This window comes from Bufo bufo, chromosome 6 (assembly GCF_905171765.1).
Source record: "Bufo bufo chromosome 6, aBufBuf1.1, whole genome shotgun sequence".
NCBI lineage: Eukaryota > Metazoa > Chordata > Amphibia > Anura > Bufonidae > Bufo > Bufo bufo.
The window spans coordinates 424325509-424469687 of NC_053394.1; the positions used below are offsets into that span (position 1 = coordinate 424325509).

General features: G+C 46.9%; 4 protein-coding genes across 5 annotated transcripts; 2 read left to right on the forward strand and 2 right to left on the reverse strand.

Moving 5' to 3' along the window:
- Nucleotides 1–28746: 28746 nt before the first annotated feature.
- Nucleotides 28747–30231, reverse strand: LOC121005809 (E3 ubiquitin-protein ligase TRIM39-like). Its single transcript, XM_040438570.1, has one exon. The coding sequence runs from the start codon at nucleotides 30229–30231 to the stop codon at nucleotides 28747–28749; it is 1485 nt and encodes a 494-aa protein (XP_040294504.1).
- Nucleotides 29965–76228, forward strand: LOC121005010 (nuclear factor 7, brain-like). Of its 2 annotated transcripts, none has more exons than XM_040437500.1 (2): nucleotides 29965–30082; nucleotides 74460–76228. In XM_040437500.1, exon 2 carries the CDS (start codon nucleotides 74529–74531, stop codon nucleotides 76080–76082), a length of 1554 nt encoding a protein of 517 aa, XP_040293434.1. In that variant the 5' UTR covers nucleotides 29965–30082; nucleotides 74460–74528; the 3' UTR covers nucleotides 76083–76228. The 2 variants fall into 2 exon arrangements, with proteins under 2 accessions (XP_040293434.1, XP_040293433.1); XM_040437499.1 differs by lacking the exon at nucleotides 29965–30082 and adding an exon at nucleotides 61981–62057.
- On the reverse strand, nucleotides 39633–41269 carry LOC121005012 (E3 ubiquitin/ISG15 ligase TRIM25-like). The gene has a single exon (XM_040437503.1). It carries the CDS (start codon nucleotides 41220–41222, stop codon nucleotides 39645–39647), a length of 1578 nt encoding a protein of 525 aa, XP_040293437.1. The 5' UTR covers nucleotides 41223–41269; the 3' UTR covers nucleotides 39633–39644.
- Nucleotides 76229–132935: 56707 nt separating the features above from the next.
- On the forward strand, nucleotides 132936–135399 carry LOC121005011 (nuclear factor 7, brain-like). Its single transcript, XM_040437501.1, has 2 exons — nucleotides 132936–134319; nucleotides 135090–135399. The coding sequence occupies exons 1-2, from the start codon at nucleotides 132944–132946 to the stop codon at nucleotides 135292–135294; spliced, it is 1581 nt and encodes a 526-aa protein (XP_040293435.1). The 5' UTR covers nucleotides 132936–132943; the 3' UTR covers nucleotides 135295–135399.
- The last annotated feature ends 8780 nt before the right edge of the window (nucleotides 135400–144179 follow it).

Consider the following 144179-nt stretch of genomic DNA (forward strand, 5'->3'; position numbering starts at 1 on the left):
ACACTACACCACCCCCAGTCACTTATTAACCCCTGATCAGCCCATATAGACTCCCTGATCACCCCCCTGTCATTGATCACCCCCCTGTAAGGCTCCATTCAGATGTCCGTATATGTTTTACGGATTCACGGATCCTTGGATCGGATCCGCAAAACACATACGGACGTCTGAATGGAGCCTTACAAGGGGGTGATTACCCCATATAGACTCCCTGATCACCCCCCTGTAAGGCTCCATTCAGACGTCCGTATGTGTTTTGCGGATCCGATCAGTGGATCCGCAAAACACATACGGACCTCTGAATGGAGCCTTACAGGGGGGTGATCAATGACAGGGGGGTGATCACCCCCCTGTAAGGCTCCATTCAGAGGTCCGTATGTGTTTTGCGGATCCACGGATCCATTGATCGGATCCGCAAAACACATACGGACGTCTGAATGGAGCCTTACAGGGGGGTGATCAGGGAGTCTATATGGGGTGATCACCCCCTTGTAAGGCAAAACATGGACACAGTGGATCCGCAAAACACATACGGACGTCTGAATGGAGCCTTACAGGGGGGTGATCAATGACGGGGTGGTGATCACCCCATATAGACTCCCTGATCACCCCCCTGTCATTGATCACCCCCCTGTAAGGCTCCATTCAGACATTTTTTTGGCACAAGTTAGTGGAAATAGATTTTTTTCATTTTTTTTTTTTCTTACAAAGTCTCATATTCCACTAACTTGTGACAAAAAATAAAATCTCACATGAACTCACCATACCCCTCACGGAATCCAAATGCGAAAAATTTTTTTTAGACATTTATATTCCAGACTTCTTCTCACGCTTTAGGGCCCCTAAAATGCCAGGGCAGTATAAATACCCCACATGTGACCCCATTTTGGAAAGAAGACACCCCAAGGTATTCGCTGAGGGGCATATTGAGTCCATGAAAGATTGAACTTTTTGTCCCAAGTTAGCGGAAAGGGAGACTTTGTGAGAAAAAAATTTATAAAATCAATTTCCGCTAACTTGTGACAAAAAATTAAAAATTCTAGGAACTCGCCATGCCCCTCACGGAATACCTTGGGGTGTCTTCTTTCCAAAATGGGGTCACTTGTGGGGTATTTATACTGTCCTGGCATTCTAGGGGCCCAAATGCGTGACAAGTAGTTTGAAATCAAAATGTGTAAAAAATGCCCTGTGAAATCCTAAAGGTGCTCTTTGGAATGTGGGCCCCTTTGCCCACCTAGGCTGCAAAAAAGTGTCACACATGTGGTATCGCCGTACTCAGGAGAAGTTGGGCAATGTGTTTTGGGGTGTCTTTTTACACATGCCCATGCTGGGTGAGATAAATATCTCTGTCAAATGACAACTTTGTATAAAAAAAATGGGAAAAGTTGTCTTTTAGAGAGATATTTCTCTCACCCAGCATGGGTATATGTAAAATGACACCCCAAAACACATAGGAGAAGTTGGGCAATGTGTTTTGGGGTGTCTTTTTACATATACCCATGCTGGGTGAGAGAAATATCTCTCTAAAAGACAACACTTCCCATTTTTTTATACAAAGTTGTCATTTGACAGAGATATTTATCTCACCCAGCATGGGCATGTGTAAAAAGACACCCCAAAACACATTGCCCTACTTCTTCTGAGTACGGCGATACCACATGTGTGACACTTTTTTGCAGCCTAGGTGGGCAAAGGGGCCCACATTCCAAAGAGCACCTTTCGGATTTCACCGGCCATTTTTTACAGATTTTGATTTCAAACTACTTTGCACGCATTTGGGCCCCTAAAATGCCAGGGCAGTATAACTAGCCCACAAGTGACCCCATTTTGGAAAGAAGACACCCCAAGGTATTTCGTGATGGGCATAGTGAGTTCATGGAAGTTTTTATTTTTTGTCACAAGTTAGTGGAATATGAGACTTTGTAAGAAAATAAATATAAAAATGCATCATTTTCCGCTAACTTGTGACAAAAAATAAAAAGTTCTATGAACTCACTATGCCCATCAGCGAATACCTTAGGGTGTCTCCTTTCCGAAATGGGGTCATTTGTGGGGTGTTTGTACTGTCTGGGCATTGTAGAACCTCAGGAAACATGACAGGTGCTCAGAAAGTCAGAGCTGCTTCAAAAAGCGGAAATTCACATTTTTGTACCATAGTTTGTAAACGCTATAACTTTTACCCAAACCATATTTTTTTTTGTCAAAGACATGTAGAACAATAAATTTAGAGAAAAATTTATATAGAAATGTAGTTTTTAAAAAAAAAAAATTTACAACTGACAGTGCAAAAATTTCGTTAAATTTCGATTAATAACAAAAAAAGTAAAAATGTCAGCAGCAATGAAATACCACCAAATGAAAGCTCTATTAGTGAGAAGAAAAGGAGGTAAAATTCATTTGGGTGGTAAGTTGCATGACCGAGCAATAAACGGTGAAAGTAGTGTAGGTCAGAAGTGTAAAAAGTGGCCTGGTCTTTCAGGGGGTTTAAGCACTGGGGGCTGAGGTGGTTAAGTAACCATGGCTCATGCTCATCAGACGGCAGCCCTTTCGATGTACTGAGCGCCCTATTGTCCAGGAAAGGTGCTATTCTCAATCTGCGTTTTCAGTCTTTTCCCGTTTTCAGGTCGGACCAACATCAAGAGGACATCACCTTGTCGAGTCACAGGGACTGTCAAAAGTAGTGAGTGCTAAGCGTCAAGATTTTCATAAAATCCCATTAATTAGAGTAGTGGCTAGGAAACTACAACTCCCAGTATGCCCTGATAGCCTGCAGCAGGAGATTGTAGAGTTGCACCATCTGGAGGGCGATGGAGATGACTGCCCTAGAGAATACCATTCTGGCGTACTGTATGTATAACAACTGCAAGACCCTGCACCCTAAGGTGCTGCTGAACCGACCTTCACTTCAAGGGGCAACAGAACTACAGAGTGTCTGGGTGTTACATAGCAATAAAGATTGACCAAAAGTACTGCTGGCAAAGTAGGGTAGTTGTCTATAGCGACCAATCACATTCCTGCTCTCATTTCTCTAGCTAGTGCTAAGGACATGGAAGCAGCAAGCTAATTGGTTGATGACTAATACACAAAACAGGAAAGCTTCAATGTGATAGGTTGCTGTGGCCTGTGCACAGAACATGAGTGGTGTGAGTTGATTGGTTGCTATGGTCTGTTCACAGAACATGAGAGGTATGAGGCGATTGGTTGTCATGGTCTGTGCACAGAACATGAGTGGTGTGAGGTGATTGGTTGACATGGCCTGTGCACAGTACATGAAAGGTGTGAGCTGACTGGTTGCTATGACCTGTGTCTAGAATAGATCATGAGAGGTGTGCACTGATTGGTTGTCATGGTCTGTGCACAGAACATGAGGGGTGTGAGCTGATTGGTTGCCATGGCCTGTGCAGGCGTGGTGTGAGGTGATTGAGTGTGATGGCTTCTACACAGAACATGAGGTGCGAGCTGATTGGTTGCTATGGTCAATGTGCATAGAAGCTGTGATCTGATTGGTTAATAGTGCCCCCAGCTGCTCTCTGCACTGGTTATGAGGCTCAGTTTGGCCAGGTGAGGCCTGGTGTCTGGTAGTGAGTCCCTGCAGCTGGTGTGGACACAGCCTGAGGAGAAGCAGGGTAAGCAGAGCTCCACCTTACACAGTCTAACCTCTTCTGGCTGAGGGCCCTCACTGCTGCCTGGGCCGCCATCTTGTTTTCTCTCCTGTGAGGCGGTAGCTGAGGGGATGAGTCTTCACGCCTGTTGTATTATGTTTTGCATTGTATTTTTTTCCTGAGGTTTAGTATTTTTACTGTATAGAGTGACATTCCTCTAATCCGCCATCTGGTAATCTGTAATCTCTGTGTGAGTGGCCGTAACTACCTAGGAGATTACTCTGGCATGTGTGGGGTCACTAAACCATCAGATTATTGGACGTATATGGCGGAGGCCTTCACTGCTGCGCTCCCCCCTGTGTGCCGGACTATTGGGTGACATGGAAACTGATGGACTGGGTTAGCAGGATGTCCTGTCGCTGTCTGATAATACAGGGCGTTTAATAATCCGCCATTTGTAATGCTCTATTAACTGCTTTATAGTATTCTTTGTGTTTCAAGATCTCTGCTTGCTGTTAGTGAATAATAGCACTATTGTGGGGGGAAAAGAAACAAACAAGTTCCTTTCACAGCTGAGGGTTTGTTTCAGTTGTAGTCAGTGTAGACGATCCTTGGTACTGATGATGCAGCTCACAAATCACTCATGCTGATTGTTTGTTACAATGTATCAGGCTGGCATGTAAATGTGCATAAAAATGGAAAGTGTCGTCTTTTATGTCTGAACTGCTAACCCCAACCTACCAAGGCAGCAACACAGCATGGAATAAGAAACGTGGCTCTGCTACATCTGTGTGTATAACGTGATGCTGTATTGTACGGATTCTCCATTCAGAGCCTTGTTGTGACAGGACAATGGTCCAGTGTGCAGGACGAGGCGCTCGGCTATTCATGTCTGGCAGATGCTGGTGATGTGAGAATCCCGTGTTCTCCACAGTCTCAAGATTCCTCATTAATGCCATAAGAGGCCTATTGTCTGTACGAAGACCCTGCATCATCTCCTGTAATCCATGTCCTGTAGTTGTGGATCTCCCAGTAGTATTATAGTAATTGTATTCTTGTACATTGGGGGCAGTATTTATAGTAATTGTATTCTTGTACATAGGAGCAGTATTATAATAGTTATATTCTTGTATATAGGAGGCAGTATTATAGTAGTTATATTCTTGTACATAGTAGGCAGTATTATAGTAGTTATATTCTTGTACATAGGAGCAGTATTATAGTAGTTATATTCTTGTACATAGGAGCAGTATTATAGTAGTTATATTCTTGTACATAGGAGCAGTATTATAGTAGATATATTCTTGTACATAGGAGCAGTATTATAGTAGTTATATTCTTATACATAGGAGGCAGTATTATAGTAGTTATATTCTTGTACATAGGAGGCAGTATTATAGTAGTTATATTCTTGTACATAGGAGGCAGTATTATAGTAGTTATATTCTTGTACATAGGAGGCAGTATTATAGTAGTTATATTCTTGTACATAGGAGGCAGTATTATAGTAGTTATATTCTTGTACATAGGAGGCAGTATTATAGTAGTTATATTCTTGTACATAGGAGGCAGTATTATAGTAGTTATATTCTTGTACATAGGAGGCAGTATTATAGCAGTTATATTCTTGTACATAGGAGCAGTATTATAGCAGTTATATTCTTGTACAGAGGAGGCAGTATTATAGTAGTTATATTCTTGTACATAGGAGGCAGTATTATAGTAGTTATATTCTTGTACATAGGAGCAGTATTATAGTAGTTATATTCTTGTACATAGGAGCAGTATTATAGTAGTTATATTCTTGTACATAGGAGGCAGTATTATAGTAGTTATATTCTTGTACATAGGAGGCAGTATTATAGTAGTTATATTCTTGTACATAGGAGCAGTATTATAGTAGTTATATTCTTGTACATAGGAGCAGTATTATAGTAGTTATATTCTTGTACATAGGAGCAGTATTATAGTAGTTATATTCTTGTACATAGGAGGCAGTATTATAGTAGTTATATTCTTGTACATAGGAGGCAGTATTATAGTAGTTATATTCTTGTACATAGGAGCAGTAATATAGTAGTTATATTCTTGTACATAGGAGCATTATTATAGTAGTTATATTCTTGTACATTGGAGCAGTATTATAGTAGTTATATTCTTGTACATAGGAGCATTATTATAGTAGTTATATTCTTGTACATAGGAGCAGTAATATAGTAGTTATATTCTTGTACATAGGAGCAGTAATATAGTAGTTATATTCCTGTACATAGTAGCAGTATTATAGTAGTTATATTCTTGTACATATGAGCAGTATTATAGTAGTTATATTCTTGTACATAGGAGGCAGTATTATAGTAGTTATATTCTTGTACATAGGAGCAGTATTATAGTAGTTATATTCTTGTACATAGGAGGCAGTATTATAGTAGTTATATTCTTGTATATAAGTATGTAGCAGTATAAGATGGCCAGGTTTGAAGAAATAGATATTAGAAGAGTTCTAATCTTGTCCATAAGGGGGCGATAGTATTACAGTAGTAAATATGCTTAGCTTGGTTCATTGGGCAATAACTACTTTCTTTTTTTATTTAGTAATGCATTTCCGGTGATTATCTTTATAAACCTGAATGCTTCTGAATTAATTATTGGTTTCCTAGTAGATCTGAAAGAACAAATGACAGGATCAGACATGACCATTTAGATTGTTTGCTCTGTGTGCCAAAGGAAGATGTTAACCACTGATGAATCGGGGTTTTGCAGGTGAAATACTGAGCAGTTGTGATGTCTGGATGTAGCTCGCCCTCTAATGTTCAGCTTCTGTACGACATCATCTGCTGTACAGGTCTTCGGGAATGTGCGATTTAGCAACCATTTTCAATGCATCTAATAAATCGGGTTCGGTTCCAAGTGGTACCTTGGAACCAAACCAGAGTTCGGGGAAATGTTGTTTTTTACAGTATAAATCCATTTCTGAAGTTATTACCCGAAGTCTCGTGAGACTTCATGAAGTAATAACTTCAGCTCATCGGAGCAAATCTATTCACTCATCCCTACTAGTGACTAAGATTGCTCAGGCATCTTCCTGGGGTAGGAAGCGCTTTTAAATCCTGCATACAGCCATAGGCTGGTGAGACCGAGGGGGTGTACGTGCTGCCTCACAAGGGAGGAGACACCCTAAGGCCCCTTTCACACGAGCGAGTTTTCCGCGCGGGTGCAATGCGTGACGTGAACACATAGCACCCACACTGAATCCTGACCCATTCATTTCAATGGGTCTGTGTACATGAGCGTTGTTTTTCACGCATCAGTTCTGCGTTGCGTGAAAAACGCATTGCATCCGCAAGCAAGTGTGGGTGTGATGCATTTTTCACTGATGGTTGCTTCAGTTTTCTATCACTCGCGTGAAAAACTCATCAAAACGCAATGCACCCGCGTGAAAAAAAACTGAACAACTAAACGCAATCGCAGACAAAACTGACTGAACTTGCTTGCAAAATAGTGCGAGTTTCCCTGAACGCATCTGGACCTAATCCGTCACGCTCGTGTGAAAGAGGCCTAAGGCCTCTTTCACACAGGAGTTGCGGGAAAATGTGTGGGTGCGTTGCGGGAACACCCGCGATTTTTCAGCGCGAGTGCAAAACATTGTAATGCGTTTTGCACTCGCGTGAGAAAAATCGTGCATGTTTGGTACCCAAACCCGAACTTCTTCACAGAAGTTCGGGCTTGGGATCGGTGTTCTGTAGATTGTATTATTTCCCCTTATAACATAGTAAAACAGCGCTGGAGGGGTTAAAAAACAAACAAAAATAAAAATAATTTAACTCCCCTTAGTCCACTTGATCGCGTAGCCGGCATCTCCTTCTGTCTCCTTTTACTGAACAGGACCTGTGGTGAGCATTCATTACAGGAACAGGACCTTTGATGACGTCACTCCGGTCATCACATGATCCATCACCATGGTAAAAGATCATGTGATGACCGGAGTGACGTCATCAAAGGTCCTGTTCCTGTAATTAATGCTCACCACTGGTCCTGTTCAGTAAAGGAGACAGAAGGAGATGCCGGGCCGCGATCAAGTGGACTAAGGTGAGTTAAATTATTATTTTTTTAACCCCTCCAGCGCTGTTTTACTATGCATTCTGTATTCAGAATGCTATTATTTTCCCTTTATAACCATGTTATAAGGGAAAATAATAAAGATCGGGTCTCCATCCCGATTGTCTCCTAGCAACCGTGCGTGAAAATCGCACCGCATCCGCACTTGCTTACGATTTTCACGCAAACCCATTCACTTCTATGGGGCCTGCGTTGCGTGAAAAACGCAGAATATAGAGCATGCTGCGATTTTCACGCAACGCACAAGTGATGCGTGAAAATCACCGCTCATGTGAACAGCCCCATAGAAATGAAGAATGGGTCGGTATTCAGTGCGGGTGCAATGCGTTCAACTCGCGCATCGCATCCGCATGAAATACTCGCCCGTGTGAAAGGGGCCTAACAGTAGCAGTGGCATGATTGAGGCAGGCAGCAACAGTAACAAGATCCATTGGCCTCAGCTGGAGGAGTGAGAAAATCCTCCCCAATCCAGGCTTGGTTCATTTCACCACCTTGCTGAAACCCCTCTCTGAGATTACACTGGAGCCTGGGAAGAAAGAGCGTTCTGGCCACTGTTTCTAGTCTGCCTGCCCAGAAATCCATGGGGTCAGGGAACTGGGTATGTGCCGGAGACTGGCCATAGTTTAGATAGGCCTGAACCTGGGCTTTAACCACCTCAGCCCCCAGTGCTTAACCCCTTAAGGACGCAGGGCGTACCGGTACGCCCTATTTCCCGAGTCCTTAAGGACCAAGGGCGTACAGGTACGTCCTGACTTAAATTCGGAATTCCGGCGCCGCAGGGGTTAATCGGGACGCCGGCTGAAATCATTCAGCCGGCATCCCGTAACAACGCAGGGGGGGGTCATTTGACCCCCCCGTATCGGCGATCGCAGCAAACCGCAGGTCAATTCAGACCTGCGGTTTGCTGCGCTTTGTGCAGTTTCTGATCGCCGCGGTCCCTGACCGCGGGGATCAGAAACTTTAGAGTGGCTAAAATCATTATTTTCCCCCCCCCCCTGCACCCCTGCACGATTTTATGCCGGAGGGTGGTGCGGGGGGGGTGTCGCAGGCGGTGGGGGCGTTGCGGGAGGCGGGCGGTGCGGCAGGCGGGATTGCGATCCCCCGCCCGCCTCCCCATGAACGATCGTTGGCTTCTAGTGGGTATACCAGGGTGCCAGCACATTGCTGGCACCCTGGTATAAACGGCTGACATCTGTGAAGATGTCAGCCGTTTAACCCTTTCCATACCGCGGTCCGTACGGACCGCTGTATGGAAAAAGTTAACTGTCATTGGTCAGGGAGCTCCCTCCCTCTCCATCGGGGGGCTGCTGTGGCTTTGCAGCCCCCCGATGGAGAGAGCCCCCAGAGAGCCCCCCTCAGCCCCGTGCTTACCCTTCCCCGTCTGCGAAGTTCTGAGCAGACGGGGAGGGTTCCCATGGCAACAGGACGCCTGCTCAGGCGTCCTGCTGTCCATGGTGCTGAACAGATCTGTGCTAAAAGCACAGATCTGTTCAGTGTAAGTAAAATACAGTACAGAACAATATATATTGTTCTGTACTGTATTATACAGACACCAGACCCACTGGATCTTCAAGAACCAAGTGGGTCTGGGTCACAAAAATGAAAAAAAAAGTGAAAAAAGTTAAGATAACAAAAAAAAACATTTATCACTGAATAAAAATTAAAAAAATAAAATAAACTACACATATTAGGTATCGCCGCGTCCGTAACGACCTGATCTATAAAATGGTCATGTTACTTTCCCCGCACGGTGAACGCCATAAAAATAAAAAAATAAAAACTATGAGAAAATTGAAATTTTGCCCACCTTACTTCCCAAAAAAGGTAATAAAAGTGATCAAAAAAGTCGCATGTACGCCAAAATAGTACCAATCAAACCGTCATCTCATCCCGCAAAAAATGAGACCCTACTCAAGATAATCGCCCAAAAGCTGAAAAAACTATGGCTCTTAGACTATGGAGACACTAAAACATGATTTTTTTTTTTTCAAAAATGAACTCATTCTGTAAAACTTACATAAATAAAAAAAAAGTATACATATTAGGTATCGCCGCGTCCGTATCGACCGACTCTATAAAAATATCACATGACCTAACCCCTCAGATGACCACCGTAAAAAAATAAAAATAAAAACAGTGTAAAAAAAGCCATTTTTTGCCATCTTACGTCACAAAAAGTGTAATAGCAAGCGATCAAAAAATCATATGCACCCCAAAATAGTGCCAATCAAACCGTCATCTCATCCCGCAAAAAATGAGACCCTACTCAAGATAATCGCCCAAAAACTGAAAAAACTATGGCTCTTAGAATATGGAGACACTAAAACATTTTTTTGGTTTTAAAAATGAAGTTATTGTATAAAACTTACATAAATAAAAAAAAATGTATACATATTAGGTATCGCCGCGTCCGCGACAACCTGCTCTATAAAATGACCACATGATCTAACCTGTCAGATGAATGTTGTAAATAACAAAAAAAAAAAACGTGCCAAAAAAGCTATTTCTTGTTACCTTGCTGCACAAAAAGTGTAATATAGAGCAACCAAAAATCATATGTACCCTAAACTAGTACCAACAAAACTGCCACCCTATCCCGTAGTTTCTAAAATGGGGTCACTTTTTTGGAGTTTCTACTCTAGGGGTGCATCAGGGGGGCTTCAAATGGGACATGGTGTCAAAAAAAACAGTCCAGCAAAATCTGCCTTCCAAAAACCGTATGGAATTCCTTTCCTTCTGCGCCCTGCCGTGTGCCCGTACAGCGGTTTACGACCACATATGGGGTGTTTCTGTAAACTACAGAATTAGGGCCATAAATAATGAGTTGTGTTTGGCTGTTAACCCTTGCTTTGTAACTGGAAAAAAAATATTAAAATGGAAAATCTGCCAAAAATGTGAAATTTTGAAATTGTGTCTCTATTTTCCATTAAATCTTGTGCAACACCTAAAGGGTTAACAAAGTTTGTAAAATCAGTTTTGAATAGCTTGAGGGGTGTAGTTTCTTAGATGGGGTCACTTTTATGGAGTTTCTACTCTAGGGGTGCATCAGGGGGGCTTCAAATGGGACATGGTGTCAAAAAACCAGTCCAGCAAAATCTGGCTTCCAAAAACCAAACCGCGCACCTTTCACTCTACGCCCTACTGTGTGCCCGTACAGTAGTTTACGGCCACATATGGGGTGTTTCTGTAAACGGCAGAGTCAGGGCAATAAAGATACAATCTTGTTTGGCTGTTAACCCTTGCTTTGTTAGTGGAAAAAATGGGTTAAAATTGAAAATTAGGCAAAAAAATGAAATTCTCAAATTTCATCCCCATTTGCCAATAACTCTTGTGCAACACCTAAAGGGTTAACGACGTATGTAAAATCAGTTTTGAATACCTTGAGGGGTGTAGTTTCTTAGATGGGGTCACTTTTAGGGAGTTTCTCCTCTTGGGGTGCATCAGGGGGCTTCAAATGGGACATGGTGTCAAAAAACCAGTCCATAAAAATCAGCCTTCCAAAAACCATATGGTGCACCTTTCACTCTACGCCCCGCTGTGTGGCCGTACAGTAGTTTACGGCCACATATTGGGTGTTTCTGTAAACGGCAGAGTCAGGGCAATAAAGATACAATCTTGTTTGGCTGTTAACCCTTGCTTTGTTAGTGGAAAAAATGGGTTAAAATGAAAAATTTGACAAAAATATGAAATTCTCAAATTTCCTCCCCATTTGCCAATAACTCTTGTGCAACACCTAAAGGGTTAACAATGTATGCAAAATCAGTTTTGAATACCTTGAGGGGTGTAGTTTCTTAGATGGGGTCATTTTTGGGTGGTTTCTATTATGTAAGCCTCGCAAAGTGACTTCAGACCTGAACTGGTCGCTAAAAATTGAGTTTTTGTAAATTTCTGAAAAATTTCAAGATTTGCTTCTAAACTTCTAAGCCTTATAACATCCCCAAAAAATAAAATATCATTCCCAAAACAATTCAAACATGAAGTAGACATATGGGGAATGTAAAGTCATCACAATTTTTTGGGGTATTACTATGTATTACAGAAGTAGAGAAACTGAAACTTTGAAATTTGCTAATTTTTTTCAAATTTTTGGTAAATTAGGTATTTTTTTGTGCAAAAAAAATAATTTTTTTGACTTCATTTTACCAGTGTCATGAAGTACAATATGTGACGAAAAAACAATCTCAGAATGGCCTGGATAAGTCAAAGCGTTTTAAAGTTATGAGCACTTAAAGTGACACTGGTCAGATTTGCAAAAAATGGCCTGGTCCTTAAGGTGAAAATGAGCCCGGTCCTTAAGGGGTTAAACACCCTGAAAGACCAGGCCACTTTTTACACTTCTGACCTACACTACTTTCACGGTTTATTGCTCAGTCATGCAACTTACCACCCAAATGAATTTTACCTCCTTTTCTTCTCACTAATAGAGCTTTCATTTGGTGGTATTTCATTGCTGCTGACATTTTTACTTTTTTTGTTATTAATCGAAATTTAACGATTTTTTTGCAAAAAAATGACATTTTTCACTTTCAATTGTAAAATTTTGCAAAAAAAACGAGATCCATATAGAAATTTTGCTCTAAATTTATAGTTCTACATGTCTTTGATAAAAAAAAAATGTTTGGGTAAAAAAAAATGGTTTGGGTAAAAGTTATAGCGTTTACAAACTATGGTACAAAAATGTGAATTTCCGCTTTTTGAAGCAGCTCTGACTTTCTGAGCACCTGTCATGTTTCCTGAGGTTCTACAATGCCCAGACAGTACAAACACCCCACAAATGACCCCATTTCGGAAAGTAGACACCCTAAGGTATTCGCTGATGGGCATAGTGAGTTCATAGAACTTTTTATTTTTTGTCACAAGTTAGCGGAAAATGATGATTTTTTTTTTTTTTTTTTTCTTACAAAGTCTCATATTCCACTAACTTGTGACAAAAAATAAAAAGTTCTATGAACTCACTATGCCCATCAGCGAATACCTTGGGGTCTCTTCTCTCCAAAATGGGGTCACTTGTGGGGTAGTTATGCTGCCCTGGCATTCTAGGGGCCCAAATGTGTGGTAAGGAGTTTGAAATCAAATTCTGTAAAAAATGACCAGTGAAATCCGAAAGGTGCTCTTTGGAATATGGGCCCCTTTGCCCACCTAGGCTGCAAAAAAGTGTCACACATCTGGTATCTCCGTACTCAGGAGAAGGTGGAGAATGTGTTTTGGGGTGTCTTTTTACATATACCCATGCTGGGTGAGAGAAATATCTTGGTCAAATGACAACTTTGTATAAAAAAATGGGAAAAGTTGTCTTTTGCCAAGATATTTCTCTCACCCAGCATGGGTATATATAAAATGACACCCCAAAACACATTCCCCACCTTCTCCTGAGTACGGAGATACCAGATGTGTGACACTTTTTTGCAGCCTAGGTGGGCAAAGGGGCCCATATTCCAAAGAGCACCTTTCGGATTTCACAGGTCATTTTTTACAGAATTTGATTTCAAACTCCTTACCACACATTTGGGCCCCTAGAATGCCAGGGCAGTATAACTACCCCACAAGTGACCCCATTTTGGAAAGAGACCCCAAGGTATTCGCTGATGGGCATAGTGAGTTCATGGAAGTTTTTATTTTTTGTCACAAGTTAGTGGAATAGGAGACTTTGTATAAAAAAATAAAATAAAAAAAAAATCATCATTTTCCACTAACTTGTGACAAAAAATAAAAAATTCTAGGAACTTGCCATGCCCCTCACGGAATACCTTGGGGTGTCTTCTTTCCAAAATGGGGTCACTTGTGGGGTAGTTATACTGCCCTGGCATTTTCCAGGGGCCCTAATGTGTGGTAAGTAGGTAAATGACCTGTGAAATCCGAAAGGTGCTCTTTGGAATGTGGGCCCCTTTGCCCACCTAGGCTGCAAAAAAGTGTCACACATCTGGTATCTCCGTACTCAGGAGAAGGTGGGGAATGTGTTTTGGGGTGTCTTTTTACATATACCCATGCTGGGTGAGAGAAATATCTTGGCAAAAGACAACTTTTCCCATTTTTTTTTTTTATACAAAGTTGGCATTTGACCAAGATATTTATCTCACCCAGCATGGGTATATGTAAAATGACACCCCAAAACATATTCCCCAACTTCTGCTGAATACGGAGATACCACATGTGTGACACTTTTTTGCAGCCTAGGTGGGCAAAGGTGCCCAAATTCCTTTTAGGAGGGCATTTTTAGACATTTGGATACCAGACTTCTTCTCACGCTTTGGGGCCCCTAAAATGCCAGGGCAGTATAAATACCCCACATGTGACCCCATTTTGGAAAGAAGACACCCCAAGGTATTCAATGAGGGGCATGGCGAGTTCATTGAAAAAAAAAAAAATTTTGGCACAAGTTAGCGGAAATTGATTTTTTGGATTTTGTTCTCACAAAGTCTCCCTTTCCGCTAACTTGGGACAAAAATTTCAATCTTTCATGGACTCAATATGCCCCTCAGCGAATACCTTGGGGTGTCTTCTTTCCAAAATGGTGTTATTTGTGGGGTGTTTGTACTGCCCTGGCATTTGAGGGTCTCCGCAATCATTACATGTATGCCCAGCATTAGGAGTTTCTGCTATTCTCCTTATATTGAGCATACGGGTAATGAGATTTTTTTTGTCCGTTCAGCCTCTGGGCTGAAAGAAAAAAATGAACGGCACAGATTTCTTCATTCGCATCGATCAATGTGGATGAAAAAATCTCTGCCAAAAAAAGAAAAAGGAGGGGAAAGGCGTCTGCCAGGACATAGGAGCTCCGCCCAACATCCATACCCACTTCAGCTCGTATGCCCTGGCAAACCAGATTTCTCCATTCACATCAATCGATGTGGATGAATAAATCATTGCCGGGATTTTTTTTTTTTATATATATACAAAGTGTTTGCCAAAGTATATGAACACCGCCACCTCCTCAGCTCATATGCCTCGGCAAACATATCTTTTACTGCAGAGGAGAAATCTCGTCTTGCAGCGCCGCATACACCGACTTGCGTGTAATCTGACAGCAGCGCAATGCTTCTGTCCGAATGCACATCAGTGCTGCAGCTAGTTGATCGGTTGGTCCACCTGGAAGGTAAAAAAAACAAAACAAAAAAGAAAAAACCAGGCCGCAAAGCAATAACTTTATTAACTTTAGAACAGAACATATTAACTTTTTTAACTTACCGGTAATTTTTTTTTTGTTTAGTTTTTTTTACCTTTTATAGAACAAACCTCTCCTTCCCCATGGGACAATGTGCAAAGCGCAAATCGCCCAAAGATGTGGCGAAGTACGTTATGCACTTTATCCCAGGTGAAAGGAGAGGTTTGCAGCAGCTGTGAGAGAAAGGGCCCTAATAGCCCTGTGTGCCTGTCCTGGTGAGATGTGATCCCTATGCTAGGTGTACCTGTGTGTGGTACTTCCGGAAACACTCTCCATAGCATAGGGCAGGGTGGTCCGGACAGTCAGGACAGAAATAGCGGGTGTCACGCCTTATTCCACTCCTGCTACAGACACGACATCTTTTTCGGGGTGACGGTTGGGTTGAGGTACCAGGAACGACACTGGGGAAATGTCGCTCGTGTAGACGGCTAACTACACTGGGGGATGGGGCCACGGAACCTCCTGGGTAAAGGAGGTTCTCGATGATCTCTTCCTGGAATTTGAGGAAAGATCGTGTTCTCCCAGCCTTACTGTAGAGAACAAAACTATTGTAGAGCGCCAATTGAATTAAATATACAGACACCTTCTTATACCAGCGTCTGGTTCTGCGGGAAACTAAATACGGAGACAACATCTGGTCATTGAAGTCCACCCCTCCCATGAGCGCATTATAGTCGTGGACACAGAGGGGCTTTTCAATGACACGGGTTGCTCGCTCAATTTGGATTGTCGTGTCTGCGTGAATGGAGGAGAGCATGTAAACGTCACGCTTGTCTCTCCATTTCACCGCGAGCAGTTCTTCGTTACACAAGGCAGCCCTCTCCCCCCTTGCAAGACGGGTGGTTACAAGCCGTTGGGGGAAGCCCACGCAACTAGTTCGCGCGGTGCCACAGGCGCAAATCTGTTCTAGAAACAAATGCCTGAAGAGGGCCACACTTGTGTAAAAATTGTCCACATAAAGATGGTACCCCTTGCCGAATAAGGGTGACACCAAGTCCCAGACTGTCTTCCCACTGCTCCCCAGGTAGTCAGGGCAACCGACCGGCTCCAGGGTCTGATCTTTTCCCTCATAGATCCGAAATTTGTGGGTATAGCCTGTGGCCCTTTCACAGAGCTTATACAATTTGACCCCATACCGGGCACGCTTGCTTGGGATGTATTGTTTGAAGCCAAGGCGCCCGGTAAAATGTATTAGGGACTCGTCTATGCAGATGTTTTGCTCAGGGGTATACAAATCTGCAAATTTCTGGTTGAAATGGTCTATGAGGGGCCGAATTTTGTGGAGCCGGTCAAAAGCTGGGTGGCCTCTGGGACGGGAGGTGGTGTTGTCGCTAAAATGCAGGAAACGGAGGATGGCCTCAAATCGTGCCCTGGACATAGCAGCAGAGAACATGGGCATGTGATGAATCGGGTGCGTTGACCAATATGACCGCAATTCATGCTTTTTTGTCAGGCCCATGTTGAGGAGAAGGCCCAAAAAAATTTTAATTTCGGAAACTTGGACTGGTTTCCACCGGAAAGGCTGGGCATAAAAGCTTCCCGGGTTGGCGGATATAAATTGTGTGGCATACTGGTTGGTCTCTGCCACGACTAAGTCCAAGAGCTCCGCAGTCAAGAACAGCTCAAAAAATCCCAGGGCCGAACCGATTTGAGCCGTCTCAACCCGAACTCCAGACTGGGCGGTGAAAGGGGGAACTACAGGTGCGGCTGAAATTGGTGACTGCCAATCAGGGTTTGCCAGCACCTCAGGGATTCTAGGGGCTCTACGGGCCTGTCTGTGCGGTGGCTGCGACGGGGTAACTACTGCACGTGCCACCGTACCAGCTTCAACTGCACTTCTGGTGCTCGCCACGTCACTATGTTGTACGGCAGTGCTGGTACTAGGTCCAGGAAGGGCTGCGCTGCTGGTGTATGCCTCACCACGTGATCCGGCAGCGACAGCCCCACTCTCCTGCTCTTGAAGCGGATCCTGCATAACCTGTGGTCTAGCGACATGGGGCCGGGTACGCCTGGTGCTGCCAGGGACCTCCACCTCCTCGTCCGAACTTTGGGTCAGAGAGCCACTGCTTTCCACAGGTTCATATTCTGACCCGCTAGATTCGTCAGATGAGGGTTCCCACTCCTCATCCGACTGGGTCAGAATCCTGTAGGCCTCTTCAGAAGAATACCCCCTGTTTGACATTTTGGACTACTAAATTTAGGGGTATTCCCTGAGACTACCCAAGAAAAAAAGCAAACCTGTCTTACAAAGGGGAGGCTAGCGAAGTACCGGAGGCCGCTGCGGTTGATAAAAAATATCAAAACTGATTTTTTTATCGCCGCAGTGCGTGTAAAATGAATGTGCAGTGATCAAAAAATATATATTTTTTGTCACTGCGGTGGGGCGGGCGTGGGTGAACGCACGTGTGGGCGACCGATCAGGCCTGCGTTTTGGGTGGAGGGCGAACTAAAGTGACACTAATACAATTATAGATCTGACCGTGATCAGTTTTGATCACTTACAGATACTATAAAAGTACAAATGCTGATTAGCGATACGCTATTCAGCGAATAAAAGTGACTGCGGTGCGGTGGGGTGGGCGCTAACTGACGCTAACTACCTAACCAAGGGGCCTAAACTATCCCTAAAACCTAACAGTCAATACCAGTGAAAAAAAAAAGTGACAGTTTACACTGATCACTTTTTTTCCTTTCACTGGTGATTGACAGGGGCGATCAAAGGGTTAATTGGGGTGCAGGGGGTGATCTGGGGCTACAGTGAAGTGTTTGGTGTACTCACTGTGAAGCCTGCTCCTGTGCTGGATCCAACCGACGAAAAGGACCAGCAGAGGAGCAGACAAGCCATATAACAGATCATATTTACTAATATGATCTGTTATATGGCTTGTGATTGGTTTTTTTAAAAATCGCCAGCCTGCCAGCCAATGATCGTTGCTGGCAGGCTGGTGACGAACTTGTTCTTTAACTTTTGCCGGCCCGCGATGCGCATGCGCGGGCCGGCTTGGAGCGAAATCTCGCGAGATGACTCGTATATCCGTGACTGTGCGCAGCGCTGCCACCTCCGGAACGCGAATCTGCGTACAGCGGTCCGGAGGTGGTTAAGGTGGGAGCTTTCGGCTTGCTTACTGACCTCAGCCTGGCATGTGGAAGAACTGCTCGATCTTATTGAGGAGACTGAAATGGCTGCTACAAGACTGCTGGGACCTGGCCTCGTGCTGTCTTGCCACTGCTGCAAGAAACACTGACCCAGTGCACCGGTGTGTGTGGGCTAAGCGGGGCGCAGCCTACCCCATACTGCCGCGCTGCTGCTGCCTCCTCCTATTTCCGACCAGAAGAGGTGGACTGAGCAGAGCACGCAGCAGCAGCGCGAGGTAATGTGCAAGAGGCGGCGCAAACACCATCTTAGAGGCTAGAGTGAGTCTCCAATGACTTGTGGTGGTTTTCTTCTCCTTTCAGCTCAGGGTAAATGTATGAGGAGATGAAGTGTCAGCTCAGCATCAGCAATAAGAGTTGGAATACACTCAGCAGCACTACACCGGCCGCGTTGTTCCTCCCTGCTAGCACTAGAATGATGGCCCCCTCATTGTATATCGTGATATGGGCTATGATGGTATAACCTGGGCATCTCCTCTCCTGTACATAATTCTATATGTATAGCTGGTACAAGTTGTACATCTTGTAGTTATATGGACCATGCTGGTATAACCTAGGTATCGCCTGAATTATAAAGGAGATGCCCACTTGCCCAGGTTATACCAGCATGGTCCATATCCCTATATACAATAAGATATATATCTTATACCAGCTGTACATATATGATTATATACAGTACACTAGATTCAATGTTTGGCCAATGTGTTGACTATTATCTCTTGTTTGATTGCCCATCTCTAAGCTGCCCCCGCTCAGCAGCTGCCAAGGCTTAGAGGAGACACTGCCCGTAAGAGCTGCTCCAGGTGTCCACCATGGTGTGAACCTTGCCGCACAGCGAGAATCGCAGGGAGTTGCCCACATAGTCTGCCATGCTGGCTAGCTATCTTCCAGCGAGGCTGAGCACACGCCATCAGCTCCCTAAAAGCCGCAGACTTGGCCAGGTGGTAAGTTTGAGCACCATCAGATTGCTGGGCGTGTAGTGGTGTTTCCTGGCCGCGCATTCCATTATCGATGGTTGACGATGGAGCGGAGTTTGAGTGGGAGAAGTGGAAAGGGATGATGACTGTGAAAGACACCGCACCGATCGTGGATGTGGCCTGGCTGCTGCAAGGGGGAACGGGAGAAAAAGGGAGCTCCTGTTGCAGTAGCTGGCTGCCACCTTTGCTTGCCCACGGGATTAGGTGATGCTGCTCCATGTGGTTCAGTAGAGCTGTGGTGCCTACGTTTGTGTTTGCTTGCCCAGGTCAATGCTTCTGTGCCTAACCCACCCACAGCGTCGGTAGCATCACTAGATCCCTAAGTAGACATGGCCTCTGCTCTTTATTGCTGCCGCTGTCATCACCCTCCCCCTCAGCACCCCGATCCAGATCCGGTCCAACACACAATTGTCATAGGAGTACTTGCCCTCCCTGCCACTTCTATCAGTCTGTGAGATATCATGGTGGGTTCTTTGGTCCTCTTCCACCTGCTCTGTATTTACCCTGACTGTTACTGCCCCCAACGCCAATACTGCAGCTACTGGTGCCACTACTACCACCATCATGGCTATACTTGGGGTCTGCAGGCTCCTCCTCAGGACAGTACAAATGCTGACTGCTTTCACACAAATCGTCAACAGGGAGTCTCTCTTAACAATCTGCCATAGGGCGTGGTGGAGTTTTCTTGCCACTTAGGAAAAAGGGAGGCACCTGACTTGGAAGGAGCAGTGAAGACTTGGAGGTCTCCACTGAAAGCCTTCTATGGGGCTGCAAGAAGGAGCAGCAGGAGGAATGCTGTGACCCCTGGCTCCACGGCACAGTGTTAGACTCGGTCGCCTCCACATCATCCTGATGTGACCTGAAGAGGACTGAGACATCCAATCCACAATCTCATCCTCTTTCTCCTCAGGGAGAACTGCGGCCTACTACTTCTGACTGGATAGCTGATGCTGCTACTATCCACATTCTAGCTGTGGGTCTTTCATTTGGAACTCTTCCATAGCCCTGACATTTTTGGCCCTCTTGGATAATGTTGTGAGCTACCCTGTGCATTTGTGTAGTAATCACATATGTTGGTTTTAATAACTCAGGGCTCCAGGTGGGGACCAAAATGGTCGCCAATGCGGCTTAGAATTGCAAAATGGCGACAAGACTTTGTAGTCTTGTCGCCGTTTGCGCCTAGACCCGCCGCTGCTCTTTCACACACGAGTTGAACTGACATGGAACGCGCTGCCATGTTCTCAACAGCACAGGGGATAAGGAGGCAGTCCCCCACCCCCGTGCCGCCACTGCCACCAATGGACTGATAGCAGGGAGGAGGGGAGGGGCTGTGGCCACTGAGCCACCAATGAATATAGTTATATAGTATATACAAACGCAGGCTGCGGCTGCCGGCCATATCCTATACCCGGCACCCAGCCTCTATGATTGCGCGCTGCGATCTGCCGCTATCAACCCCTCAGGTGCGGCACCTGAGGGATTAATTGCGGCGGATCGCAGCGCGCAGTCATAAAAGCCTGGTATGGGGTATGGCCGGCACCAGCAGCCTGGATTTGTATTCAAGCATAAACTATATTCATTAGTGGCGCAGTGCGCCCCCCCCCCTTCCCCAAACCCCAGTATTATAACTATTATAATCATTGGTGGCAGTGGCCACAGGGTCCCCTCCCCATTTCCTCATTGGTGGCAGTGGCCACAGGGTCCCCTCCCCATTTCCTCATTGGTGGCAGAGGCCACAGGGTCCCCTCCCCATTTCCTCATTGGTGGCAGTGGCCACAGGGTCCCCTCCCCATTTCCTCATTGGTGGTAGTGGCAGCTTCTGATCGGAGCCCCAGCAGTGTAATCCTGGGGCTCCGATCGGTTACCATGGCAGCCAGGACGCTACTAAAGCCCTGGCTGTTAGTCAGCTCCCTGCTGCTGTGTGTACTATGCATAGGGCAGCAGGGAGAGTGTGAGATCCTATTCACCCTAACAGAGCTCTATCCGGGTGAATAGGACAAGGGATGAAAAGATCCCAGGATCTAGCCCCCAAGGGGGAAATAGTTATTAAATAAAAAGTAAAAAAAACACCAAAATACTAAGTTTAGATCTCCCCCTTTCCCAATTTTACACTGATCAAAAAAATACAGGGAACACTTAAACAACACAATGTAACTCCAAGTCTATCACACTTCTGTGAAATCAAACTGTCCACTGTCCAGGAAGCAACACTGAGTGACAATCAATTTCACATGTTGTTGTGCAAATGGGATAGACAACAGGTGGAAATTATAGGCAATTAGCAAGACACCCCCAATAAAGGAGTGGTTCTGCAGGTGGTGACCACAGACCACTTTTCAGTTCCTATGCTTCCTGGCTGATGTTTTGGTCACTTTTGAATGCTGGCGGTGCTTTCACTCTAGTGGTAGCATGAGACGGAGTCTACAACCCACACAAGTGGCTCAGGTACAGAACTATATAGAAAATGCCTTTTCTTGTCCGCAATTGCGGACAAGAATAGGACATGTTCTATATTTTTGCGGAACAGAAGTGCGGACCCAGAAGTGCAGATCCGCAATTCCAGATCCGAGCAGGACAAAGTCTGTCCCCATAGAAATGAATGGGTACACAATTCCGTTCCGCAAAATGCGGAACAGAATTGCGGACGTGTGAATGGGGCCTAAGGGTCCCTTATCACCGCCAGTTAGTTAGCTACTTGTTAGGTAGTTAGCGCCCAGCCCACCACACCGCAGTCACTGATTAGCGACAGCGATGACGCTAATCAGCACTAGTACTATATAGTATCTGTAAGTGATCAAGACTGTTCGCAATCAGATCTATATCAGTACATTAGGGTCACCTTAGGCTCTACAAAAAACGCAGTGTTCGCCCGATCAGGCCTGATCTTGTGCGCACACTTGCGTTCAGTCCGCCCCACCGCAGTGACAGAATTTATTTTTTTCTGATCACTGCAAAAACACGGTAAAATCACTGCGGCGCTATAAAGATCACTTTTGAGTTTTTTGGATTTTTATTAGCGATCGCAGCTTTACTTCGCAAGCACTCCTATGTCCTTTCCCTTTTTTTTTTTTTGCACATTTTTTGGCAGAGATTTTTTCATCCACATTGATCGATGCGAATGAAGAAATCTGTGCCCAGAGGCTGAATGAAAAAATAAAATAAAATCTCATTACCCGTATGCTCAATATAATCAGGGCTCGACAAATCCCAGGCGCCAGGAATTTGGTCCTGGCGCTTAGGTATTTGTCAGCCCGTTTTCAAAGATGCGCTCTCGGCGCGCACCATGGTTTCCTGAGGCGGCACAGTGGAGAAGGAGAGGCTACCGCTGACCACCAATGAGAACAGAGTAGAAGGAGGAGGAGGGGACGGACTGTGGCCACTGCGCCACCAATGAATGCCTGAATACCAATGTGCCGGCCATATCCCGGCCCCTATGACTGCACGCTGTGATCCGCGCGATTAATCCCTCAGTTGAGGGGTTAATCGCGCGGATCACAGCGTCCTGTCAGAGGTCGGGTGCCGGGAAGGTTTGTCTGCATTGGTGGCAGTGGGCAGTTCCGATCGGAGTCCCAGCAGTGTAATGCTAGGGCTCCGATCGGTTACCATGGCAGCCAGGAGTCACGCTACTGAAGTCCTGGCTGCGATGGTATGTTAGTGAGCAGCATTATACTCGCGTGCGCCGTGGCCGCTGGGCGCTCCTTCTTCTGTCTGTGCGGCTCATTGCTAATGCTTATAGCATTAGCAATGCGCCGCACAGACCTATGAGAAGAAGGAGCTCCCGGCGGCCACGAGGCACGTGAGTATAATGCTGCTCACTAACATACCATCGCAGCCAGGACTTCAGTAGCGTGACTCCTGGCTGCCATGGTAACCGATCGGAGCCCTAGCATTACACTGCTGGGACTCCGATCGGAACTGCCCACTTCCACCAATGATTAATACTGGGAAGGGAGGGGGGGTGGGTTTGTTACCAGAGGGGGCTGATAAGAGGGAGAGGCTGGAGGGGCTGATCAGAGGCTGGCTGCCAATAGAGCTCTATTACAGTGGCGTCGCCGGGGGGGGGGGGGGGCGGCCAAAGGGGGCCACGGCCCCCCTACATCATGCTGTGCCCCCCCAACTAAAATGACCCCCCCAAGTGAGCCGCCGCCGCCAGGCACAGGGAGATGAGCGCTTCCGTTGCGCTCATCTCCATTGTAAACTGCCTGTGCCAGCGGAGGTGCAGGGGAGGGAGCGGCGTGTCCCTTCCCCTTCCTCTGATAGGCTGCAGGCAGGCCACGAAGTGGAGGAGAGGCCCCGCCCCTAATTGCTCCTGTTTATCTTTCTAAAGCTAAAGGACCTTTGATGTCATCACAGGTCCTGTAAGGGAACTGCACAGTGTAAAGTGTAGTTCCCAGGTTAGAACAGTGCATCTGCCAGGACCTGTGATGACATCATCTTCAACATCACAGGTCCTGCAGAATCTAGCAAAGGAACTGCACCAAAAATGGTGTAGTTCCTAGGTTTCAAAGGTATATCTGCCAGGACCTGTGATGACATCATCACAGGTCCTTCAACCCCTAACAGCAAGTATTAGACATTCACAATCAGCTCTGCATTGATCCATACAGACTGGAATGGAGAGGTAAGAGGAGGTCCTTCACTTTTCATCATTTACCCCCCCCCCCCCCCTCCATGCCCTGTTTTTACTCATTGCTCACTCATGTATAATACTTCAGACAAGCGTCCTAACAGTAAATTCAATAGGTAATACAGCGATACAAGGATGAAACACCTAGGGTATGGTGTCAGGTGACGTGCTATCCTGCGATGCACCGTCACCAGGCATCTACGGGCAAAAAGGGGAGGGGACAGCGGCAGCCATCGCCCTCCCACCATTCTCGTCACAATTTAACCCCTTATCATTGTTTGGACTTGTGCGGCTCATCCCCTGATTACTGCGTATTATACTACACATTTATTACTGCTACAAGCGTATCTGTTACTGTGGAGGATTTTTTCACCTGATAAGGGGTTAAATTGTGACGAGCATGGTGGGAGGGCGATGGCTGCCGCTGTCCCCTCCCCCTTTTTGCCCGTAGATGCCTGGTGACGGTGCATCGCAGGATAGCACGTCACCTGACACCATACCCTAGGTGTTTCATCCTTGTATCGCTGTATTACCTATTGAATTTACTGTTAGGACGCTTGTTTCTATACTTCTTTGCATGACAGTGTTACGTTCTGCTGCTTGTCATGTGACGTTTCCCTGAGAGGTCACGTGAGACGTTTCAGTGACGTCACGGACATGCGCAGTTGCCGTTCCGGGACGCCGTTTCCATGTGGTGCAACTCGCTACATTGTATCCTCCCTCTATTGAGCACGCCTGATTCCACGCTCGGTCCTGCTATCCTCACACATGTACAGGTGATATTGATTCACCATTGATTGTCACTTATGTATTTCACTGTAATATTAATGTATACACGTACCTGGAAGCTTTGCATATACCGATCACGGCTTTGATTCTCGCTACCTTCCAGGTTGGCCACATCTGTATTTTTATGATATATATATCGATACTGTTTTTTGTAAAGTTTAGCTAATTGTCACTTATGAATGTGAATTGATCATGACTGCATAAATACCCAGAATTCTCACATTATTGTATTGCTTGAAAATGGTCCCAGCAAGCAGACCGAAACGTCGCATGGGTGAATAAAGGGTCCTACTTTTTTCACTAAACGGATGTGCCGCGGTGTCTTTCTTCATTCTACATTACACACCTTGGTAAGGTGTTTTCACTGCTGGCACTCTAACATCCATTACTGAGGAGTGCTGCCTTGAACTTCCATTTCTATATATATTACACATAACACACTTAAATTGTACTTTATATTTGTGCAGAGAGGGAGTGGCCCAATATTGAGTTTTGCTATGGGGCCCCATGATTTCTATGTACGCCCCTGGATCAGACCCTCAAAGTTTTTGTTTTTTTAAAAGGCAAAAAAATTGTTTTTATAAAAAAAATGGTTTCAAGTTAAAAAAAATAAAAAACGCCCCTTTCCCCTGATTTTATAATAGAAAAACAAAACAAAAAAAAACACATATTAGGAATCGCCACGTCTGTAATGACCGGCTCTATAAATATTTCACATGATGCAACACCAAGCAATCTAAAAGACGTATGCCCCCCAAAATAGTACCAATCAAACCGTCACCTTATCCCTCAAAAAAGGAGACTCTACCTAAGACAATCGGTCAAAAAATAAAAAAGCTATGACTCTCAGACTATGGAGATACTAAAACATAATTATTTTTTTGTTTTAAAAATGCTATTGTGTAAAACAGGGATGCTCAACCTGTGGCCTTCCATCTGTTGTAAAACTACAACTCCCACTATGCCCTTCTGTAGGAATAATGGGAGTTGTAGTTTTGCAACAGCTGGAGGGCCGTAGGTTGAGCATGCCTGGTGTAAAACATAAATAAGAAAAAGTATACATATTGGGTATTTCATCTTCCGTAATGATCTGTTCTATACAAATGTCACATGACCTAACCCCTCAGGTGACCGCTGTAAAAATAAATACATAAAAACTGTGCCAAAACAACCAATTTATTTATTTTTTGTCGCCTTGCCCCATAAAGTGTAATAATGAATGATCAAAAAATGGTACCAATAAAAACATCAATTCTTCCTGCAAAAAACGAGCCCCTGCACAAGACTATCGGCAGAAATTAAAAAAAGATGGCGTTTAGAAAATGGAGATATAAACGTTTTTTTTTTATGCTTTATTATGTAAAACTCAAAGAAAGTAGACATATTTATCATTGTGTTCGTAACAACCTGCTCTATAAAAATAGCGCATGATCTACCTTGTCAGATGAATGTTGTAAAAAATATTCTTTTTTTTTTTTTTTTTTTGTTACCTTGCCTTACAAAAAACGTAATAAAGAGCAATTAAAAATTATATGTACCCCAAAATAGTACCAATACAACTGTCACCTTTTATCCCCTAGTTTCCAAAATAGAGTCACTTTTTGGGAGTTTCGACTGTAAGGCTACTTTCACACTAGCGTTGTTTAAATCCGGCGTTCAATTCCGACACCGGAACTGCCCGCCGGATCCGGAAAAACGTGTGAAAACTGATTACATTTGAATCCTGATCAGGATTTTGATCACAATGAAAAAATGCATTGGAAAAAACGGATCTGCCATTTATGGACTTTAACTTTTTTTTCACATTTTTCGGGTTTAACATGCAAAAGCCGGATCCGGCGTTAATGCAAGTCAATGGGGAAAAAGACCGGATCCGGCTTTCAGTCAGTGTTCAGGATTTTTGGCCGGCGGTAAAAATACAACATGCTACGGTTTTCTGAAAAGCCTGATCAGTCAAAAAGACTGAACTGAAGACATCCTGATGCATCCTGAACAGATTGCTCTCCATTCAGAATGCATGGGGGAAAAACTGATCAGTTCTTTTCCGGATTTGAGCCCCTAAGGGCTCTTTCACACTTGCGTTCTTGTCTTCCGGCATAGAGTTCCGTCGTCGGGGCTCTATGCCCGAAGAATCCTGATCAGGATTATCCTAATGCATTCTGAATGGAGAGAAATCTGTTCAGGATGTCTTTAGTTCCAGAACGGAACGTTTTTTTTGGCCGGAGAAAATACCGCAGCATGCTGCGCTTTTTGCTCCGGCCAAAAATCCTGAAGACTTGCCGCAAGGCCGGATCCGGAATTAATGCCCATTGAAAGGCATTGATCCGGATCCGGCCTTAAGCTGAACGTCGTTTCGGCGCATTGCCGGAGCCGACATTTAGCTTTTTCTGAATGGTTACCATGGCTGTCGGGACGCTAAAGTCCTGGCAGCCATGGTAAAGGGGAGCGGGGGAGCAGCATACTTACCGTCCGTGCGGCTCCCGGGGCGCTCCAGAGTGACGTCAGGGCGCCCCAAGCGCATGGATCACGTGATCGCATGGATCACGTGATCGCATGGATCACGTCATCCATGCGCATGGGGCGCTCTGACGTCATTCTGGAGCGCCCCGGGAGCCGCACGGACGGTAAGTATACTGCTCCCACGCTCCCCGCTCCTACTATGGCAACCAGGACTTTAATAGCGTCCTGAGTGCCATAGTAACACTGAAAGCATTTTGAAGACGGTTCCGTCTTCAAATGCTTTCAGTTCACTTGCGTTTTTTCCGGATCCGGAGTGTAATTCCGGCAAGTGGAGTACACGCCGGATCCGGACAACGCGTGAAAGTGTGAAAGAGGCCTAAGACGGAACTCAGCGCCGGAAAAGAAAAACGCTAGTGTGAAAGTACCCTAAGGATGCATCTGAGGGGCTTCAAATGGGACATGGCATCTAAAAACCAGTCCAGCAAAATCTGCCTTCCAAAAACCATACGGCGCTCCTTTTCTTCTGCTAAAATCTGCCAAAAAAGTGAAATTTAAAAATATCATCTCCATTTTCCTTTTAATTCTTGTGGAACACCTAAAGGGTTAACAAAGTTTGTAAAATCAGTTTTGAGTAACTTAAGGGGTGTAGTTTCTACAATGGGGTCATTTATGGAGGTTTCCACTATGCAAGTTCCACAAAGTGACTTCAGACCTGAACTGGTCCTTTTTAAAGTCTGTTTTTTGGAAATTTTCTTTAAAATTTTAAGAATTGCTTCTAAAATTCTAAGGCTACTTTCACACTAGCGTTTTTCTTATCCAGCATTGAGTTCTGTCCTAGGGGCTCAATACCGGAAAAGAACTGATCAGTTTCATCCCCATGCATTAATTTACATTGAAATGTATTAGTGCAGGATCCGACATTAAAAATACTGCAATGCCAGATCCGTCCTTTAGGTCTGCGCATGCGCAGACCGGTAAAAATGTGAACAAAAAAATAGGAACGGATCCGTTTGTCTGTATGACAAACTTAGAGACGGATCTGTTCTTGCAATGCATTAGTGAGACCGGATCCGTCTACAAATGCTGTCCGGTTGCATGCAGATTGCCTGATCCGGCAGGGAGTTCTGGCGACTAAACTGCTTGCCGGATCACTCTGCCGCAAGTGTGAAAATAGCCTAAGCCTTCTAACGTCCTAAAAAATAAAATGACATTTACAAAATGATGCCAACATAAAGTAGACATAATAAATACATTATGAGGTATTGTATTAAAAGCTGAGAAATAGACATTTTGAAAATTGCAATTTTTTTTTTTAACATTTTTTGTAAACTTGGTATTTTTTCATAAAGGTGAAATATATTGACTCAAATTTATGAGCTATCATGAAGTACAATGTGTCACGAGAAAACAGTCTCAGAACGGATGGATAAATAAGTGTTCTAAAGTTATTACCACATAAAGTGACACGTCACATTTGCAAAAAATGGCCTGGGCAGAAGGGAGAAAACTGACCCGGGATAGAAGGGTTAATATATGCAAATGAGCTACTGGAGCGTTGCCGTTACACCTAGAGGCTCTTCTGTCTCTGGAACTACTACACCCTCTCCATTTTGACAGGGCCAGGCAGTGAAAACGTTGTCATCACTCATGGCCCTATCGCAGTGCAGAGGGCGCGGCAGTTGCAGTGATAGCAGAGCCTCTAGGTGTAATGGCAACGCCCCTGTTGCTCTTAGAGCCTCATTTGCGTATTTTAAAACATCACATTGCTGAGAACCTTGTACGCCAAACTTGAAAACCCTCTTTAAACATAAATCTCCACAATGGAACCAACCAGAATTGGTCCCCAGATTGTTACAACTAGTTCCTAATTCTTACCCATCCCGTGTACACACCAAGTATAAAATAAAGAGCTTCAATGAACTTGGCGCTGTAGGTATACAGGTGCCTTATGGGATCACACAACTCATAAAATCCCAAGTAGCCAGCCTCGTAATCCAGGAATATCCCCAACCTCTGAGAAGATGGCTTGTGGGGAACAGGAATGAACTTCCTGTCATGTATGACAAAATACTGGTTCAGATATCTGCACAGACCCCACGACTTGTTACTATGACCGATGAGCGAGTGGTAGCCTTTCCTGGCAATGCTGGGGTAGGACATTCCTAGCCTCCAATTCCCAGTGTGACAAGTCTCCACTTCTAAGAAATGTCTACCAGAAGGGAAACTCCTGGTGCTTAAAACTTGGTTATACTGAAATCTCTCTGGTAATTTTGGGCAATTCGGCTTAAACTGTGACCCAGATGCACTTTTAAGGTCAGTAGTAATAAGTATATCATTAGAAGCAGTGTTCAAGTTCAGCACAATATCCGGTGTCTGCTGGACATAGAAACCCCTTTTCGCCCTGGTCACAATATCTGAAAGGGCTGTGTGTAGAGTTGCTGAGATCAGGCCTACATCCACATCACTCCAAGCCTGATTGGGGGCATCCCCAATGTCATGCCCGAGAGACTCCCATCTTTGTAAGACCGGCAAAGGCTCTGTCATGGTGCATAGCGCCTCCATGTCCCTTATTTCTCTGGACAGTTCAGTTATCTGTATTTCCAGCTCGTGGAGTCGATCGCAGACTGAAGCTCTGGCCTCCTCCACCTGGTTGGAGATGTCATTGAGGATTTTATGTTCTAGGGCATCCAGCTCTCTTCTAGTGTCTCTAAACAATGCCACAACTTTCTCGGTCACTCCACTTGCATGTTCTTGGGCTCCTCTTAGATAGTTTTGTAGGTCTTCAACTTTTTCCTCTGCAGCCTTTTTGTTTTTGACCAGTGTCTCAAGAACATATAGTTTTTCTTTCTTCTCATCTGAGGTGTCAGTCAGTGGCTCCACCTGGTGTCCTTGATGTTCTTCAGAAAGCAAGCATGTGACGCAGATACAAGCTGCATCTTCAGAACAGTAATACGTGAAGGCTTTCTTGTGAGTGGAACACGTCAAGTTAAGTTTAGTGAGGACGTGCTCCTCTGACTTGCTGTGGACTCGCAAGTGATTATCACATAGAGAAGCTCCACAGTACAAACAAGATATCACAGCAGGTAGAGGAGAAAATGTGCATTCGGTACAGAAGATCCCATTATCTTCCATTAAAAGCTGTTTCCTTGGGAGAACAGGATGTTCTCGACACTCGGCTCTGCACTCCGGACAGGTACAATCTCCAGATCCCTCCAGGGTATCCAGCAGGTACTGAATACATTCCCTGCAGAAGTTGTGTCCACATCTCAGCTTTATAGGATCCTCACAGATATTCAGACAGATGGAGCAGATGAGACTTTCTGTCACATCAGCAGACGCCATTCTCAAAAAAATATAGACGAGTTGAAAATGTCTCAGAAATCTAGTGGAGCTTGTTTTACCTTATTCCAAATCAGGGCGAGTCTGCCTCGCCTTTTTATGAATTTATTAAGTTGTTCTGCCCCTGGCTAGACTTAAATTTCAATAACATGCTGACGTGTTAGGGAGTTCTACACGGGAACAGACATTTTTCCAATAATTTCTAATCTGTATTGACTCCTTTAATCTCTTCTGAGTGCAGCACAGTGGTGGACTGAGAAGGGGTATAGTCATGGGCCCCTTGCCACCTTCCATAGTCATGATGCACTTGAGCTGATCACGTAACTGACTTAGTTCATAGGAGCGGCCCATGATTGACCACCACTAGGGCTGACCAGACTACCCTATTTCTTAATTGGGTTATCCTGGAAAAGATAATCATAACCTGTCCTGAGGAGAAGTTATTACTAGATCGGCAGGGGTCCAAGTCCCGGCACCACAGCCGATCAGCTGTTACAGGGAGATGCTGCACTCGCCGGAGCTCTGGTGAGCGCAGCTGGCTCCTTGTTTGTCTCCAATCACAGCGCCATACGTAGTACAGTGGTAGTGCTTGGTATTGCAGCTCAGCCAGATTCACTTTAATGGGGCTGAGCTGCAACTAGGCCATGTGACAGATGTACAGTGATGTTGCATGGCCTAGGAAGAGGCCGCAGCGATCACAAAGCACCCGGCTTCTAACAGCTGATCTGCGGGGGTTCCAGGTGTTGGACCCTTGCTGATCTGATACTGATGACCTATGCAGAGAATAGGTCATCAATAGTAATTACCAGACAACCCATTTAAGGCCCATTTACATGGGCTGGATGAGCAGGCGATTATCTGGAACACTTTGTTCCAGGCCAAAACTGGGAGGGTCCAGTGTTTGGGACATTCTGGGGCTGTATACCAGCTACAACATTGGTAAGTGTACGGGCAGCTTTACCCGCTAGATACTGCAGTTAGACTGAGGGAGAGGTCTTCTTCTCACCATTGCACCACCCATGAATGTAAACTCAGGCTGCTGATGCGTTGCCACGGCTGAGGAGGCCTGCCATGACTGTATCATCCCTCACAACTATCCCGGATCCAGCAGGAGAGTGCTGGATTTCGGTGACTGTCCCACGATCCCAGGTTGGCTGCGGTATGTCATGCTTTCCACTGTATCTGCATCCTAAGGATTTACTATTACTGTAAAGGGGGCATAATTACTGTGTGGGACCTCTAACGGGACTGGATGGCATTGGGCATATATAGGTAGCCATTGGGTGGCGTTGGAGGCGTGGCTTCATGTAATATATAATATCACTGCACCCATATAAATAGAAAACACTTCCTAGGCTATCTGATGTCACAAGGCCTAGTCAATGGGGCTGAGCTGTAATACCAAGCACATCCGCTCTACAATGTATGGCGCTATGCTTGGTATGCGCTCAGGAGGCCGCTGTCCTCACCAGAGCTCCAGTGAGTGCCACAACCCCCCTTGAAACAGCCGATCAGCTGAGGTGCAGGGACTCAGGCCCAGAAGTCGCAACAACGCCTATACAAGTGGCATAGATGCTTGTTCAGGACATTTACTCCCTGGTAAAAGTCTAAGGTGTACCAATACGCCATAGACTTTTCCCTGAAATTCATCAGCGCTGTGTACAGCATGGGCAGCGCAGCGATGCTGCCTGTGCCTGCAGCAACCAATGACAAAGCTCCTTACAGGAAGGTGCTTTGTTATTGGTTAGTTTGGGCGGACTCCGGGTCGATACAGGCCCCTGCAGCAGGGGAGGCTGGCGGGAGCTGTAAGGAAGAGAGGCTAGCTCCTGGGGGTGACTGTAGAAAGGAGTGCTGGACATACTGCGCAAGACCCCCGCAAACATGGCACAGTTTGGTGCTCGGCAAAATTTGATGTGACCTAAAAAAGTAAGATAATGCCACCCCAGGCTGAGATAAGATCCTGGAAGCAAGTGGAGCAGCCGGTGACGCCCAAGTTACCAGATAACTGTCTCCTTAAACCACCCCCACCGCAGCCAAGGACAGAAGCATCCAAGTTTGCTCAAACAGTTTGTGCTAAACAAATTAGTTGGATCAGCCCCCATCTCAATAATGGAAAAGTTTGATTTAATCCTGGCTCCTTTCAAATTATAGTAATGGCCTTCTAATGGACCCAAGTAACACATTCCTTCTCCAACAACATTTTTGTGTTATGGCTTCATTAAATCTAACGGCATCCATAAACCTTACATTTCACTCATATCGCTCCATTCTCCACACCGATCATGACCTTTTACCACATACATCACACTGTGTATAGTGCAGCGTGTGATGTGTGTAGTGAATGCAGGCAGGATATTATAGCCAAGTGATAAAGTACAGGGAAGATCCGCCATATTGGACTGGACTTTATCACTTGGCTATAATTACCTGATGTTATTTGAACTAGTTACGGTTTCCTGCATAAATACCAACCTCTTGGGCCATGTTCACACCACCGCTATTTATTTCTGTTCTGCTTCATTAGATGACGATAACAATGAAAATAATGGAAATGCTGGATTGGGCATACTTCAACTTACACAAAAAGACATACACCTCAATGGACGCCTCAGACAGATGCCATGCTGTGGCATCAGTCACCATGGAGTTCTATTGTGTAAAATATATATATATATACAGGGAGTGCAGAATTATTAGGCAAGTTGTATTTTTGAGGATTAATTTTATTATTGAACAGCAACCATGTTCTCAATGAACCCAAAAAACTAATTAATATCAAAGCTGAATATTTTTGGAAGTAGTTTTTAGTTTGTTTTTAGTTTTAGCTATTTTAGGGGGATATCTGTGTGTGCAGGTGACTATTACTGTACATAATTATTAGGCAACTTAACAAAAAACAAATATATACCCATTTCAATTATTTATTTTTACCAGTGAAACCAATATAACATCTCAACATTCACAAATATACATTTCTGACATTCAAAAACAAAACAAAAACAAATCAGTGACCAATATAGCCACCTTTCTTTGCAAGGACACTCAAAAGCCTGCCATCCATGGATTCTGTCAGTGTTTTGATCTGTTCACCATCAACATTGCGTGCAGCAGCAACCACAGCCTCCCAGACACTGTTCAGAGAGGTGTACTGTTTTCCCTCCTTGTAAATCTCACATTTGATGATGGACCACAGGTTCTCAATGGGGTTCAGATCAGGTGAACAAGGAGGCCATGTCATTAGATTTTCTTCTTTTATACCCTTTCTTGCCAGCCACGCTGGGGAGTACTTGGACGCGTGTGATGGAGCATTGTCCTGCATGAAAATCATGTTTTTCTTGAAGGATGCAGACTTCTTCCTGTACCACTGCTTGAAGAAGGTGTCTTCCAGAAACTGGCAGTAGGACTGGGAGTTGAGCTTGACTCCATCCTCAACCCGAAAAGGCCCCACAAGCTCATCTTTGATGATACCAGCCCAAACCAGTACTCCACCTCCACCTTGCTGGCGGCTGAGTCGGACTGGAGCTCTCTGCCCTTTACCAATCCAGCCACGGGCCCATCCATCTGGCCCATCAAGACTCACTCTCATTTCATCAGTCCATAAAACCTTAGAAAAATCAGTCTTGAGATATTTCTTGGCCCAGTCTTGACGTTTTAGCTTGTGTGTCTTGTTCAGTGGTGGTCGTCTTTCAGCCTTTCTTACCTTGGCCATGTCTCTGAGTATTGCACACCTTGTGCTTTTGGGCACTCCAGTGATGTTGCAGCTCTGAAATATGGCCAAACTGGTGGCAAGTGGCATCTTGGCAGCTGCACGCTTGACTTTTCTTAGTTCATGGGCAGTTATTTTGCGCCTTGGTTTTTCCACACGCTTCTTGCGACCCTGTTGACTATTTTGAATGAAACGCTTGATTGTTCGATGATCACGCTTCAGAAGCTTTGCAATTTTAAGAGTGCTGCATCCCTCTGCAAGATATCTCACTATTTTTGACTTTTCTGAGCCTGTCAAGTCCTTCTTTTGACCCATTTTGCCAAAGGAAAGGAAGTTGCCTAATAATTATGCACACCTAATATAGGATGTTGATGTCATTAGACCACACCCCTTCTCATTACAGAGATGCACATCACCTAATATGCTTAATTGGTAGTAGGCTTTCGAGCCTATACAGCTTGGAGTAAGACAACATGCATAAAGAGGATGATGTGGTCAAAATACTCATTTGCCTAATAATTCTGCACGCAGTGTATATTATATTTTTACAATGGAATTGTACGGCACAATATGGCATCTGTATGTATGTGTTTTATGTGTGCGTGTATGTGATATATATGTATATAATATATATAATTTTTTTTTGTGTACACATTAAATGCATTCCAAAAATGTGATGTGAACCCAACCTAACTGAAAGGGAAGAAGCGGAACAGACCCCACTGACTATAATGGGATCTGTTCCATTTCCGTTCAGGATCCGGTCTTTCTTTTTGCCAGGCAAAAATGTGTTGCATATAGGGCTTTTTTCCGGTCTTTTTTGACAGAATCTGCAACAGACGGAGCCTTCAACGCAGATGTGCGCAAATATAAACCTATGTATTTGTATTACTGCAACTTTCGTACTCCTGCTCAGGTAAAAATACTCTTCAAAAATGCTAAGAGGAGTATTTTTACTCTTCTGGGAAAAAATGTAGTGTGACCTCTGCTTAAGCCGATGTGGTATTGCTGACATACACTCACCTAAAGAATTATTAGGAACACCTGTTCTATTTCTCATTAATGCAATTATCTAGTCAACCAATCACATGGCAGTTGCTTCAATGCATTTAGGGTTGTGATCCTGGTCAAGACAATCTCCTGAACTCCAAACTGAATGTCAGAATGGGAAAGAAAGGTGATTTAAGCAATTTTGAGCGTGGCATGGTTGTTGGTGCCAGACGGGCCGGTCTGAGTATTTCACAATCTGCTCAGTTACTGGGATTTTCACGCACAACCATTTCTAGGGTTTACAAAGAATGGTGTGAAAAGGGAAAAACATCCAGTATGCGGCAGTCCTGTGGGCAAAAATGCCTTGTGGATGCTAGAGGTCAGAGGAGAATGGGCCGACTGATTCAAGCTGATAGAAGAGCAACGTTGACTGAAATAACCACTCGTTACAACCGAGGTATGCAGCAAAGCATTTGTGAAGCCACAACACGCACAACCTTGAGGCGGATGGGCTACAACAGCAGAAGACCCCACCGGGTACCACTCATCTCCACTACAAATAGGAAAAAAAGGCTACAATTTGCACGAGCTCACCAAAATTGGACTGTTGAAGACTGGAAAAAGGTTGCCTGGTCTGATGAGTCTCGATTTCTGTTGAGACATTCAAATGGTAGAGTCCGAATTTGGCGTAAACAGAATGAGAACATGTATCCATCCTCTGATGGCTACTTCCAGCAGGATAATGCACCATGTCACAAAGCTCGAATCATTTCAAATTGGTTTCTTGAACACGACAATGAGTTCACTGTACTAAAATGGCCCCCACAGTCACCAGATCTCAACCCAATAGAGCATCTTTGGGATGTGGTGGAACGGGAGCTTCGTGCCCTGGATGTGCATCCCTCAAATCTCCATCAACTGCAAGATGCTATCCTATCAATATGGGCCAACATTTCTAAAGAATGCTATCAGCACCTTGTTGAATCAATGCCACGTAGAATTAAGGCAGTTCTGAAGGCAAAAGGGGGTCCAACACCGTATTAGTATGGTGTTCCTAATAATTCTTTAGGTGAGTGTATATTGGGGATAGGTCAATATTACTTCCCAGATAATCCTTTAAGTCCCATGTACTCTAAAATACCATCAATGACTACATCTTGCCCTGTAAAAAAAAAAGATATGTATGTCTACCTTAAATAGGCCTCTTAAAAATAAATAAAAATCTCCCAGCCTTACTTGACACTCCTTGTTCACAGCTGACGGACCAAAGGACACCTCCCACACTAGCCCATCATTGTTCTCCCTAACCCACATAAGACACACACCGAGTTGGATTCTATCGGCCACAACGGCTGTTTTATTACCATTTGAATAGCATAACATTTCGATAACCCATATGCAACGGCATATAAGCAACCCCTATTCTCCATACATATAACTAATTACAGGGGAGTTCTTTTAGCCCCAGATAGTCAGTTAAAGGGCTTCTGTCACCCCACAAAAGTCTTTTTTTTTTTTTTTTTGGGATAGTTACATTCCTTTATAGCGCGATATAGGAGAATATAATCTTGTCACTTACTTTCATGCGGCCGTTTCTTTAGAAAACGAAGTTTTATAATATGTAAATCCGGTCTCTACCAGCAAGTAGGGCGTCTACTTGCTGGTAGCCGCAGCAGAAAACCGCCCCCTCGCCGTGTTGATTGACAGGGCCAGCCGTGATCTCCTCCTCCGGCCGGCCCTGTCAGTATTTCAAAAATCGCGCGCCTCTGTTCATTCGGCGCAGGCGCTCTGAGATGAGGAGGCTCGTCTCCTCAGAACTCCCTCAGTGCGCCTGCGCCGATGACCTCACCGAAAGAGAAGACGTCATCGGCGCAGGCGCACTGAGGGAGTTCTGAGGAGACGAGCCTCCTCATCTCAGAGCGCCTGCGCCGAATGAACAGAGGCGCGCGATTTTTGAAATACTGACAGGGCCGGCCGGAGGAGGAGATCACGGCTGGCCCTGTCAATCAACACGGCGAGGGGGCGGTTTTCTGCTGCGGCTACCATCAAGTAGACGCCCTACTTGCTGGTAGAGACCGGATTTACATATTATAAAACTTCGTTTTCTAAAGAAACGGCCGCATGAAAGTAAGTGACAAGATTATATTCTCCTATATCGCGCTATAAGGAATGTAACTATCCCAAAAAAAAAAAAAGACTTTTTTTGGGGTGACAGAAGCCCTTTAACACCGCCCAGGGTGTCTCCAGCCGATAAGCGCTAGCTCAGAGGCACCACTGATGGACCCCTAACCAGGGCCGGCCTTAGGTGTTCAGGCGCCCTGTGCGAGCTAACCTTGTGGCGCCCCCCCCCCCCCCCCCCCCCCAAAAAAAAAAACACTGCTTGTTGCTGGCATCATGGCATAGGCTGGCTGACTATCCAACCAAGTAGTTACCAGCCCGCACACCCCAAAGGCCAGTGTAATGTTATACTTCCCTACTTCGTGAGATTTCCCTACCCTCGTCACTTCCGGTCGCACCGGACATGACGTGAGGAGGTGTGCAGCACCGCGCAGGCGCACAACGACAGGTTAGGGAAATTTCACAGCAGAGCGCGCATGCGCCGGGAGCCTCGCCAGCGGTTAGGGAAAAACTATGGGCCAGTGCGCAGGCGCAGTGATCGGATGGATGTTCTCAGCTGAACACCGGCCGACACTGCGCATGCACCGGGAGCCTCACCAGCGGTTAGGGAAGGGAAAAATTATGTACGGGCCAGTGCTTTTTCCCTACCCTAACCGCTGGTGAGGCTCCCAGCGCATGCGCAGTGTCGGCCGGTGTTCAGCTGAGAACATCCATCCGATCACCGCACCTGTGCACTGGCCCATAGTGCGCCTCCCCCAATACCCCAGTATAATAAACATTGGTGGCGCAGTGCGCCCCCCCCCAACACACCAGTATAATAAACATTGGTGGCGCAGTGCGCCTCCCCCCCCAACACCCCAGTATAATAAACATTGGTGGCGCAGTGCGTCCCCCTCAATATAATAAACATTGGTGGTGCAGTGGGCAGTGCCAATGAGGGTAAAAAAATAATTAACTCACCTCCTCCAATTGATCGTTTCCTGTTCTTTCTTCATGACCTGTCAAAGGACCTGTGGTGACATCACTGTTCTCATCACATGATACATTACATGATCCATCACCATGGTAATGGACCATGTGATAAGCTCAGTGACGTCACCACAGGTCCTGAAGAAAGAACAGGAGACCGGCAGCTACGCGATCAACTGGAGGAGGTGAGTTAATTTTTTTAATTATTTTTTAAACCTCATTGGCACTTCCCACTGCGCCACCAATGTTTCTTATACTGGGGTGTTGGGGGGGGGGGCGCACTGTGCCACCAACGTTTCTTATACTGGGGTGTTGCCGGGGGGGGGGGGGGGGGCGGCGCACTGTGCCACCAACGTTTCTTATAAAGTTATACAAATACAGGAGGCGGGTGCCGGAATCAAATAGCCGACACCCGACCTCTGTGACAGGGAGCTGCGATCAGCGGCAGTTAACCCCTCAGGTACCGTACCTGAAGGGTTAACTCAACTGCAGCTGATCGCAGCTCCCTGTCACAGAGGTCGGGTGTCGGCTATTTGATTCCGGCACCCGCCTCCTGTATTTGTATAACTTTATAAGAAACGTTGGTGGCGCAGTGGCCAAAGCCCCTCCTCCTCCCGTCTCTCTTCTTGGCAGCGGCGGGGGCAGCAGGCAGGTCAGACACAGGGGAGGAGGAATCAGGTCAGACAGGGGAGGGGGCGATGGAGGGGGCGCCCTGAGGGAGAACACAAGTGCAGCCTCGCCTGCCGCATATTGCATTGCGAGCTGTTGGCCGCCCGGCGCCCCTGTTGCTATGGCGCCCTGTGCGGCCGCACAGCCCGCACACCCCAAAGGCCGGCCCTGCCCCTAACCCTGCCACAACCAACCACCAACCATGGATGCCTCCCATCCTCCCCACCAGAGATGTAATCCAACTTCAAGGACCTCTCACCACCACAACTACCGTGACAAAAATGCCCCGCCCCCAGACAAGAACCCTCACTGCACCTAGCTGCCCCAGAAGAACAGGGAGGGTGGGTGGTAGCTGTTTGTTCTCCCTTCACAAAATGGCACCCATTCGTTGCTTCACCTCCCATTTTAACCCCCTCATAGTCCACCCCCATTTCAAATTGCCCAATCGCCCCTCCCCAGGTCTCACTAACCAAACCCCCGTCATGCCAGCCTCCCCTAATGCTCTGCCCCCGGTCCGGCCTTTTCTTTAGTTAAAATAATTCTCAGAAATGCTAAGAGGAGTATTTTTATTTTGTATTAAGGTAAGAAAAAACAACTTCACATGGGTGAAACCAATTTATTACCGTGTCAGGTAGCCGCAGTTGTAAAGACTTTTACACCATCTGATTGTTCAGAAGAAGCATAACCAAGGACATTCCATGGAAAATTATACAGTGTGAAATATCCTTCATTGTCGCTGTATTGCCCTACAATTTGGTGGGTGGGGTGGGGGGGGTTGTGGCTGAAATAAAGGGGAAGTTAATCAGATAACATAAGGATGTGTAGACAAATGAGGCGTATGCAGAAATTTAGGAGCCAAACTACTATGGATGAAAAATATTGCTTGTGTCAAAACAAATGTTGGCAAGTGGAGGTCCCTAATCAGACTGATCTATGATCTAGGACTAGACTGATTTGTCTACATCTAAGTAATAATTCTTATCCAGCAGTTATTGCATATGAAAAATGCAGGGTGAACTGGTTCTGTGAAGGTGGTTTTTACGGTGTAGAGGTGTCTAATGGGGTCACTCAGCTCATAAAAAGACAGCTGTCCTGCCTCATAATCCAGAAATATTGCTAGAGTCTGACTGGAGGGCTTGTGAGGTATCTTAACTTTTACTTGGTCATAACGAAATGAATACTTATTTTTACACCTACGCAAACCCCAAGACTTATCATTATTTCCAATGAACGATGGTCCTCCCTGTCTGTCTATGGTTGCATAAACCACCCCTAACCTAAAGGCTCCAGTTCTTGCTGTTTCTACTTCCCAATAATGTTGTCCTGTACAAAAGCTCCTGGTGCTTAAAACTTGATGAGATTGAAACCTCTGGGGTGTCTTTGTGTAATTGTTCCAGTTTACTGAACAAGATGAAAGTCTTAAGTCTGCGGAAATATCTAAAGAGTTGGCCGCTGTATTTACATCCAATAAAATGTCCAAGTCTGCTGCGACATAGGATTTCCTCTTTATCCCAGTCACAATATCTGCTAAACCTTTGTAGAAGGTAGCTGCAATCAGACCTTCATCCAAGCCATTTATAGAATGGAGGACATTTCTTTCCTCGTTTAGAATCTTTTTGTCCATTCCAGGGAAACTAGATTTTCCAGCTTGCAGTAGAGCTAACGGGTCTGTCATATTACACATCTCCTCAATTTGATTAATCTCCACAGACATTTTGTCCTTCTCAGTTTCCAGCTGCTTAATCAGGTCAGAGATTGAGAGCGACACTCGCTCCTCTTCACTGGACAGCTCACAAAATACTTTACTCTGTAATAAATCTAATTGTCTTCTGATATCGCTAAATAGGGTGGTGATCATATCCTTTATGCGAACTGCTTTTTCCATCATATCTGTCTTTACATTTTGCAACGTCTGGAGACCTCTTTTGGTCTCCTGTCTCTTTAAGGTTAGATTTCTCAGAAGATCCCTCAGACTTTCTTTAATCCTCTCGGAGGCTTCGTTCAATGATTCAATATGGTGACCCTTGTGTTCTCCAGCCAGGCTACAGGAGACGCAGACACACGAGGTGTCCTCTGTGCAGTAATACAAGAGGGCATTATCATGAATTGAACATTTTCTGTTTGCTGTTGAAGTCATGGGCTCTATGAGGATGTGCTCTTTAGACTTGCTGTGAACCTTCAGGTGGTCATTGCACAATGAAGCCTCACACAAGAGGCAGGATCTAATAGCTGGTACCTGTGAGTGAATACAGTAAGTGCATAAGGTCTCTACGACTGCCTTTTCCTGCTTGGCGGAGAGGACATGCTTTGCTATTTTGTGTAGACTTACATTCTTCTGTGGCATTGGTAACATCTCCAACTCTTCTCTGCATTCAGGACAAGTAAAGCCTTTAAAATTTGCAGATGCAGACTGTGTTTCTAACACGTACTCTAGACACTCCCGGCAGAAGCTGTGTCCACATTTCAGGTGTGTTAAATCATCTGTATACATGTTCGGACAGAGGAAGCAGGTCAGTTCTTCTTTCAGAGCAGCTAAAGCCATTGCTGAAGCCTAGAGAGGACAGTGAAGGCAATGCAGGGAGCAACGTATTTCTTTTGTAACTTGCTAGAACTCCACCTCTGAAGACCTAAGTTTCGATTTCCCAGAAAAGGGTGTGGGGATTTATTTTTCCTTTTTAACTCCTGATGAGCTTTATCTGTGGCATATTGGCTGAAGAATGAATTGCATGAACAGCTCCTTTTAACCTACAAAGGTTTACAGTCTGCAGTGAATTTTTGAGCGCCCATAGTTTGTGTGGGATGACATTACTGGAAATGGCCAATAGGGATGGCTTACTGTAGGCATTTGTACAATTTGACAAATTGACGTTTATATAATCTTGACGTTTGGCGGGGGTCAGCTATTTGAGAAGACCTGGGGTTCTGGTGGGCACCTGACAGGATGAGCAGGGACTGGTGGTTCCCCTTCCCCCATCCTTCTCTTTATTTTTTTATTTTTTAAGTGGTGCGTCCTGGCCCCGTTTGTGGCATGGATAGGGGTGGTCAGGGAGGTTAGGGGTTAATGGCCTGGATCCTCCTGTTGCTGTATAAGGGGGCGGGTAGCCAAGCAGGGCTTATATACTCCCCTGCCCTGCCTCTTCACTTCCTCTTTAGCGGAAGCGTGCTGGTGAGTTCTCACTGCGTTCTGTCCGCATGAGAGATGGCCGCAGGCGATGCTTCCCTTGGAAGGCTCTTCAGGCGAGAGTTATGGAGGAGGGCGAGGGCTGGCTGCGCTCTTTTTCTGAGCAGCCTCGGCTCTCCCCTGCACTTCTCCTCCCCTGTTTCTGATTGTCCTGCTGGAGAGCTGTCGCGATCGTAGGCTAGCTCTGGGGCTGCGGCGGGGGGCAGGCGGTCCGCCCGGCGTTTCCATCACCCGCCCCCCCCCCCCCCCACCAAATACCTTTCCTGCCGGCCAGCACGTCGCTGGCTCGAGCGGTAGCTCCACCCCCTCCTCCGTCCCCTCTTTCCCCAGCGCTTCCTGCCGCGATTGGTGTGGGTACCGTGTGGCGTGAGCGGTTGAGCTGCAGGATGGGCGCCAATTCCAGCAGCTCCGCATCACGGGCTTCCTCCTCCTCCCTCCCAGTCCTTAGTGCCCCCTGTCATGCATGGCCCGCAGGCTGGCGAGGCTACAGTGGCCCCTGCTCCTGCCATGAGTGGCGCTTCTGCCCCTGAATATATCAGTGGGGCGCCTGAGGAGCCCCCAATAACGACCCCCCACCCCCTATGCCTCCTTCTGCTCCCTAGAGGTCACGCAGGCACAGGAAGCTGTCTGGTTCTCCGTCTTTCTCACAGGAGAGCAGGAGGCATGGTCACCGCAGTTCCCGTAGGCGTCGGTCCCATCGCAGGTCCTGAGAGTCGGCAAGGAGTGGGCGCTCTAGATCCTCTAGGTGGTGCTCTCAGTCATCCTCGGATGGGTCGTCAAGTGCATCAGAGGAGTCTGGTCAGATGTCGCGATCCAAACGCAAGAGGCGGATGCTTAGCCAGTCCTCCAGGACCCGTAGCCTGGTTCCTGCTACGTCCCTTCAGCACAAGGTTCCTGTGCCTGGCCCTTCGGTGGCGCCAGCCCTAACTACGTCTGAGTACCAACTTACGGGGGTGTGGGGAACTGGCAGTGGTAGTGCAGACACCGCAGCAGTGGTGATGGCACTTTTAGAATGGTTAGGGGGGGCCACTGGTTCAGGGGTATCTTCCACCCAGGGGCTGTTTAATGAAGGGCACTGCAGGTTTGCCGGTTTGTGCAAATATAAGCATGAATGCTCAGACTGCGGTGGTTCTCACCCGGCTAATAGGTGCTCCTGCCCCCCCCGTTTAACTTCCCAAGCAGCCCAATCAATGTGGACACAAGGACTCCGGTGAGCGTAGCCGCGATGGGCCCCTGGCTAGACAGGAACCCCAATTAGCAGGCAGCAGCACAACTGCGTTTTGGTTTCTCCTTTTTGGGTTTTTTATTCCATTCGTTCTCAATCGGTTTCCAGTTTTTTTTTTTTTTTGGATAACCTTAAATCTGCGCGGGAGCTCCCGGAGGTACTTAGGGAGAAGATTGGTAAGGAGGTTGCTCTGGGTAGAATCAAGGGCCCGTTTGCCGGTATTCCATTCCCTAATCTCAGGGTTTCTCCGCTGGGTGTGGTCCCTAAGAAGGAGCCGGGGAAGTTTAGGTTGATACATCACCTTTCGCATCCGAAGGGCTCGTCCTTGAATGATGCCATCCGACCTGAGGATTCTTCGGTGTCGTATGTCTCTTTTGACTGTGCGGTTTCGCTGGTTAGGGAGGCAGGTAGGGGTGCCCTCCTAGCTAAGTCAGATATCGAATCTGCTTTTCGTCTGCTCCCTGTTCACCCTGATTGTTTTCACTTGTTAGGTTGCTGTTTTGATGGACAGTTTTACTAGGACACCTGTCTCCCTATGGGTTGTTCCATTTCATGTCATTATTTTGAGATGTTTGGTTCTTTCCTGGAGTGGGTCGTCCGGTATGACTCGGGCTCAATGTCAGTCATACATTATTTGGACGATTTCCTTTTTGTCTCCCCTGGTTCGGGGGACGGTTGCTTGACCCTATTGAACGTTTTCCTGGAGCGAATGGCCCAGTTCTGGGTCCCCATTTAAGCTGACAAAACTGAGGGCCCGGTCACGCGGCTGTCGTTTCTGGGTATTGAAATTGACATGGTGGATATGGTTTTTCGGTTGCTGCCTGAGAGTCTTCAGAAAGTTCTCGACTAGGGATGAGCGAACCCGAACTGTATAGTTCGGGTTCGTACCGAATTTTGGGGTGTCCGTGACACGGACCCGTACCCGAACATTTTCATAAAAGTTCGGTGTTCGGTGCTTTTTGAAAGGCTGCAAAGCAGCCAATCAACAAGCATCATACTACTTGCCCCAAGAGGCCATCACAGCCATGTCTACTATTGGCATGGCTGTGATTGGCCAGTGCAGCATGTGACCCCGCCTCTATATAAGCTTGGGTCACGTAGCGCTGCACGTCACTCTGCTGATACAAGTGTAGGGAGAGGTTGCAGCTGCGACGTTAGGGTGAGATTAGGCAGTGATTAACTCCTCCAAAAGACTTCATTCAGTGATCGATCTACAGCTCTGGATCATTGAACTGCTGCTATTCAATTGCTCACTGTTTTTAGGCTGCCCAGAGCGTTTTTCAGTCACTTTTTTTCTGGGGTGATCGGCGGCCATTTTGTGGCTTGTGGTGCGCCAGCACAAGCTGCCACCAAGTGCATTTAACCATCAATAGTGTGGTTATTTTTTGGCTATATCCTACATCAGGGTCAAGCTGAGCCTGTCACCAAGTTATTCTCAATAACTTCACACACACGCTACTGTGCAATTCCAAGTCTAATTCTGTCTGTAAACGTATACCTGTCACCCAGGGCCTAAATAATAGGCCTTAAATTTATATTCAGCTAAATCTGTCATTACTGGTGTGCCTGTATTAGTGTAATACGGTACCTAAATAGATAGCCAGATAGTGTTAGGTGTCTGTAAAAAAAGGCCTGAATTTGAATTCAATACATTGGCCTGAATAATATTTTTCTTATTGTGGTGAACGGTAACAATGAGGAAAACATCTAGTAAGGGACGCGGACATGGTCGTGGTGGTGTTAGTGGACCCTCTGGTGCTGGGAGAGGACGTGGCCGTTCTGCCACAGCCACACGTCCTAGTGTACCAGCTACCTCAGGTCCCAGAAGCCGCCAGAATTTACAGGGATATTTGGTGGGGCCCAATGCCGTTCTAAGGATGGTAAGGCCTGAGCAGGTACAGGCATTAGTCAATTGGGTGGCCGACAGTGGATCCAGCACGTTCACATTATCTCCCACCCAGTCTTCTGCAGAAAGCGCACAGATGGCGCATGAAAACCAAGCCCATCAGTCTGTCACATCACCCCCATGCATATCAGGGAAACTGTCTGAGCCTCAAGTTATGCAGCAGTCTCTTATGCTGTTTGAAGACTCTGCTGGCAGGGTTTCCCAAGGGCATCCACCTAGACCTTCCCCAGCGGTGGAAGACCTAGAATGCACTAACGCACAACCACTTATGTTTCCTTATGATGAGGACATGGGAATACCACCTCAGCACGTCTCTGATGACGAAACACAGGTGCCAACTGCTGCGTCTTTCTGCAGTGTGCACACTGAACAGGAGGTCAGGGATGAAGACGATGCAGGGGACGATGAGGTCCTAGACCCCACATGGAATGAAGGTCGTGCCACTGACTTTAACAGTTCGGAGGAAGAGGCAGTGGTGAGACCGAGCCAACAGCGTAGCAAAAGACAAAGAGGGAGCAGTGGGCAAAAGCAGAACACCCGCCACCAAGAGACTCTGCCTGCTACTGACCGCTGCCATCTGGGACCGAGCACCCCAAAGGCAGCTTCAAGGAGTTCCCTGGCATAGAGCTTCTTCAAACAATGTGCTGACGACAAGACCCGAGTGGTTTGCACGCTGTGCCATCAGAGCCTGAAGCGAGGCATTAACGTTCTGAACCTTAGCACAACCTGCATGACCAGGCACCTGCATGCAAAGCATGAACTGCAGTGGAGTAAACACCTTAAAAACAAGGAAGTCACTCAGGCTCCCCCTGCTACCTCTTCTGCTGCTGCCGCCTCGGCCTCTTCTGCTGCTGCCGCCGCCTCGGCCTCTTCCTCCGCCTCTGGAGGAACGTTGGCACCTGCCGCCCAGCAAACATGGGATGTACCACCAACACCACCACCTGCGTCACCAAGCATCTCAACCATGTCACATGGCAGCGTTTAGCTCTCCATCTCACAAACATTTGAGAGAAAGCGTAAATTCCCACCTAGCCACCCTCGATCCCTGGCCCTGAATGCCAGCATTTCTAAACTACTGGCCTATGAAATGCTGTCATTTAGGCTGGTGGACACAGACCGCTTCAAACAGCTCATGTCGCTTGCTGTCCCACAGTATGTTCCCAGCCGGCACTACTTCTCCAAGAGAGCCGTGCCTTCCCTGCACAACCAAGTATCCGATAAAATCAAGTGTGCACTGCGCAACGCCATCTGTGGCAAGGTCCACCTAACCACAGATACGTGGACCAGTAAGCACGGCCAGGGACGCTATATCTCCCTAACTGCACACTGGGTAAATGTAGTGGCGGCTGGGCCCCAGGCGGAGAGCTGTTTGGCGCACGTTCTTCCGCCGCCAAGGATCGCAGGGCAACATTCTTTGCCTCCTGTCTCCTCCTACTCAGCTTCCTCCTCCTCTTCTTCCACCTGCTCATCCAGTCAGCCACACACCTTCACCACCAACTTCAGCACAGCCCGGGGTAAACGTCAGCAGGCCGTTCTGAAACTCATATGTTTGGGGGACAGGCCCCACACCGCACAGGAGTTGCGGGGGGTATAGAACAACAGACCGACGAGTGGTTGCTGCCGGTGAGCCCGAAGCCCGGCCTGGTGGTGTGCGATAATGGGCGAAATCTCGTTGCAGCTCTGGGACTAGCCGGTTTGACGCACATCCCTTGCCTGGCGCATGTGCTGAATTTGGTGGTGCAGAAGTTCATTCACAACTACCCCGACATGTCAGAGCTGCTGCATAAAGTGCGGGCCGTCTGTTCGCGCTTCCGGCGTTCACATCCTGCCGCTGCTCGCCTGTCTGCGCTACAGCGTAACTTCGGCCTTCCCGCTCACCGCCTTATATGCGACGTGCCCACCAGGTGGAACTCCACCTTGCACATGCTGGACAGACTGTGCGAGCAGCAGCAGGCCAAAGTGGAGTTTCAGCTGCAGCACGCACGGGTCAGTCGCACTGCGGAACAGCACCACTTCACCACCAATGACTGGGCCTCCATGCGAGACCTGTGTGCCCTGTTGCGCTGTTTCGAGTACTCCACCAACATGGCCAGTGGCGATGACGCCGTTATCAGCGTTACAATACCACTTCTATGTCTCCTTGAGAAAACACTTAGGGCGATGATGAAAGAGGAGGTGGCCCAGGAGGAGGAGGAAGAGGGGTCATTTTTAGCACTTTCAGGCCAGTCTCTTTGAAGTGACTCAGAGGGAGGTTTTTTTGCAACAGCAGAGGCCAGGTACAAATGTGGCCAGACAGGGCCCACTACTGGAGGATGAGGATGAAGCATGTTCACAGCGGGGTGGCACCCAACGCAGCTCGGGCCCATCACTGGTGCGTGGCTGGGGGGAAACGCAGGACGATGACGATACGCCTCCCACAGAGGACAGCTTGTCCTTACCTCTGGGCAGCCTGGCACACGAGCGACTACATGCTGCAGTGCCTGCGCAACGACAGCAGAGTTGCCCACTGTGGCGAAACCAACCTCGCCACTGGGTTTTGGAGAGGACTGGCTGCTGGCCTCTTGCCCCTGGATTATGGGCCATATACTAACTTTTAAACCCCTGAACCTATTCAAGTGAATTTTGGATAGGTTTGTCCCCAAGTTATACTGTTTAAATTAGGGATCGACCGATATTTATTTTTTAGGGCCGATACCGATAATTTGTCAACTTTCAGGCCGATAGCCGATAATTTATACCGATATTCTGGGTATTTTTATTTTTGAGGGAAAAAAAATATTTCCTACACAAATCTGCTGAAAATTAATGTTTATTGTTAACGTGTATTATTATTTTATTTTTTTTGTAAATCTTTTTCATTTATACTTAATATTTTTGTGGTTTTTTTTTTTTATTTTTTATTTTTTACTAACTTTTAGCCCCCTTAGGGACTAGAACCCTCGTCCTATTCCCCCTGATAGATCTCTATCAGGGTGAATAGGAGCTCACACTGTCCCTGCTGCTCTGTGCATAGTTCACACAGCAGCATGGAGCTGACTATGGCAGCCAGGGCTTCAATAGCGTCCTGGCTGCCATGGTAACCGATCGGAGCCCCAGGCTTACACTGCTGGGGCTCCGATCGGAGGAGCAGGGGAGAGGGGATCCTGTGGCCACTGCCACCAACAATTAATACTGGGGGGGGCGCACCAATGTTTTTACTATTGGGATGGGGGTGGGGGGCGCACTGCGCCACCAATGATTAATACTAGGGGGCTTGGGGGGGGGGGGGGGCGCACTGCGCCACCAATGAAGATACCTCTCTTTCACATACAGGAGGCGGGAGCTGGCTGCAGAGTCACATAGCCGGCTCCCGACCTCTATGAGCGGTAGCTGCGATCCGTGGCACCTAAGGGGTTAACTACCGCGGACCGCAGCTGCCGTTCATAGAGGTCGGGAGGCGGCTATGTGATTCTGCAGCTCCCGCCTTCTGTATATGAATTAATGAAAGACTCCTCTTCATTGGTGGAGCGGTGGCCACAGCCCCTCCCCTCCTCTTGTCTCCTCTCCTGCCATTGGCGGAAGCGGCAGCAGCATCACAGGGGGAGGAGACACTGCTTCCTTCTCCCCTGTGCTGCGGAGGGAACACAGAACGCGCTGTCAGCAGCGCGTTCTGTGTTCCCAATACGTTATCGGAATATCGGCAAAATAGATGCCGATACCGATAACGTTCAAAATCCTCAATATCGGCCGATAATATCGGTAAAACCGATAATCGGTCGATCCCTAGTTTAAATTGATGTAAGTTATATGTATGGCCAATGTAAACTCACAAAGTTGTAACAATTTATAATAAGTGTAACTTGTCAGCTTGGGAGGAAAATGCTGGGTGTGTTTCTATTGTGCCATTGTCCCATTGTGTGTTTAAATGGTGATGTCTGTTCTGTTGTCCTCACATGTGTATTGGCGATCTCCCTTTGTCCTCAGAGATAATTGGATTGCTCCTCAGGTTGTCTCCGGGACAGAGGGGAGGAGACCATGATGCATTGTGGGGATATGTTGTCCTATGTCAGTCTTCATTCTGGTCCTCTGGGGGCGTGAACGATTGGTTGCTGTAGTTACATTGTATGTGTTGTAAATTACTGATTGGTTGTATTTCAAACCCCTGTGGGCAGTACTATGTTTGTGGTTTATGAATAAAAGAGGCTGTACGTGAAGTACAGTCAGACCACTGCTTGACCCTCAACACGGAGCCTTGTCTCGTTATTGGGGGGATTCACTGTATGCTGTTAGAAGACCGATTGCCAGAAGTGTAAGCTGATCCCTGTTCGTCTGCTAGCAGCTTTTCGTGAGGTTCCAGTTTGGAGTACTATTTTGTATCCAGTTTGGGAGTTGGTGTCCTGCAGTAGCTGTGCCTGTCTCTCAGAAAAGGGGCTTATCGCCTAAACGGATTTTAACCCCTTTGTCTGCTGAAACGGTCCGTTACACCCACATTTTAACGTGTGCGGACTACTGGGTTGCCACCCTGCTGGATCCACGGTACAAAGACAATGTGCCCACCTTACTTCATGCACTGGAGCGTGATAGTAAGATGCGCGAGTACAAGCGCACGTTGGTAGACGCGCTACTGAGAGCATTCCCAAATGTCACAGGGGAACAAGTGGAAGCCCAAGGCGAAGGCAGAGGAGGAGCAAGAGGTCGCCAACGCAGCTGTGTCATGGCCAGCTCCTCTGAGGGCAGGGTTAGCATGGCAGAGATGTGGAAAAGTTTTGTCACCACGCCACAGCTAACTGCACCACCACCTGATACAGAACGTGTTAGCAGGAGGCAACATTTCACTAACATGGTGGAACAGTACCTGTGCACACCCCTCCACGTACTGACTGATGGTTCGGCCCCATTCAACTTCTGGGTCTCCAAATTGTCCACGTGGCCAGAGCTAGCCTTTCATGCCTTGGAGGTGCTGGCCTGCCCGGCGGCCAGCGTTTTGTCTGAACGTGTATTAAGCACGGCAGGGGGCGTCATTACAGACAAACGCAGCCGCCTGTCTACAGCCAATGTGGACAAGCTGACGTTCATAAAAATGAACCAGGCATGGATCCCACAGGACCTGTCCATCCCTTGTGCAGATTAGACATTAACTACCTCCCCTTAACGCAGTGGTTCTCAACTCCAGTCCTCAGGACCCACCTACCGGTCATGATTTGAGAATATCCCAGAGAATGAATACCTGTGGTAAGTCCTGATGCATTGACACCAATTATATCACCTGCTCAATACTAAGGAAATCCTGAAAACATGACCGGCTGGTGGGTCCTGAGGACTGGATTTAAGAACCACTGCCTTAACCATATATTATTGTACTCCAGGGCACTTCCTCATTCAATCCTATTTTTATTTTCATTTTACCATTATATTGCGGGGCAACCCAAAGTTGAATGAACCTCTGTCTGGGTGCCGGGGCCTAAAAATATCTGACAGTGGCCTGTTCCAGTGGTGGGTGACATGAAGCCTGATTCTCTGCTATGACATGAAGACTGATTCTCTGCTGACATGAAGCCTGATTCTCTGCTATGGGACCTCTCTCCAATTGATATTGGTTAATTTTTATTTATTTTATTTTAATTCATTTCCCTATCCACATTTGTTTGCAGGGGATTTAACTACATGTTGCTGCCCTCTAGCCCTTTCCTGGGCTGTTTTACAGCCTTTTCAGTGCCGAAAAGTTCGGGTCCCCATTGACTTCAATGGGGTTCGGGACGAAGTTCGGGTCGGGTTCGGATCCCGAACCCGAACATTTCCGGCAAGTTCGGCCGAACTTCTCGAACCCGAACATCCAGGTGTTCGCTCAACTCTATTCTCGACTTAATTGAAGGTTTTTTGGCTATCAAGAAGGTTACCCTTCTCCAGCTTCAGTCTCTCTTGGGTCTGCTGTGTTTTGCGTGTATGGTAATGCCCATGGGCCAGGTATTTTTTCGGCCTCTGTCGCTGGCTACCCAGGGCGGTTAATCGCTAGCATCGCATCAGTCTTACTAAGTCTCTGAAGGAGGATTTGGCGGTTTGGAAAGCGTTCCTACACTCTTAGAATGGCCACACAAGCAAGATCTCTAATTTCGATTTGGACATGTTTTCAGATGCTTCGGGGTCCTGCGGTTTTGGGACTATATTCAGGGCCGGATTTGTGGAGGTCCTCCGGTTTATGCAAGAATCTCGCGTTAATGGAGCTGTTCCCGATTGTTGTGGCGGTTGAGTTATGGGGGGGGGGGGGGAAGCAGGCTGTCTGATATGCACGTTTGCTTTTGGACGGACAATTTGGGGGTGGTTTATTCCCCTGTTCCCTCCCGGTGCTGGCTTTACTGCGGCACTTGGTGTTGCGGTGCCTTGAGTGCAATATCTGTTTTAGGGCTCGTCATGTTCTGGGGGTGGATAACAAAGTTGCTGATGCACTTTCACGTTTTTCATTGGCAGGATTTTCGGGCCCTTCTTCCGGAGGTGGATCAGGATGGCAGGGAATGCCCACAGCACCTGTGGCAGCTGGTGGACAGCAGCTGATGTCGTTAATTAGCTCTTCGGTTTCCCCTGCTACCTGGAAGGCGCATGGTAAGGCCTGGGCCGAATGATGTGGGATGGTGGGTTATAGGGACGTCTGTTCGCGTGATAATCTGCACTTGGAGGTCACGATTGAGTGGTGGTTGCGGTCCATGCGCATTTCTGCGGCAGTTGCGTAGCGACGTCTGTCAGGGATTGCTGTTCATTTCCGGGGGCGTGGTTGGGTGGATGTCACTAAGCAATTTATTATTCAGCAGGCGTTTCGGGGTTGGAGGAAGGAGTACGTCTCCCGGGAAAGTCGGCGTCCCGTCTCTTTCAGCCTCCTAAATAGGATGATTAGCAGTTTGCCTGATTGTCCCTTTAAGGCCGCCTTGTTTTCTGCGAGCTTTAGTCTAGCCTTTTTTGCAGCCCTTCGAGTTGGTTGCTCCCCCATGTCGCAAGCCAGGGTGTCTGTCATGTCAGGATGTTGTCATGGGTAATAACTCGTTGAGGATTCGCATTCGTCGCTCCAAGATGGATCAGTTCGGCTTGGGGTCATGGATTCCCCTTCACCCGGTCCCGAGGGTAGCTTGCCCGGTGCAGTTGATATCCGCTTATAGTGCGCTACGCTCCACGCTAACCAAAATCCAGTTCATTGCGTTTTTTTGGTCCTGCTTAGCGCTGGCGGGGGTGGACCCCAAGGAATTTGGTACCCACTCATTCCGGATTGGGACCGCTACGGAGGCGGCTCGGGCTGGTTTGCCTAAGGCGGAAGTTATGAGAATTGGCAGGTGGAGATCTGCTTGTTTTGCAACATATATTATGTTTAATCAATTTTTATTAATGGTTTCATCAAATTAAAATATACAAGACAACAAAGGAACACCTTTGATTAGGCGCATCACATTAGATTATGACAATTCTGATTCATGACAGTCTAACATAAAATATACCGATAAAGTGCATGACAATGCTAATACTATTATATCCTGTCACAAACTAAAAATCTATTTGTCATCAGAACACTGGTATAGATCAAAAATAATAAATAAAGTATATAAAATGGAGATAAAGGAAAGGAAAAACTAAAAACAGAATAGAGAGAAAAAGAGGGAGGGGAGAACAGAAAAAGACATGAGGAAGGAGGTAAAGGGAGGGGCTGAGGGAACAATATACCTCCATCACCAAGGGAGATTCACAGTATGGTGTTTTCGACACAACTTGAAACAAAAGACTGCCTATCTCATATCGCTAGAAGAGATAGGAAGTCCGGAGATTCTACTGCGTTAACCCAACATGCCCAAATCTTGCTATATTTAGCAGACAAATCGGACGCCTCCGCCGAAATCTCCTCCACCCTAGCTATCTGTTTCTTGGAACCAATCCCTCATAGTGGGAACATGCGTCGAGCGCCAGTATCTAGGGATCACTGTTCTAGCGGCTGTAATAAAAAAATCTTAGCAGGGACCCTTTTTGGGACGATAAAGAGCCCGGGAGGACGGAAAGTCCCAAAAGGGTTTAATTAAGTCACATCCCCACCAAACATGAAGCATTGTGCCTCTTTCCCTACAACAACACCAGCACAACTCCGACACTGAAGGGAATAATATCTTGCAATTCTTCTCTTGAGCAGCACAAGCCATAGAAAGCTTATGAGAGTATAGGAATGCTTTTTGGTAATACCTAAATCTGATTCCCAGCCACTTATAAAATTAGGGCTGTCCTTGTGTAAGCCCGTTAGAAGAATCTGATACAGATGGAAGACAAGGTGAGTTGGAGAAGATACCATGAACAGTTTTTCAAACTCAAACTCAAACTCAAACTATGAGTGTGGCTCCAAAAGAACACTGTGCTCCCCTGGACAAGACAAAGGATTTAATTTGCTCATATGCTAACCAAGAGATCCGTGTATCTGGAAATTTAGTGGAGATGGATGCAAGGGATGGAAATGTACTCCCTAGCATCAAGTGGTGAAAGCGAGGGTCATCTGTGATCTTTAAACCCAAAAATGAATCCCTTCCCATTCCAGCAGGAAATGCTGGATTACGGAAAATAGGGGTAAGCGGGCTAAGTCTTCTGATACCTATCCCTTTAAGAGTTAAAGAATCCCATGTTCTGATTGTATGTTGCAATAAGGGAAGGTGGTTAGAGGACCATGGGTGGTCCACAGGTGCAAGCCATGGAATATGTTTAAGAGGGAGGGGGTGTAAAGGGGGCCTATTAATCACCAATATTTATGCAAATATCGATAATTAATATTCATAAATGGGAGGAGCCATCTAGTGATAACTCCGCCCATCTATGCCTTTATATAATAACAACAATACCTTCGCTATACTTTACACTGATCACTATGCTAGCTGCATGCGCCTTACTAAACTATCGCCAATAACCACACGCCACACAGATAGTTATAAACCAAACACAGTATTTATTACTAACAATACACTACGCACGCAATACTAACAATACAGCACTAAATATACAATCCTAAACTACACTACACGTTCCCAATTCCACCCATCAACTAACTAGACAATTCACACATACAAGTAATATTAACATTGCAATAATACATTCATACACACAAATATCAGTAACCCATCCGCCTGACTAATCACTGTCCCTACGGGGTACGACGAGGGTTACCGGTGGTCTTACAGGGGTGTAAACCGACCACAAACACAAAGGGTTAACAATGGGGATAATATCAGAACTGTACAGCAATGCAAGGGTGAATACCCTGCAAGTGTACAGTGGGGGGGGGGGGGGGTGTGGCAGGGTTAGAGCAGGGGTTACCACCAGGGGTTAATCAGGGTAGGGAAAGGGTTACACGGTGGAGCAAGGGTTTGGGGGATCAGGGTGTCCAGTAACATGGCAAGGGTAAGGGGTTACAGGACCAGGGGTGATATGTGAGGGGTAGGTAGGGGCTACACAGGTATACTTAGGCCTTATCCAGGTGGTCATCATGAAGCTGCTCTCTCCCCTGCATCTCTGAATCTAGTCTGGTTGCAAGAGAGGGCACCTCTGGCCGGTTCGGGGTTTTATAGCCCAAAAGCAACCCCCTCCTCCTTCCTCAGGCATGTGACATCATAGTGTGCCTTAGTCCCCCCTCCTAGTCCCAAAAATGCTGGGAGTAATGGGCATGGCCATGGGGCAGAGGTGTGGAAAAACAGGTCTTTGATGTCTCTGATTAGAAGGTCCCCTCACAACGGTGCCACAGAGTCTGATTGCTTTGGGCCTGAACAAAAGGGGACTAGATGCTAATCAGCTGTTATCCTACAGGCTATCAGCACAAGTTTTCCTCTAAACAACTCTGCTGATAACAGTTGGAATTGCATATATGCATATATATATCCACAGATGCTTGGGGGCTCATCTATAAACACATACAAAACCGGGGGTATGAATGGGCAGCAATAAGCCCACATACATACTGTCATGCTGACATAAGTGTATATACATAGACACGTGTGCAAATACATACACACATATCTATATATACACACACCCTCGCATATATCTGGGGCATCACATACAGGGGACATATATAAGGGGGCACATATATATACTAATATAAGGGGGATTATAAGGGGGCACAGCTTCCAGGGACCACATATTTCCCACAGGGGCCACCATGAGCCCCTGGGGATCACCATGGGCATCACCCCATGATGCGGTGGTTAATGTATGCATATATATACCATACATGCCCGCACGTGTTTGCAGGCATGCATGGATATATATGCACACGTCTCAACCGTTCCTCAACAGTTCCTCAACAGGGGGCACAAAGTTTGCTCTAAACCTACCTATTGTTTTGTGCCTATGTTGTGTTGCCAATCTAATACTCTAATGAGTATTGCCGCCGTATGGTATAACTTTAGATCTGGTAAACCTACGCCCCCATGAGATTTAGATCTAACCAAGGTGGAATGACCTATCCGCGGACTACCCTGTCCCCATATGAAACAGGAAAATGCTGTTCTTGCTTTCCGGAAAAAGGATGGTGGTGAAAGGGGAATTGCCTGAAATACTCACCTAAAGAATTATTAGGAACACCTGTTCTATTTCTCATTAATGCAATTATCTAGTCAACCAATCACATGGCAGTTGCTTCAATGCATTTAGGGGTGTAGTCCTGGTCAAGACAATCTCCTGAACTCCAAACTAAATGTCAGAATGGGAAAGAAAGGTGATTTAAGCAATTTTGAGCGTGGCATGGTTGTTGGTGCCAGACGGGCAGGTCTGAGTATTTCACAATCTGCTCAGTTACTGGGATGTTCACGTACAACCATTTCTAGGGTTTACAAAGAATGGTGTGAAAAGGGAAAAACATCCAGTATGCGGCAGTCCTGTGGGCAAAAATGCCTTGTGGATGCTAGAGGTCAGAGGAGAATGGGCCGACTGATTCAAGCTGATAGAAGAGCAACGTTGACTGAAATAACTACTCGTTACAAACGAGGTATGCAGTAAAGAATTTGTGAAGCCACAACACGCACAACCTAGAGGCGGATGGGCTTCAACAGCAGAAGACCCCACTGGGTACCACTCATCTCCACTACAAATAGGAAAAAGAGGCTACAATTTGCACGAGCTCACCAAAATTGGACTGTTGAAGACTGGAAAAATGTTGCCTGGTCTGATGAGTCTCGATTTCTGTTGAGCCACAATCACAGTGTGTCATATATTAAAGTGGAGAACTATCATCAATAATATCACAGAAAATAAAGCTATCCAGCTTAAAATTTTACTTTTACTAGGTAATATTTAAAAAGAGGATTATTCCAAGTATTTCATGATATTATATTTATAGGCCAGACTAAGGTAAAGCAAGACCCACCATTAGCATCAAGGTAACAAATCACTTTGTCGATGGGAGGTAGAAGGAAATATGGCACTTACGGTTTGAGGATTTTCTTGTAAGGTAGATACGTTTCGGGTGAGATCAGGAAAATTTGATATCCTTATAGATACCCGGTAGCTAAACCCTTTTCTTAACCCTACACGACCCTAAGATGCTTACTCACAGTGGACTGCTTGTGTTGAGGACAAGGTTGATTGTCCTGGATAGTATGTTAAGGATGGTAATTTGAAGAAGAACTGTCCCGACGCGTTTCCCCAAGTAAAAAATCCTTGGTTCATCAGGGGACTTTGTATTTTAGATTCCCAAAGCCGAAGGATGGTGGCTATATGCTGGCGATAATGGAGGCTGATGATATGTTGAGACATTCAAATGGTAGAGTCCGAATTTGGCGTAAACAGAATGAGAACATGTATCCATCCTCTGATGGCTACTTCCAGCAGGATAATGCACCGTGTCACAAAGCTCTAATAATTTCAAATTGGTTTCTTGAACATGACCATGAGTTCACTGTACTAAAATGGCCCCCACAGTCACCAGATCTCAACCCAATAGAGCATCTTTGGGATGTGGTGGAATGGGAGCTTCGTGCCCTGGATGTGCATCCCTCAAATCTCCATCAACTGCAAGATGCTATCCTATCAATATGGGCCAACATTTCTAAAGAATGCTATCAGCACCTTGTTGAATCAATGCCACGTAGAATTAAGGCAGTTCTGAAGGCAAAAGGGGGTCCAACACCGTATTAGTATGGTGTTCCTAATAATTCTTTAGGTGTGTATATATAAAAATTTGGGTAGAATGTCCATTTTCAAGGCATTGATTCGTCCAAACCACGATAACTCCTTTTTATTGAAAGTCTCAAGGTCTTTCAATATCCTATCTAAGAGGGGGAAATAGTTTAGTTTTAATAGGTGTTTACTATCAGCTGGTATGTGGACGCCCAAATATTTAATGGCAGAAGGTTGATGTCTGAATTTGAAAGATGACAGTAGACCCGCAAAATCATCATGAGGGACAGTTATGTTGAGGATTTCGGATTTTGTGTAGTTGACTTTAAAGTTACTCAAGTGACCGAACTGCTCGAATTCTTTTAAGATCGAAGGGATGGAAATACGAGGCTGAGTGATGGAGTAGAAGATCATCAGCATATAATGCCGTCTTGTACTGTTTGTTTTCAACCGTAAGACCATGAATGGAAGGGTTCTTACGAAGAGCTGTGGCCAGATGTTCCATCACTAACACATAAAAGTGGAGAAAGGGGATACCCCTGTCTAGTCCCGTTCTGAATCGGTATAGGTGGGGATAGAAGTCCATTAATCCTTACCTTTGCAGTGGGGTCTGAATATAGGGCACGTATACAGTTTAAAAATTTGGGGCCAATCCCAATTTGTTGTAAAGTCAAGGAAAGACCAATGGACCCTATCAAAGGCCTTCTCCGCGTCAATCAAGAGCAAACATAGAGTCGAGGCACTATTTCTAGCTATATCTGTAAGGAGTAAAGTTTTGATCGTGTTATCCCGCGCTTCTCTCCCGCGGACAAACCCAACTTGATCTGAATGAACAATGTTTGGGATTATAGGGGCTAGTCTATCTGCAAGTATTTTAGAGTACTTGCAATATATATTAGACTGGATCTTCTGATTTAAAAAAATAAATAATATATATTTTTTTAAATGGGGCTATATATAGTATTTCTTGTGGTTGATGTTGGTAACTACATTGCACCCCGTTAGTTTGGGTTCCTGTGTGTGTTTGGTCTAATGGTTTTTTTCTTGCAGGTCTGGGACGGCTGGCCATATGGATGGTCGGTCATTCATATATCTTCTGAGCTGCACAGAGATCGGAATGCAGGCCCAGTGGGCGGTCCCTCTGTTTCCGAGAAGTGGATGTCTTCTAGAGGGGGATTCGTGGCCTTAGGTGGTCCCAGCACCTACCGCAGGTGGTTGATTATTGGGTTGCAGGCAAGAGGTCCGGTAATTCTGGTCATTCATGTGGGGGGCAATGATATAGGTTCCCTGCGGTTGGCGGAACTTTTGACCCTCATTCGGTCTGACTTGGAGTGGTTTCTCTATTTTTTTTTTTCTTTAAAGAGGTGGTTTTGGTCTGGTCCAAGGTCATTCCCCGGGTAGTATGGCAAGGTGCCAGGGACGGGGAAGCTGTGGAAAAATGCAGGCGCACGGTGAATGCATGTATATCCCGCTTTGTTAGGTCCCGGGAGGGTGTAGCTGGAGGGTGATAACCGTTCGTTAATGAGGCCTGACGGCGTTCACCTTTCCGATTATCAGATTGGACATATTTCTTTCTGGCCTCCAGAATGGGGTGGAGCAGGCCCTGTTTTTGTTGGGTGGTGGTCTGAGCCCCGTTTGAGAGGACAGGTCTCCCTCATGGCGGCAGGTGAATACAGTGGAGAGGTGTTGGAGACAAATTGGCGTACTTGCGCGCTGGGAGTCCAGCGGCCGGCAGACCGCCCTGTCTTGGTTATGGTGTTTTTATGGTTTTGCCGCTTAATAAATGGCTGTTGCTAGAGTTAAAGAGGAATGGTTGTCGGTGTCCTTTGTATTCGACTGGTATGGGAGGAGTCAGGTGTAATAATAGAGGTACCCCCTTCTCCCCTTTTTCCCCTTGATTATTACAAACAGTCCTATGAGCACCACGTTCTTCTCGCTACTTTCCTTAGGCCAGTGAGGTCATGAACATCAGTCCAATAGCCTGGGCGCATCTGAGCCCTATTCAAGTGACACAAGCAACATGTGACCTGACATTTGAAAAACTGCTCCTGGGACACTTTAGGAAAAATAGCCGTACCACTGGTTCCATGACCAAATCGATGTAACGACAATTTGTTGGTGTACCTGAAATGAAGACCAGAGAAGTCCATCTACCGTATATTATGCTACCTCACACCATATTCTCGGGAGTAGGGCTGGTATGAAGTTCCCTTGTAAAGTTCTCTCCATGGTGTTGCCCGCATGGTATCCAGACCAATCTCTAGTTATCATTGCATCTGAGAGAAAAGGAGGACTCATGACTGAAGAGGATAGATCTCCAATCCAACATTCATTGCTGTTGTGCACCATGAAGGCCTTTGACCAGTGGCAAGAGGTCAATGGTACACCTGTAGCTGGATGTCTGGCTCTTAGCCCAATTATATGCAAATGCCACCTGGTAGTTTGTGTAGACATTGTTCGCTGCCCTAGGCTTGGTATGTGAAGTCCAATTTTACTTGCAGTACAGAATGGATCATTATGCGCCATTCTTGTGGTGGTCCGTCCATGCAGAGGTTTGCCTCTCTGATAAGCTAGAATTACAGCAAGAGGTGCATTCTCCCAACCACCAGGACACTCAACGTTGAACAGAGCTGACATCTTGGCCTAGGTGCGTAGCTTTCTGCCAGAGTGATAAACCAAGGTCTTTAAGTTCAAGGATTCTGTCCCTCTGTAACAAGTAACACTGACCAACAGGGCACATTGCAAAATTTTCCCACACAATTTGATCTGATTTTTGAGGTTTCATGTGTCCAAGAAACATTGCTTTCAATCTGGATTTTATGCCCCTCCCACATGGCACAGATTAGAGCTAGGTAATTGAAAATGTGATCATTTACAAATGTATTATTCTTATTCTTATTTCAGATTTTTTTAAAGTTTTTGAGCATATAGTTGTACAAACAGTACACAGTGATACTGACCATCTGAGTAACCGTATAATCTCAAAGTATGAAGTCATATGATGCAGGGTACATAGTAATCATCATAGTAACAACATAGTAATACAAATCTTGAAAAGTCCTGATACTTTCTCGCTTTGCATAACCTTACGACTTGTCCTCCTTAGTGTTGCCATTTTGATGTTGAGGAGTGTATATTAGATTGGTGGGGTGTCCCACGGCTAAGATCACACTGATCAGTGGTGCCTGGCAGTAAACTGTGTTCTGGCTCCACACAAAATGTTCTGGACGTTCTCAGTAATGCACTTGGCTACCGTTCACTTGAATAGGAACATCTGCTACAGTTCCGGAGTGTGCAATACACTGTTTACTCTAGGTAATAACTGACCTGTGTTGGGTGCCAAGTGTCGGACCTCCATCAGACCGATCATGTGCATACCACATGTGGATCCTAGGTACTTCTTCTTGATGCAGAGTTGGCACGTCAATGCATTTGAATCTGTCTCACTTGGGCTGTAATGGAGAGCGATGGTTCATGTACAACCACTTCCCCAATGGGACTAGGTATCCTCCTTATTGGGATCGGTGGAGATACCTGGGACACCTGGACTGGGCTCAAGATTTAGAAAATAATTCCTCACTAACTTGCTAATAGTGTCTGTATCCCTGCACAGGTTTGAAGGTAACTTGTCATAGGGATTTGCCACGCTTAACCCGCCAGAACATTATTTCAATGTTTTACGGTGTTGAAAATAACATGCAAATTAGCTCTACTCAGAAAGAAAGGAAAGCGGTGCCACCAGTTGGAAGGTAGGTATCCTATGGAAAAAAAAAAATACACCTTTTTAGACATGTCTTGAGACATAATTTAGGGTTATAGACAGGCCAGAACCTCACTTGCAGGCAACTGTTTTGGGGTGATTGCTTTTCACCCAGTTTGTTCTCTCTAATCAGGTCTCAAGGTAGAACATTTATGTATAGTATAGCAACCTTTATATCTGGTGGCACTGGATGCATGTTTCACCCCCCCAGAGGAGCATTGCCTTGAATAAAACTCCTTATGTGTCCACCAAAAGGAGAAATAGTTCCCTTTCCCTCCCCGGATTGCAGTGTAGAATCCATGCTTGTACAGTATATAAAGTTTCTGAAATGCTGGATGTGGTGAACTCTGGCAGGCTTATCTGGTGGAGAACCGGAGATGTGAACGTGACCTTAGAGATTGGTTGGTTGCCAGTGCAGGATGGGTCAAGGGGTAGGGAGGTGTGTGTGTGTGTGTGTGTGTGTGTGTGTGTTTGTTTTTAATTTTATTTATTTTATCCTTTTTTTATGTTAAAAAAAAAGTTAACAATTTAGTAAAATAAAATATATTCTAAAAGTACAATATAATACAACAGTCAAGACAACAAAAGGGGTCTTGGTTAGGAATGGAGTGAAAAGGAAAGAAGGAAAAAAAAAAAAAAAGGGTTGGTTTCAGTGTTATTTTTGTTTTCTTGTGGTGTGTGGTTATGACGTGTAAAAAAATAAATAAATAAAATCTCTTTACAGAGGTTTTGGGTAGTTTAATAAATTATGGCGGCAAATAAGGTGGTGTGGGGAAAACGGGGTCACTATTGTAGGTAGTAGTGGGGTGAGAAGAAGAGTCTGGAGACTTCAGTCATTGGATCAAAGGCTGAATGTAAACCAGAGGAAATATGGGAGAGACTAGGGTTGATGCTTCTGGGAGGCTGAGAGATGATAGAGGTTGTCAATAATACCTCTCAAATAAGTGGCAGCGCAATTTAGGACTAGGAGAAAGTAAAAAGTAAGAAGTAATTTTGGATTATTGGCTTTTGACAAAGGGCAGAGTTACAGTTTTTTTTTTTTTTCATAAATGGAGGAAATCTGCTGACAGTCTTGTTTTCTTCAGGTGTGCCAGTCATCTGTGAGGAAAATCATGAGGCATGCCAAGGTTTTCCGGTCTATGCCCGGAGGTTTGGTGCGTAGGGATTGCTGCTTCATCCAGAGAACACTTGTGTTTCACTGTAATGGTTGGTAGCCAGGTGGAAACAGAATAGGGAAAGATTGGGACACTGACTGTAGAACGTCGATTAGGTAGGAGTATGCTGAGAGATGAGAATATTTGAGGGAGAATTGAGTGTTATCAGGAACTGAGCAGACCTGGACGAAGACAGATCTTGTGTATTACCATTTTTGTGTGAGCGAATTAGTAAATTGTGTAAGGCCAAGTGAGAAGAGGCATCCAACAAAACTTTTTTTATTTTTCCGTTCACATAGCCATATGAGAGCTAATTTTTAATGGCACCGTTTAATTTACTATGTCTTATATTGGAAAACGGGGAAATTCTTTGTGGGGTAAAATTTGAAAAAACAAACAAACCACGATTTATGCCAATTTATTTATTTTTTGTGTGGTTCTGACATCATGGCGTTCACTGTGCGCTAAAAATGACATGTAGATAAGATGGCGTGGCACTCTCGTCCAGGTTATGTGGGTGCTTAGGTTGTGGGTCCTCAGCCCTCAACAGTAGAAAATTAGAAACTTCAGCACTCCGATGAATATGGCAACATCAGGTCTCTGCCTCTCCTTCCCCTTCCATCTCGAACGTTATAAATCCAGGGATCAGCAACCTTCGGCACTCCAGGTGTTGTGAAACTACATCTCCCATCATGCACATGATGCTTGGCTGTTCTCTGAACTCCCATAGAAGTGAAAGCAGCATGCTGGGAGTTGTAGTTTGACAACAGCTGGAGTGCCGAAGGTTGCTGATCCCTGCCCTAAGACATGGCATCATTGCTGACATCAGGTCTACAGGGCAGGGTCCAGGAGGATTAGCAGAACACCACGAGACGTAAGGTCACTGATGTTGTGTTGACAGGACAGAGACTTACAAGCCTTGCCACGCCTCAGACATACACGTGTAGGACAGGGAACCAACATAGCGGAATATGCCACGTGACCGCTATAAAGTGCGGGAAAACAGGGCATTATGTATAAATAGTCACTTAGTCATAATGTGGTTACTGTCAGTTGATGGTGAAAATGACAAAACTGAGATCTCTTTAATTTGCCATAGTTTATATTGGAGAATTCTTTGTGGGCGGAAATTGTGGTGAAAAAATGTCAACTCCGCCAAGGTTTTGTTTTTACAGCGTTCACTGTGGGCTTAAAATGTTCGCTTTTACTACTTTTAAAGTATAGTTAGACTTGCCATGTTTCTCCTCTGCTTCTGCTTCTTCCAGTGTTGCACTTCTGAGCAGTTTCTTGGCTGCAGCGGTGACTTCCCCTGCACACAGATCACTGCACAGCCAATCACTGACTTTAGTAATGTGCAGTATGTCCCTGATGAGGCCAGTGATTGGCTGTAGCAGTGATGGGGTGTGCACAGCATGTCACTGCTGCAGCCAGGAAAACTAACACAAGCAGGGAGGACTGTAGTGCTACACTGGAAGCGGCAGGGAAGAAAATGTACCTCGGACAACCCCTTTAAGCCAGTGGTGGGGAACTTGTGACCTGAGGAGGTGTATGTATATTTTTGGGTGCTAACCCTGGGTCCATTCATAACTTCCAACTATGTACAGATCTGAGCAGAGGAGTAGGAGCAGGATCTGTTGCAGACAAAACTCAGAGACAACCCAAGTGTAGAAGAATAAATGTCAACTTTACAGCTCATAGACACAACAGAGGTCGCACAATTTCCTTTTTCCAGAAGAGTAAAAATACTTCTTTTAACAAATTTGAGGAGTATTTTTGTCTGAGGAGGAGTAAAAATTATGCGGTAATTCATATATATAATACATAGCAGCCTCATAGATATGTAGGACTATTTCTGCAGGGAAACCATTACTAGTCTCCTCTATAATGTCTTCTGTGCAGAAATGGCAATAAGAAAAAACAAGACCACTGCCGCCATAACGGTGAGACACAGCGCCCGCCTGGCGCTGCCATATACAGATTACATACACATCTCTACTACATGATCATTAGTTAGCTCAACTATATACACAATCTATACACAGCTCTGCTACATGTCCATTACACAGATAGAACTAATGTGTGCACATTACACACAGAAAACTGTACAATAGACTGTTTACACTGACATAGCCCTGCTTTATACACACCTTCCATACATAAAGTACCTCTGCATTCTCCACCAGCACAGTCCTACACCTGTTCCCTTAACTCCACCCACACATATGGCTGATCACATGACTGTGACATCACCACAGGTCCTGTAACCACAATGTAGTATTTAGTCCGATCTCTGGAGCTGCTCCTGGTGAGGGAGATGTCCATGAGGGGTGGGGGCTTCCTGTGTGCCGGACCTGGCAGTTTCTGATGCAGCGCTCCTGACTGAAAAGAAGACCATGCGTAAAAATACGCATGAGCCTTTTTTTCAGGGAGTAAAATGGCCTGAACAGGCGTCTGACGCTTTGTACAGGCGTTATTGCGACCTCTGCACACAACCGTGGTTTGGATACACATGCTAATCAATTCACTTCAATGGGGCCACAAAATATGCGGACAGCACACTGTGTGCTATCCATATGTCCATTCTGTGGCCCTGCAAAAAAAATGTAATGTCTTATTCTTGTCCATTTTGGGGAAAAGGATAGGACATTTGTGAAGGAGTAAAAAAAAGAGGGGGGGCAGGCTCTCGGCCAGTATACGTGTTTTGTGGATCTGTGATTTGCAGACTGCAAAAACGTGTATGGCCTGTGCTTGAGCCCTAACTGAGAGAGAACAGGGCTGCACTAGCAAAGAGGTTAAGGTGTTGAACATTGCACAGAACTATGGTGCATGGTCTACAGTCATAACTTGCAGGTGGAAATGGTGGCTCTCCTTCCTGTTACATTGCTGGTGCAGCAGTGATTACCGTATATACTCGAGTATAAGACGAGTTTTTTGGCACATATTTTTGTGCTCAAAAAGCCTCCTCGTCTTATACTCGAGTCTAGGTCTTGGCTCCGGTAATAGCAGGCAGTGCGGGGGGCGGCGCTCACTCACTGACGTCACGCGCCTGCACCGCCCTAGTGGGAGCAGGCGCGTGACGTCAGTGAGTGAGCGCCGCTCCCCGCACTGCCTGTATTAACGAAGCAAAGACAAAGTAAGATACCGTATCCAAAGTTAAAGGTTACAGATCCCCCTCCCCGACGCTCACAGCAGTATATTTAAATACTGCTGTGAGCGTCGGGGAGGGGGATCTGTGGATGGCACTGTAGGGGGATCTGTGGATGGCACTGTAGGGGGATCTGTGGATGGCACTGTAGGGGGATCTGTGGATGGCACTGTAGGGGGATCTGTGGATGGCACTGCCATCCACAGATCCCCCTACAGTGCCATCCACAGATCCCCCCCTCCCCTAAACAGTGCCATCATGGCACTGTTTAGGGGAGGGGGGATCTGTGGATGGCACTGTTTAGGGGGGATCTGTGGATGGCACTGTTTAGGGGGGAGATCTGTGGATGGCTCCCTGTATTTAATGCAGAGTGTGTGTGTATATAATGTAGAGTGTGTGCATTATATACACATACACTCTGCATTATAGCTGCATTTCCCACCCTAGTCTTATACTCGAGTCAATAATTTTTCCCATTTTTTGGGGGTAAAATTAGGGGCTCGGCTTATACTCGGGTCGGCTTATACTCGAGTATATACGGTACTCCAAACCAGAATCCAGTTTACATAGGCTGAGTCAAGGCATAGAGTTTGACATTATGCGTTCTTCACCTTGGTCCCCTGCAAGGATGGATAGAATTTCCTGCAGTGAAACCCTAGGTTGCACTCACTTGATGTTGTAGCATAGTCTAAGGACGGACAGGGGTTGGTAACAAGTAGATGGCAGGATGACCAGCAGTATAGAGGGGCAAACTTAGAATCCTGGAACCCCCCCCTCCTTTCCCATTGCCATCTCAGACTGGGCACTGCGTGAACTACACCTGTTTTAACAGAGCGGAAAAGATGTAAAATTTATATTACTAATGGTCACTTGACTCCACCACAATTTCTGTAGTGAGCATGGGAATACATCTTAACTCCTTAAGGACCAGGCTCATTTTCACCTTAAGGACCAGACCATTTTTTGCAAATCTGACCAGTTTCACTTTAAGTGGTAACTTTAAAACGCTTTGACTTATCCAGACCATTCTGAGATTGTTTTTTCGTCACATATTGTACTTCACGACACTGGTAAAAATGAAGTAAAAAAATAAATAAAAAAATGTTATTTATAAAAAAAAATACCAAATTTACCCCAAAAAAGATTTAAATGCCAAATTTCAATTTCTCTACTTCTATAATACATAGTAATACCTACAAAAATAGTTATTACTTTTACATTCCCCATATGTCTACTTCATGTTTGGATCATTTTGGAAATTATATTTTATTTTTTGGGGATGTTAGAAGGCTTAGAAGTTTAGAAGCAAATCTTGAAATTTTTCAGAAATTTTCAAAAACCCAATTTTTAGGAACCAGTTTAGGTCTGAAGTCACTTTGTAAAGCTTATATAATAGAAACCACCCAAAAATTACCCCATTCTAGAAACTACACCTCTCAAGGTATTCAAAACAGATTTTTACAAACGTCGTTAACCCTTTAGGCAGGGCTCCAGATGGCGACCAAAACGGTCGCCAATGCGCCTTAAAATTTGCAGATGACGACAAGACTTTTTAGTCTTGTCGCCATTTGCGACTGTACCGCCGCGCTCCTGCGCAGCCTAAGTTCTCTTCAGTAGCACACTGCAGTGCACAGTGGAGAAGGAAGGAGTCCCTCCCTCTCCACTGTGACGCGGCCGCCACTGCCACCAATGGGGAGATAGCAGGGAGGAGGAGGGAAGGAGCTGTCGCCACTGCGCCACCAATGAATGTAAAACATAAGTGTCTGCAGCGGTATCACAGACCCGGCACTCGGCCTCTATAACAGGGCATGCGATCCGCGGCCATTAACCCCTCAGGTGCCCCAGATCGCATGCAGTTATTGAGGCCGGGTGCTGGGTCTGTGATACCGCTGCAGACAATTGTATAAAGGAGTTAATGGGTCCAAAGAATATGCACTTAGTAGCAGGCTGCATAGAGCGGCGCCCAGGGATCTAAGTGCACTTACTATTATTCCTGGGCGCCGCTCCGTTCACCCGCTGTGGCCCCCGATATTTTTAGCATTCAGAGCAAGGAGGAGGAGACGCCAGTGTCTCTCCTTCTCCCTGACAGCAGCGCTGTCCAATCACAGAGTTTTTTTTTTCTCCCTGGCTCTGAGCTCTGCGCTGTGATTGGACAGCGCCGCTGTTATGGAGACGGAGAGACACTGGCGCCTCCTCCTCCTTGCTCTGAATGCTGAAAATACTGGGGGCCACAGCGGGTGAATGGAGCGGCGCCCAGGAATAGTAGTAAGTGCACTTAGATCCCTGGGCGCCGCTCTATGCAGCCTGCTACTAAGTTCATATTCTTTGGACCCACGAAAGGTCCTCTTTAATTACATTCATTGGTGGTGCAGTGCGCCCCCCCAAAGCCTCTCCCCCCCCCTATTATCACTGGCCACAAGTCCCCCCCCCCCTATTATCACTGGCCACAAGTCCCCCCCCCTATTATCACTGGCCACAAGTCCCCCCCCCCCCTATTATCACTGGCCACAAGTCCCCCCCCCCCCTATTATCACTGGCCACAAGTCCCCCCCCCCCCTATTATCACTGGCCACAAGTCCCCCCCCCCCCTATTATCACTGGCCACAAGTCCCCCCCCCCCCTATTATCACTGGCCACAAGTCCCCCCCCCCCCTATTATCACTGGCCACAAGTCTCCCCCCCCCTATTATCACTGGCCACAAGTCTCCCCCCCCCCCCTCCCCTATTATCACTGGCCACAAGTCGTCGTCCCCCCTATTGTTATATGGTGGCCACAGGGTCCCATCCCCTTCATTGGTGGCAGAGTACACTGCTGGTGCTCAGATCGTTACCATGGCAGCCAGGACGCTACTGAAGTCCTGGCTGCCATGTTCAGCTCCCTGCTGCTGTGTGCACAGAGCCCAGGGCAGCAGGGAGATGTGTGACATCCTATTCACCCTGATAGAGATCTATCAGGGTGAATAGCACAAGGGATGAAAAGATCCAGGTTCTAGTCCCTAAGGGAAGAAATGGTTATTAAATGAAAAAAGTAAAAAAAAACACAAATACTAAAAGTTTAAATGGCCCCCTTCCCAGTTTTACATATAAAATTTACAAACAATAAAGAATAAACATATTACATATCGCCACGTCCAAAAAACTGAGCTATTAAAATATAAAAAAATATTTCTGCTAGGTGAAGGCCGTAACAGATAAAAAAAAAAAACCTCTAAACCACGCAATTCGCCATTTTTAGTCACCTTGTCCCCCAGAAGATGTCCCTGGATGTGAGAGGTATGTGGTGCTGTATTCTCCTATATGTAGTGCTGGCTCATTACTGTGACCTGCGTCTCATCCTCTCAAAGTTCTTTTTTTTTAAATGATATGCATTTTAAATTTGGCGACTAAAAAATGTAATTTGGCTCAAATTTTTTAGTTTAGGGCTCTTTCACACCTGCGTTATTGTCTTCCGGCATAGAGTTCCGTCGTCGGGGCTCTATGCCGGAAGAATCCTGATCAGGATTATCCTAATGCATTCTGAATGGAGAGAAATCCGTTCAGGATGCATCAGGATGTCTTCAGTTCCGGTACGGAACGTTTGTTGGCCGGAGAAAATACCGCAGCATGCTGCGCTTTTTGCTCCGGCCAAAAATCCGGAACACTTGCCGCAAGGCCGGATCCGGAATTAATGCCCATTGGAAGGCATTGATCTGGATCCGGCCTTAAGCTAAACGTCGTTTCGGCGCATTGCCAGAGCCGACATTTAGCTTTTTCAGAGTGGTTACCATGGCTGCCGGGACGCTAAAGTCCTGACAGCCATGGTAAGTGTAGTGGGGAGCGGGGGAGCAGTGTACTTACCGTCCGTGCGGCTCCCCGGGCGCTCCAGAGTGACGTCAGGGCGCCCCAAGCGCATGGATCATGTGATCGCATTGGACACGTCATCCATGCGCATGGGGCGCTCTGACGTCATTCTGGAGCGCCCGGACTGTAAGTATACCGCTCCCCCGCTCCCCGCTCCCCGCTCCTACTATGGCAACCAGGACATTAATAGCGTCCTGGGTGCCATAGTAACACTGAAAGCATTTGGAAGACGGTTCCGTCTTCAAATGCTTTCAGTACACTTGCGTTTTTCCGGATCCGGCAGGCACCTCCGGCAACGGAAGTGCATGCCGGATCCCAACAACGCAAGTGTGAAAGAGGCCTTAGGAGCCAATGGCTCCTGGTCATTTTTTTTTGTCTGGAGCACTGCCTTTAGGTGTTCCACAAGAGTTAATGGCAAATGGAGATAAAATTTCAGAATTTAGATATTTATTTATTTTTTTGGCAAATTTTCCATTTTTAATCCATTTTTTTCCAGTAACAAAGCAAGGGTTAACAGCCCAAAAAAATGCTATATTTATTGCCCCGATTCTGTAGTTTGCAGAAACACCCCATATGTGGCCGTAAACTACTGTACGGGCCCACAGTAGGGCGTAGAGGGAAAGGTGCGCCGTATGGTTTTTGGAAGGCAGATTTTGCTGGACTGGTTTATTTACACCATGTCCCATTTGAAGCCCCCCGATGCACCCCTAGAGTAGAAACTCCAAAAGTGACCTCATTTTGGAAACTACGGGATAAGGTGGCAGTTTTGTTGGGACTATTTTTAAGGTACATATGATTTTTGGTTTATCTAGATTACATTTTTCTGAGGCAAGGTTACCAGAAATAATAATGAAATTTCATCTCCATTTGCCAATAACTCTTGTGGAACACCTAAAGGGTTAACTACGTTTGTAAAATCAGTTTTGAATACCTTGAGGGGTGTAGTTTAAGTGGGGTCACTTTTATGGAGTTTTTATTCTAGGGGTGCATCGGGGGGGCTTCAAATGGGACATGGTGCCAAAAAAAAAGCCATCAAAATCTGCTTCCAGAAACCATACAGCGTTCCTTTCCTTCTGCGCCCTGCCGTTTGGTCATACAGCAGTTTACGACCACATATGGGGTATTTGGCTGTTAACCCTTACTTTATTGGAAAAAAACTAATTAAAATGGAAAATTTGCCAATTTTTTTTTACAGTGTTCATCTGAGGGGTTGGGGGTATTTTTATAGAGCAGATTCTTACAGACGTGCCGATACCTAATAATATTTCTACTTTTAAAAAAAATATATGTTTTACACTATATTATCTTTATATAAACAAAAAAAAATCATTTTAGTATCCCCATAGTCTAAGAGTCATTTATAAATTTATATTTTTTTTTTAGCCATTTATATTGGGTAGGGGCTCATTTTTTGCGGGATGAGAGGACCGTTTTATTGGCACTATTTTGGTGGGCATATGACTTTGATCGCTTGCTATTTCAATTTTTGTGATGTAAGGTGACAAAAAAAATCATTTTTTGCAGTTTTTATTTTATTTTTTTGACCGTGTTTATCTGAGGGGTTAGGGGGGATATTTTATAGAGCAGATTATTACGGACGCAGCGATACCTAATGTCTACTTTTTTTTTTTTTTTTTTTTTTTTTTTTTTTAGTTTTTCTAAATATTTTTGCAAAATTTGAAACTTTTTTTTTTTTAGTTTGTGTCTCAAGTCTAAGAACCAGTTTTTTTTTATCCAATTGTCAGTGGCTAAATTGGGATATAAATTTAGTACTCCATGGAAGTGTGGTACTCCCTGAAGCAACCAATAATGCAGAGGCCTGGATGATCGGGGTACGTGTCACATTGAGTAGTGGTGTCCTTCCGTATCCCCCTCCTGTGACGCACTCTGCACTTTTTTTTGGTCCGTCCCTTCTTTCCAGTATGGGGGACCACACCTGGAAAGTGTTGGCCAGGGACGACCTGGGCGCCTACAGTTCCCGAGGTACTCCGGCCTGCTCTTTCCCGGTCAGAAAAGATCAGGGCCTTGAGGACTGCCTCATAGAACTGAAGGAATGTACCTGTGGGGACAGCACAAAAGAGTTGTACCAAGTAGACCGCAACTTTTTTGTACCATGCCCGGGTTTTGCGCATGGCGTTATATGGCTTGAGGACTTGATCAGAGAGCAATTCCTCCCATATACCGATTGTAGTAGACGATACAATCGGGCTTGAGGACTGTTGCCGCGATACCTCGCACAGGGACAGGGGTGAAGCCGTTACCATGAATTGTGGACCGTACAAGGACACCCCTCTTGTCCTTATATCTGACCCCTCAACCGCAACCTCCCTTCCAGGTACATAGGCCTGTACAAATTTGGCCCCAAAGTGATCGATGACCGGCCTGATTTTGTACAGGCGGTCATAGGCAGGATCACCTTGGGGGGGACATGCTGCATTATCTGAATAATGCAGGCATTTCCGGATGGCTTCAAACCGGGAGCGTGTCATGGCCGTACTGTAAAGTCGGGCCTGGTAGAGGACGTCCCCACTCCAGTAATGCCTGACACTAGGTTTCTTGACTAGGCCCATATGCAGCACAAGGCCCCAAAATGTCCTCATCTCTGCTGCACTGACCGGAGTCCAGCCACCGGGGCTAGCCAAAAAGGAGCCCGGGTGTTGAGCAACAAACTGTTGGGCGTACAGGTTTGTTTGCTCCACCATTAGATTTACAAAGTGGTCACTGAAAAAAAGACTAAAAAAAGTCATATTTAATGAAGCCCACTGTGGAAATCTGGATTCCTGATATGGCCTACAAAATCAGGAATCACGGGCTCATAACAATCTGGGGTATACCAGACAAGTTCACCAGCAGGGATCTCCGGTGGATTTAACTGGTGGACCGGAAAACTAGTATGAGCCCCAGAACTGCTCGTACTAGGGTGGGCCACAGGGTCCCTAGCATGGCGGTCCCCTTGCTCCGCCTGGCGGCGTCTCTGCCGCCTTGGGCGCTCATCATCGCTAGATGATGAGGACGCGGAAGACAAAAGGAAAGTGGGGTCATCCGTGTCCTTACTGGGACTCTCGGACTCGGCAAGCTGGGCGTATGCCTCCTTGGCCGAGAACATCCGGCAGGCCATAGGGGAGTGTGTGTCTGCATGTGTGTAAATCTTTATTTGGTGTGTGTGGGCACGGGTGTTCGCGAACTCACCCTAAACCTAACAGACAAAAAAAAAAGACTAACTAACTGTCCGAAGTTGATCAGCGGTGGGGTGTGCGATGCGCTAACAGTGGCCGGACGCTAAGAGTGCCGGCCACTGTCAGCGTACGCACAAAAAAAAAAAAAAAACTGCCTACACCCCAAAAAAGGAGGAGGAGGGGGGGGGGGCGGGCAAGCTGCAGCACCCCTGGGGGGTCTAGGGCCACACAGCTGTGCTTTGGACCCCAGACACCCAATTTAGGGTGATGCAACCAAAACAGTTTTTTTTTTTTTCCTTCAACTAACTTTTCCTAAATATCCCTGCCTAATCTAACTTGTTCCTAGCCCTTCCCTAAATACCTGGGGGTGCTGGGGCACAGATGGGGTGCTGGATCCTGGGCTATGAACAGATGGGGGGTGCTGGCTCTGAGACACGATGCACCTCTCAGGATCACTCTCATTGGTCAGCTGGGTGGGCGGTTCATTCAAATTATCGCAGCGCTCCTCTCCTCGTTTTCAGTCTGGAGCCCGAGGAGAGAGGAGCGCTGCGATAATTTGAATGAACTGCCCGCCTAGCCGACCAATGAGGGCGATCCTGAGAGGTGATATGATGTCACCATCACCTCTCAGGATCTAAGGATGGTGATTGGTGGTCTATTATCACACTACCGATCACCATCCTGTTCCGGGTTATCTGGTCCCCAGAGACCCGAATGACCCGTAAATGCATCAAACCGCAGGTCTGAATTGACCTGCGGTTTGCAGCGATTGCCTACACGGGGGAGAGAGGGGGTCACAGGACCCCCCCTCCCTCGCATTTAGCCAAGGTGCCTGCTCAATGATTTGAGCAGGCATCTGGTTCCGATCAGCGCCCGCCGAGCGGCGGTGATCGGAAATATATAGGACGTACCGGTACGCCCTGTGTCCTTAATGATCGGGAAATCGGGGCGTACCAGTACGCCCTATGTCTGGAACAGGTTAAAGAGGACCTTTCATGTTGTTTTTTTTATTAATTGAGATAAATACCTTTTTACTTGCGGGGTACCCACCGCTGATGCTGCCTCCTTGCCTGTTTTTTTATTTTTTTTTATAGCTCTCCTATGCCCTGCTGTGCCCCCCTGTAGTTTTACCGTTCAGTATGTTAATACTGAGCATTGGTACAGGGAGGAGGAGGAGGAGACGCCAGGGTTTCTCAATGGGCGTCTCCTTCTCCATGGCTGTGCCGCAATGCAATCACACCGGAGAGAGCGTCACAGCCAGGGGGAAAAAACCCTCACCTTGGTTGTGACGCTCTCCGCTGTGATTGGATCGCGGCAAGTAAAGGTATTTATCTCAATTAATAAAAAAAAAAAAACATGAAAGGTCCTCTTTAAATACAGTTTGGCAGAAAATACATTAAAACAATTTAGTCTTTGCAGAAAAAGTCTTAAAAAAAAAAAGTCCAAAATGTCTTGCGTGGTTTGGTAGTATAAAACTCCCCCTGCAGGGGTGCACCTAGCCTTTCTGCTGCCTGAGACAAAAACTGAAACAACGCCCTCCCCTTCCCAATGCCAATTTCTTAACCTAACCCCTTCCCTTCAGCCCATGGCCCTTCAGCTGCCCCTCTTCTGACCCTACCTGGTGCTGCCTGAGGCGATCGCCTCACTTGGCCTCATTGGTGGTGCGCTCCCCTGAGAGTATGCATTCATGGTGACAGAGCTGTATACCGTCTGTTGTAAAATAGTTTGAGGCCCAAGAAAATAACAACATTTGCAGCCATTCCCTTGTCACAAGGTTCTGCTGATTCACGCATAACCTATTAGATGTTGTAGATTATGTTCTTTATGTACAGTGATGAGTTTGCGTACATTTTCTGTATGGATGAGGGTGGCCTTGGAATAGTCTCCTCAGACACTCTGCTATAAGAGTAAATGGCACTGCCCAATAATACAGAAGACAGCTAATTGCTGCAAAACTCACATGTACAAACGATGTAGCGGTGGTAAGCAAGAGATCCTCGCCAACGTCCTTTAGCCACATTCTGCAACCTGTGCCTCTTCAATTGTTGTGAGACGGCTTAGATACTAGGAGCAATGTTGCAGTCGCTAGGCCACAGGTTGGTGACCACAAATCGGTACCCTGGTATATGGTAAGAAGCTTGCCTGCGTTTTTTTTCTGTCTGATCTTGTATATTCCTCTTACTTAAAGTAATGCTTTATTTCTTCTTAAAATATAAAAATATGTTGGAGTAGACACAGGCTTACACATTTCAGTTAAAACAATTCACTTATGGCATGTTTGGTCTACTTCCAGAGTCGTGTACATGAAGATAGACTGAAGGCCTCGAGAGGGTATGATCTGACTTCCTCCTTTTGCCATACGATGTCTTCTGTTGACCTGAAAGATGAGCTGACCTGCCCTATCTGCCTTCAACTCTACACCGATCCCGTAACTCTGCAGTGCGGACACAACTTCTGCCAGAAGTGTATGGAGGCCACGCTAGATACACAGGAGCCATCTGTATCCAATAGCTGCCCTCAATGCAGAGCAAAGTTTCATATACGTCCTGTGCTGAAGAGGAACACCACGCTGTGTAACATAGCGGAGCATTTTCTTTCTCAGGAGGAACTGGAAGAGTGTAAGATATATTGTACATCCTGTGATACTCCTGTGGTTGCTTTGAAAACATGCCTGTTGTGCAAAGTTTCCCTATGTGAACTTCACCTGGAAGGACACAGCAAGTCCCCAGAACATGCCTTAATTAAACCAACAAATTCCCTCAAGATTGGTAGATGCTCTGTGCACAAGAAGGACATTGTGTATTACTGCGCTGAGGATGCTGAGTGTTTGTGTGTTTCTTGTTGCCTGGGCGAGAAGCACAGAGGACACAAAGTTGGATTATTGAATGAAGCCTTTAAACAGGAAAAAGAAAAACTAAGGATTATTCGAGAACATATCATCAAAGAAAGAGGAGAGCTTGAAACGAGAGTCCAATATCTCCAGGACCACGTAAATTGCCTCCCAAGAAAAGTAGCCGGTGTTACGGAGAGGGTCTCTACCCATTTTAGAAACCTCACCATGAAGCAAGATACATTAAAGAATCAGGTTATGAAAGAGATCACTAAGCAAAAAGGTCAGGTGTCAGTGTCTGTCTCTAAACTGATCCAGCAGCTGAAATCGAAGAAGGACTCTCTTTCCAGTAAAATATCTACTATAGATGAGCGATGTCAAATGATGGGTCCGTTACTCTTCTTACAGGCAGACAGAGAGGTCTTTGCTGAGGCGATGTCCGATAACAACAATAACCTAAAAATGACCGAACCTGATGATCTGGCTGAAGATGTGATCAGCCAGGCCCTGAGCTCTGGTATAGTAAAAATCATGTCAAGCCTACAGAAGGGCTACTATGTGCAGGAGGCTTCTGGCATATTGCTGGATGTCAACACCGCTTCTAATGATGTATTTATCTCGGATGACCTAAAAACTGCTTCCTGGTCGGAAGTCAATCTGGGTCGTCCCTTAACCCGAGAGAGATTTGTGATTCGTAGAGTTTTAAGCGTGAAGGGTTTTTCTGATGGAAGACTTTACTGGGATGTAGAAGTTAGTAAGGAGGGAGGATGGAGAGTGGGAATGACCTATGCAAGTATAGGAAGAAAAGGAAAATATTCCCTCATTGGAAATAATAAGTCGTCGTGGGGTCTGCGTGGAATTAATAAGCTATATTCAGTAAGGCATGACCGGAAAGAAATCCCATTAGTATACCGACCTACCTGCTATAAAGTGAGGATCTATCTGGATTATATGGCTGGACAGCTGTCTTTCTATGAGCTGGACGACTCGATGAGACACTTATATACTTACAATGCCACCTTCACCGAGGCTCTGTACCCAGTGATCGTTGTGTGGTCTAATGCTTGGGTGAGGGTCTTAAGTTAGGCTTGTTTCAATATACTATATATCAGGCTGCCTCAAATTACAGCCAGTGAGAAAGCAGGGAGGATGCTAATGCAGAGATACTGACGTTAAAGGCAATGAGATGTGGATGCTGCAGCCGACATCTGCTGAATAAATGTTAATTCATCTTAATCTGTTGACTTGAGATGCATAAAAAAAAAAAAAAAAAATTTTGACTTTGTAAATAAATTCTTTGTTTTGCACTGATCTCGAGTTGCAGCCTGTTTTATAGCCTAGACCTACATTCCCAACTCTGGTACTCCGTAATTCTAATCTTTCAAACCTTCCTCTGAAAGCAGAGTTCCTACATTAGCGGGACATTTTTTTTCTAGAGCAGATGCCTATTGCTGCTGTAAAATGATATTTGTCTGAATATGTAGAAAGAGATACTTTCTATATGTTCAGAAGAGGCAGAGAATGTTAGATTTCAGCTATGCAGCCTGAAGCACAATTAGGATATATAATGATACGATAGGAATTCTGAGTGCTTTATAGAGTTTAGGAAGTTTTCCCAGTTGGGCTCTAGTTATTCAGTATGAGATCATGTCTTAAAGGGACTATTTTTAGGATTGTAATAAGTTTTTAAAGGGTTTGTCCGGGTTCAGAGCTGAACCTGAACATATCCTCTTCACCCAGACAGCCCCTCTGAGATTTCATGCTCCGATGCTCTCCCTTGCCCTGCGCTGTATCGTGCAGGACAAGGGCCTTTTTTTGTTTTGTTTACAAACTTACACTGCTTGGAGGAGGCTCCCGCCTAGCAGTGATCCCAGTGACGTCACTAGCACTAATGTGCAGGCTTTAGCTCTGCCCTTGCCTGTTTAACAGCCTAGGACAGTGCTAAAGCCTGCCCATTAGTGTCGGTGACATCACGGGTAACACTGCTAGGCGGAAGCCTCCGCCTATCCGAGACCCAGTACGTTATAGACTCTGGTAAAAAAAAAAAATAATAATAATAAAAAAGCCCTTGCCCTGCTCGATTTAGGGCAAGGGAGAGCATCGGAGCTTGAAATGATCCAGGGACCCATACCTATCTCTAGAACGAAGCCACCAAAGTGAACTAGTGTGCATTGTACATCTGTGGCCACCCTCTGTTCATCTCTACTGGAGTTCCGAAAATAGCTGGCTATTTCCAGAACTCTTATAGAAGTGAACGGAGCATCGATGGTGCGCTCTCCATTAATTTCTATGAGACCACCAAAAAAAGCTGAGCGTGCTCACTTGGCTTTTTTTGGAACTCCCATCAAAGTGAATGGAGAGCACGCATCACATGTGCAGAGCGCGGTTTACTTTGGGGGCCACATTCTAGATATAGGTGTGAGTCCCACCTCTGGAGCCCGCACCTATCTGACATTGGTTGGCATATTCTGCGTTTACAAGTTGCAGTGGACACTTGATTGTATACAGCATGGGACCTCTGTCTTCCGCCGCCTTGTGCCATGTAGCACAACAGAAACTGCAACAGATCAGTATCTGATCTTTTTATTTTAAAAAAATGAGAAAAAATTTTTTAGGCTCTAGAGAGATTTCTAATATGTCAGACAACTTTTTAAAGATTAATTGTAAAATTGTCGGGTGGATGCACAGTGTAAAAATATACAATGCTTTACATTGGTATTGTTTGAAAGTTTGGAATGCCCTATCTCCAGTTTGAAACCAGAGATGAGCAACTAAAGTAGCACCGTCTCCCCCCCCCCCGCTTCAGTCCGGGTGGGGGGTCAGTTGCAGAGCTGACAGCTTCAGGACGAAAGGAAAAATAGTAAAAATATATAGAAATGTGGCATTATCATCATTGTACGGACCCACATAATAAAGTAATTTTTACCACACAGTGCACACTTAAATTCCACTAAATGTTAAAATAGTTTTTTTTTTTTTTTTTTTTCCCCTGAAAAATAAAATTTTATTTACTACTACTATCTATATATATATATCCTTAATCCACTTGATCGCGTAGCCCGGCATCTCTTCTGTCTTCTTTCTTTGCTGTGTGTAGGAAAAGGACCTGTGGTGACGTCACTCCGGTCATCACATGGTCCATTACATGATCTTTTACCATGGTGATGGATCATGTGATGACCGGAGTGACGTCACCACAGGTCCTTTTCCTACACACAGCAAAGAAAGAAGACAGAAGAGATGCCGGCTGCGCGATCAAGTGGATTAAGGTGCGTTAAATTATATATATTTTTTTTTTTAACCCCTCCAGCGCTATTTTACTATGCATTCTGTATTCAGACTATTATTTTCCCTTATAACCATGTTATAAGGGAAAATAATAAAGATCGGGTCTCCATCCCAATCGTCTCCTAGCAACCGTGCGTGAAAATCGCACCGCATCTGCACTTGCTTGCGATTTTCACGCAGCCCCATTCACTTCTATGGGGCCTGCGTTGTGTGAAAAACTCACAAAATAGAGCATGCTGCGATTTTCACGCAACACACAAGTGATGCGTGAAAATCACCACTCATGTGAACAGCCTCATAGAAATGAATGGGTCCTGATTCAGTGCGGGTGCAATGCATTCAACTCGCGCATTGCACCCGCGCGGAATACTCGCCCGTGTGAAAGGGGCCTAAGGGTTTAAAAATGCAATTGTGTCCCTTAAGTTGTGCGCCAACCAGATTCACTGCAGATGCGCATTAAAAATCTACAATTAAAAAAAGGTGACATTTTTGGGAGGGTTTTTCCAAGGTTAATGTGATGGTTAGGAGGTTAACATTCATTTTTTGCAGGCAGATTTTTCCTATCTGAGCACATGAGATACAGAACTGGGATATAAGTAAGGACAAAATCCATATAGATTGTGTTTAGTTTTCTGCCCACGCTTCCAAAATATACTGCAGACTGGTTGTAATGCGTGTGTATGCCAGCTTTCTGCAGCAGTATTTTTCTGGATACAGTAACTCTGGTAGTTGGCCCCTCTGCTGGAACAGTCTACAGGCTTGGCAATAGACCTTACAGAGAAATTTCCTGGTGGGCCAATGCCCAGGGTGCCGGACAGTTTTTGGGCATGTATTTTGTGCTGCTGGCAGTATTTTGTGATGGACTGTGGTATTTGGCTCTGTTGTGGTGGTATAATGTGCCTCAATTTGGACCCAATTATAAAACGGGGACACTTTTAGTATTCTTCCAGGACCACTTTAAGTTCCCAGTCTGCCCCTGTCTACCGGATTTACCGAATAGAGGTGTGAACCTAGCCTAAGATGGGGATATGAGTAGTGTTGGTCCAGCACCAAAGTGCTCGGGTGCTCGAGTAGAACACCTCGGGATGCTCAGGTGCTCGGTAGATGGAAGTCGATGGGAGAACCCGAGCATTGAACCAGGCACCCCCTGCTCTGAAGAGGGGAGGGTGTCTGGTTCATACTATAAGGTCGGAAATTGATGGGAAAACCACTGAAATTGTTTGGGAACAGCATGGGGAGGATGTCTGGATGCATCTTGGGCTCCCAGGTCGCTGCTGGGAACGATGTTGTCCTAGTAGTACGCCACTTTTACAGACTGACAATAATACGCACAAAACCAAAGATAAAATCTATTTTAGAGGAAAAATTATTAGGAAACATTCTTTCCTGTATATTTACTTGTATATAAAGTGCAAGTGCTGCCAGAAATTACAAGGAAGAGGCACTCAGATACAACCTGTATATCACATAAAGGAGGGCCTCATTCACATTGTGGTACAATTGTTCAGGTAGTGGGACTCCTACACTCATAAAGCCTATGCACTAAGGGAAAGGGCTGCCAAAAATTAAAAGGAACCAGCACTCCATTACACCATTTATTACACATAAAGGAGAGCATCATACACAGCCTTGAAAAATTATGATTGAAGGCCTGCTGCTGATCTGACCATTTAAAAAAATGTTGTGGGCTGGTGACCCTCTAAAACATTATGGGTGAGGGCCTGCTGCTGAGCTGACCATCTAAAACATTAGGAGCATGGGCAGACTAATAAGCATGTTGATATGATATAGGAGGACGAGAAAAGGGAGATTAAACCATAAACTCTTTTTAGTGGAGGAAGGGTTGCATGGGAATACAGTGTATTCAATACATCATAAAAGCCACATTTAGAGTGCCTTTATGTTCAGCTGCTTTCCTCTGGTGGAGCAGAGAAGTCAGGGGCAATCCAGGCCTTGTTCATTTTGATAAGTCAACCAGTCATAATTTTCAGTTGATAGGCGGATGCGCTTATCAGTTATTAAGCCCCCATCAGCACTAAATACACGCTCGGACAAAACGCTGGCGGCGGCGGGCAGGCCAGCAACCCCAAGGCATAGAGCGCCAGTTCGTGCCACATGTCCAACTTGGACACCCAATAGTTGTAAGGCACACGGGGATCATTGAGGACGCTGACATGGTCTGCTATGTACTCCTTCACCATCTTCCAAAATATTTTCCTCCTTGTGACACTAGGCCACGCATCAGGTTGAGGGTGCTGGCGGGGTGTTCTAAAACCGTCCCAGGCCTTGGAGAGTGTTGCCCTGCCTCTGTTGGAACTGATGTGTGTTCTTCTTGCCCCCTCCTCAGTTGGCCAAGGAACTGCGTACTCTGCAGCCAGCGTTAATAGATGGAAATTTTTGGAGCAATTTTTCCACGAGGACCTTCTGGTATTGCACCATTTTGCTCGTTCTCTCCACCACAGGAATGAGATGAGAAGTTCTCTTTGTAGCGGGGGTCGAGAAGGGTGAACAACCAGTAATCGGTGTTGGCCAAAATGCGTACAACGCAAGGGTCACTGGAAAGGCAGCCTAACATGAAGCTAGCCATGTGTGCCAGAGTCCCAACAGACAAGACTTTGCTGTCCTCATCAGGTGGATGACTCTCTCTCAATTTCCTCATCCTCTTCCACCCATCCATGCTGAACAGATGGATTAGAACTTCCATGGGTACTACCCTTTGTAGCGGAGGCAACAGTCTCCTGCTCCTCCTCATCATCCAATTTGCGCTGAGAAGATGAACTGAGGGTGATCTGGCTATCGCCCTGTGTACTTTCTTCCCTCATTTCCACCTCTTCCACATGCAAAGCGTCTGCCTTAATTGTGAGCAGCGAGTGTCTGAGTAGTCACAGAAGGGGGATGGTTACGCTGATAGCGTTATCGCCGCTCGCCATCTGTGTTGATTCCTTAAAGTTGTGTAAAACCTCACAGAGGTCAGACATCAATGCCCACTCGTCGCTTGTGAAGAGCGGAAGCTGACTGAAAAGGCGATGACCATGTTGCAGCTGGTATTCCATTACTGCCCTCTGCTGCTCACAAAGCCTGGCCAACATGTGGAACGTTGAGTTCCAGCGTGTGCTCACATCGCACAACAGTCAGTGAGCTGGCAATTGAAAGCGCTGCTGCAGCATTGCCAGCCTGGCGGAAGCTGTTGATGACTTGCGGAAATGAGCACACGCGTGGCGCACCTTCACCAGTAGCTCAGGCAAATTTGGGGTAGGTTTTCAAAAACCGCTAAACCACTAGGTTGAACACATGGGTTAGGCATGGTATATGTGTGAGCTTGCCGAGCTCCAAAGCCGCCACCAGGTTATGGCCATTATCGGACACAACCATGCCTGGTTGAGGGGCGAGAGCCACTGCTCAGTCTGGTTCTTTATCCCCTGCCACAGCTCTGCGGCGGTGTGCTGTTTTTCACCTAAGGAGATCAGTTTAAGCACGGCCTGTTGCCGCTTCCCCACTGCAGTGCTACACTGCTTCCAGCTACTGACTGATGGCTGACTGGTCCTGAAAGATGATAATTCAGAGATGTAAGTGGAGGCGGAGGAGGAGAAGGGGGTAGGGGTTGCAGCCACTAACGTGGGTGGCGGCGGAAACCCTGATGGAAGTAGGACCCGCAATCCTTGGTGTTGGTAGCACCTGTGCCATCCCAGGGTAAGACTCTCTCCCAGCCTCCACAACGTTCACCCACTGTGCCGTCAGGGAAATGTAGCGTCTCTGGCCAAAAGCGCTTGTCCATGTGTCAGTCGTTAAGTGGACCTTCCCAATAACTGCGTTGGTCAGGGCACGGGTGATATTACGGTACACATGCTGGTGTAAGGATGGGACTGCACACCGTGAAAAATATTGGTGGCTGGGGACAGAGTACCTCAGTGGAAAGCCTCAGTGTCCACAAGCCTAAATGGCAACATTTCCAGGGCCAGGAATTTGGAAAGGTGCGCATTTAGTGCTATGGTCTGTGGGTGGGTGGCTGGGTATTTACGCTTTCGTTCAAAGGCCTGTGTAATGAATTTCCTGGCACCCCAACTGGGTACCTCCGTTGATGGATGCTCCTAGTGCTTCCCGAGGGCTCCAAGCACTCCACTTGACACCGTAAGCACTGCAGATCCCACGAACTCAGCAGCTTAGTTGGGGTCTCCCCATCTCCTACCCACCCTGGACCTACAACAAGGCTCTAGGCTCCAGTGGTTGAAACTCTCTTCCTTCAGAGAGCAATGCAGGAACAAGCTCTTAAAAGAGCTCAGTGATTTATAGCCAGGGGAGTATACAGCGTATAGCATTCCCCAGTGTAGATACAGCCTTTTTTCCCCCACACATGACGAGGCTTTGTGTTGAGGGTAAAACAGGAACTCTTTAATGGGGCTACATGTCGGCCTTTTATGCAGGTCTTCCAGCAAGGGACACTCCCCCTGGGGGACCTTGTGGAAGACTGCGACAGTTTATACATTAGCCAATCACATGCATTTACAGTATTGAAACCTTCCCAGCAACCACCCCCCTCTGTCTGTGACGCAATCAACAAAATACAATGGGCATTGTCTGTGAAACAATTACCAAACACAATTAACAAAACACAATAGGCTCTGCCTGTGATACAATTACCAAACATAATAGGCTAACTTCATCACTCACAGGCAGAAAACACACATTTTTCCCAAAACACAGAAAACACCTCAAACCCCCACATATCCCCATAATTTATACATCCATGGATAGCTCTGATCTGGGCAAACATATCAAAAAATCGCCCTGATCCGAGCAGGGGTTGCCGAATTCCATGGAAGTCACATTTGGCCAACTGGAAAAACATGGCTTTCCTGCCCAAAACAGTTGCACAGATTTAGGCTGTGCGGCTGGTCTACCTTCTCCTGCAAAGTTAGTATATGGGCCATAATCCTGAGGCAAGAGGCTGGCAAACACGCCCCTCCAAAACCCAGTGCTGAGGTTAGTTTTGTCACAGCCTGGGGTATAGACATCTGTACGCTGCGCTGGGACACAGAAGTGGATGTGCTAACTGATGGTGTTCGCGAAGATCCAGGTGCAGGGCGGGAGGCATCCGGGCCTGTGTCTTGGACAGGGGAAGGGCCAGCACGTTACACAGGGGAAGAGGAGGCAGTGGTGTGACCCGCAGACATTGGTTGTGGACCCAGGCGTTCGGACCACCTATTAGGGTGCTTTTATGCAATGTGGCAGATCGTGTGAGGTTGCTAGTGTTCACACCCCTGCTCATTTTGGTACGGCACAGGTTGCAAATGACAATTCTTTTATCGTCCACACTTTCCTCAAAAAAGTGCCAGACTGCGGAACACCTACCCCTTGGCAAGGGAGATTGCCGCAAGGGGGTGCTCCGGGGGAACAGTTGCGGGCCTGTTTGTGGCTCGCCTTCTCCCTTTTGCCACCCTACTGCCTCTTTGAGCCTGTTGCGGTGCTGCGGATCCCTCCCCCGCTGTACTGCTGTCCTCGCTCGGCTTGCCACCTTCCCAGGTTGGGTCACTGCGTGCACCATTAGCGCTTCCTCACTCTGGTCATCCTCCTAACTTGCTGACCTAACAACCTCAGTTATTGGCAACTGTGTCTCATCCTCATCATCCACCTCGTGAAACACTAATTGCCGTTCCACACCGTCTTCTTCTGACTGTGGATGCTCCAGAGTTTGGGAATCAGGGCACAATATCTCCTCATGTCCCTCTTCAAGCGGGTTTGGCGAGAGGCGTATCTGCAGCACGGCCACTTCCTCGTCCCCTACTGCTCGCCTTGCGCATATTAAATGGTATTTAGGCTTGCAAGTGTGTCGCACATACAGTAGTGCAGGTTTTATAAGTGTATGCGCAAATAAAGTACACAGAATGTCAGATATTTTTAGGATGCGTATATGTATTGAATGTGCCTTCACCTGACATTTAAACATTCTTTTGCACCTGGTAACCTCCATCACACGGTCTGATATGGGTGTGACTTACAGTCTTGCTTTATTCACATTGTATTAGTTGTCCTGCTAGGCGGTTGTGTGGAAGCTTGGCTGTGAGCTGGATTTCATCACCTTCAGACCTTGTCCACACCATAGTTAGCGTAGTGGTAGGACCCCTTGCCATGCGGAGAGACCGTGACGTGGTGCATGATGGGCTCCGATGTGTTCCTGACAGGAATATATTGGCAAAAGTCTCAGCTTTTAATATCTGCTTGTATGACTAGCCAGTATAGTCAGTGGCATATCCGTTTGGTGCATTTTTTTTTCTGTGATTTTATATAATTATATTTTCATCCGCTCCGTTGTGTAGGATGCCTTCGTGGTGCATGTGGACCGCGCCGGCATCCTCCATTGTGGCCTGGTCCTTAAGGTGAAATATGGCCGTGTCCTTAAGGGGTTAAAAGCTGTAGATTTTTATAAAAGCTTTTTACTGGTCATCCCTCCAGAAAAAAGATCGAGTAGGTGATTGTAATGAAAGGAACTTCTCACGTTGAACAAATAGCCTGATCTGCAGGCCGCCAGTTATAGGACAGAAGGATTTGAGTAGATGGATCTGTAGGTTGGTGGGGAAAGATTTAGTAAAACTTTTTTATATTCGGTGGCAGACTGAATTTTCAGCACCCCCTCCTTCTAGCTCTGTGCCTCCATGCAGGCTGCAACCCGCTGCTTGCTGGTTAGGCCTATTTGCCCATTGGGTGCGTGCTCTCTGGCACTTAGCATGCACACACTTCTCTTCACCAGCCAATGGCTTGCCACATTGGCCCACTTAAAGCACCTACTTAAAGAACGCTACTTCTAAGTACCAACTGTTAATGTCATTATCAATAAAGAAATCTAATCACAAAAATTTGAATAAACATCGGCGCACTCCTAAAATGGAACCTAGCAGCTAACACTATTTAGGTTCCTGCGCTGATACCGGCCCCCTACTGAAGTCCCCACTCTATAAATAATAATCACTCCACTCCTGTAATCTAGAAAGTGGCTACTTTTACACCAAGAAAATGATTTGTACACCTCCATCCATCTATTCATGTATGTATTAATTAATTTATTTTAACTTCAAGAAACAAACAAACATACGCTACTGCTACATGCTCCATGTCAATCACTCGACCAATACACACCCGCAATTGGCCTGTGCATCAAAAATTCTCTCTCTTAAATGTGTTTTGACCCCTTCCAATGTATATAGTCCTGACGAAGAGGGCAATTCAGCCCTTGAAACTTGTAGACTACAATCAAATAAAGATAATTTTTTTTATCACTGACTGACATCGATCCCGATGTTTCATTCATCCGAGTCCTGGCAGCACCTTCCAAGTTCCTGAACTACTTTTTACAGGTATCTACTCACCCTTTTAGATGTTACGGTGCTCGCTAACACAAGTTTCCAATACCAATTTTAGGTCTCTGGCAATGCAAAGTGAAACTGTCTCGTCCAATATTTTCATAGTGGACAGGCTCGGACTGGCCCACAGGGGCATAGGGGAATCCCCGGTGGGCCTCTAGTCTCCCACCCCCTGCACAATTGTCACATAACACAGTAGACTTACTGCACTACATACATATATTCAATGTACAGCACCTCCACCAGCCTATGTTCATATAAAAAACTTGTTAGATTATTTATTTTATTTGAATGTATCTGTACGGTGAGGTCCCAAAATAAATTTTACTGGTGGGCCCTAGGTACCCCAGTCCGACACTGATGGCGGACATCCCTGTTTGCTTCTATGTGTAATATCACCTTTCCTTCAGAGTTTACTTTGTCATGCAAGATTTATTTTTATTTTTTTATAGTCAACTCAAACGTCTAGAATAATACTAGCGTGTTACCGGTCACGCAGTCTCCTCTGTTTACCCCTTTGTCTCCATCACCACAAGGCTTTTAAATAAAGACTTTTAGGAGACACGTACTATGCTATATATGCCACTTTTGTGGGGTTAAAAAGTCCCAAATTTTTCCCCCTTCATGCCAATTTTCAGAAGTGGTGATAAAAGGGAGCGACATAGCAGGCCCGCCACATTTATCTTTATTCACGTCCGTATTCTGGCGTGATTAAAGACAGAAATTTACAGCAGCTAGGAGCCTCCCATCGATTTTTAGACTGTAACGCGGTTTGTGCACCTCTGCATAAATTTTGGCGCATCCTCTTTTAATGCAGGGGGAATCAAGACCAGTGAAGAAAATGCTGTCTTGATAAATATCCCCCTTTGTTTTTATTGCTTCGGTGATTGGTTCCATTTACACGTAACCATGATCAGTAGTGTGCAGATGACAGCAGCGATTGTTATTCTACCGACATATGCACACCGCGGAGCAGAGTATGTAGAGCTCTGGTGTTCCATTCTGACCCTGGTTGAGGTGCCATACGTACAGAGAAGGCGCTTCTTTCTACCTCCTATATATAAGAAATCCCCATCATTTTAGTTCCCCACAATTTGTAGGATGCAGGGCTCCATTATATTAAATATAGCCCATCCTCTTTTTATATGTACAGTCGATATGATACTGCACTTTGACTTGTATTTGTTTCAATGATCATAGAGCTGGAAAGGTGCATCACTGGTGGTCTGAGAAAAGACTTCCTATATACAGTCAGGTCCATAAATATTGGGACATCGTCACAATTGTAAAATTTTTGGCTCTATACACCACCACAATGGATTTGGAATGAAACAAACAAGATGTGCTTTAAAGGGAACCTGTCACCTGGAAAAGACAATTTACACTAATCACAGTACTTTAAAGTACCTCTCCTAGTGGGCCCAAAGATGTATTCATATCTTCTTTCTGCGTTGTGCTGTCTCATAAAATCGACTTATAAAACTGTATTTGGCACCTTTTTTGAAGTCGTGCTGAAGTCACGGGGGCAGCGGTCTCCTTGACTCAACCGTCGGATAAGCCCGCCCCTATGCCGCTCCTCCGCATATTGATGGACATTTTTCCCTGTAGCCATGACTGCGCTCTTCTCGCGCATGCGCCGTGCGCGTCCTGCCGCAGCGCGATCCCGGCTATGGCTCCCTCCCTCCCATCTGCATGTTCACTGCGCCTGCGCTGCAGTGCAAGCAGACAGTGATCGCGCTCACGCCGCAGGGGAGAAGCGATGAGCGCGCTGTATAGGAACAGCGCAGGCGCAGTGAACAAGAAGATGCCTGGGAGGGAGGGAGCAGTAGCCGGGATCATGCTGTGGAAGGACACGCATGCGCGAGAAGAGAAGATATGTGAGACAGCACAACGCAGAAAGAAGATATGAATACATCTTTGGGCCCACTAGGAGAGGTACTTTAAGGTACTGTGATTAGTGTAAATTGTCTTTTCCAGGTGACAGGTTCCCTTTAACTGCAGACCGTCTGCTTTAATTTGAGGGTATTTACATCCAAATCAGGTCAACAGTGTAGGAATTACAACAGTTTGCATATGTGCCTCCCACTTGTTAAGGGACCAAAAGTAATGGGACAATTGGCTTCTCAGCTGTTCCATGGCCAGGTGTGTGTTATTCCTTCATTATCCCAATTACAATGAGCAGATAAAAGGTCCAGAGTTCATTTCAAGTCTGCTATTTGCATTTGGAATCTGTTGCTGTCAACTCTCAAGATAAGATCCAAAGAGCTGTCACTATCAGTGAAGCAAGCCATCATTAGGCTGAAAAAACAAAACAAACCCATCAGAGAGATAGCAAAAACATTAGGCATGGCCAAAACAACTGTTTGGAACATTCTTAAAAAGAAGGAACGCATCGGTGAGCTCAGCAACACCAAAAGACCCGGAAGACCACGGAAAACAACTGTGGTGGATGACGAAGAATTCTTTCCCTGCTGAAGAAAACAGAGTGAATACAGAGGGTTCACCACAAGATGGAAACCATTGGTGAGCCTCAAAAACATGAAGGCCAGATTAGAGTTTGCCAAACGTCATCTAAAAAAGCCTTCACAGTTCTGGAACAACATCCTATGGACAGATGAGACCAAGATCAACTTGTACTAGAGTGATGGGAAGAGAAGAGTATGGAGAAGGAAAGGAACTGCTCATGATCCTAAGCATACCACCTCATCAGTGAAGCATGGTGGTGGTAGTGTCATGGCGTGGGCATGTATTGCTGCCAATGGAACTGGTTCTCTTGTATTTATTGATGATGTGACTGCTGACAAAAGCAGCAGGATTTATTCTGAAGTGTTTCGGGCAATATTATCTGCTCATATTCAGCCAAATGCTTCAGAACTCATTGGACGGCGCTTCACAGTGCAGATGGACAATGACCCAAAGCATACTGCAAAAGCAACCAAAGAGTTTTTTAAGGGAAAGAAGTGGAATGTTATGCAATGGCCAAGTCAATCACCGGACCTGAATCCGATTGAGCATGCATTTCACTTGCTGAAGAGAAAACTGAGGGGAAAATGCCCCAAGAACATGCAGGAACTGAAGACAGTTGCAGTAGAGGCCTGGCAGAGCATCACCAGGGATGAAACCCAGCGTCTGGTGATGTCTATGCGTTCCATACTTCAGGCTGTAATTGACTGCAAAGGATTTGCAACCAAGTATTAAAAAGTGAAAGTTTGATTTATGATTATTATTCTGTCCCATTACTTTTGGTCCCTTAACAAGTGGGAGGCACATATGCAAACTGTTGTAATTCCTACACCGTTCACCTGATTTGGATGTAAATCCCCTCAAATTAAAGCTGACAGTCTGCAGTTAAAGCACATCTTGTTTGTTTCATTTCAAATCCATTGTGGTGGTGTATAGAGCCAGAAATGTTAGAATTGTGTCCATGTCCCAATATTTATGGACCTGACTGTATACGGCGTAATACTCAGCTATCCTATGTTTCGTTACATTACCCATCACTAGAACAGTATAATGGATATCAGATCTTTTTTTATTACACTACAGATATTTTACAAAATATAATGTAGCTCTTGTATTGCCACAAAGGCAAGCATCGTTGTGATCACTGCACATTACTAATAGGGACTATTAAGACTTGTGTCCTTTTTAATGTCTATGAAATAAAGATATCAGTAATTACAGGAATCATCGAGATAACAAAAATGCAAGAAAAATCTAAACTCGGCATGATATACAGAATAAAGGTTTCGCGGGGGCGGAGCCAGCAAGCCATGGTGTAGGACGTCTTCACCTGAGCTCCACACCACTAGCCCAGCTACTTCAGCTTTATTCAGTGGAAACTGATCCCAAAATGGGGAAAACTCTCAGAGACAAAGACAATGCCTCCGGGGCCACTTTGAAGACGAAGAAAACCCAGGGGGACTTGAATAAGTTCCTTAACAGGAGATCTACGTCGCACCCCGATGGTGGCAAGATGGCGCGTGAGGCGCGTAACCTCTCTGAGCGGGAAGGAGCCGATTCGGACGCAGACAGCTCTGATGCCGAAACATACAGCAAAAGTGAGTCGGACTCCCTACCTCTCACCCGTAGCTTTCTCCAGAAATCTCTGACTCAGGCCCTCACTCCGGTCATGAGGGAACTATCGGACATTAAGGCCGAGTTTCTACAACTTGGCCATCGAGTGGAAAGCCTGGAGGATAGCCATGATCAAATGATCCAGCGGGAAGCAGGTGTTCAAGACCATCTGAAGATGGTATCCAAAATGATTAACACAGCCTTCCTGAACCTGGAAGACCAGGAAAATAGGGGTCGGAGGAAAAACGTCCGTCTGAGAGGCATACCTGAGATGGTTCAAGCAGAGGACCTGACAGACACCGTTCGCGGTATATTTGCCTCCCTCATAGGAGAAGAACAGGCCGCCGCCATTGTTATAGAAAGAGCGCATAGAGCGCTCAGGCCAAAACCGCCCGCAGGTGAGCCGCCTAGAGATGTGGTTTGCGCCCTCATGAACTTTCTAGATACCGCTGCTGTCTTGAGAGCAGCAAGGGAGAAGGGGGATGCCTCCTTAGACGGCCATAAAGTGCTTTTATTTCAAGACCTGGCGGCTAGCACGTTAGCTAAGCGCAGAAACCTGCGCCCACTGACCACAATGCTCAGAGAAAAGAAGCTACCTGTCAGATGGCTGTTCCCTTTCGGCCTCAGCACCGCCATAGGAGGTAAACAATTCACCGTCAGACTCCCTGAAGATCTGCCACCTATTTGGGAGGCCCTAGGTACAGAAGCTCTTGATATACAATCATGGCTCCCCTGCGATCCAACTTCAGAGCTTCCAAATCTGCCGCAGTCAGAGGGCTGGCGCTTGGCGCAAAAGAAGAAGTCTCCAAAGAAAAGAATCCCCTAACCTGCTCCTGTGAGACATTTCCTGGGATTTCACATTGTTCCGGATCACCGGAGCCCTTTGTTTTGGGTCTCCACTGTTGCTGTGTTCCAGTTATACAGGACTCAGGTTTTATGCCCTCTACCTGATTATTATATTATTGTGCCAATGCATCTAATAACTGTCTCTTCAACTTGCTTAACCTGGCATAAGGGCCATTAGTATACTTTACATTACTTATTTGTCTTGCCTCTTCCCTTTCCTCCTTTTGCTTTCTTCCCTTACCCTCACCTTGTCTATAAGCCACCGTCTGGTTGTTTTTTATGATATAGAATCTGCTGATTATGCTTTCCTTAGGGTCTATGCAAATCCACTGTTTATTTCAATACGTTGGGTTTGGGGTGTGGGCTCTGGCTCTGGGGTGTTTACACACTAGTTTTCCCCCGCCGGGGTCCCTGACCCTCTAGGTAATTGTTACCTGTATAGTACTTACCTTTAATCCCTTCTCTAAATGTTATGTTTATATTCATTGTTCTACTGTTACCCTGTGTCGCCCTCATTTGGTCACTTAGCTTTACTGCTTAGGCCCGCTCACTCTCACCATGACTGACATAAAGGTGCTATCCCTCAATGTGAATGGCATGAACACACCACAGAAAAGGAGCCAAATATACCATACACTCCGAAAAGAAGGAGCTGACTTAGTCCTGTTGCAGGAGACCCATTTTAGACACCTACATATACCCAAAACAGAAAATAAACATTTTCCTATTTGGTATCATGCCTCTTATTCCTCGGCTGCCAGAGGCGCCTCTATAGCCCTAGGACAGAGCTTTCCCTTTGCTCTAGGGGCCAAACTAGCGGATCCTGATGGCCGTTTTCTTTTCTTAAAAGGCAAAGTTGCAAACACCATGTTTACTATAGCCAACCTGTATGCCCCAAACAGCAGGCAGGTCACCTGGTTGCTCCACACCCTGGAGGCCCTAAAAACATTTAAAGAGGGATTCCTCATTCTGGGAGGGGATCTTAACCTCACACTCGATCCTTCTATAGACTCGACCTCTACAGGTCGCCCTACCTCAAGAAGACAGCTGAGGAAATTACTTATTACTCTAAGGGACTTAGGGGTCTCGGACGTCTGGCGCATTCTCCATCCTGAGGGAAAGGATTACACTTTCCACTCACTGACGCACAATTCATATCAGCGCTTAGACTACATTTTCTTTGCAAACCACCTATTGTCCTCAGTCACTGAGGCTAAGATCGGTAACATAACCATTTCCGACCATGCGCCGGTGAGTGTGAGGGTGAGAATCAATGAGCTGCCTCCGAGATCCTGGGTCTGGAGGTTGAATGAGACGCTCCTAGAGGAGGAATCCCATAAAAAAGCCATTGAACAGTGCCTCAAAAACTACTTCCTAGAGAACACTAGTGACCTTACTAAGGAGACGTTACTATGGGAGGCTCATAAGGTTGTAATCAGAGGGGAACTCATTAGTCTAGGCTCTAATGCAAAGAAACGGAGACAGAAACAATTAGACTCCCTCCTTCAGCAAATCTCCACACTTGAAATTCTCCACAAGAAAACAAAAACAGAGGAGGACCTAGTATCACTTAAGTGTTTAAGGCATAAGGTCATTGACCTTTTGAACATTAGGGCAGCTGGGGCCTTGAAGAGGTTGCGCTTCAAACAATATCTTCATGGTAATAGAGGTTCTAAACTAGTCTCCAACCTTATTAAGAACCAAAGGAACAAATCCTTTATTCAAGCCATTAAATCCGCCTCGGGCCTCCGACTCATCAACACCCCGGCGATAGCCCAGGAGTTTTGCTCCTTTTATTCGAACTTGTATAACCTCCCGGTACCCCTCACTAGCCAGCAGATCGAGACTCGTTCATCTGAGTTCCTCAGCTCCATCAACATCCCAAGGTTAACTGCGGATAATATACATCGGCTACTTCAGCCATTCACAATAGAAGAAGTGGAAAAGGTTCTTATGTCCATCCCTTCAGGCAGGAGCCCGGGGCCTGACGGGTTTCCTATTTCTTATTATAAAAAGTATAAAGACATATTAATCCCACACTTTGCTTCAGCTTGTAATCTCCTCCTTGGGGGTGGCTCTCTGACCCCACAGGCTCAGGAAGCACATATTACGATTATCCATAAAGAAGGGAAGGATAAAGAGGCTTGTGGAAGTTACAGGCCAATATCGCTGTTGAATACCGACCTGAAATGGTGGGCTAAATTGCTTAACAGTAGGATGTCGGCGTTGCTTCCTGGGCTTGTGGGAGAAGAACAGGTAGGATTCGTTGCAGGAAGAGAGGGCAGGCATAACATCAGTAGAGTTATACATACGATTACCCACTCCATTAAATCCAATTCTCCCCTTGTGCTTTTAGGTACTGATGCGGAAAAGGCGTTCGACAGGGTCAGCTGGGCCTATATGGGTAAAGTATTACAAGCCTTTGGTTTCCCAGAGGACTTTATCAGAGCTATTTTTACACTTTATTCTGCACCATCAGCGAGAATATTAGTCAACGGCACCCTGTCGAACGCCTTCCAAATTAGAAATGGTACCCGTCAGGGATGTCCATTATCTCCCACCTTATTTGTCCTCACCCTAGAGACACTTCTGCTTAAATTCCGCCAATCCTCTGTGATCCAAGGGGTGAAGCTAGGAAATTTCGTCCACAAGATGGCCGCTTTTGCGGATGATTTGCTGCTCCTACTATCTAATCCTGTAGAGGCGTTGCCGGAGGTTATGCAGGTTTTTGAGTCTTTTGGGGTCATCTCAAATTTTAAGATAAACTTTGATAAGTCGGAGGCCCTTGGAATCTCCCTTTCTACTGCCCTGCGCACTAAAGTCAAAGCCCTCACACCCTTTAAGTGGCCAGCGCAAGCGATAAAATATCTGGGAGTGATGATTCCGACGAATCCCAAGCTGCTGTTCAGTCTTAATTTTCCCCCACTGCTCTCCAAAGTTACCTCAATCCTTTCCAGAAGCAGTTCTCCATTCCTGACCTGGCTAGGCAGGAAAAATGTGCTCACCACCTACATCCTGCCGTTGATACTCTACACTTTGAGAGCCTTACCCATCTCGATACCTATTAGTTTTATCAATAAACTACAATCTATCATGAGCAGGTACTTATGGGACAAGAAGCGCCCCAGAATGTCCTTTCGCCTCCTTTCCCGAAGGAAAAAATGTGGGGGTATTTCCCTCCCTGACCTATTGACTTACATACAGGCCATTAGCTTGGAAAGATGGCTTAAACTTGCCAGAAAAGAAATACACTGTATGCATATAGACCTTGAATTAGCCTTGTTGGGTAGGGAGCTATTTCATAGGCTGTGGACACCCGAGAGAGCAGGAGAAGAAGTCAAAATTGTAAGTGAGCTTACCAAAGCAATGCTTCATATCTGCCATAAATTCTTGGGGTCAACTTCTACTCAAGATAAGATTTCCCCACTAGCCCCTATCTCAGTCATCCCCACATTATTATTTCCACGAATTAAATCTCCATCAGACATCTGGTTATCAATGTCACATCACAGATTAGGAGACATGAAGGGGATACAGCCCTCATCCAACTTCTATTCTGCCCTCTCGGGTGAACCTGCTCTTGGTAAAGACTTTATCCAAATTAATGACTTTGAGAATACCTGTAAACAATTTATGTCATCTAAGTATATTCCATTGCCTGACCCGTCATGGTTAGAGAACTATGTATTACTCCCACACCTACCCCATAAATGTACCACCCTCATTTATAGACAGATTCTAAAAGCGAGAGACTCTAGCATACCACCATGGGTCGCTGAGTGGGGAAGAGAGCTCCAACTTGAATTTAATAATGCTGAAAGTAATTGGATTCAAAAATCCTCGCACGGTTTTTCCAAGTGCATTAAAATCCAGGAAAATTCTGTTAAAACAGCGATGCGATGGTATAGAACCCCTGAGTACCTCTTTAAAATACATCTGCTATCCACGGATCTCTGTTGGAGATGTTCGGCTGCCACAGGTTCCATATCCCATATCTGGTGGTCTTGCCATGCCATCAAATCCTTCTGGGCAGATGTAGAATCTGCCATTAACAGGATCTGTACATTGACCCTAAAGCTTTCAGCTCAGTTAGTACTACTCTGGATGCCAACCCCCAACTTTCGCCCCGGGAAAAATAATCTGGCTACTCACTTACTTATGGCTGCAAAGCTTTTAATTCCAGTTAAATGGAGAGCAGTTGATCCACCAACACTGAAGATGTGGCGCAACAGGGTTCATCAAATATGTCAGATGGAGGAGCTGATAGGCTGGACTTACCATAGCAGAAATAGATTTCTGCAGGTTTGGCAACCATGGCTAGATTATAGATCAAACCTTCTCAATTCCCAACTGTGGGAATCTGATTAGAAATGCAGGTAGATGGCCACCCCTTACAATAGCTAGACAATACTCCTTCCACCTCCCCCCTTCTCTTTCCATTCGTTTTCCATTCGTCATTCAATCTGATCATTGCTGGCGATTGGGTTCGGATATGCTATACCATGCCTTTGGCATTGTAAACAATATTGCCTTTATAGCTATTCCCGAGCAGAATGTAAATGCCGCTTTGGGTCGACACACTGTTGGGTCTGTTATTTCCCTTCTTCCCCTCCCTCTTACTGTTGTGTTATGTGATGAACGTTACCCAGACGCATTGTAAGATCAATCATTTTAAGGGCCCTTAGCCCTAGGAAAGTGGTTGTCACACCCTAACCTGTATTGTTAGGCATTGCCTTTGACGATCTATGACTAGACTTGATGTGATGTGACATACGCTGTACTGCGCTACATGCGACATGATGATTGTTTATTTTATTTGCTTATCTAATAAAAAAGAGATTTCAAACAGAATAAAGGTTTCTTCAGATGTGATGCATATCTCACGATCCTCACCAGACATGCTGATCATAACTCTGCACGACTCCTTGTATGGCGTAACGTAAAATGTAAGAAATGGGATGAAAGTTTCTCTTTATACTTATATACTTTATACGTATTAAGTGCAGGGAGCCGGTGGTCGTGTCCCCTCACTATTATAGGGTTTTCAGGTGTCACACAGTCTAGGTACGAGGGCATGCAATCGTCTACCTTTTGAGACCCTTGTATGTGCTTAGCAGTCAGGGTGAGCTCTTAGGGTTTTATAGGGGTCACCTTTATGCTCCTTAGTTTGGGATCAATGTCACTTTGGATTCTCTCAAGTGTTAATTCCACATGGTCCTTGAGATTTCTAAGCAGAACATCAACCTTTTCACATCGCTCAGATGATTTTCCTTGCTCCCTCATTCTCCGTTGCTGCTGAGAGTCGACTTTTTCACCGCTCACAACCATTTCATGTACAGTCATCTTGTCAACATTGTAGGACTGGTAGTCGTCTTCTATGATTTTTTTTTTTTTAAATGATAATGAAACTGTTCACACTCGCGTTTGGTGCGGATCCGTCATGGATCTGCACAGATGCATCCGTTCAGATAATACAACCGCATGCATCTCAGAACGGATCTGTTTGTATTATCTTTAACATTGCCAAAACGGAACACCATTGAAAGTCAGTGGGGGACGGATCCGTTTTTTATTGTGCCAGATTGTGTCAGTGAAAACGGATCCATCCCCATTGACTTACATTGTAAGTCAGGATGGATCCGTTTGGCTCAGTTTCGTCAGATGGACACCAAAACGCTGCAAGCAGCGTTTTGGTGTCCGCCTCAAAAGCGGAATGGAAGCAGACTGGAGGCAAACTGATGCATTCTGAGTGGATCCTTATCCATTCAGAATGCATTAGGGCAAAACTGATCCATTTTGGACCTCTTGTGAGATCCCTGAATGGATCTCACAAACAGAAACCAAAACGCCAGTGTGAAAGTACTTGGTAGGTAGTAGTTCATGGTCTCCTCATAGTCCTAGCCCTTGGCTTCTTCTTGAAGATTGGGCAGCTTAGACTTTTCTGGAGAATTGGCAGATACTTTTTCTGCCTCTTTGTCGATCTCATTCCGCAAATTATAAACCAAACGTTCTTCATGCGTCGAGCGGACATTGACTGTAAGATCAGGAGTGTAAGAACAGAACATATTGGTCTCCTCCTGCTTTGGTTGGAGAAAATGAATGTATTTGGCTATATTCCCAAGTCTCACATTTATTTTGAGTTCAGGTCTTCTCCGAAACTTCCATCTGCATTCGGGACAGGTGTATTCTCCTTCCTGATTGTCCCATGTTTTGCTTATGCAAGATATACAGAAGCTGTGTCCGCATCTGTGTTGCAGGATATAGATGGATCTCCATGCAGATGGAGCAGAGCAGACCCTCCTGCTTAAGGGTAAAATCCACCATCTCTACGTGTACAGTCATAGCAGGAAAGTGCAAAGTGCGTGACATTCCTGGAAGCGTATCTTGTCTACCAATACATTTCTAACTCCCTGGGCTACACGCATGTTTGTACTGCAACGCATTGTGGTATAACAGGTTTATCGACTTGACATACGAGCCACGTAGCATGACCATAGCTGAGGAAAACAATGTACTGTGTTTTAGAGCTGTATTAGAGATTTTCTGACCAGTCATTAGTCAGATGGCCATTTACACACACAGATCTTTTGTTATACACACCAATTTTTGGTCTGATTTGGACAGAAATTGGTCAGATAATCTGTTGATAGAATACATACCGTAGGCTCTGTTCAGACCTCATTTCTGCAATTCTGTGAATGTATGCCTACATAACACTCACACAGTGGCATATATCTCCCAAGAAAGTATATTGCTGGACTTAGGGTGATATTCCTTGTGTTGAAAAGACTGGTCAACGAGGAGAAAAAAGGCATATCAAGGTATGTGAAAGGGAGGCTTTTGGTACTTCAATTCATCTCCCCACCCCTTTGGGCCTTGAAGGCCAGAACATTATTTCATATCTTGGATAGCTGCACTCATTTATTTTGTTTAAAAGTGTGTAAAATTATTTCATGTGCAGGAAGGGTCAGTAGCTAATTCCAGCCAAATTTCTGTGCTGTGCAATAGCTGCTCTCTAGACCCAAGCACATTCATGTATTGCTGGTCGAACCAACCAACAAGCTGATGTGTATGGGGAGCTCCTGACTCTCCCCTGATGGGTGCCGGTTGGGAAAAGGATTGCGCAACCGTAAATTCTCTTTTTTTAAAAAAAAAAATTATTTTTGACCCTCCTCGTTCTCCCAGGAGAATAAGCCACTGCCAGATTGTCTGACAGTGGCTTTCTCCTCTCTTCCATTGACAACATATACTCTGTCAGCCAAACTGAAGTACCTATAGGGGAGTTGGAGAGACAGAGCTGTTGTCTGATGATTGTGTATGGCTGCCTTTTACTATGACAGGAGAGAGCATTTTATACACCAAAGACTCCGGGAGAATTTGTCGCTACAACAGGCCTTTCCTGTTAGTTTTTTTTTTTTTATCCAGGACTAGAATTGGGCCAATTATTGGGAAAGAACATTGGTACAAATGTTTGTTCGCAATAATTGCCCCATGTAAATGTGACAGTATTTTATGCAGCACTAAGAATCCTCGTTTGTCGGCAGGACATCACTGGGTTGGGCTCCCAACAATATAGTGCCTCCCATAATGTGCCAGTAAAAATGCCCCCTTAGTGCCACCAGATGCCATAATGCCCCCCATAATGTGCCAATAGGAAAAAAAGGCCCCTTTAGAACCCCCACTTCCCCATAATGCCACCAAATAATGCCCCGATAGTGCCGTTCTTCCCTATAGTGCCCCCCATAATGTGTCAATAAAAAAAAGCTCCTTTAGAGCCCCCAGATGCCTCCATAATGCTCCTCTCCCCCATGCCCCCCCCCCATAATGTGCCAGTAAGAAGTGCCACCCAAAAAAAATGGGTCTGTAAGAATTGTCAGATGCCCCCATAGTGCCAGCCCCCCCCCTCCCAAAAAAAAAGAACATAAAAAAAACCCCACATACTTACCTCCATAAGCAACGATGTGAAGCAGGCCTCTTCCAGCCTGTGTCCCCCGCTGTGTGCTGCCCGGCTCAGGCGGTGCGATGATAATGACGTCCTCGCGCCTCCTGAGCCGGCCTCTGATAGGCTGCAGGCATTAGTGCCTGCGGCCTATCAGAAGAACAGGGGAGGGAATCTCCCTCCCCTCCCCTGCCGCAGCACAGGCATCTGTATCGCTGTCCTGAGGATGGCGATACAAATGACTATGGAGATGAGCGCTTCCACAATGGAAGATCTGATCTCCTACTGCTTTAAAGCTAAAAAAAATAATAATACAAGAATAAAATACAGCAATAGGCTTTACCCTAGTGCTGGTCTATACATCTACATCGTCTTCTTTCCCCAGTCCTGGGACTGCCTGGTTTGGCACATGAGCGTGCCCTCCTTGGCTTACTAATGCCATGTTGCCTATATCCCCGCACAGGTTTACCTTGTCCATGAACCAGAGAGATGGGACAGACATGAGATTCTGCAACCTGTGGCTCTTCAGCTGTCAGAAGTCCACTTGGCTCTCAAGGCATGCAGGGAGTAGTGGGGGAAAGCTGCAGGTTGAAGATCCTCATCCTATGGTAACCAGGGCCGTCTTTAATATTGATTGGACCCTAGGCAAGAATTTACTTGGGCCCCCTGGATCCCGCCTTCCCACACCTTTGCATGCAATCACACCCTCCACCACAACACACACACACAAAAAATCCACACACCTGGTAGAGTACAGTGAATGACTGTAAATACTTCCAGTTCTGAAGACTCCAGCGGGTTCAGGATCAGTGCTCTGGGCAGCTGGGCTCAGGCTGAAAGTGGGCACGGCTCTGCAGTTCAGGAAGGAGACCGGGACTCTGCTCACCCTAGCATTACAGTGCACCCCAGCACTCCACAGTATAGCACCCTATAGTATACAGCAACCCACAGTATGCAGTATAGCACCCTATAGTATACAGCACCCCACAGTATGCAGTATAGCACCCTATAGTATACAGCACCCCACAGTATGCAGTATAGCACCCTATAATATACAGCACCCCACAGTATGCAGTATAGCACCCTATAGTATACAGCACCCCACAGTATGCAGTATAGCACCCTATAGTATATAGCACCCACAGTATGCAGTATAGCACCCTATAGTATATAGCATCCCACGGTATGCAGTATAGCACCCTATAGTATACAGCACCCCACAGTATGCAGTATAGCACCCTATAGTATACAGCACCCCACAGTATGCAGTATAGCACCCTATAGTATACAGCACCCCACAGTATGCAGTATAGCACCCTATAGTATACAGCACCCCACAGTATGCAGTATAGCACCCTATAGTATACAGCACCCCACAGTATGCAGTATAGCACCCTATAGTATACAGCACCCCACAGTATGCAGTATAGCACCCTATAGTATACAGCACCCCACAGTATGCAGTATAGCACCCTATAGCAGCGATTGACTGGCCATCGGGAGTACCGGGAGAATCCCGGTGGGCCGATCGAATTATGGGCCGGCCAGGGCCGCCATCAGGGGGCCCTGGCCGCACGACCCCCCTGCACGCACAGTACACTCAGCGGCGGCATCACTACCAGACGGGGGCGGGGCGGTTATCAGCGAGGCCCTGATAGACTGAAGAGAGATGTTAGCCCCGCCCCCGGCTCAGCTGAATAGATGGATGTGAGCCCCGCCTCCTGCTTCGCCCTCCAGCGCAGCTGAATGAATGTGAGCCCCTCCCCTACTGCTGCTCCGCCCCCCGTTTAGCAGAATGGATGGCTGTGAGCACCGCCACCACCCCTCCTGCCGCTCCGCCCCCGGCTCTGCTGAATGGATGGATGTGAGCCACGCCTCTCTTGTTTCCCCGCCCCTCTATTTGCTCCGCCCCCGGCTCTGCTGAATGGATGTATGTGAGCCCCGCCCTCTATTTGCTCCGCCCCCGGTGGGCTGGTCAGTGGGCCGGTCTGGCTGAAGTCCAGGGCCACTTTATTGTCCCAGTCCATCCCTGCCCTATAGTATACAGCACCCCATACTATACAGTACCCCACAGTATATAGTAGAGCAGTATAGCACCCCACAGTATACAGTAGAGCAGTATAGCACACCGCAGTATACAGCACCCCATACTATACAATATACAGCACCTCACCGTATACAGTAGAGCAGTATAGCACCCAGGGCCGTCTTTACCAAGGGGCAAAAGGGGCAGCTGCCCCGGGCCCAGTTGCTCCTGGGGGGCCCAAGGCAGCTGCCTCTTGAGCCCTGCTAGCCACTGCCCCGGGTGTCAGGCTGTCAGCTACAAAAGGGTGCTGCCATGCCATGCCTGCCGGCACTGAGTCCAGCCAGCGTACTGGTTGAGACTAGAATGGAGTTGTTACAATGAGGTCCTCCCCCTGGAGTCAGAAATCTAGTCTGTTCACTAGAAAGCAGGCTAGAATGGAGTTGTTAGGAGGAGGTCCTCCTGTTCTTCATGTTACTTAATAAATTCTTTGCATTCTTAATTCTGGAAACAGTTTTACTAGATTTATGAATTTCCTATATAATTTTTTCATATATATTTTTATCGATGCAATAGAAAAAATTCCATTCTGCTTGTTTTCACAAATACATAAAAATAGAACTAAGGGGTCATTTATTTTCAAATATATACGACCTTTTGGTGTATTTTTGGTGCAGATTTTTTCGCAAAGGTGATTTGCGGCAAAATCTAAGACTTCTTCCCCTTCCAAGTCACTTACACCAGTTCTAAATAAGGAGGAATGGCGGGGGAGGGGTGGCCCGACTGGTTTATAATTTCCTACACCAATGATGTAATTCTAAGCCGACATGATCAAATTCTGAGTTTTACAGTTGTGTTCACACAGCGCGGCCATTTTCTGTTAACACTCTCATTAATGGCTGTGTGGTTTTGCCAATAAAACACACAAGTGTCAATCAAAATGCCACTTCTAAAACCACGCCGACCACATGAGCACGCCCTTCATGTATTTTAATTTCACAGTTTTATCTGCCACAGCCGACTAGATTAAGGACTTCTCAGAGAGGACCAATATTAACTCAATAAGCCACAGCAAATACAGGAGGACCTCCTTCTGCCCACTCCATTCTAGCCTGCTCTGTATAGAAAAGACTAGGTTACTGACTCCAGGAGGAGGACCTTCTTCTAATATCTCTACAGCTAAGGCTACTTTCACACTAGCGTTCGGAGCGGATCCGTCTGATGTTTCATCAGACGGATCCGCTCCGATAATGCAGACGTTCGCATCCGTTCAGAACGGATGCGTCTGCATTAAAACTTAGAAAATTTTCTAAGTGTGAAAGTTGTCTGAGCGGATCCGTTCAGACTTTACATTGAAAGTCAATGGGGGACGGATCCGCTTGAAGATTGAGCCATATAGTGTCATCTTCAAGCGGATCCGCCCCCATTGACTTACATTGTAAGTCTGGACGGATCCGCTCGCCTCCGCACGGCCAGGCGGACACCCGAACGCTGCAAGCAGCGTTCAGGTGTCCGCTCACTGAGCGGAGCGGAGGCTGAACGCTGGCAGGCGGATGCATTCTCAGTGGATCCGCCTCCACTGAGAATGCATTGGGGCCAGACGGATGCGTTCGGGGCCGCTCGTGAGCCCCTTCAAACGGAGCGCACGAGCGGACACCCGAACGCTAGTGTGAAAGTAGCCTTATATTACTGATAGTAGAGGAGGACCTCCTTCTAACACCTCTGCAGCTTCTAGCAATGATAATAGAGGAGGACCTCCTTCTAACAACTCCATTCTAGCTGATTCTATAGTGAACAGGCTAGATTACTGACTCCAGGAGGAGGACCTCCTTCTAACACCTCTAAAGCATATCCTACTGGCTCCAGGAGGAGGCCCTCCTCCTAACATTCCTATTCTACCATATTACTGGCTCCAGAAGGAGAACCTTATTTCTCCCACTATTCTAATAAGGGTCCATGCACATACATAAACATATGCCATCTGAGATATACAGTCTGTGAGCAGGGCATATGTCCCAGAGCGCATAGCTTCATACTATACTAGTTTACTATAATGCAGTGCACATCGAGCGACCCGCGGGACTACCGTCCCAGACTCGTATTATCATGGGACATGATTGATGCCGCTCTGGGACATATGGCCTGCTCATGAACGCTATGTCTCGGAAGGCACACGTCTGTGTGCATGGGCCCTAACATGCAGTTTTTACGAGGAGGTCCACACTTTCTAGTCAGTAATATATTAGAATGGAGTTGTTAGCAGGAGGTCCTTCTCTATTATCAGTAATATAAGCTGTAGAGGTGTTAGAAGGAGGTCCTCCTCCTGGAGTCAGTAATCTAGCCTGTTCACTATAGAATCAGCTAGAATGGAGTTGTTAGAAGGAGGTCCTCCTCTATTATCATTGCTAGAAGCTGCAGAGGTGTTAGATGGAGGTCCTCCTCTATTATCAGTAATATAAGCTGCAGAGTTGTTAGGAGGTCCTCCTCTACTATCATTAATATAAGCTGGAAAGATGTTAAAAGGTGGTCCTCCTCCTGGAGTCAGTAATCTAGCCCGTTCACTATAGAATCAGCTAGAATGGAGTTGTTAGAAGGAGGTCCTCCTCTATTATCAGTAATATAAGCTGTAGAGGTGTTAGAAGGAGGTCCTCCTCTATTATCAGTAATATAACCTGCAGAGATGTTAGAAGGAGGTCCTCCTCTATTATCAGTAATATAACCTGCAGAGATGTTAGAAGGAGGTCCTCCTCCTGGAGTCAGTAATCTAGCCTGTTCACTATAGAATCATCTAGAATGGAGTTGTTAGAAGGAGGTCCTCCTCTATTATCAGTAATATAAGCTGTAGAGGTGTTAGAACAGGCATCCTCCAACTGCGGCCCTCCAGCTGTTGTAAAACTACACCTCCCATAATGCCCTGCTATAGGCTGATACCTGTAGGCTGTTCAGGCATGCTGGGAGTTGTAGTTTTGCAACAGCTGGAGGGCCGTAGTTGGAGGATGCCTGTGTTAGGAGGTGCTCCTCTATTATCAGTAATATAAGCTGTAGAGGTCAGAAGCCAGTAGTATAAGCTGTAGCGTTTTTAGAAGGAGTTCCTCCTCTTGGAATCATTGTTCTAAAAAAGTTTCCTTGAGAACGTAAAGAATTTAATATCAAGAACAGGAGAACCGCCTCCTCACAACTCCATTCTAGCCTGCTTCATAGTTAGTGAGCAGACTAGATTTCTGACTTCGGGGAGGGGGGGGGGGGGGGGGGTTTACGGGACCTCCTAACAACTCCATCCTAGTCTCAGTATTCTAGCCTGTTCAGCGTGGAGCATGCTAGAATGGAGTTGTTAGCAGGAGGTCCCGTAACACCCCCCGCCCCCCCCCAAGGTCATAAATCTAGCCTGCTCAATAACTATAAAGCAGGCTAGAAAGGAGGAGTTGTTAGGAAGAGGTTCTCCTGTTCTTGATGTTATTAAATACCTTACATTCTCAATTAAGTAAATAGTTTTACTATTAAGAATTTACCTTTATTATTTTCTTGTATATTTTTTCTATGCAATCTGATGCCACTGAGTGTTTGATATCCAAAGCTTGTCTTCATGCTGCAGATATCAAAAACTGATTAAAAACCTTTCCATAGAAAAGAGCCTCACCCCCCACCATTTTCTTTGATTTCACATAAAATGTTATACGAATGTAGTGTGAGGCGGGTGTGCAGTTGGCCTCCTCTACCACCTCACCCTCCATTCCTGCCAATTTTCCGAGCTCTGGTTACCATGTAGTGGGCAGAAGAATATGTGGGTGTTCTGTATGGGCCCTACTGCAATTTGATATATATATATATTTTGGTGATGTGAACTTGGGGGTGTATCTCACCTGGTGGTTCAGTCTCACTGGGTGAGGTAGCTGAAATGCAGAAAAGTACTGCATCAGTAAGGCATAGCTTGCTGGAGATTGGTTAAAGTTGTATGGGCTGGATTTCTTTGGACTGGGAGTCAGGTTGGTAGCGTGAAACAACTGAAAATATGTCATATTCTAGGTTCTTCAAAGTAGCCACCTTTTGCTTTGATTGCTGCTTTGCACACTCTTGGCATTCTCTTGATGAGCTTCAACAGGTAGTCCCCTGAAATGGTCTTCCAACAGTCTTGAAGGAGTTCCCAGAGATGCTTAGCACTTGTTGGCCCTTTTGCCTTCACTCTGCGGTCCAGCTCACCCCAAACCATCTCGATTGGGTTCAGGTCCGGTGACTGTGGAGGCCAGGTCATCTGGCGCAGCACCCCATCACTCTCCTTCATGGTCAAATAGCCCTTACACAGCCTGGAGGTGTGTTTGGGGTCATTGTCCTGTTGAAAAATAAATGATGGTCCAACTAAACGCAAACCGGATGGAATACCATGCCGCTGCAAGATGCTGTGGTAGCCATGCTGGTTCAGTATGCCTTCAATTTTGAATAAATCCCCAACAGTGTCACCAGCAAAGCCCCACCACACCATCACACCTCCTCCTCCATGCTTCACTGTGGGAACCAGGCATGTAGAGTCCATCCGTTCACCTTTTCTGCGTCGCACAAAGACACGGTGGTTGGAACCAAAGATCTCAAATTTGGACTCATAAGACCAAAAGCACAGACTTCCACTGGTCTAATGTCCATTTATATATATATATATACATACATACACACAAATTAAAGTCACATACTTGATTTATTAAATATATGCTTTATTTAAAAACTTTTTAATAAATCCCATTTGTCCTGTGTGCATAGATATAACTGCAGGGCGTCTGTGTATCTGAGAACACTGCACCTTAATGTAAATTGTTGACATGTTCTGAGAGACCAATAACACAATTTAGTTGTCTATTTTCAGCCACCCAACACCAAAGAGAAAAAAAGTGAGAAACCGTTATTAAAGTGTTTGTTACCTACATTTCAGAACCATTTACAGTTTTAAACATTAAATACAGACTTGCATATGAAAAAAGTTCTGCCACTTTCACCAATTTGATCAGTTTGTTTACCTACAAGAAATTAAAAAAAAAAGTTAATGATACTTTAAGTATATAAAATTGGCTATTTGCCTCTTGTTCCTGGTAACCCTGCCTCCATACGCACGACAGCTTAAGTGACTGAAATATGAGGGATGTCGTTTTTAAACCAAGTGCATGTCGGCCAAGTTCAGTCGCTGTATTCACAGTGCGCTTATCTGGTCTGTAATAAACTTTCAGGCTGTTTGCTACTTCAGCGGGTAAAGTAGGGCGGCCAGAGGTCCAGTTTTAGGCTCCCTGTCCTCCGTCTGACGCAGGGCCTGAATGGACTCAGCTCCCTCTCATACAGCAGCCCTGTGCAGGGAGAGTCACCATCTCTCCACAGCAGGTGACATGAAGTTTATTTTGTATTGGCTGCGGAATCGGAGGGAGTATTGCCTAACATGGTCAGGTGTGGCCTAGTGGGGTCAGGTGTGGCCTAGTGGGGTCAGGTGTGGCCTAGTGGGGTCAGGTGTGGCCTAAGCCTAGAGTATGGGCACCCTAAGGTAGAGAAGCAAGGCTGGATTAGGACAGCACATTTAGGACACTGCTTCCAAACTAGGGCTAGCCTGTGTCTGCTGTAAGGCCGGAGTCTAGACGCTGTGGTGTATGGGCACATGAGCACCGCCATTATGCCATCTGAATCCAGGGGAATTACACAAGTAAAGTGCCAATGGCACACTGGAATGCACCCGCACCGCCATAGAAACACTGCTATGCCGTTAAGCTGACATCACCAATTTGAATCCCAGCTAAGGAGCTTACACAGGACGAGGGCTGCAGCTAACGATTATTTGAATAATCGATTAGTTGTCGATAATTTAATCGATCGGGAAAAAAACACCAAAATTACAAAACAGAGAGGTTTATATGATTTGACTTGAAAAATTATGTTCAAAGGCCATATTAAAACAAATTGTGGACGACACTGTTATGGAGAGGGGGTCCTGTGCCCAGATCCCCCTCCCATAACAGTGCCATAGACCGATCCCCCCTCCCATAGCAGTGCCATAGACCGATCCCCCCCTCCCCATAGCAGTGCCATAGACCGATCCCCCCCCTCCCATAACAGTGCCATAGACCGATCCCCCCCTCCCATAACAGTGCCATAGACCGATCCCCCCCTCCCATAACAGTGCCATAGACCAATCCCCCCTCCCATAACAGTGCCATAGACCGATCCCCCCCTCCCATAACAGTGCCATAGACCAATCCCCCCTCCCATAGCAGTGCCATAGACCGATCCCCCCCCTCCCCATAGCAGTGCCATAGACCGATCCCCCCCCTCCCATAACAGTGCCATAGACCGATCCCCCCCTCCCATAACAGTGCCATAGACCGATCCCCCCCTCCCATAACAGTGCCATAGACCAATCCCCCCTCCCATAACAGCCCCGGCCCCGCTGCTCACAGCATCTTTATTTTACCTTACATTGATGCTCCAGTAACGGGCAGAGCTGACAGCGGCGGTGTAACATCACTCACGAGACGCACCTGCTCCGCCCACTTTATGAATGAAGGAGGCGGAGCAGGCGCGTGACATGAGTAAGTGACGTTACACCGCCGTCCGCTCTGCCCGTTACTGGAGCGTCATTGTAAGGTAAAATAAAGATGCAGTGACTTAAAGTAAACTGCCCGCATAGCAACGAATCAGACGATTATTCGATAACTGGATTCGTCGTTATAATCGATTAATCGTTGCAGCCCTACACGGGAAGTCAGCTCTTCTGACACAAGCCTGCTGTGTCTTTAGGACAGATTCTGTTTACTGACTGCCACCTAGACATGACGACAAGCCCTTCTATATAGTGTGTAGTGCTGCATACAGCATCCTCCTGCCATCAGAGGGCACAGCAGGGGGCACTGGGGGGCTCGTCTCCTCCGGCTCTGCTGGATGGCAACCCCTCTGCTCTCAAGAACAAAATCTATTGGGTGAATACACATCAATGTTACCACACAGCAGCTACAAGATACCCCAGCCCCATACACAGAGGCTTACACCCCCCCTTATTGATCTGCCCCCTCTCCAATACACCCCATAAAGCCCCCCCTCCCACAGATCTGCATCCTCATGTTCCCAGAATACACCACACCCCCCCCCCTCACAGATTGACCTCCCAATAACCCCCCCCCGTAAATCTTCACCCTAATGACCCCAGAATACACCACATGCCCCCCCTCACGGACTGACCCCCCCCCATAACCCCTTCACAGATCTGCACCCTCATGTCCCCAGAATACACCCACATGCCTACCCCCCCCTCACAGATTAAACCCCCCCCACAGACCTACACCCACATGGCGGCAGAATACACCACATGCCCCCCCCCTCAGATTGACCCACCCATAGATCTTCACCCTAATGACCCCAGAATACACCACATGCCCCCCCATAGATCTGCACCCTCATGGTAACAAAATACACCACATGACCCCCCCCCCCTTGGAGATTGACCCCCCCCACACAGATATGCACCCTCATGGCCCCAGAATACACCACATGCCCCCCCCCCATAGATCTGCACCCTCATGGCGCCAGAATACACCCACATGCCCGCCCCCCCATAGATCTGCACCCTTATGCCCCCAGAATACACCCACATGCCCCCCCCCATAGATCTGCACCCTCATGTCCCAAGAATACACCCACATGCCCCCCCCCCATAGATCTGCACCCTCATGGCACCAGAATACACCCACATGCCCCCCCCCCCATAGATCTTCACCCTTATGCCCCCAGAATACACCCACATGCCCCCCCCCCATAGATCTACACCCTCATGGAGCCAGAATACACCACATGCCCCCCCATAGATCTGCCCCCCCTCACAGATTGACCCCCTCCCCCCCACAGATCTGCACCCTTATGCCCCCAGAATACACCCACATGCCGCCCCCCCATAGATCTGCACCCTCATGACCCCAGAATACACCCACATGCCCCCCCCCCCCCATAGATCTACACCCTCATGGAGCCAGAATACACCACATGCCCCCCCATAGATCTGCCCCCCCTCACAGATTGACCCCCTCCCCCCCACAGATCTGCACCCTTATGCCCCCAGAATACACCCACATGCCCCCCCCCCATAGATCTGCACCCTCATGACCCCAGAATACACCCACATGCCCCCCCCCCATAGATCTGCACCCTCATGGCACCAGAATACACCCACATGCCCCCCCCATAGATCTTCACCCTTATGCCCCCAGAATACACCCACATGCCCCCCCCATAGATCTACACCCTCATGGAGCCAGAATACACCACATGCCCCCCCATAGATCTGCACCCTCATGCCCCCCCCATAGATCTGCACCATCATGTCCCCAGAATACACCATATGCCCCCCCCCCCTCACAGATTGACCCCCTCCCCCCCCACAGATCTGCACCCTCATGGCGCCAGAATACACCCTCATCCCCCCCCCCCCATAGATCTGCACCATCATGGCGCCAGAATACACCCACATGCCCCCCCATAGATCTGCACCCTTATGCCCCCAGAATACACCCACATGCCCCCCCCATAGATCTGCACCCTCATGGCGCCAGAATACACCCACATGCCCCCCCCATAGATCTGCACCCTCATGTCCCCAGAATACACCACATGCCCCCCCCTCACAGATTGACCCCCTCCCCCCCCACAGATCTGCACCCTTATGCCCCCCCCCATAGATCTGCACCCTCATGGCGCCAGAATACACCCACATGCCCCCCCATAGATCTGCACCCTCATGTTCCCAGAATACACCACATGCCCCCCCTCACAGATTGACCCCCCCCCCCACAGATCTGCACCCTCATGGTACCAGAATACACTACATGACGACCCCCCCCTTTGAGATTGACCCCCCCACACAGAGATATGCACCCTCATGGTAACAGACTACACCATATGCCCCCCTACCAGACTGACCCACCCCATAACCCCCTCACAGACCTACACCCTCATGGCCCCAGAATACACCACATGCCCCCCCCCCCATAGATCTGCACCCTCATGGCCCCAGAATACACCACATGCCCCCCCCCCACCCATAGATCTGCACCCTCATGGCCCCAGAATACACCACATGCCCCCCCCCCATAGATCTGCACCCTCATGGGCCCCAGAATACACCACATGCCCCCCTCACAGATTAACCCCCCATGTCCCCAGAATACACCCCCCTCACAGATTAACCCCCCTCATGTCCCCAGAATACACCACATGCCCCCCCCCCCATAGATCTGCACCCTCATGGGCCCCAGAATACACCACATGCCCCCCTCACAGATTAACCCCCCATGTCCCCAGAATACACCACATGCCCCCCCCATAGATCTGCACCCTCATGGCCCCAGAATACACCACATGCCCCCCCCCCCACACACACACAGAGATATGAATCCTCATGGCGCCAGGATACACCAAATGCCCCCCCCCCCCCCCGTAGATCTGCACCCTCATGTCCCCAGAATACACCACATGCCCCCCTCACAGATTACCCCCCCCATGTCCCCAGAATACACCACATGCCCCCCTCACAGATTACCCCCCCCCCCATGTCCCCAGAATACACCACATGCCCCCCTCACAGATTACCCCCCCCATGTCCCCAGAATACACCACATGCCCCCCTCACAGATTACCCCCCCCCCCCCCATGTCCCCAGAATACACCACATGCCCCCCTCACAGATTACCCCCCCCATGTCCCCAGAATACACCACATGCCCCCTCACAGATTACCCCCCCCATGTCCCCAGAATACACCACATGCCCCCCTCACAGATTACCCCCCCCCATGTCCCCAGAATACACCCACATGCCCCCCCCCCCCATAGATCTGCACCCTCATGGCACCAGAATACACCCACATGCCCCCCCCATAGATCTACACCCTCATGGAGCCAGAATACACCACATGCCCCCCCATAGATCTGCACCCTCATGCCCCCCCCATAGATCTGCACCATCATGTCCCCAGAATACACCATATGCCCCCCCCCTCACAGATTGACCCCCTCCCCCCCCACAGATCTGCACCCTCATGGCGCCAGAATACACCCACATGCCCCCCCCCCATAGATCTGCACCATCATGGCGCCAGAATACACCCACATGCCCCCCCATAGATCTGCACCCTTATGCCCCCAGAATACACCCACATGCCCCCCCCATAGATCTGCACCCTCATGGCGCCAGAATACACCCACATGCCCCCCCCCATAGATCTGCACCCTCATGTCCCCAGAATACACCACATGCCCCCCCTCACAGATTGACCCCCCCCCCACAGATCTGCACCCTTATGCCCCCCCCCCCATAGATCTGCACCCTCATGGCGCCAGAATACACCCACATGCCCCCCCATAGATCTGCACCCTCATGTTCCCAGAATACACCACATGCCCCCCCTCACAGATTGACCCCCCCCCCCCACAGATCTGCACCCTCATGGTACCAGAATACACTACATGACGACCCCCCCTTTGAGATTGACCCCCCCACACAGAGATATGCACCCTCATGGTAACAGACTACACCATATGCCCCCCTACCAGACTGACCCACCCCATAACCCCCTCACAGACCTACACCCTCATGGCCCCAGAATACACCACATGCCCCCCCCCCCATAGATCTGCACCCTCATGGCCCCAGAATACACCACATGCCCCCCCCCCACAGATCTGCACCCTCATGGCCCCAGAATACACCACATGCCCCCCCCCCATAGATCTGCACCCTCATGGGCCCCAGAATACACCACATGCCCCCCTCACAGATTAACCCCCCATGTCCCCAGAATACACCCCCCCCTCACAGATTAACCCCCCTCATGTCCCCAGAATACACCACATGCCCCCCCCCATAGATCTGCACCCTCATGGGCCCCAGAATACACCACATGCCCCCCTCACAGATTAACCCCCCATGTCCCCAGAATACACCCCCCCTCACAGATTAACCCCCCTCATGTCCCCAGAATACACCACATGCCCCCCCCCATAGATCTGCACCCTCATGGCCCCAGAATACACCACATGCCCCCCCCCCCCACACACACACACAGAGATATGAATCCTCATGGCGCCAGGATACACCAAATGCCCCCCCCCCCGTAGATCTGCACCCTCATGTCCCCAGAATACACCACATGCCCCCCTCACAGATTACCCCCCCCATGTCCCCAGAATACACCACATGCCCCCCTCACAGATTACCCCCCCCCATGTCCCCAGAATACACCACATGCCCCCCCTCACAGATTACCCCCCCCCATGTCCCCAGAATACACCACATGCCCCCCTCACAGATTACCCCCCCCCCATGTCCCCAGAATACACCACATGCCCCCCCTCACAGATTACCCCCCCCCATGTCCCCAGAATACACCACATGCCCCCCTCACAGATTACCCCCCCCCCATGTCCCCAGAATACACCACATGCCCCCCTCACAGATTACCCCCCCCCCATGTCCCCAGAATACACCACATGCCCCCCTCACAGATTACCCCCCCCCCATGTCCCCAGAATACACCACATGCCCCCCTCACAGATTACCCCCCCCCCATGTCCCCAGAATACACCACATGCCCCCCTCACAGATTACCCCCCCCATGTCCCCAGAATACACCACATGCCCCCCTCACAGATTACCCCCCCCCCATGTCCCCAGAATACACCACATGCCCCCCTCACAGATTACCCCCCCTCCATGTCCCCAGAATACACCACATGCCCCCCTCACAGATTACCCCCCCCCCCCATGTCCCCAGAATACACCACATGCCCCCCTCACAGATTACCCCCCCCCCCATGTCCCCAGAATACACCACATGCCCCCCTCACAGATTACCCCCCCCCCCATGTCCCCAGAATACACCACATGCCCCCCTCACAGATTACCCCCCCCCCCATGTCCCCAGAATACACCACATGCCCCCCTCACAGATTACCCCCCCCCCCCATGTCCCCAGAATACACCACATGCCCCCCTCAGATTACCCCCCCCCCATGTCCCCAGAATACACCACATGCCCCCCTCACAGATTACCCCCCCCCCCATGTCCCCAGAATACACCACATGCCCCCCTCACAGATTACCCCCCCCATGTCCCCAGAATACACCCACATGCCCCCCTCACAGATTACCCCCCCCATGTCCCCAGAATACACCCACATGCCCCCCTCACAGATTACCCCCCCCCCATGTCCCCAGAATACACCCACATGCCCCCCTCACAGATTACCCCCCCCCCATGTCCCCAGAATACACCCACATGCCCCCCTCACAGATTACCCCCCCATGTCCCCAGAATACACCACATGCCCCCCCTCACAGATTACCCCCCCCCTCATGTCCCCAGAATACACCACATGCCCCCCTCACAGATTAACCCCCCCCATGTCCCCAGAATACACCACATGCCCCCTCACAGATTAACCCCCCCATGTCCCCAGAATACACCACATGCCCCCTCCCTTCACAGATCTGTAACCTGCCTCCTCATGTATGCGCTCCTATGGACTCTAGCTCTGCAGCACATCCAGGCACACACAGCTCCTCCTCCTTCACAAGCTCCTGCAGTCTGGGTTTATAAGCACTTCCCACACTTGACCATGTGACCATGAAGGAGCATGTGACCAGTGACGTCACAGACCTCGTTCTAACAACTCCACTCTAGCATCTACCCCAGCGTACTGTCTGTGAAAGCTGTGATTCTCTAGGACCTTAGATGACATCATCACCATGTGACCAGTAACCTAGCAATATTACTGGTCACATGGCTATGAGGTCATCACAGGTCCTATCAGGAGTGTTGTGACAGAAGTTTGCCTTAACTGTGGAGCTTTTTTGTGTGAAGATTACATCAGAAAAAGGTGACAGGGGCTGTTATTCTAATATACTATAAACTACTGTATAGTGGGGGCCTGTATACTGTGAGGGGCCTGTATACTGTGGGGGCCTGTATACTGTGGGGGGGGGGACCTGTATACTGTGGGGGGCTGTATAGTGTGGGGGGCCTGTATACTGTGGGGGGCTGTATAGTGTGGGGAGGCTGTATACTGTGGGGGCCTGTATACTGTGGGGAGGCTGTATACTGTGGGGGCCTGTATACTGTGGGGGCCTGTATACTGTGGGGAGGCTGTATACTGTGGGGGCCTGTATAGTGTGGGGGGCTGTATAGTGTATATTGTGGAGTGCTATACTGTATACTGTGGGGGCTGTATACTGGGGGGGGGGGCTGTATACTGTATATTGTGGAGTGCTATACTGCTGTACTGTATTCTGTGGGGGGCTGTATACTGTGGGGGGGCTGTATACTGTATATTGTGGAGTGCTATACTGCTGTACTGTATACTGTGGGGGGCTGTATACTGTATACTGTGGGTGCTGTATATTGTGGAGTTCTATACTGCTGTACTGTATAGTGTGGGGGGCTGTATACTGTGGGTGCTGTATATTGTGGAGTTGTATACTGCTGTACTGTATAGTGTGGGAGGCTGTATAGTGTGGGAGGCTGTATAGTGTGGGAGGCTGTATAGTGTGGGAGGCTGTATACTGTGGGAGGCTGTATACTGTGTGGGCCTGTATACTGTGGGAGGCTGTATAGTGTGGGGGGCCTGTATACTGTGGGGGGGACCTGTATACAGTGGGGGCCTGTTTACTGTGGGAGGCTGTATACTGTGGGGGGCTATATAGTGTGGGGGGCCTGTATACTGTGGGGAGGCTGTATACTGTGGGGGCCTGTATACTGTGGGAGGCTGTATACTGTGGGTGCTGTATATTGTGGAGTTCTATACTGCTGTACTGTATACTGTGGGAGGCTGTATACTGTGGGAGGCTGTATACTGTGTGGGCCTGTATACTGTGGGCCTGTATACTGTGGGAGGCTGTATACTGTGGGGGGCTGTATAGTGTGGGGGGCTGTATAGTGTGGGGGACCTGTATACTGTGGGGGGGGGACCTGTATACTGTGGGGGCCTGTTTACTGTGGGAGGCTGTATAGTGTGGGGGGCCTGTATACTGTGGGGAGGCTGTATACTGTGGGGGCCTGTATACTGTGGGAGGCTGTATACTGTGGGGGGCTGTATAGTGTATATTGTGGAGTGCTATACTGCTGTACTGTATACTGTGGGGGGGGGGGGCTGTATACTGTATATTGTGGAGTGCTATACTGCTGTACTGTATACTGTGGGGGGCTGTATACTGTATATTGCAGAGTGCTATACTGCTGTATTGTATACTGTGGGTGCTGTATATTGTGGAGTTCTATACTGCTGTACTGTATAGTGTGGGGGGCTGTATACTGTGGGTGCTGTATATTGTGGAGTTCTATACTGCTGTACTGTATAGTGTGGGGGGCTGTATACTGTGGGAGGCTGTATACTGTGGGGGGCTGTATAGTGTGGGGGGCTGTATAGTGTGGGGGGCTGTATAGTGTGGGGGGCTGTATAGTGTGGGGGGGGGCTGTATACTGTGTGGGCCTGTATAGTGTGGGGGGGCTGTATAGTGTGGGGGGGGGGGCTGTATAGTGTGGGGGGGGGGGGCTGTATAGTGTGGGGGGCCTGTATACTGTGGGAGGCTGTATAGTGTGGGGGGCTGTATAGTGTATATTGTGGTGCTGTACTGTATACTGTGGGGGAGGGCTGTATACTGTATATTGTGGAGTGCTATACTGCTGTACTGTATACTGTGGGAGGATGTATAGTGTGGGGGCTGTATAGTGTATATTGTGGAGTGCTGTATTGTATACTGTGGGGGGCTGTATACTGTGGGGGGGGCTGTATACTGTATATTGTGGAGTGCTATACTGCTATACTGTATACTGTGGGGGGCTGTATACTGTGGGTGGGGCTGTATACTGTATATTGTGGAGTTCTATACTGCTGTACTGTATACTGTGGGGGCCTGTATACTGTGGGAGGCTGTATAGTGTGGGGGGCTGTATAGTGTATATTTTGTGGAGTGCTGTACTGTATACTGTGGGGGGCTGTATACTGTGGGGGGGGGGGCTGTATACTGTATATTGTGGAGTGCTATACTGCTGTACTGTATACTGTGGGGGCTATATACTGTGGATGCTGTATATTGTGGAGTTCTATACTGCTGTACTGTATAGTGTGGGGGGCTGTATACTGTGGGGTGCTGTATCGTGTATAGTTTGGGATGCTGTATTACGGTGAGGTGCTATACTGCTCTACTGTATACTGTGGGGTATTGTATACTGTGGGCTGCTATACTGCTCTACTATATACTGTGGGGTACTGTATAGTGTGGGGTGCTATACTGCATACTGTGTGGTGCTGTATACTATAGGGTGCTATACTGCATACTGTGTGGTGCTGTATACTATAAGGTGCTATACTGCATACTGTGGGGTGCACTGTAACACTAGGGTGAGCCGAGCCCTGGTCTCCTTCCTGCAGAGCGGTGCCCACTTCCAGCCTGAGCCCAGCAGCCCAGAGCACTGATCCTGAGCCGCTGGAGTCTTCAGAACTGGAAGTATTTATATCACTGGACTCTACCAGGTGTGTGGATTTTTTGTGTGTGTGTTGTGATGGAGGGCGTGATTGCCTGCTAAGGTGTGGGAAGGCGGGATCCAGGGGGCCCAAGTTAATTTTAGCCCAGGGACTGCCCTGATAGCACCCCACAGTATACAGCACCCCACAATATACAGCCCCCCCACAGTATACAGTAGCTTACAGTATATTAGCATAACAGCCCATGTCACCTTTTCCTGATGTAATCTTCACAAAAAAAGCTCCACAGTTCAGGCAAACTTCTCCTGCAGCAACACTCCTGGTAGACAGGACCTTTGATGACCTCCTAGCCATGTGACCAGTAATATTGCTAGGTTACTGGTCACATGGTGATGATGTCATCTAAGGTCCTTTATCCTAAGAGAATCACAGCTCTCACAGTTAGCTGGCTGCCTGGAGTGCCGGCAGGCATGGCAGCACGCCCCTGTGTAGCTGACAGCCTGACACCCGGGGCAGTGGCTAGCAGGGCTCAAGAGGGAGCTGCTTTGGGCCCCCCAGGAGCAACTGGGCCCGGGGCAGCTGCCCCTTTTGCCCCTTGTTAAAGACGGCCCTGATGGTAACCAGCTTCACTTTTTAATTTTGTTTTTAAAGGGGTTGTCCCACTTCAGCAAATGGCATTTATCATGTGGATAAAGTTACTAATGTATTGATTGTCTATATTGCCTCCTTTGCTGTCTTGATTCATTGTTCCATTGCATTATACACTACTCGTTTCCAGGGTTTGCGGTCACTGCTGCGACACAGAGATGAGGTGGTCTGGATGGGGGCTGCTGCGCATGTGTGCATATGCGCACTCCCACGGTCCAGGCCAGCTCTATTTTTTCCTATAGTGTGCCGGTATGGCCACCCCGGCAGTGCCTATACGAGGCGGACGGGAGCTTCTGCGCATAGGTGCCAATGAGCATTCCCACCGTCCCGGCTACTAGAGAGGCAGGTGTTTCGTCCTATAGAGCGCAGCATGTCCACCTCTGCTGAATTGCAGGCTGGTCCTAATCCCTGCAAACAAGCAGTGTATAATGTCATGGAAAAATAAAGCCCCATTTACATCTTTGGAGATCTGGCAGGCTGTTCCAGAGATCTGGCAGGCTGTTCCAGCACAGAGTAGCCTGCCGGATCTCCTCAATCCGGTGTTGCTGGATCCTCTACTTCACAGCTGATTTCCATTGACTGCAGGGCATCTGGCCAATTTCTGGAAAAAATGCTGATTTAGCCTGGACTTTAATGGCTGCATGCAACGGTTTTCTTCCGGCTGAAACCCAGCATTTTTTGCTGAAAATCAGCTGGATCACCCATTTCAGCCAAAGGGAATCCGGCAGTAAAATAAAGGATCCGGGAACACCATTTCCAGGAGATCCAGCAGGCTGCTCTGTGCCAGAACAGCCTGGCAGATCTCTAAACGAAGATGTAATCGGGGCTTAAATCAAGCCAGCAAAGGAGGCTATATGGACAATCACAATACATTAGTAAGTGCCTGGCATTAACTTTGTCTACATGATAAATGCCATTTTCTGACCCCACTCCCTTTTAAGCCTGACTTAAAGGGGTATTATCATCTTAATGATCACTGTTAAATCTGTTAATGATTTAAGGCCTCATGCACACGACCGTTGTGTGCATCCGTGGCCGTTGTGCCATTTTACGTTTTTTTTCGCGGACCCATTGACTTTCAATGGATCTGTGGAAAAATCGGAAAATGCACCGTTTTGCAGCCGCATCCGTGATCCATGTTTCCTGTCCGTCAAAAAAATATGACCTGTCCTATTTTTTTTGACGGACAACGGTTCACGGACCCATTCAAGTCAATGGGTCCGTGAAAGAACACGGATGCACACAAGATTGGCATCCGCGTCCGTGATCCGTGGCCGTAGGTTACTTTCATACAGACGGATCCGAAGATCCGTCTGTATAAAAGCTTTTTCAGAGATGAGTTTTCACTTCGTGAAAACTCATATCCGACAGTATATTCTAACACAGACTCGTTCCCATAGTGATGGGGACGCCTCTCGTTAGAATATACTACGAACTGTGGACATGACTGCTGCCTGGCAGCACCCGATCTCTTACAGGGGGCTGTGATCCGCACAATTAACCCCTCAGGTGCTGTACCTGAGGGGTTAATTGTGCATATCATAGCCCCCTATAAGAGATCAGGGGCTGCCAGGCAGCAGGGGGCAGTCATGTACTAGGGATCGACCGATTATCGGTTTGGCCGATATTATCGGCCGATATTGAGGATTTTGAACGTTATCGGTATCGGCATCTATTTTGCCGATATACCGATAACGTATGGGGAACACAGATCGCGCTGCTCTCAGCGTTCTCTGTGTTCCCTCCGCAGCACAGGGGAGAAGGAAGCAGTGTCTCCTCCCCCTGTGCTGCTGCTGCCGCTGCCGCCAATGAGGGGATAGAACATAAGAGGAGGGGAGGGGCTGTGGCCGCTGCGCCACCAATGAAGATAAGCCTCTCATTCATTCATATACAGGAGGCGGGAGCTGCAGAATCACATAGCCGGCTCCCGACCTCTATGAGCAATAGCTGCGGTCCGCGGTAGTTAACTCCTCAGGTGCCGCGGCTCGCAGCCACCGCTCATAGAGGTCGGGAGCCGGCTATGTGATTCTGCAGCCAGCTCCCGCCTCCTGTATATGAATGATCGAGAGACTTATCTTCATTGGTGGCGCAGTGCGCTCCCCCAAGTCCCCCAGTATTAATCATTGGTGGCGCAGTGCGCCCCCCACCCCCATCCCAATCCCGGCCAATAGTAAAAACATTGGTGGCGCAGTGTGCCCCCCCCCCCCCACCCAGTATTAATCATTGGTGGCAGTGGCCACAGGATCCCCTCTCCCCTGCTCCTCCGATCGGAGCCCCAGCTGTGTAAGCCCGGGGCTCCGATCGGTTACCATGGCAGCCAGGACGCTATTGAAGCCCTGGCTGCCATGTTCAGCTCCATGCTGCTGTGTGCACTATGCACAGAGCAGCAGGGACAGTGTGAGGTCTTATTCACCCTGATAGAGATCTATCAGGGTGAATAGGACAAAGGTTCTAGTCCCTAAGGGGGTTAAAAGTTAGTAAAAAAAAAACACAAAAATATTAAGTATAAATGAAAAAGATTTATAAAAAAAAAAATACACATTAACAATAAACAAAAACAATAAACATATTAATTTTCAGCAGATTTGTGTAGGAATTTTTTTTTTCTCAAAAATGAAAATTCCCAGAACATCGGTATAAATTATCGGCTATCGGCCTAAAAGTTCACAAATTATCGGTATCGGCCCTAAAAAATCAATATCGGTCGATCCCTATCATGTACACAGTTCGTAGTATATTCTAACTAGAAGCGTCCCCATCACTATGGGAACGCCTCTGTTAGAATATACTGTCGGATCTGAGTTTCACGATGTAACTCAAATCCGATGGTATATTCTAACATAGAGGTGTTCCCATGGTGATGGGGACGCTTCAAGTTAAAATATACCATCGGATTGGAGAAAACTCCTATCCTATGGTATATTAACTCCTGACTTTACATTGAAAGTCAATGGGGGACGGATCCGTTTGAAATTGCACCATATTGTGTCAACGTCAAACGGATCGGTCCCCATTGACTTGCTTTGTAATTCAGGACTGATCCGTTTGGCTCCGCACGGCCAGGCGGACACCAAAACGACTTTTTTTTCAGGTCGGTGGATCCTCCAAAAATCAAGGAAGACCCACGGATGAAAAAACGGTCACGGAAAAATGGAACCCGCGGTCTCGGCGTGCGCGTTCAGTACAGCGCGCGGCCCGGCCGGGAGAAGACATCAATCAAGATGGAGCCCGCCCCCTGCCGAGTGCCGAAACCAGGAAGTGGACAGCGCGCCGGGAGCAGGCAAGTATGGAACGGCGTCATGAGAATACCCCTTTAATAGAGCAATTGTTTGGTATACTCCAGATTTACAGAATGCTACCTAAGTTATTTACAACTGAAGCTTGGTCCGCACTTTTATAGAAATAATTACAAAATTCACGAAGGCAATCAATAGACATTTGTTCAGCTTCCGTACTTCCAAGATTCAGTTCAGAGTAACCAGCATTTTCAATTTCCGCTATTTAGATCCATCATAGGATCTCAATAGCGGAAGAAACCGCTTCAGTTTTGTCCCCATTCATTGTCAATAGGGACAAAACTGAACAAAACGGAATATATTCCATTCTGTTTATTTGCGCTGCCATGACACACACAAAAGCGCAGCAAGCAGTGTTTTTGAGTCCTGGGATGCGGAGCAAGATGGATCTGTCATGACTCCGTCCCCCAGTGACTTTCAGTGGTGTTCTTGACTGATCTGTCATGGCTATTTTAAAGATAATACAACCGGATCCGTTCATAACGGATGCAGATGGTTGTATTATCAGTAACGGAAGAGTTTTTGCTGATCTATGACAGATCCAGCAAAAACGCTGGTGTGAACGTATGCAAGGAGTTAACGGGGAGTGAAAACAGAGTTGCGTACATGAAGCTAGAACACGCGGAAGCAGTCAGACCTCCTGTACAGGTTTTGTCTAAACTCCATACACGGTACGGACCTCTTAGCCCCCTAGTGGACAGGTCCGGAACAGAGCTAGTGTTTAGCAGCTCACATTGATTTGGCTAAACTCCATACACGGTACGGACCTGGTCCTTACTAAGTATGGGGAATAGCCAGCTCTATAGGAGCTGCCTATTCCCATGCCTGGTACGGACCTCTCAGCCCCCTGGTGGTCAGGTCCGGAACTATGATGGGATTTAGCTGATTCAAAGTGAATTGGCTAAACTCCATACTCCGTAAGGACCTTCTTAACCCTTTGTGGTATGGGATCAATTACAATAAATTTTGCCCAATAAAGTGGAACAGATGAGTGGTAGAAACATGAATCCATATCATGGACGCACTTCACCCCGAGTCCTGTGAGAACAGGGTTTGAGCTCCGATGATACTGCAGATGAGCCTCTAATCACTGAGAAATTTCTGCCTCGCAGTGTACGAGAAAAATAAAGTATCGGCTCTAATTTTCTATTTATCAAGAGTTATCCGTGAACTGTTCCCACCAAAGTATACATTCAGATTGCAGGACTTTGGCGGTAACCTGTGATTTCACAGTCATCATTGTCAAAGGAAAGCTCAGCATGTTTCCCCATCAGTTTTCCTGCTGGTGAGGTCCTCTCCAGGCATGGAGTTTAGCCTGCTCACAGTGAACTGTCTATTTCCCGTAGCCCAGACGGACCTTTTCTACTTAAAAAGAAGTGGCTTTTTTTTTTTTTTTTTAAATGGCCTTCCAAAATGTATTCCTTTATGAGGCACAGGTCCTAAATGGGTGTTGCCTACATTTCCAATACAGATCAGGGCGGACAAAATGGCGACAGATAACTGGCTGTGTGATGGTGATAGCGGCAGTGGTGAGTTGTCATCAGCGGCAATACAGTTTGGAACATGATGCGGGCAAAGCAGCAGATGTCTCGCTGTGTAGTGGTGGAAGCAGCAGTGGTGCGTCAACATAAATGGCTGTACAGTATGGAACATCATGGACAAGGCTGGATTTGAATATCAAATAATGTCTGGCTGTGTAGTGAGAATGGTAGAGGTAGTAGTTGGTGGCAGTACAGTATGGAACATGACGGACAAGGTGCAGGAGATGTCTGGCTGTGTGGTGCTAGTAGTTGGTGGCAGTACAGTATGGAACATGACGGACAAGGTGCAGGAGATGTCTGGCTGTGTGGTGCTAGTAGTTGGTGGCAGTACAGTATGGAACATGACTGACAAGGTGCAGGAGATGTCTGGCTGTGTGGTGCTAGTAGTTGGTGGCAGTACAGTATGGAACATGACGGACAAGGTGCAGGAGATGTCTGGCTGTGTGGTGGTAGTTGGTGGCAGTACAGTATGGAACATGACGGACAAGGTGCAGGAGATGTCTGGCTGTGTGGTGCTAGTAGTTGGTGGCAGTACAGTATGGAACATGACGGACAAGGTGCAGGAGATGTCTGGCTGTGTGGTGCTAGTAGTTGGTGGCAGTACAGTATGGAACATGACTGACAAGGTGCAGGAGATGTCTGGCTGTGTGGTGCTAGTAGTTGGTGGCAGTACAGTATGGAACATGACGGACAAGGTGCAGGAGATGTCTGGCTGTGTGGTGCTAGTAGTTGATGGCAGTACAGTATGGAACATGACGGACAAGGTGCAGGAGATGTCTGGCTGTGGTGCTAGTAGTTGATGGCAGTACAGTATGGAACATGACTGACAAGGTGCAGGAGATGTCTGGCTGTGGTGGGTTTGTAGTTGGTGGCAGTACAGTATGGAACATGACGGACAAGGTGCAGGAGATGTCTGGCTGTGTGGTGGTAGTAGTTGGTGACAGTACAGTATGGAACATGATGGACAAGGTGCAGGAGATGTCTGGCTGTGTGGTGGTAGTAGTTGGTGGCAGTACAGTATGGAACATGACGGACAAGGTGCAGGAGATGTCTGGCTGTGTGGTGCTAGTAGTTGGTGGCAGTATAGTATGGAACATGACTGACAAGGTGCAGGAGATGTCTGGCTGTGTGGTGCTAGTAGTTGGTGGCAGTATAGTATGGAACATGACTGACAAGGTGCAGGAGATGTCTGGCTGTGTGGTGGTAGTAGTTGGTGACAGTACAGTATGGAACATGACAGACAAGGTGCAGGAGATGTCTGGCTGTGGTGCTAGTAGTTGATGGCAGTACAGTATGGAACATGACGGACAAGGTGCAGGAGATGTCTGGCTGTGTGGTGCTAGTAGTTGGTGACAGTACAGTATGGAACATGATGGACAAGGTGCAGGAGATGTCTGGCTGTGGTGCTAGTAGTTGATGGCAGTACAGTATGGAACATGACGGACAAGGTGCAGGAGATGTCTGGCCGTGTGGTGCTAGTAGTTGGTGGCAGTACAGTATGGAACATGATGGACAAGGTGCAGGAGATGTCTGGCTGTGTGGTGCTAGTAGTTGGTGGCAGTACAGTATGGAACATGACGGACAAGGTGCAGGAGATGTCTGGCTGTGTGGTGGTAGTTGGTGGCAGTACAGTATGGAACATGACGGACAAGGTGCAGGAGATGTCTGGCTGTGGTGCTAGTAGTTGGTGGCAGTACAGTATGGAACATGACTGACAAGGTGCAGGAGATGATGTCTGGCTGTGGTGGTAGTAGTTGGTGACAGTACAGTATGGAACATGATGGACAAGGTGCAGGAGATGTCTGGCTGTGGTGCTAGTAGTTGGTGACAGTACAGTATGGAACATGACTGACAAGGTGCAGGAGATGTCTGGCTGTGTGGTGCTAGTAGTTGGTGGCAGTACAGTATGGAACATGACGGACAAGGTGCAGGAGATGTCTGGCCGTGTGGTGCTAGTAGTTGGTGGCAGTACAGTATGGAACATGATGGACAAGGTGCAGGAGATGTCTGGCTGTGTGGTGCTAGTAGTTGGTGGCAGTACAGTATGGAACATGACGGACAAGGTGCAGGAGATGTCTGGCCGTGTGGTGCTAGTAGTTGGTGGCAGTACAGTATGGAACATGATGGACAAGGTGCAGGAGATGTCTGGCCGTGTGGTGCTAGTAGTTGGTGGCAGTACAGTATGGAACATGACGGACAAGGTGCAGGAGATGTCTGGCTGTGTGGTGCTAGTAGTTGGTGGCAGTACAGTATGGAACATGATGGACAAGGTGCAGGAGATGTCTGGCTGTGTGGTGCTAGTAGTTGGTGGCAGTACAGTATGGAACATGACGGACAAGGTGCAGGAGATGTCTGGCCGTGTGGTGCTAGTAGTTGGTGGCAGTACAGTATGGAACATGATGGACAAGGTGCAGGAGATGTCTGGCTGTGTGGTGCTAGTAGTTGGTGGCAGTACAGTATGGAACATGATGGACAAGGTGCAGGAGATGTCTGGCTGTGGTGGGTTTGTAGTAGCTGCAGGAACGGACACGTTACTAGTGGACAAACCTAGAAAGGACTGTCATTTTCTTTTGCCAAACATTTGCTAACCAAATCTACCTCTGTCTACCACACACCAAATCTGTCTGTGATGCCAGAGGTGGACCTTTTTGTAAATACACACATAAATGGTGTTTGTACACAGCCTGAGGGAAGAAATTGAATTACATTTCAAAATTGTATTTTCCGTGGTAAGTTTTCTCAAATACTCGCCAAAATAGAGTGTGATGATTACCTGCTGTATAAAATGCACACAAAAAATAAATAAATAGAGAAAGCCAAGTCTTGTACTGCACTACATACAGAGCGCGCAGTCACTACAGGGTCCGACTCCTTTTGCGCAGAGAGATTGTTTGGGAATCTGTGAATGTGATGCAGAGCAGTCGGTGACACGCACAGCCTGTGTAAATGGCTGCTATGACCCAGCCTGGCACACTGTGCAGAAACCGCAGGGGTGACAGTGTAAATAACTGAGACTCCCCTCCCTCCCTAACATTTGGGGTCATTTATCAAACTGTTGTAAAGTAGAACTGGCTTAGTTGCCCATGGCAAGCAATCAGATTCCACCTTTCATTTTTACAAGCTCCTTTGGAAAATGAAAGGATGAACCTAATTGGTTTCTATGGGCAACTAAGCCAGTTCTACTTTACACCAGTTTGATAAATGACCCCAACTATTTTTACTCTCTAAATCTATCTAGCTCGTAATAACTATCTCTTCTCATTATCTCTGTGGATGCTTTATACTGACAATTAGTATTATACTTTCTCTGCTGGCAGATTAGCACATACATGACGCGTCTCTTCTCATTATGTCTCTCTGCTCTGTGGATGTTTTTTTTTTATTGATTATTAGTATTTTTAATACTTTCACATATATGATGCCGCCTGGTCTCTTCTTTTTTTTTTTTTCTTCCGCACAAGATGGCACCGTTCTGGGTATCGCTGATGCCGCCAGGAGAACGCATTCAATGCTGCAATCAAACATGATTAAAGGGGTTATCACGTTCGTGTGCATGAGCTCTTATATAGTTTTATGGGTTTTGTTTTTATAGCTTTCCCTATGAGATAAACTGACCTGTTCTTTTGGGAAGGTTAGATGACAAAAAGTGATTTAGATTTTTTTTTTTCCCCCCATTATGCCATTCGCCAAATGGGATAAATACACTGCTCAAAAAAATAAAGGGAACACTTAAACAACACAATGTAACTCCAAGTCAATCACACTTCTGTGAAATCAAACTGTCCACTTAGGAAGCAACACTGAGTGACAATAGATTTCACATGCTGTTGTGCAAATGGGATAGACAACAGGTGGAAATTATAGGCAATTAGCAAGACACCCCCAATAAAGGAGTGGTTCTGCAGATGGTGACCACAGAGCACTTCTCAGTTCCTATGCTTCCTGGCTGATGTTTTGGTCACTTTTGAATGCTGGCGGTGCTTTCACTCTAGTGGTAGCATGAGACGGAGTCTACAACCCACACAAGTGGCTCAGGTAGTGCAGCTTATCCAGGATGGCACATCAATGCGAGCTGTGGCAAGAAGGTTTGCTGTGTCTGTCAGCGTAGTGTCAGAGCATGGAGGCGCTACCAGGAGACAGGCCAGTACATCAGGAGACGCGGAGGAGGCCGTAGGAGGGTACCAACCCAGCAGCAGGACCGCTACCTCCACCTTTGTGCAAGGAGGAACAGGAGGAGCACTGCCAGAGCCCTGCAAAATGACCTCCAGCAGGCCACAAATGTGCATGTGTCTGCTCAAACGGTCAGAAACAGACTCCATAAGGGTTATATGAAGGCCCGACGTCCACAGGTGGGGGTTGTGCTTACAGCCCAACACCGTGCAGGACATTTGGCATTTGCCAGAGAACACCAAGATTGGCAAATTCGCCACTGGCGCCCTGTGCTCTTCACAGATGAAAGCAGGTTCACACTGAGCACATGTGACAGACATGACAGAGTCTGGAGATGCCGTGGAGAACGTTCTGCTGCCTGCAACAACCTCCAGCATGACCGGTTTGGCATTGGGTCAGTAATGGTGTGAGGTGGTATTTATTTGAAGGGCCGCACAGCCCTCCATGTGCTCGCCAGAGGTAGCCTGACTGCCATTAGGTACCGAGATGAGATCCTCAGACCCCTTGTGAGACCATATGCTGGTGCGGTTGGTCCTGGGTTCCTCCTAATGCAAGACAATGCTAGACCTCATGTGGCTGGAGTGTGTCAGCAGTTCCTGCAAGTCGAAGGCATTGATGCTATGGACTGGCCCGCCCGTTCCCCAGACCTGAATCCAATTGAGCACATCTGGGACATCATGTCTCGCTCTATCCACCAACATCACATTGCACCACAGACTGTCCAGGAGTTGGCAGATGCTTTAGTCCAGGTCTGGGAGGAGATCCCTCAGGAGACCGTCCGCCACCTCATCAGGAGCATGCACAGGCGTTGTAGGGAGGTCATACAGGCACGTGGAGGCCACACACACGACTGAGCCTCATTTTGACTTGTTTTAAGGACATTACATCAAAGTTGGATCAGCCTGTAGTGTGTTTTTCCACTTTAATTTTGAGTGTGACTCCAAATCCAGACCTCCATGGGTTGAAAAATTTGATTTCCATTTTTTTATTTTTGTTTGATTTTGTTGTCCGCACATTCAACTATGTAAAGAACAAAGTATTTCAGAAGAATATTTAATTAATTCAGATCTAGGATGTGTGATTTTTGTGTTCCCTTTATTTTTTTGAGCAGTGTATTTGTATATTTTAATAGTATGGGTGTTTTTGCATGGAGTGATAGGTATTTTGTTTATTTGAATTTTGGGAAAATAGCGTGAATTGAATGTGTGTGTGTGTGTGTGTGTGTATATATATATATATATATATATATATAAGCAAAGTCCAGTGGGAGCACCAGCCAAAGTGTGGGTGCACGGTCCAACGAAGGGTAACAGCAATCCCCAATGGTATAGTAAAAGAAGAAGTAGGACTGCACTCCGGAGTAGTGATAAAAATAACCAGTAGTTTATTCACCCATAATATGGCAAATCTTGCGACGTTTCGGCTCACAAGAGCCTTCCTCAAGCATGGAAACAGTGAAAGTGAAGGCATATAAAGACATTTACAAAATGTCCAACCCATCAGGGTGTGGTTACAATCAATTCAAATTACATACATCTGATACAAGTGAATGAATAAAGTGCATGTGCATAAAGTGACAGGTTTGGGATACCATCCCTTTAGTGTGGAGCAAAGTGTGTACAATATTTTGTTTTAATTGAGTTCACAATTACATAAATAAGAATATAGTGAATATGGATCACAGAAATAAGACCTTAGGTAGCAATGGGGCCCGCATATACCATCGCGTTCGTTGCGCGTCTCCAACTCTTCATTGCGCATGACACACTGACATCATCATATGAGTCATAGTGCAAAGGTCCTGCGCATGCGTTCTATGTGTTCAACGCAAAACCGCCATTTTACTTAAGAGTAGCATGCCCTGTAGTTCCGTACATGTTCTATGCCTAACTGTTGTCTGGACAAAGTAATTATTGAGAAAGGTATAAGACCGCAGTAGGGATCTCCTACATGTCCCAGCAACTGGGCCGGGATCCCGATCTTTCGAGCGGGACACCGGACCAGCGGGCCGCGAGTGTCAGAGGGGAACATTTCCATGATCCCCGCCGACAGTCAAAGCCCAATTGCCGGTAATTTAGCAGTCATAGAGGGATGATCCCTCTACCATTACAACAGCTGTATCTTATTAAAGGACAGTTATGTGTCTGGAGTGACGCGTGAATGAAAGAACGCTGATGTCCACATTGGGCCGCATTGTCTCCAAAAGCCGAAGTTCAAGGATCCACATCCAATATTGTGAAAGTGTAAAATTCCTAAAAGGCAAAGAGAAATATATTTTAGTTTCTAGATATATATTATGTTGCAGTTACACAGTTCTCCTGCACCATTATACAGATATGAGAAAGACAGACTGCAAATATGCAGTGGAACCAAAAGTGAGCCGCGAATCCAGTCGCTCTCACCTAAACTCAACATTGAGACCTCTGGGGTGCAAGCTATCCAAATCATATATCCAGCGCAACTCTCTTTTCTTCAAAAGTGTTAGACGATCCCCTCCTCTTCTGGGAAGTCTAACCTGGTCAATGATCCAGCATCTAAGATCCCGCTCGGAATGCCCAAGGGATCCAAAGTGTCTGGATACTGGTAGATCAGTACGTTTTTTCCTTATTTATCCTTAAAGACAACTGGAGTATTCTGAGCAGATCCATCAAAGATGTACCATAAGGAAATTCAATAAGGAAAAAACGTACTGATCTACCAGTATCCAGACACTTTGGATCCCTTGGGCATTCCGAGCGGGATCTTAGATGCTGGATCATTGACCAGGTTAGACTTCCCAGAAGAGGAGGGGATCGTCTAACACTTTTGAAGAAAAGAGAGTTGCGCTGGATATATGATTTGGATAGCTTGCACCCCAGAGGTCTCAATGTTGAGTTTAGGTGAGAGCGACTGGATTCGCGGCTCACTTTTGGTTCCACTGCATATTTGCAGTCTGTCTTTCTCATATCTGTATAATGGTGCAGGAGAACTGTGTAACTGCAACATAATATATATCTAGAAACTAAAATATATTTCTCTTTGCCTTTTAGGAATTTTACACTTTCACAATATTGGATGTGGATCCTTGAACTTCGGCTTTTGGAGACAATGCGGCCCAATGTGGACATCAGCGTTCTTTCATTCACGCGTCACTCCAGACACATAACTGTCCTTTAATAAGATACAGCTGTTGTAATGGTAGAGGGATCATCCCTCTATGACTGCTAAATTACCGGCAATTGGGCTTTGACTGTCGGCGGGGATCATGGAAATGTTCCCCTCTGACACTCGCGGCCCGCTGGTCCGGTGTCCCGCTCGAAAGATCGGGATCCCGGCCCAGTTGCTGGGACATGTAGGAGATCCCTACTGCGGTCTTATACCTTTCTCAATAATTACTTTGTCCAGACAACAGTTAGGCATAGAACATGTACGGAACTACAGGGCATGCTACTCTTAAGTAAAATGGCGGTTTTGCGTTGAACACATAGAACGCATGCGCAGGACCTTTGCACTATGACTCATATGATGATGTCAGTGTGTCATGCGCAATGAAGAGTTGGAGACGCGCAACGAACGCGATGGTATATGCGGGCCCCATTGCTACCTAAGGTCTTATTTCTGTGATCCATATTCACTATATTCTTATTTATGTAATTGTGAACTCAATTAAAACAAAATATTGTACACACTTTGCTCCACACTAAAGGGATGGTATCCCAAACCTGTCACTTTATGCACATGCACTTTATTCATTCACTTGTATCAGATGTATGTAATTTGAATTGATTGTAACCACACCCTGATGGGTTGGACATTTTGTAAATGTCTTTATATGCCTTCACTTTCACTGTTTCCAATATATAATATATATTATACACACACACATTTTTATTTTTTTGTAGTTCCCCCAATGGTCTCCAATGCACAGGTGGGGTCTTCATAGGAAGACAGCTGTTGCAGCCTTGGATCATTCAGGAGCACCAAGGGTCAATAGGGGGAGCCGATGCATGGTCACATTTCACCAAGGCACCTGAGGGGGTTAAATGTGTGCAATCAACATTATCGTCAATCACATACATTAGCCCCAGGTGTCTGCATATTTAAATACCCACCCACCGAGGAATATTTACGTTGGGTGGTCAGAAAGGGGTTAAAGCATTGTACAGGGAGTCCCCTTGTAGCACTAAAAGCTGCTCCTCACAGATCAGTGATTCATCTCCGTACAGTATTAGAATGTATGGGCTCCGAGGTAGGGTTGGACGATATCAAAAATATTCAGACGATAACGATATTAAAAAATTTATCGCGATAACGATATATATCGCGATAAATACCCGTTTAAAAGAAAAAAAACACAAGGAGACGTTATACTGTATGGGGGGGCCACAAGGAGACGTTATACTGTATGGGGGGCCACAGGGAGACATTATACTGTATGGGGGGGGCCACAAGGAGACGTTATACTGTATTGGGGGCCACAAGGAGACATTATACTGTATGGGGGGGCCACAAGGAGACGTTATACTGTATGGGGGCAGCCACAAGGAGACGTTACACTGTATGGGGGGCAGCCACAAGGAGACGTTATACTGTATGGGGGGCCACAAGGAGACGTTATACTGTATGGGGGGCCACAAGGAGACGTTATACTGTATGGGGGGCAGCCACAAGGAGACATTATACTGTATGGGGGGGCCACAAGGAGACGTTATACTGTATTGGGGGCCACAAGGAGACATTATACTGTATGGGGGGGCCACAAGGAGACATTATACTGTATGGGGGCAGCCACAAGGAGACGTTACACTGTATGGGGGGCCACAAGGAGACGTTATACTGTATGGGGGCAGCCACAAGGAGACGTTATACTGTATGGGGGGCCACAAGGAGACGTTATACTGTATGGGGGCAGCCACAAGGAGACATTATACTGTATGGGGGGCAGCTACAAGGAGACATTATACTGTATGGGGGGGCCACAAGGAGACATTATACTGTATGGGGGCAGCCACAAGGAGACATTATACTGTATGGGGGGCAGCCACAAGGAGACGTTATACTGTATGGGGGGCCACAAGTAGACGTTATACTGCATGGGGGGCCACAAGTAGACGTTATACTGCATGGGGGGCCACAAGGAGGCGTTACACTGTATGGGGGGCCACAAGGAGGCGTTACACTGTATGGGGGGGCCACAAGGAGGCGTTACACTGTATGGGGGGCCACAAGGAGGCGTTACACTGTATGGGGGGCCACAAGGAGGCGTTACACTGTATGGGGGGCCACAAGGAGGCGTTACACTGTATGGGGGGGCCACAAGGAGGCGTTACACTGTATGGGGGGGCCACAAGGAGGCGTTACACTGTATGGGGGGCCACAAGGAGGCGTTATAATAAGGTCTTGTGGCCACAGGCCACCATACATGCAGTAATACTTTGCGATATACCTTTCCCGCGGCTGCCTCGCTTGTGTGCTCTGATTCTGACATCAGATGCCGGTGGGCAGAGATTTGAATATGGGAGCAAGGAGGAGGGAGAGCCGGGGCGGCCGCTGCGGGAAGTAGTAAGTTTATAATTTCGTCACCAGAGCACACACTAGTGAGGCAGCCGCAGGAAAAGTCTCTCCAGAGACACACAGTACTCACACAGGGGATCGATTCGCCACATATACAATAGAGCCGGCACTGGTAGGTGACGACTGTGATGATGTCAGATGGTGGGTGGAGACTTGACTAAGGGAGGCGGAGCAAGAAGAAGCCAGGCCAGGAGCGAGAGGAAGTAATGTTACTCAGCGGCAGCGCTATGCAAGGTGCAGGGGCGGGCGGGCGCACGTTTAGAAGCGGTCAGCGCACAATGTGAGCTGACCGCTTTGATGACGTCACAAAATACTGCGGTATTTTGGAAACAGCGATATCGCCGTTTTTTTTAATACCGCGGTATATCGTGATACCGGTATATGCCCAACCCTACTCCGAGGAGCCAAAGTAAGTTATTCACGAAGTCGCGCGAGACTTCATTCAATCACTCAGGTAGTTGATTTTTAAAGTGGAAAACCACTTTAAAACTTGTAACCGAACTCTGCTTCGGTCCCGTCTAGTACCTCTGAGCCGAAGCCGAGTTCAGCTTTAAAGTTTTAAAGTGTTTTTCCACTTTAAAAAGCAACTACCTGAGTTATTCAATGGAGTCTTGCGTGACTTCGTAAATAACTTATTTCAGCTTATCGGAGCCCATACATTCTAAGACTGCACAGTATTAGTCCGAAGTTTTGGATGAAGCATCTGAAGCTTCGCTCAACACTAACCATTATAGACGTCTGCGCCTATCTCTATGCACAGCTACAAGCGCCTAGAACACAGAAGAACGCCAATCAATAAATAAATAAAAAAACAACGTCTAAAAAATAGAGAAATGAACAAAAATATATATAGAAAACATTTTTTGGGGTTCAACAATAAGTTTTTATTAAAAAGTAAAACCGGCAGCTTTCACTTCGACTTGTACAGTAGAAAATATATATGAATAAATATCTGGTACGGAGAACATACCGAAAACCTGCTGTATTCAGTAAAACATGTCACATACAATGTGGCCTCCCCAGATAGCAACCTGCATACAAAATTGCAAAGCGACCCCCACATACAAAATTACACAGCGCGCCCCCCCCCCCCCCCCCTACAAGATTACACAGCGCCCCCCCCCGCATACAAGATTACGCAGCGCCCCCTGCATACAAGATTACGCAGTGCCCCCCCCCCCCCGCATACAAGATTACACAGTGCCTCCCGCATACAATATTACACAGCGCCCCCCGCATACAAGATTACACAGTGTCCCGTCCCCCCCCCGCATACAAAATTACACAGCGTCTCCCGCATACAAGATTACGCAGCGCAGCGCACCCCCCCGCATACAAAATGACACAGCGCCCCCCCCGCATACAAAATGACACAGCGCCCCCCCCCGCATACAAAATTACACAACAACCGCCCTGCATACAGGATGACACCGCACCCCACCCGCCCCTGCATACAATATTATCGCCCCCCCCCTCCTCTTCATACACTATTACACGGCCCCCACCTCTGCATACAGTTCTCGACCACAGCACACACAGGTACCTCCAGCACTGACAGACACTCTCTACCCCCCTCTATGAGTATGAGTGATGAGCAGCCATCCGTCACCTGCTCTGCAAACTCTCCAGCTTCCCCACCCTTCTATTTATGCTGCCGATTCAGAGTCACGTGACAAGAGAATGTCACATGACCCAGTGACGTCAGGAGGTCCGTTTCCTGTATGGAGTTTATCCGCTACCGTACAGCAATGGCTTCTGTTGATCTGAAAGAAGAACTGACCTGTCCTATCTGCCTAAACCTCTTCACTGATCCTGCAACACTGAAATGTGGACACAACTACTGCCAGGAATGTATTGAGGCTGTGCTAGATACACAAGAGAGATCTGCAGCCTTTACCTGTCCTCAATGCAGAACTGAGTTTCAGGAACGCCCTGTGCTGCAGAGGAACACCACGCTGTGTAACATAGCAGAGCATGTCCTTTCTCAGGAGGAACAGGAAGAGGGTGAGGTATTTTGTACCTACTGTGTTCACACTCCTGTGCTTGCTACTAAAACATGCCTATTGTGTGAAGCTTCGCTGTGTGACCTTCACCTGACCGTACACAGCAAGTCCCCAGAACATGCCTTAATCCAACCAACAAAGTCCTTCAAGAACAGTAAATGTTCTCTGCACAAGAAGGTCCTCCTGTATTACTGCGCTGAGGATGCTGAGTGTTTGTGTGTTTCTTGTTGCCTGGGCGAGAAGCACAGAGGACACAAAGTTGAATTATTGAATGAAGCCTTTAAACAGGAAAAAGAAAAACTAAGGATTATTCGGGACTGTATCTTTGAAGAAAGTAAAAAGATTGAAGAGCGAGTCCGGTGTCTCCAGGATCATCTAAGGAACATCTCCGAAAAAGCAGCCAGTATTCTAGTGAGAATCGGCATCCAGTTTAGAGACTTTAGGACGAAGCTAGATAACTTGGAGACTCAGGTTGTGAACGAGATCTTCAAGCAACAAGAACAGGTGTCACTAACGGTCTCTGATCTAATCCAACAGCTGGAATCAAAGCAGGACAGTCTGTCCAGGAATATATGTACGATCAAGGAGCTATGTGAGATGACTTATCCCTTACTCTACCTACAAGCAGACAGAGAGGACTTTGCTCATGTGGTGGATGATGACAGGAACCTCAAAACAATTGAACCTGATGATCTGGCTGAAGATGTGATCAGCCAGACCCTGATCTCTGGTATGCTGAACATCATGTCAAGCCTACAGAAGGGCTACTATGTGCAGGAGGCTTCTGGCATATTGCTGGATGAGAACACCGCTTCTAATGATGTACATATCTCAGATGACCTGAAAATGGCTTCCTGGAAAAGTGGAACTCTGGGTCGTCCAGAAACACCTGATAGATTTGAGAAAGATATAGTTTTGGGCAAGGAGGGCTTCTCTGATGGAAGACTTTACTGGGATGTAGAAGTAAGTAAGGAGGGAGGATGGAGAGTGGGAATGACCTATGCAAGTATAGGAAGAAAAGGAAATGATTCCCTAATTGGAAATAATAATAAGTCGTGGGGTCTGCGTAGGTTTGAGAATCAGTATTCAGTAAGGGCTCTTTCACACCTGCGTTATTGTCTTCCGGCATAGAGTTCCGTCGTCGGGACTCTATGCCGGAAGAATACTGATCAGGATTATCCTAATGCATTCTGAATGGAGAGTAATCCGTTCAGGATGCATCAGGATGTCTTCAGTTCCGGTACGGAACGTTTTTTGGCCGGAGAAAATACCGCAGCATGCTGCGCTTTTTGCTCCGGCCAAAAATCCTGAAGACTTGCCGCAAGGCCGGATCCGGGATCAATGCCCATTGAAAGGCATTGATCCGGATCCGGCCTTAAGCTAAACGTCGTTTCGGCGCATTGCCGGACCCGACGTTTAGCTTTTTCTGAATAGTTTCCATGGCTACCGGGACGCTAAAGTCCTGACAGCCATGGTAAGTGTAGCGGGGAGCGGGGGAGCAGTATACTTACCGTCCGTGCGGCTCCCCGGGCGCTCCAGAGTGACGTCAGGGCGCCCCAAGCGCATGGATCATGTGATCACATGGATCACGTCATCCATGCGCATGGGGCGCTCTGACGTCATTCTGGAGCGCCCCGGGAGCCGCACGGACTGTAAGTATACCGCTCCCCCGCTCCCCGCTCCTACTATGGCAACCAGGACTTTAATAGCATCCTGGGTGCCATAGTAACACTGAAAGCATTTGGAAGACGGTTCCGTCTTCAAATGCTTTCAGTACACTTGCGTTGTTACGGATCCGGCAGGCACCTCCGGCAACGGAAGTGCATGCCGGATCCCAACAACGCAAGTGTGAAAGAGGCCTAAGACATGACCGGAAAGAAATCCCATTAGTATACCGACCTACCTGCTATAAAGTGAGGATCTATCTGGATTATATGGCTGGACAGCTGTCTTTCTATGAGCTGGACGACTCGATGAGACACTTATATACTTACAATGCCACCTTCACCGAGGCTCTGTACCCAGTGATCGTTGTGTGGTCTAATGCTTGGGGGAGGGTCTTAAGTTAGGCTTGTTTGAATGTCCAATAGATACAATAGTCAGTAACCAGAGAGGATCCTAATACAGAGAGAAATGTGACTATTAACAATGAAGGATATCACATGACAATTAGATTTTTTCATGTTCATTTATTTCACAGCTCAAATCCTCTAATGAAAACAATGTGTAAATACTGAAATTGAGATCTACATAAATTGTTGTGACTTTTTATATGCATTTTTATGTTTTACACTGATCCTGTATTATACTCCAGAGCTGCACTCACTATTCTGCTGGTGCAGTCACTGTGTACATACATTACTTATCCTGTACTGATCCTTAGTTATATCCTGTATTATACTCCAGAGCTGCACTCACTATTCTGCTGGTGCAGTCACTGTGTACATACATTACATTACTTATCCTGTACTGATCCTGATATATATCCTGTATTATACTCCAGAGCTGTACTCACTAATCTGCTGGTGGAATCACTGTGTACATTCATTACATTACTTATCCTGTACTGATCCTGAGTTACATCCTGTATTATACTCCACAGCTGCACTCACTATTCTGCTGGTGGAATCACTGTGTACATACATTACTTATTCTGAACTGATCCTGAGTTACATCCTGTATTATACTCCAGAGCTGCACTCACTATTCTGCTGGTGGAGTCACTGTGTACATACATTACATTACTTATCCTGTACTGATCCTGAGTTGCATCCTGTATTATACTCCAGAGCTGCACTCACTGTTTTTCTGGTGGAGTCACTGTGTACATACATTACATTACTTATCCTGTACTGATCCTGAGTTACATCATGTATTATACTCCAGAGCTGCACTCACTATTCTGCTGGTGGAGTCACTGTGTACATACATTACTTATCCTGTATTATACTCCAGAGCTGCACTCACTGTTCTTCTAGGGGCTTTTGGAAATGGTCAAGCACCTAACAGCTTAGCAGAGCTAAGAGATTTACTTACATCAGATTCTGTACATTGCTATATTTCCGTATTATACTTCCCAGAATGGAAATCACAGGAGAAAGCTCTGTGCTGTGAGATTTTGGGTTTGAAGAACTGTGAATGCAGCTCTGGAGTAGAAGACCGTTACAATAAGCAATGTATTTTAGTTGTAACTTGTCAGATCTGTCCTTGTTCTTACATGGACAATTTAATTTATGGCATAAGCATATTGGTAGGGTGGCTACTTGCTTCACCCCAAAAATGTCATTGGGTGCCACACCCCTTCCCAGTAATGGGGCTGGGACAAAGTAGAAATAAAAAAAAAAAAAAAGACTTGAAGACCTAAAGGTGAGCTGCGCGCGTGCCCGAAGTGCTTCTCTTACCCTCAGTCAGTTACAGAGTGACATGTTGGGCGGCTCTAGTGTCTGGCTCGGGGCGCATGCGCATGTGCACTTCGCTGAACGAAGCCGCTGCCAGGAGTCCGCGGCGCATCAGGCTAAGCTTAGTGCGCAGGCGCCAGATCTAGCAGAGGGACTGGAGGATTGCGGAGGCGGGGCTGAGGTGAGGAAGTCGGCGAGGGGTGCGGGCGGGCACCCTGGGTTAACGTAAAACCCCTTGGGCACCTTAGGTAGGTGAGTGACAGCTTATAAAAAACTGTTTTTTGGGCTAATAGAGCCACAAGCAGGTTTAATAAGGGCAGTTTAGGATTCATGTTATTAGTACGGACATGGCCATATGTTTAGCTTATAGGGCTCAAATCTCATGACAGAATCCCTTTAACAATATTAAGCCGTTCAGTCACAAAGGGTTAATTGTTTTTCTAGCTGTGTGACTGGTACTTTCACTTTCACTTTGTGCCCCTTATCTCTAAACTACTAAAAGGTCATAAACACTTATTTAAGCCACATTCTTATCAGAACTGAGCTATAATGAGGGTTTATAATGTCAGAGATAATGAGCTGTCAGCTCTCCAACTAACAGAAAAGAGAGAAAATCCAGAGGCTGCTACCAGAGCACCTCAGCTATGTACAGAAAAAAGGGCTCCCTATTTTTAATAAGACCAATTGAAAAAAATCTTCGCTCAAAATGAGTACAATGCAATAATAAGGTTTACATAGCCTTTAAACCTTAACTTCATTGTGGCATCACTGTGTGCATTATCCCTTTTGAATTATGAAAACCAACATAATCATAAGCTTCTCTATTCGTGCTACCAAAGGTGGTCATGGTGGTGTGGTGCCCCATGGGTCCTTGTCCTTGTTATGGTCCTCTAGTCATGGCCACCTAAGGATCACGGCACATGTGGAGTTAAGGATAGCCTGCCTAGTCCAATCCTACAGGATAAGCACTGTATTACAAATTGCTAAAAAGGTTACTACTGGCTGTGCTAGGTGTCAGATCGTTGTCAGGACATTGCAGCTTTTATACCTTTCCATGGTGTTGATATTTCCTAATGGCAGTGGCCTCATTCAGTAGGATAATGCCCTGTCACACTGCAAAAATCTGTTTATCTGTGGGAATTGCTGGAAAAAAATCCAATGAATGGATACTACACCTCACAAATTACAGTATCAGCTGCTACAGTGCACCTTCAGTGGTCTTGTGAAGTCTTTGTGCAACGTACGGTTGCCGCGTCGTCTGGGGTATCCCTGGGGTTTATTCAAGTAAAGCTGCTGTTTAACTATATACAAGGTCTGGACTCAATCTTTCTTACAAATCCCTCAATTATTCCCCCTATTTATTGCTTCGGAGCCAAAGCCAGGGGTCCAGCCGTATCCAGGTAGGAGCACCGTGACACACATAAAGGAACATTTAAGGCTGCCCTATACCACTCGCATTCCTATACCTGGGTCGCATTACATAAAGGGCCCATTGCAGATACATCACTAATTCCAGCAAACCTTATGATTGGGGTGCAAGTTCTGTGTGATACAGCCATTTACGGGGTGTATTAATGGGAAATATACGTACGTTATATTCGCTGTTCTGCGGTGAATTGACATTATTATTTTTTATTATTTTTTTTGGGGGGGGTATATTAATAGGGAAAAAAAATACGTCTTAATTGCCGTTCTGCGGTGATGTTACATTGTACAGCCTTTTTTGGGGTGTATTATTTTACTTTTAATTTAATTCTTTTATCATACAGTATGTCAGACAGACAAGTGACAGGCCCTTCAAAGGAACAGGCAGTGGCCAAAATGTTTCTGTCGCAGGCAGAAGTAGCAGCAGAAGAAGGGGGGTGGCAGCAGGAGTCGCAGCGAGAGGCCTAAGCTCCCAGTGTCATCTAGCGGTCGTGTCAGCAACCCAGCGGTGCTTGAATGGTTGACTCGATCTTCGACTTCGTCGCAAGTGACATCAGACACCCCCAGCCAAGAGTCGGTTCCTCTCACACGACGCTTAGTTGGCATGGCCCAGAAGCAGGCCCTGTGCCCCCAACTGTCCTCAACCCAGTGGCGGATTATAATTGGGGGCGTTTAAGTCTGTAGGCCCGGCATCGCTGGGGGGCCAACGCCGACCCAAACGCCCACAAACTACGGCGGGGCACGGGAGCGCATAGTTCCCTGCCCCCCGATCACCGCTATGGGCTTCAGGCCTAATAGGCCTGAAGCCTATGCGGTAGTAAAATTTTGGCGCAGGCGGGCGTGATGACACCATTGCGCGCCTGGGTCTGGACGCAGCACACTGACGTGTATGCGCGCCTGCCTACCATCTACGAGTGAGTGCCGACTGGGACACAGGTAAGTATTAGCTTTTATTTATTTTATTTTTTGTGTGCCAACTTTGGGGAACATTACTGGGAGGCAGAAAAGAATATTACTGAAGGGACAGTGGGGGGCAAACTACTACGTGGGGGAAATTATTACTGTTGGGGCAGTGTGGGGGACAATTAATACTGTGGGGGCAGTGTGGGGTAAAATTACTACTGTGGGGGGAATAAATACTGTAGGGGCAGTGTGGGTGCAAACTACTATATGGGGGTAGTGTGCGGGATGTTGGTATTGGGTAGGAACTATATTGGTATTGGGTAGGCATTTCTATTACAAGGACATATTAGGGGACATTATTTTTCAGGGACACTATACAGGCATTATTACCTGGAGCACAATACATGATATTATTACTGGGGGCACTCTAGGGGACATTATAATTGCTGTAGACACTATAGCAGTGGTGGCGAACCTATGGCACGGGTGCCAGAGGCGGCACTCAGAGCCCTCTCTGTTGGCACCCACGCCCTGGAAAAAGTCTATGGGTTACCAATATGCCTTAGGGTACTTTCACACTTGCGTTCTGAAGATCCGGTAGGCAGTTCAGTCGCCGGAACTGCCTGCCGGATGCGGAAATCCGTGTGCAAACTGATAGCATTTGTAGATGGATCCGGAGGCGGATCCGTCTAACAAATGCATTGAAACACCGGATCCGTCTCTCCGGTGTCATCCGGAAAAACTGATCCGGTATTTATTTTTTTGCATTTTTAAAGGTCTGCGCATGCCGGATCCGACATTAATGCTGTAGCATGCTGCGGTATTTTCTCTGGCCAAATATCGTTAGATTGACTGAACTGAAGACATCCTGATGCATAATGAACGGATGCTCTCCATTCAGAATGCATTAGGATGAAACTGATCAGTTCTTTTCCAGTATTGAGCCCCTAGGACGGAACTCAATACCGGAAAAGAATAACGCTAGTGTGAAAGTACCCTAAGTCTTTTCCTGCCATTCATCGGCACAGGCAGAGCAATGAATGCAGGCAGGCTATTATAGCTAAATGTAAAGTACATGGAAAATATACTATATTGGACTGTAGTATTCAGGTTAAATTGCCGTGTTGGCACGTTGTGATAAATAAGTGGGTTTTGGGTTGCAGTTTGGCCATCGCTGCACTATAGGGATATTTGGGGGTCATTTATCAAACTGGTGTAATGTAGAACTGGCTTAGTTGCCCATAGCAACCAGATTCCACTTTTAATTTTAGACAGCTCCTTTTGAAAATGAAAGATGGAATTTGGTTGCTATGGGCAACTAAGCCAATTGTACTTTACACTAGTTTGATAAATGACCCCAATTATGAGAAATCTAACATGTCTGTAACAAACTCTGTAGAGACGAGATGCGGTGGAAGAATTAGTCATGGCGTTCTGGGGCAAATCTGCGTCTCATCTTCTCCTCCAAGTCTTTTTTAAATTATAATTTACCGTATTTTTCGCTTTATAAGACGCACTTTTTTCAGAAGAAGTCAATGCGTCTTATAAAGCAAACGTGCCCAGAAATATGGCCGTCACATTGCAGGCTGATATCTAGAGACGCACCTCCCAGTGTTAATAATGTGAGGCGGCGCCCTCTAGTAGGAAGTGTGGGGCGGGCGGCGGTCATTGAAGCGAAATGCCGCCAGCACGCATGTTTAATAGGACGGCCTGGATATAAAGAAGGGGAGCTCAAGGGCCGACCTGGACAGATACGTATTACATATGGCTCTAACCTCTCCTCATCTATAGGAATACACCCATGTACTGCAGTACCTGGATGAACTCTTTAGGATGAGGGGGGTTATAGTCACATTTAATATAAACACTGTCCAGGAGCTGTACTATTATTGGCCTAAGTGTTTGCATTAAATGTGACTATAACCCCCCTCATTCATAGGAATACACCCATGTGCAGCAGTGCATGGGTGAATTTCTGTGGATGAGGGGGGTTATAGTCACATTTATTATTAACACTGACCAGGGATTGTACCATAATTGACCTTTGTATATTAAATATGACCATAAGCCCCCTCATCTATAGGAACACACTCATGCACTGCAGTACATGGGTGCATTCCTATGGATGAGGGGGGTTATAACACAGGTGAATTACGGTACACTGGACAGTGTTTTATATTATATGACTATAACCCCCTTCATCCATAGGTGTGCACCCATGTACTGCACATGTTTTAGCCCACCTTTAGGTTGAAAATATTTTATTATTTTCCTCCTCTAAACCTGGGGTGCGTCTTATAAAGCGAAAAATACTGTATGTATTTTAAATTTGGCAACTAAAAATTTAATTTGGCTCCTAACTCTTTCAGTTTCAGAGCCAATGGCTCCTGGGTATTTTTGCAGTCGTATATTACACTACAGATAGCACAAGGTTCTCTGGGATTTATATATTGATGGCCTCAGGATAGTTCATCAATATGAGATTGGTGGGGGACCGACTCCTGGCACCCTAGCCAATAATCTGTTTGTGGAGACCGCGATGTTCCAGTGAGCGCCGCAGCCTCTTTGCTCAGCGCTGTCATTTGATAGCACTGCGCTTGGTATTGCAGCTCAGCCCCAATCACTCGGATGGAACTGAGCTGCACCTAGGCCATGTAACGATGAATGTGATGTCATATGGCCTAGGAAGAGACTCTGGCGCTCACAAAGCACCACAGCCTCTTCATATAGAAAAAATAAAATAAACTAAAATGGAGGGAGGGGCCCATCATGCACTTAATGCCTCAACCTGCCTCTGTCATTCTCTGTTCCCTCAGCGCGAGAAGTATTTTATATGCCTTTTCAGCGAGGACGAGCTACTAGAGGACAGTCAGCAGCTACTGCCCAGCCAAGATCTGGAGGAGACATGCGTCGCTTCCTCGGGTAGATGGGCAAGTAGTGATGATGCGAGTCGCGTGGGAGCTGGTGTTGCGAGCGGTCAGGCTCCTGGCCATCAGTGACGTGCAGACAGTAGCAGATGAGGATTATGTAGCCCATCGCACGTGGGAGCAGGGTGAAGAAGGGGCTTCATCATCATCAGGAAAAGAGGGTGGCAGCTTGCAGGCCTATGCGGTAGTGAAATCCCGGCACAGGCGTGTGTGATGATGTCATCACGCGCCTGTACCGGGATGCAGCACACTGACGTGTGCACACTTGCCATCGCGCGCCTGGACACTCATAGGTGAGTATTGAGCTTTTAGTTTTTGTTTTTGTTTGTTGTTTTTTAATGTCCCCCATAGCTGGCACATGGGGGGGCACAGGAGGACATATTAGTTAAGGTACAGTTATTCGGGGGCACATTACTATATTGAGGCTGGCTATGTGGGGGGAAATTATTATGGGTGGTATTACTGTGTGGGGGCAAATTACTATATGGGGCAGTGTGGGGCCAAATTACCATGTGGGGGATATTACTATATGGGGCAGTGTGGGAAATTACTGTGTGGGGGAAAATTACTATGTGGGGGCAGTGTGGGGGACGTTGCTATTGGGGAGGCACTGTAGTGGCATTTCTATTACAGGGACATTATTTTTGGGGACAGGGATTATTACCTGGAGCACAATATTGGGTGTTATTATTACTGGGGGCACTCTAGGGGACATTATAATTGCTGTAGACACTATAGGGACATTGGGGGTCATTAATCAAACTGGTGTACAGTAAAACTGGCTTAGTTGCCGATCGCAACCAATCAGATTCCACCTTTCAGTTTTGACAGCTCCTTTGGAAATCCAGTTCTACTTTACACCAGTTTGATAAATTACCCCGATTAGGTCTACTGGGGTCACTATTTTTTCACCAGTATAGTACCTGGGGCATTGGGGAGCACCACGGGCACAGTATTGGGAGTGGCAGCAGGATGACATTGTCGGGACACCAGGATGGGGAGGGTGATAGAAAAATTTAGAAATCTAGCGTGTCTGTATAACAAACTCTGCAGAGACAAGATGCGGGTGAAAGAATTTGTCATGGGGGTCTGGGTCAAACAGAGGAGAAGAGGAAAGAGAAGATCTACATGACAGGAGATGTCTCTGGATGTTAGAGGTATGTGGTGCTGTATTCTCCTCCAAGTCTTTTTTTATCATAATTATATGTATTTTAAATTTGGCGACCAAATTTTATAGATTAGGAGCCAATTTGGGGTATTTTTTTTGTCTGGAAAGGTCATATGGTCTAGGAAGAGACTGTGGCGCTTACGAAGCCCTGCAGCCTCTTCATACAAAAAAAAACACCTAAACTAAAATGGAGGGAGGGGCCCAAGTTCAGTAGACAGGCCTATAATGCACTTAATCTGCCCCTGGATGGCAGCAGTGGGAAGTAGGGGGGGGGGGGGGGCCAAATGCGCCTGGGGTAGACCACCCACTTCACAGGAGCCTACCCGCCTGGAAGGTATCTGTGCAGGGGTTCACAGAGGCAGCGGTAGCAGGTAGTCGGCGAGGAGTGTTGGGGGGGGGGGGGGGGGGAATGCCATACTCTGCTGTGTGGCAGTTTTTTGTTAAGCTGCTGGAGGAAGTGAACATGACCATTTGCCGAATTTGTGGGCAGAAGGTGAAGCGTGGCCAGGGTGCCAATGTTGGCACCACAGCCCTGCATCAACACTTGCAGCGTCACCATAAAGTGGCCTGGGAGAACCGTGGCTCCGATGTGGTGGTCCAGCCTGCCGCAGCAACCGCTGCATCGCCCAGTGGCACGCACCCAATTTCATGCAGTCAAGGCTCCAACACCTCAGCCGAAGGGAACTGTCTGTCCTTCTCATCTACTGGTCCTGATGCTCCTGCTCCTCATCCTCCTACTCCTCATCAGTCATTTTGTTTATCGATCACTCATCCAATGGCACAGAAGCTGAACGTGCTCCTGTCCAAGTTGCTGGTGCTGCAGTCCCTTAGTTTTTAAGTGGTGGATCCCTCATCTTTCAGAGAACGGATGGCTTGTGCCAAGCCAAGGTGGAGAGAGTCCCAAGCTGTCATTTATTTGGAACAAGGCAGTACCAGCCCTGCACACACATGTAGAACAGAAGGTGGGCCAGTCCTTGAGCCTGTCAGTGTCTGCCAAAGTGCACGGCAGCGCCGCCGTGTGGAGCTGTATCTACGGTCAAGGACAATATATGTCCTTTATGTCTAACTGGGTAAACGCCTCTGCCTCCTCATCCTCCACCGTGTTCTCAGCCTCCACTGCAGGGACAATTCAT

Excerpts from the sequence above, each read along its gene's own strand:
- LOC121005809 (XM_040438570.1), bottom strand. The coding sequence starts at position 30,231 with ATGGCGTCTGCTGATGTGACAGAAAGTCTCATCTGCTCCATCTGTCTG.
- LOC121005012 (XM_040437503.1), bottom strand. The coding sequence starts at position 41,222 with ATGGCTTTAGCTGCTCTGAAAGAAGAACTGACCTGCTTCCTCTGTCCG.
- LOC121005011 (XM_040437501.1), top strand. The coding sequence starts at position 132,944 with ATGGAGTTTATCCGCTACCGTACAGCAATGGCTTCTGTTGATCTGAAA. Across the intron at positions 134,320-135,089 it reads GAGAATCAGTATTCAGTAAG|ACATGACCGGAAAGAAATCC; the intron begins GGCTCTTTCACA and ends AAGAGGCCTAAG.